Source organism: Melospiza georgiana, chromosome Z (genome assembly GCF_028018845.1).
Source record: "Melospiza georgiana isolate bMelGeo1 chromosome Z, bMelGeo1.pri, whole genome shotgun sequence".
NCBI classification, from domain to species: Eukaryota; Metazoa; Chordata; class Aves; order Passeriformes; family Passerellidae; genus Melospiza; species Melospiza georgiana.
The window spans coordinates 62,691,220-62,813,115 of NC_080465.1; the positions used below are offsets into that span (position 1 = coordinate 62,691,220).

At 40.2% G+C, this 121,896-nt stretch overlaps 2 protein-coding genes across 3 annotated transcripts; one reads left to right on the top strand and one right to left on the bottom strand.

Annotated features, from left to right (window-relative positions):
- The first annotated feature begins 8,406 nt into the window (after positions 1-8,406).
- On the top strand, positions 8,407-36,026 carry ENTREP1 (endosomal transmembrane epsin interactor 1). The gene is made up of 11 exons (XM_058044601.1): positions 8,407-8,661; positions 11,109-11,165; positions 20,029-20,139; positions 21,561-21,689; positions 22,425-22,532; positions 22,648-22,763; positions 26,857-26,986; positions 27,530-27,602; positions 32,064-32,213; positions 33,937-34,220; positions 35,322-36,026. Exons 1-11 carry the CDS (start codon positions 8,407-8,409, stop codon positions 35,529-35,531), a joined length of 1,623 nt encoding a protein of 540 aa, XP_057900584.1. The 3' UTR covers positions 35,532-36,026.
- Positions 36,027-37,851: 1,825 nt separating this feature from the next.
- Positions 37,852-121,437, bottom strand: APBA1 (amyloid beta precursor protein binding family A member 1). Of its 2 annotated transcripts, none has more exons than XM_058043445.1 (13): positions 121,417-121,437; positions 80,561-81,765; positions 69,986-70,087; positions 66,635-66,674; positions 62,573-62,718; positions 57,664-57,696; positions 56,433-56,519; positions 55,701-55,886; positions 52,185-52,364; positions 51,182-51,394; positions 43,542-43,661; positions 42,746-42,886; positions 37,852-41,371 (listed from the first exon to the last, which is right to left on the bottom strand). In XM_058043445.1, the coding sequence occupies exons 2-13, from the start codon at positions 81,710-81,712 to the stop codon at positions 41,300-41,302; spliced, it is 2,472 nt and encodes an 823-aa protein (XP_057899428.1). In that variant the 5' UTR covers positions 81,713-81,765; positions 121,417-121,437; the 3' UTR covers positions 37,852-41,299. The 2 variants fall into 2 exon arrangements, with proteins under 2 accessions (XP_057899428.1, XP_057899427.1); XM_058043444.1 differs by lacking the exon at positions 121,417-121,437 and adding an exon at positions 120,844-120,999.
- Positions 121,438-121,896: the final 459 nt, after the last annotated feature.

Genomic DNA, 121,896 nt, shown 5'->3' on the forward strand with positions numbered 1-121,896 from the left:
CACTGGTATGGAGTTCAGGCTAAGCATGAGAAGCTTTGCACTCAAAGATGCCTTTTCTGGCTAGGCCCAGCAGAGAGCACAAGGGCAGTAGGTATCTCTGCAGAGCTGGGCTTTGGAGTGGGTCACTCTCTCCTCTACTTTCTGGCACTTTGCTTTTTCCTGGGATGACAGCGATGGCTACCCTCTGGGCTGTACGTTTGCTACCATTCTTGCCCGTGTGAGGTTATTGGCCAGGGGAGCTCTCCTCCTCTAGGAAGACATTCTCGCCATCCAGGGCCTGTGGGCTGAGTCACATCTATAGATGGCTCAGGTGTCTCTACCAGAGTGACCCTGGGGGCTCACAGCAGCCCACTTGATCAGAAAAGCCAACGAGGGCCAATGGCCCTGAGGATGCTGCACAGCAGCCATGCCTGTTTAGTTATGGTGTTTGCTGCTTGCTAAGAAACAAGTCACAAATCTACAACTTTTCCAGTTCATTCCACACACTAGCATTCTCTGGGTTCAGAGTTACATGTGGTAGGAATTTTGAAGGAATATCAGAAAAAAACATGACATGCTTAATATGGCTTTTCCTTTCCTTCATCAACTGCCTTTAATATTTTTTTCTGCTCTCTAAAGAGTATCAATCACTATATAAACTGAATGCACCTGGAAACAAAGTTTCCAAAGTTTCAAAGAATATTGTGTATAAACCTTTCTATGTTTTGTTGGGGGTTTTTGTCTGTTTTTTTTGTTTTGTTTTAATTTTTTTTTGTTTTGTTTGGATTTAGGGTTGGTTTTGCTTTGGTTTCATTTTGTTTTTGTTTTTTTTTTTCATTTATTTGAAATATCCCTGTAGTGTTCATATGAACAGTGCTTTTGGTATTACCTACTTTTCCTATCCCTAATCTGCTATATCTTTCCCTTTCTTCCTCCTCTCCTCTTAAAATACTTATTTTTATATCAATGCATAGGGGTTTCTTTTTTCCTCTGCTTAAACTGAACTCTAACTGCATTAAGGAAACTTTACTGTCTGACCTTTCAGGAGCCACTCTTGGCAGTCACAATCCCACCACCAGAGACTTTCACTTCTGAGGTCAAAGCCCCTTTGCTGGTAAGCAGATATAGTACTAGGCCTTATTGGAGTTTTCCTCATCTTGCATGAGGAATGCCTAGCCAATCTTTCACTCATGATTCCTCTATAAGCATGACTGCTGTTTTTTAGTACTTCTTCCATTGTCCTGTCTGCATGAGAAAGCATTACTACTACTACTCTGATGGGACTTGCAGGGCTGCGGAAGAATCCAGGGCCTGGGGGCCTCCTCTCTAAGGGATTACTGTCACATCCATGGAGACCAGCTTCTGACATGCTGTGTTGGTCTGAATGGGAGCTGGACATCCCATTGTGATGTTACAGGGTAGTGGAAGTGGATCACTGGCAGTGGACTGTGACACCACCACGTTGGTTGTCTCCTTGTGTCCCTTACTGTGTATATTTACATGCTGCCAGAGCCTGGCCCAGTCTGGATTATGCCTGGACTACTGTTGAACATGTCCACGAGGTCTAGAGGGTTAATCCAGGCTTTTTCTAGTGCTGCATGTTGCCATAGGCAGCTCTCAGTACCCATCCAGGAGCCCACATTAGTATTTCCCCAGTCGTGCAAGGCTCAGGCAGCTGGGCACAGCACAGGAGAGTTGTGCAGGTAAATGCCCCCCTGGGGTGGCCACAGAATGAGTGCTCAGGCTTGGGGAGCTGGGAGGGTTCTCCTTGAGGGGCCTGAGCATTTCATCCTCCCCCTTCCCAGGACAGTTCATGACCACAGCATCCCCATTTTGCAGTGCGTGACACCTTTTGGGAGTGCCAGTGCCAGCAATGGGGAGCATCTTCTCATTCTTAATTCAATCCAGACTGCCAAACGTTATAGACAGAGCCACAGAAACAGAGTGGAACTGCCCCATCTGCCGCGATGCTCGAGATGACCTCACTTACGTGATGCCTTGTCTCCATCAGTTTTGCCTGGCTTGCATTATGCGTTGGGCAGAGATGCAAAGAGTGTGCCCGCTCTGCAGAGAAGTGATAGAGGCTGTCAGGTTTTCTGTGCAGACAGACAGCTATATCGACTGTGTCTTCACAAGTTCTGAAGAGTCAGTAAATGCCAGCAGCTGGACAGGAATAACTCTAGGACAGCTGGTTAAAAACAGCCCCTTTGTGGAGTCCCCTTCTCGTGCTCGACGGGAGATACTACGCACAGCAGGGCATCGGGGTGCACGAGCAGAGCCTGTGGGTGGCCTCCTGCCTAGAGTGTGGGCAGAACTTTTCCAAAGAGAAGAGCATCTCCTTGACCCTGTGGTGCCCTGGCTGCGCCAAGAGCTGGAGGCAAAGTATGGGGTTAGATGGTGGATGGCAAGGATTGCAGAGAGCATTATCCTGCATGCCGTGTCCCTCTGTGGTCCAGCTAAGAATGTCTTGGTCCACGTGCTGCAGGACTTCCTTGAGGAACATACAGAACCTCTGATCCATGGCCTCATCAGCATCATTGTGAATGAGTGCACACAAGAGGCCCAAAGGCTGCTACACTCTTATGCTGTCTCACAGAACAATCCTGTGTCCACCTCCAGCAGATTTCAGATGGATACTACCGCTCCCCACCCAAGCCCTCCCAGCAGCTCTGCTGGCTCCAGTGAAGAGGACCAACCCAGCACATCAGAAGCTGTTCTCCACACTCTCCACCCATCTACTCCCACCGCTGCAGAGCAGGAGGAGCTGAGGGAGGAGGCAGTGGCAGAGGAACCTGCCAGGCAGGAGGCCAACAGCATTGTGCCCATCTCCCTCAACCCTCAGGAAGAAAATCTTGCCCTACAGGCAGCCCCTGCCAGCAGCCTGGCAGGGTCCAGCGTGGAGGACCAACCTAGCATATCAGAAGCTGTCCTCCACACCCTCCACCCATCTGCTCCCATCCCTGCAGAACAGGAGGAGCTGGAGCCAGCAGCAGTGGCAGGTCCCTCTGCCCAAGGTGACAGCCCCTCCACTCCCAGCCAGGGTAGGGACGCCTTGCCCAGGAGGCCTTGGCGTTCCAGAAGGAGGAGGAGGTCTGCCAGCCATCTGGACTATCCACAACCCCACAAGAGACCACCCAATCAGCAGCAGTAGCAGGGCTTCAGTAAGTTCTTATTAAAGAAAAAATAAATAAATTGCTATATCCCTGATAAAATCTCTAGGTGCTGCTTTCACTCCCTTCTCTTACTGTCTTTCCCTGACCCTGTGCACCCTCATTAGCCAAGGGCCTTGGAGATCCAGGATGATATTGGGAGTGCCTCCTCCCACAGGAATTTCTTCTGCAGCCACAGCAACAGAAGCGTTTCCAAGAAAAGCCCAGAAAAACAGCATTGCATTTGCAAAGGAGAATGTGCAAAATCAAGGCTTGTGCCTGTGCCCAGATGGCACGACCATGCTGCTCTCTGCAGCTGAGGGGACAGAAAGGGCCCTGTAGCTACCTGGTCAGAAAGATTTCTGGGAAAACAGGCCAGGAAGCTTCAAAGCGCAACTTCTCTGCATCCAAACACCACTCTGTAGGGAAAACCAGAGCTCTGTGACTGGTCATAGAACACTCTCAGAGAAGATTTACTCTGGCAAAAGAGAATGGTAGTTATGAGGCACCTTGAAGACCTGCACTTTTCATGAAGGAATGTTCTCCACTGAAGACTCTCCTAAGTTGAGCCCCTGATTGATCCTCAGGAACAGTCCAATGACCTTCTTGGTAGAAAGTTTTTTCATGTCGGAAAGAGAGAAACTTTTAAAAGAGAAAAAGGAATTTTTTGCAAGGTAAATTACAGCCACAGAAGAAGAAAGCCATTATCAGAATCACAGATGTTTAAGATCATCAAGTCCAACCCATGCCTTAACACCTTGATTAAATTGTGGCACAGAGTGCCACATCCAATCTTTTTTTAAACACATCTAGGATGGTGACTCTGCCATATTCCTGGGCAGACAATTTTAGTACTTTTTCACCCCTTCTGTAAAAAACTGTTTCAGGAAGGGTATAGAAGCACTAACAGAAGCATATACAACCAAGGCACGCATGACTAGCATGTCAATTTACCATTGTCTCCAAAACAAAAATGATGCCTCTAGTCTATTTTATGCACACAGTGAGGAACTAGAATACTCAGATATTGGAATCTCAGGTATTGGAACACTGGCAGCTCTACAGAATGGGTTAGATTTCACAGAAACCCCAGGGGCTTAAGTGAAAATCTTCTAGGAAAGCAGGAAAAGGAAAGCATTCATTTTCCTCTCTCAATGCAGATAGTTTAAAAAGAAACACAGATGAGGCAGTAAGCTTGACATCAAGTAGCATGTTTTTAAAGAGGTGTTTCCAATTCATGGTAGGGTGACAGCAATGAGTAGAGTAACTTTTCCAGTCAATTAGGCTAGATCATGAAAGCGCTACTCCTAAACCCAGCTGTTTTGGCAGGCACTCCACCCAATGAAGAAACTTCAGAAACTTCAGAGCAGGAAGGTTCACTTCTATGGGTAGTCAGTGGAGACAGCTAACCAATTGCAGAAGGGTGAACTGCAGTGAAGAAAAAAACAAAACCACCCATCTGCTGACTACTTCACAGCTCTGGACATGTGCTTTGTGAACAAAGCATTAATGTGACCTCAAAGGACACATTTTCAAAGACATTTGGCATCTGTGGCATTCAAAATATGGTGTTCACACCAACTGCTTAAATATCCTCAAAAATTGGATTTTGAGTGAAAGTAGAATTTAACTGATATTCCATTACTTTTTCTTGGGTTGTTTTTTTCCACATTATATTTAGAAGCATAGGTAGACGTTCCGGATAAATATTATATTATCACTACTGAATGGAAGAGTGTTTTGCACTCTCAGAGGCAACATAACACCTTGATGCTAACAGGAACAAGAAGCACGCAATTCCTCTTTGCTAGAGGAATGCAAATTGTCATCATCCCCTTCCTGCCAGAGCTGGCTAAAAGGTTTCATGGGGTCTTACAGCCAGTGCTTTGAGTAAACAAAAAAGGAACAACTGTGGGGCCTACTATGACTTAATAGAAGTCAACATTATCTGCATATGAATAAAGGGGACAAATTCCTGGTCAGATGCAGTATTTAGAGAAAACAACCCAAAAAATGGGGATTATAGAAAATTCTCTTGAAGTGTAAGATTTCTTCTGATAATACTTTTTACTTAATAAAATTCCAAAGTTTTTGAGAACATGAACATAACTTCTTCACTGAATTTGAACATGTATGTTTTTGTATGTTTAAGAAGAAATAAGTACCACTGCCATGGACTCACTATTAAAAATACAAAAATTGAAATTTACTTGCCATACATCAATATCTTAGTGATAATGACATAAATAGACCAGCTGACAAGTCTAGTTGGAGTACATAAAATTACTAACAGTGATTGCTTGTATTATAAATGTTGTTTCCCTCTGATAGAAAAAATATTCAAAAAATAAAGCAGGTTAAACCAGACTAAAGAATAACATTAAAAAGTTATTTCTTGAACCATGTAGACAGTGATAAAGGAGAGCAAGTCAGCATAAGTCTTAATAACTTCACTTTTGTTAAAATGTAGGAATGGAAAACATGCTACTTTCCTGACTGGAAATTCCAATGGTTGACTTGGAGCAACTGAGCAGCAATACTTCTCCCCATCAAGACAAGTCAGCTTATTTCTTACAGCTCTGTCTTTTCTTACGTGTATTTATTTTCAGGCATATGTATGAACTTTCCCCACCTGCTGAACAAGAGGCTGGAAAGCAACACCATGGAAAGGGGCGTGGAAGTCCTGGGCGATGGCAAGTTGAACATGAGTCAGCAGTGCCCTGGTAGCCAAGAAGGTCAGGTGTGTCCTGGGGAACATCAGGCATAGCATGGCCAGCTGAACAATGGAGGGGATTGTTCTGACCTGCTCTGCACAGGGGGTTTCCTCACCTTGAGGCAATTTTGGGCACAAAATTATGTTATATATGTTAAACTGTTAAAGGGTATCCAAGGAGGGCCATGAGACTTGTGAAGGGTCCTAAGAAAAAAACATAAGAGGAGTGGCTGAAGTCACTTGGTTTGTTAAGCCTGGAGAAAAGGAGTCTGAGGGGAAATGTCATCACAATCTACAATTTCCTTGTGAGAGGAAGAGCAGGGACAAGCACTGGTCTCTTCTCTGTAGTGACCAGTGATAGGGCCCAAGGGAATGGCCTGATGTTGTGTTAGGGGTTTAGGTTATACATTAGAAAAAGATTCTTCACACAAAGGGTGTCGGCACTCTAACAGGCTCCCCAGGAAAGTGGCCACAGCACCAAGCTGGTCAGAGTTCAAGGACCCTTTGGACAATATGCTCGAGCACATGGTGTAACTCTTATGGATGTCCTGTGCAAGGCCAGAAATTGGACTCAATGATGCTTGTGGGTCCTTCCAACTGTGAGATGCAAAGCTGTGTTTCGTGTCAGGTACAAACAGGCAACGTGTGTATTTGTGAATGCGAAATGTGTGGACCCCGATAATGGGAGAGCTGTGAATTCTAATAATAACCGAGGAAAATAAAGCATGGAAAAAGGCCTTTGAACCTATCTTTTGTTTGCAATTAACCCTGGTTGATTTAGGAGCATTAAAATTAAAGTGTTAAAAATGTTGCTTTTTGCTTGCATTTAATCCATAAAATCAAAAAAATCCATCTGCAATAATAACCTTTTGAAGTATAATTTTAGAATATTACTTGTATCCTAACAACTATAGCTTTAGAATATATATAAAGGAAACATGCTTATCTCACGCCTTATTGAAGCAGAGCAGCTTGAGAAAGGAAGATGAACATCACCTCAAGGATTTATGGTTTCGACCAAAGGGCAGCTGGACGTCACTGTTGTTAGATTTATAGTCTCTGCAATTAAAAGGTGGACCCACATCTGGGGAGTTGGACTCCACCAGATGGGATTTGTCTTTCTTCTTTCAGAAACTGGACCGTCACCATCTGGGGATACTCCTTTGAGATACATCCTGAGAAATTAAAATCACAATAGTGTATAGAATTGTGACATAATAATTTGGAATAAAAATTGCTGATGAGTAAAAGATTGGAAATAGAAACTGCTGAAAAAAAGTGATGAGTACCCCTATAAATACCTGTAACCATCAATTATTGGTGTGCAGTTGGAGGGAAAAATTCCCCCACTGTACCCAGCGCTGTATTGCTCATACTTTACCATATTAAATAATAAATTGATTGCTACTTGAATATTGGCCTAGTCAAGCTTCTTATTCTTAACACAACTCAGAACATTCTGTGATTCTTCAAATTTTTTATTGGTAAGGAGCACTCTAAATACTGAATGTTTAGGTTTTAAATAAATAAATAAATAAACAAAGAGATGTAATAAAAGTGCAACTCCAAAAGTGATTTCTGCACCTTTCTCTGAAAAGGAGCAAAGGCTGTTATCTAAGCCAATGACCCTTTTCAACATGCCTTATTTTCCTAAAGTACCAAAAGCTATATTTTTTATATTTCTTGAAGCCATGTTCAGACAAGCCAAACAGGTGTAAAATTGCTTTGGCTGAGCTGGCGAGTAGAACACACGGTTGAAGTAAATTCCAGAGCCTCCTTCCTTCGAGTGCATCAAGTGGAGAAGGACAGACCACGGTAACGGCAAGACTTTCCAGGGAAAATGAGGAAGAGTACTGGGGGAGAATGGCTAGGGAGCGGGGAGAGAGGAAAGATATGAAAACTGCCTGGTAAAGATTCCTCTGCCCCTGTCTCAGACAACATGGCATCGGCAAGCACCCAGGCACGCTCATGCAAATACAACACACGTCGTGCTGTCTGCCAAATCTCGTCCTCTCGTCGGGCTGGGCGCCAACGACGCGAAATGCAATCCAATGGCGTCCCGCACCCTCCTCCCAGTAAAGAGTTATTTTAAAACTTTACGCATAGTGCTCGGTAGCAACAGTGACCAGGGATAAAAGGGCAAAGGAGAAGGGCAAGGGAGGGAGCACAGGAACAAGAGGAAGGGTAAACCCTACCAAAGCTGTTGCAAAACGGCTGCAGCAGCATCAGCGGGGAGACCCGGGGCGGGAAGGATGGCTCAGAGTCCGGGAGAGTCGGGGACGGCGTCCGAGCTCGGGCGAAGCACCTTGCGCCGGGCTCGGCACTGGCTCTTAGGGTGGCCCCGGCCGCGCCTGGCGCTGAGGGCGCTACCAGGGCCGGTGTTCCCCGCAGGGGAGCGGAGCGGAGCCCGCACGGGAGGCGAGGCGGCGGCAGCGCCGCAGGAAGTCGGCGCCCGAGGGGGCTGGCACGGGGCCGGCGGTGGGGCGGCCCCGCCCGGCCCGGCCCGGCCCGCCGACCGCAGCGGTCGCCCGCCGAGAGCCGCCGCCAGCGCCCCCCGTGTCGCCCATGGTGCTGCCGGGGTCCTGCTGCCCTCTCCAGGGACTCGTCCCCCTGCCCCGGACAGGGCCCCTCCGCCCGGGCGCGCCGCGGCGCCGCCGCCTGTGCCGCCCGTGCCCCCTGCTGCTGTTCCGCTCGCTGCTCGGGCTGGGGCTGCTGCAGACCGGCCTGGGCTGCGCCCTGGTGGCTCTGTGCTTCGGGGCGCTGTCGCTGAGCAGCGCCCCGCAGGTGAAGAACGCGTGTCCCCTCTGGGCCGGCTCCTCGGTAAGTGACGGCCGCGGGCCGGACACGCCATGCTGGGGTCTGGCCGTGCGTCCTCGGCACCTGCGGGGCTGGCTGTCCCGAGGGATGCGTGATCACGCTCCCCCGCGACCGCTTGGAAACAGCCTCCAGGTAACGGGGTGACGGCTTTTTCCTGACAGCTTTGTAGGATGTTTGCAGGACCCCAACGGAGTTAGAAACGTCGAGACAAGCAAATAGGGGACTTATTTCCTGAAGTGCATTTTTGAGAAAAAAAAAAAAAAGTACTCGGTTATTTTGCACTATCGGACACAGGATTTTCAAAAATTGTTGTTTGTGTAGATGTTGAATGTTTGTGCTTTGGGCCTTTGATCGTAGGCATAAGGTAGAGATAAATCAGCAATGTTTCTGGGGGAAAAATAGATGGACTTAGTACAGTTTTGGAAAGACTACTGAAAAAGTTTTTCCATCTCCTGTTGGACCCTGCTTTAAACCACAGGTTTATAAATATGTAATGTATGCAAGAGTTTATATTGCAGAAGCTAGGCAGCAGTAAGCAGAATATTAAGTGTAGCAGAGTCAGATTGATTAGTGCCAGTTTGGGCCCTCCAGCAGTCATGTACTGAGTTGGGACACTCAGCTCCTGCTGCCTGTGTGAACAGTATCAGCTTTTCCCTTGCTTTAAACATTTCAGTTAAATTGCTATGTTGTTCACCACCTGTAAAAATGTGCTCAGTGCAGTTGTTTGGGGATCAAGTAGTTCCTGTTCATCTGTATAATGCAATGTTTGTTCCTGAATGCACACAGTCCTTCTGGGGAGAGGGAAATCCAGACCATCCAAGTGACTTTGTTTGGTATCTCTCATGTGATCTTTCATCCTTTTTGTTTTGTTTTGTTTCTTTTTGTTTTCTGATTCTAACTCTGGGTTAAAAATTTATGTAACCAATGGATATTCTTTGAATTCTGCACATAGAACCATGCTTGTGCTTTTAAAATGCTTTAAAATTGCTTGTGTAAGATAGAGGTATTCAGTATTTTTAATAATCAAGAAGGGTGTTGATTTTGTTTGGGGTTTTTAAAATTATGTGTCTGAAACAATAGTGCACTCAGAAAAGTTACCAAAATACTTTTTGTGTATAAAAATATGTGTGAAAATTTTAGTTCAGAAGCAACGTGGAAAAGCAGATGCCCTTAAAAGCTGACTGCTGTGTCTTGTTGGGTGCTTTTTGGTTTGGTTTTCTTTTCATTATGGATGCTACATGCTGACTTGTGGGGGGCATGCCAGGAAAATTTTGAGAAGGACTTTCTTTTCTTATCTTGAACAGATGTAATGAAATAAATTTGCTGTCATTAAGGAAAAAAAATTACGTCAGTATTGATGAGCTTTGTTATAAAATCATGTGTCAATTTTGCAGTCAGAGAATTCAAAAAATAGTTTGTTATGAAACTGCAGTTATGTATGTGGTTTTGCAACACCAGTGATGATATCAGTAGGTGTTTTGGCCAAGTCATATATGTGTGTTACGCTAGATTAAATTGATCATGTCAAGTGAATGAAGTTACTGAAGGGATTTATTAAAAATACTAGTGGATGACTTCCTGGTTGTTCCAGTCTTCCTGTTTCTTTTTGGGGTAGGAGCTTGGCTGGCTTAGTCACAATGTCCATCAAGTTAAAAGTATAGCTGCTGACTTACGGGACATGCTGAGAAACTTACTTGCCTTTCTTTATAGGGTCGCTATTCTTGTGTGAGAGAGTATTCAGGTATGCTGTTTGTTTCAGTTCTACAGCAATTCGTTATAATTTCTTAATTGTTTGGTCCTATAAGGTAAAGAAAGAGTCATAAGGTTCAGTTCTGTGATTTAGCAAGTTTGGTCTAAAAACTGCTGTTGCAGAAGAATGTGCTTTTATTTTAACTTCTTTCCTCGTGCTGATACTGGCATTCATCTGATTAAATAGCAAAACTTTTCAGGGAGGTAGTGCTGGTGCTCTTTATTGATTTTGGTAGGGTTCATGCTCTGGGTTTTAGCTCACCAGAATGGTCAGAGTCAGCAAAAGGGAAGAAGGAAGTAGGCGGTTAATGAAGTGCTGAGATGGTGATGGAGGTAGGGGACGAAAAGGACAATTTTTAGATTTGCCTAGCCGTGTTGCAGAGAACAAATACTTAGTTGGCTGAAAGCAGTTATTTAAGGCAAATGTAGAGGTTGGAATTGCTGATATACTACTTGTCCCCATGCATGTTTTCTGGGAGGCAAAAGTAAGAAACTAGCATATTTAATTTGGTTGTTATTTCACAGAATGCTCTTAGGAGCAAAGAACTTCATCAGCATAGGTATTCTCTGCTTTAAAGTGCATCTTCATATCTTCCCAGCATTGCTATAGTGTTCCAAAATACAGTAATAAAAACAGTGTAAATAGCATTTTGTAAACAGTTCTTTGCTTCTTGCTGATGCCATGTTTTTTTGTGTTGTAGGCAATCTTATGTGGAATCTTAGGATTAACAACATGGAAGAGGCCAATGCGGCTTTTGGTAAGTATGGATTAGACTTTGTACGGAAATCATAAAAAAAAAAGAGCCTAATTTAATAGTTGTTGGTAAAAAAATAATCACCCCTTTCTCGTTTCAAAAAAATAGTGTTGAATCTTTCTTTTCAAATTGCAGAATCATAATTTTTTAAAGAGAAGTCAAAGACCGTGCAAGGCCATATTCATTCCTGCATGGATGAAGTCCCCTGTAAGGGCAAAAGTGGACCATGTCTGGAAGAATTGTTAATGTTATTTAAAGCACACATTTTATGGTTTTTTTATGTATAAGAAAATGCTGGCTTAGAAGAAGTAATTTAGTTCTCCAAGGTAGTGCAGCTTAAACTGAAATGAAGGAGATGGCTTTAAATCCTAGCTTAGTTGTAGTTTTTTAGTTTTTGACAATGGGTTTGAGAGCTAATTTAACATCTTACAGCAGGGTCCTGTGCTAGTTTCATATACAGTTGACATTACATTGCTGTGAGAGTAGATTGCTATGTAGGGTGTGTAAGCTGTTTCCACATGTAAGTGAAATCTGAAGCTGTGTAGCTCTTAATGTCTCAGAGTTGGGATTTGAAAAGGAGCTGTGGAGTTGTTTTTGTTTGTGTGTGAGTTTAGGGAGTTTTTTCATTTAGTTGGTTGGTTTTGTTTTGTTTGCTTTTGTATATTTGCTCAGAATTTTTTGCCTTACTGTCACTTCTGAAGACTTTTTTCGGGCCAAGGCAGTTGTTTAATTTTTCTGCAGCACTGTCTTCGGATCCACATGGGTATCAGTGAGGAGTACCATGGATTAGATGTGTGAGCTGTGGATAGAATCATAGAATCATAGATTCACCAAGGTTAGAAGAGAGATTTGAGATCATCAAGTCCAACTGTCAACCCAGCACTGCCCCAAATCCCTAAACTACATAACCCAATGCCAGATCCAGATGCTTCTTGAACACCTTCAGGGATGGTGACTCCACCACCTCCCTGGCACATCCTATTCCAAAGCATGACCACCCTAACAGCAAAAAAGCTTTTTCTAGTATCTAATGTGGCTCTCCCTTGTCTCAGCCTGAGGCCATTTCCTCTTGTCCTCTCATTGCAGGCACTGTAGCAGATTCAGGCCCCGACTCACCTCAGCCCCTTACGTGGAGCTGCAAAAAGCAATGAAGTCCCCCCTGAGCCTCCTCTTCTTGAGACTAAACAACCCCAGCTCCCTCAGCTGTCCCTCATGAGAGATGTTCTCCAGTCCTTTCAGGAGCCTCGTTGCCCTTGCCTGGACAGGCCCCAGCCCCTGCGTGTCGCTTTTAAAGTGAGGGGCCCAGAACTGAGCACAGCCTTGAGGTGAGGCCTCCCCAGTGCGCGGTGCCGGGGCTCGATCCCTGCCCTCGTCCCGCCGGCCGCGCTGTTCTGGGCACAGGCCAGGGTGGCACCGGCCTCCTTGGCCACTGGGCACACTCTGGCTCATGTTCAAACAGCTGTCAACCAGCACCCCTAACATCCATTGTTATTTCTCAGTGTGCATTGGTTAACATGGGCAAATTTTTTAGGAGTTTTGTGGATATAGAGAGGAGCCCGCTGTTAGAGACTCCCAGTCTAGAAGGACCATATTTTCATCAAGATAAATGTACATGCTATCAGTCTCAAACTGCCTAAGGCTTGCGCAGTACTCCTGTGTTAATACTGCCTGTGTTCTGTGCTGTTTCTATAGCATGTTGTTGCTCTTTCACTCTTTAACATTCTCCTTTGTATAAACCTTATTTTCCTTTCCTAGTTTTACTTAAATAGAAAACACAAATTATTCTTGATACCCTCTTTTATTTCAAATGGTCTTTAGGATGGTCGCATGCTGAAGGAGATTGCCCTGTAATATTATGCAGCAGGAAAGTTTTTGACATGAAATTGATTGATAAAAGCTCTGAGCAGCCTGCCATGATTTCACAGCTGACCCTACTTTTGAGCAGGAGATAATGCAGGAGTCTTCCTCAGCTCTCTTACAGCCGCAATTATTCTGTGACTGTGTGATTCTATGTAACTGTTTGGGGTTTTTTTCTTATTTGTATGTGTATTCTATAGAGGTTTGATTTTTGATAGCCAGATTAGATCATCCTTGACACTGGGAAGCATTTCTGCCAAAAGAGCAGTGAAAGCCTGGAGCAGGCTCCTAGAGATGTGTTTGATGCCCTAAGCTGTCAGTATTCAAGAGGCATTTTGGACAATGCACTTAATACTGTGCTTTGATTTTTGGTGAGCCCTGAAGTGGTCAGGCAGTTGAACTAGATGATTGTTGTAGGCCCCTTCCAACTGAAATATTCTATTCTATGTGGAAAAATAAAAATAAATAAACATTATACTCTTCGTGAGGGTAAGGAAATAATGCCTTAAACTAGCTACAGTCTTTCAAGGTCAGATTGTTAGTTTCTGTGGGCATATTTATGCTGGCCTAAATATGTCTACCCTCTACTAACTTGAATGTTTTCTCTAGGGAGTTAATGCACTATTAAACAAATTGTAAAAGCAAGCTTCCTAAATCTCTCAGCAATGAGATCATTACACAGTCATTGCTTAGAATTATGATGTTCATAAACAAGACTAGAAAACTCATTCAGAACTAAAACATATCCATTTGTCATTTGTGACTGTCCACCTCTTACAACTCCTTATGTAAAGCCTTAGCACTCCCAGTGGTGGTTTCTCACTGTCTGTGTTCCGGTTTTTGTGAAGGGTCAGGCTGTTATCGCTGCCACTTCAATGCAAGGCCCTGATAAAGGAGAAAAGACCCAGACTGTAGGTTGTTTTTTCTGTGCTGGCAAGATTCTCATGCTGCTGATGCTTGAAGAAAGCACATGGCTGCAGTGCTGTGAGAAATGAGGCTGGGGATGGGCTGTGGTGTTTCAGCCACTTGTTTTTTTCCTTGGTGGGGAGAAAGGAAGGGAAGCATATTGGTTACAGATGTAGTGGACCTTCAGTAGCACCATCTGTGAAAAAACAGCCATGAAGAGGGATGGCTGTGATAAAACCTTTTAGTAAATAAAATGGAGAGCCATATTTGGATTTTGCCACCCACACTGTTTTACAGCTGTATTAACAATGTGAGATGATACTAGATAAATAATGTATCTCTGAGAGAGGGTACTGCAAGGCAAAATTAAGAAATTTATTTTCAAGGACATTTTTGCAAGGAAAGCCTAGCCTTGAGCAGTACAGCTGCTGAGGAGTCTGGTTTCAGTCCTTCCTTGATTTTAGGTGTTTGAGGAATTTCCATTCTGGTTATCAATATTAAGTGTCAATCAGCTTTGGAAGTCAGCTTGTAATGCTTGTGCTTTGAAGCTGATTTTTCTTTGAGGTAATGCTGAGTTAACACTGGACTCAATGGTCTTGGAAATGTTAACGATCCTGTGTTTCTTCTTCTTTAGGACTGTCCAAATACATTAATGTGGAAAGGGAAACTCACCACCTACCCCTCCAAGTTACATGGGTATTGACTGTGAGCTGTTCTGGGCTCAATCTTCCTCAATGTCGCCTTCCTCCAGGCATAGAATCCAGTTTCTTTCTCTCTGCTCCTAAGCTGCTTCCTTTCACACAGCTTCAAATCTTAGTTTTACTGAAGGAACTTAAATTCTTTCAGAGAGTACATCAGTTCTCCATTGTTAGTTTGATTGTGTGTGTTTTGAGTGCAGTTCATGTCTTTGACAGGTCATGCTAGCTGCTATGTTGTCTGTCCTTACTTGTATGCCAGATTGGACTGATTTGAGTTTATGTTGCATTCCCAGGAGTTGCCAGGAGCTGTTAATGCTTTGCTGAATGCAGAAGCCCTTAGGTAGTGAAGCATCCTTTCTTTTCAGTCATGCACAAATTAGTTACAGCCCTGGAGAGTGCTTTTTAGGTGACTGTTTCTGGTTTTGGGGTTTTTTTCTCCAACTGAAACAAAGACTTCAAGTTCAGCATCTCTCTGGTGTTTGTTGGGTGCTTTGAGTTCTGCTGCTAAAGAGGAGACTTAGCTGTGATTGAATGAAAGGGAAAGGAGTGCCAGCATCCAACAAGACACTAGCCTGTTGTGCTGTGCAGTTTAACTGCTGCAGCTGCAAGTACTGGGGAGCAGATTGGTGCCTGCAAAATGCATGGGATCAAGAATGCAGGCTGGTTGGATGTGACTGGCTTTCAGCTACATCAAGTACTGCATGCTTAATGTTGTTTGCTAGCATGGCAGCTTTTGTGTTCATACATGCCGTTGTTTTCATGTAAGGCCTTGAGGGTTCGTCAGAAAAAAAAAACTTGACAGATTTTCATTAATTTAACTAAAATTTAATGTATAGATCAAGATATTTCATTCAGGTAGCGTTCTTAAATTTTAGCTCTGGTAGTAACAGCTCTGGTAGTGAACTGTGAACAGAAGCTCCCTAGCTTCCCTGACCCTGAAAACCAGTCTCTCCCTAGGCATGTGCTTTATAACAAGCAGTCATTTGACTTGTGAGAACTACTGTAGTAGTATCTTTTTTCCCTGTATTTTAGAAGTAAAATATTTCTGTATTAACCTCTTTGCTCACACTCTAGACTCCAGCATTAAGTCAATAAGTAGTAATTATGCAAAGGTTTTAAAGTCAGTATAATATTTTCATAATCTGACTCTTTTAGGAGTCAGATTATGAAAAGCTATTAGAAGCTTATAGCCATTTATATGCTGCAAAAGCTTTTCTCTTACACATGGGGTGTTTTAGTGCTGCATTTAAAATATGTGACTATTTTTATTAAATTAATTAGTTTGTCTTTTCATGTGAGGCTTTCCTTTGTTCAAAGTTGTATTGTGGATTTCCATACAGTACAATGAATAGCTCTCACAACTGACAGAAATCTAATAAGGTCCTATGAGTTTTAATTATTGTTATTGCTGCTGTGCATGTGGGCAATTAATAAACGGATGTATTCTTTTCTACAGGATGTTTATAAAGAGTATACGTTGGCTGTAAACTGATATAAGAGTTGTTGAAGCAACTATTTTTTCTTTCATTTAAGTGCCTGCTTGGGCATCAGTCCTGCACGTGCCTGTTTAAGTGAAAGCAGTTCCTCTCTGGCATTAGATACTTGCTTCAGTGGCAGCAGCAGCAGCAGCAGGACAAAAAGGAGCTTCCCCATGCAGAATGAAAGATAGTGTCAGAGCTTTACTATGCAAATTTATTCTTCCTTGGAGACCTCAAAAGGCATGATGATGGACTTTTTTACCTGAAAAAAAGATAATACATGCAAGACTTTAGCGAATATGAATAGCATACACTTCACTTTCATGTAGTTTAATTCATATGAAGGTTCCTCACAGCTTTCTGCAGTTGTTCACAGTCCATGTATATCTAATGCTCTGAAGATGAAGCTATGAGCCAAACTGAGGCCATAGTTTGAGTAGTTTTCATTTTTATAACTGCAGTTAACACCAGTTACATCTATTTTAGTTTTTGAAATACCATGTTTGCCTTTTTCTATTTTTTTCTAAATTGAGAAGAACTTCTCTGGGTAGGATCTTCTGTTGCTGGGATAAAGTGTAACCCCTGTTTTTACTCATAGGTGAGCAGTTATTTAAATTTGCATCTGCAGGAGAGTGTAAGTAACTAAATAAGCTGACAGACTACATGTTAGATGGGACAGTGAGTGACTGAATAAGGGCGCACAGAGGGTTGTGATCAGTGGTTAAAGCTGAGCCAGCCAAGGACCAGGGGTGAGCCTGAGGGGTAGAAAATGAGGGGCCAGTACCACTGAAGTGAGTGCTCTGCACAGTGGATCTGAGTGCACTGTCAGCACAGGTGATGCCAAACTGGAAGGAATGGCTGATACACTAAATATTGCCATTTGGAATGACCTGGACAGGCTGATGATTGCATTGAAAGGAATCTCTTGAAGTTCAGCAATGTGGAAAACAAAGTCCTGCCTACACAGGGAAATTACCTTATCACATAGGAGGGAACAGCATGGTGGAAAGCAGCTCTGCAAAGAAAAACCTGGGGATCCTAGTGGACAGCAAGCTGTCCATGAGACAGCAAAGTGGTCTTGTGGCAGAGAAGACTACTGGTGTCCTGGGCTGGATTAAGCAGAGACTTGCCAGCAGGTCAAGGGATGTGATCCTTCAAACACCTCGAGAGGTATGAAAGCTGTGGCTGTTCAGCCTGGAGAAGAGGAGGCTCAGTGGAAATCTCCATTAGTAGCTGATGGGAACGAGCAAAGAATAGTGAGCTGAAGCTTTCTCAGTAGTGCTCGCTGCCAGGACAAGAGGCTGTGAGCAGAACTGAGAAAATAGGAAACTCCATCTGAACATGGAAGACAACTTTTTTACTGTTGTGGTGGTTAAAAACTGGTATAGGTTACATGTAGAGATAGTCAAAACTAACTGGGCATTATATTCAACAGCTTGGTGTAGGTCACAGAATCGTAGCGTGTTCTCGGATGGAAGGGATCGTATGCTTCCAGGTCCCTTGTTGTGACACCTGCTTGAACAGGACATTAGATTTAAATGGTCTCAAGAGGTCCCTTCCAATCTCAGTTATTGTGTAAAAATGTTGACCAGTGATAGAGCGGAAAGAAAAAAGATTTTTTTCTCTTGACAGTCAAGTACAACGTCTCATCAATTGTCAAGATGTGTGGTAGAGAATTTTGTGGTTATGGCTCAGATCATGGTAGTATTTTAGATTGAATCTAGAGGAATTATCCTTGTCTTCTGATCATTTGGCAGGATTTTCTGGATATTGGATTATTCAGTCAGAAATACACTATATCTATAATAAAAAACAGATCAAGATTATATTTTCACGTGATAGAATTTATTAGAACATAAATGCAGAATGTGTCATCCTTGTTTCGCATATTTATGATAATGCTCTTTCTCTTTCTCTTTGTTCTTTGATTTCTGGCATTCCTTTAGTAAAATATTAATGATTTTGTTTGTTTTTCAAAATTTTGAGTTGGAAGTCTTGATTTTAACTGTAACTTTTTATATAGCTATAGATGGAATTGTTTCCATTGCAGCTTCTGTACCACAGGCGACAACTTAAATGTGAGTTTGCTAGCTTGTTTTTTTTAATCTTTCTTTACTTTGGCCACGTAACTTCTTTTCTCCATTTGTCATCAGCTGAAAAAGGACAAACACACCTCTTGTTTTTCTTAATGTAATTCAATGAGAGTTGTGCTATAAGTATACTTTATGTTGAAACAGCTTCTGTTTCACTTACAATACTGGCTATTTCCTAATTATTGGTGCCCTGTGTTGAACCCAGTTGAAAAGTTTGCTTTATATGAAATACCTGTGTGTACCAATATTTTTTCTCAAGGTAGTTTTTTGTTAGAAGAGTAACTAAGTTAATTTAGGTAAAAGCATAAGGAATGGGTTTCATTCATTTACATGCTGAGCATGGTGTAATTTTTAAAAACATTAGATTTTGTGTTTGTATGGAAAAAAAAGACACACAGTCCTTTCTAGAACGAAACCCCTCTTATCTGTGGTTTTGTGATTAGTAAAAAGCTAGGACAAAATTCTCTTCCTCTTAATAATTTAGAAATTATTTTGTTTGTAATGTGTCTAACACAAAGTAGTCCCAGTTCTCTCCAGAGATTCACTAATAGCTACATCAATTATTGGGGTTTTTGGGGTTAAAATGTACCTTACAGGATAATGTTATCATCAAACTAGTAATGACTAGTAATGTTGTAATTGAAAATTTAGCTTGCTTGCATAGTAATGCTCTTTGGCTCATGTCCATTCATTGGGGATTATTTCCCCGAACCTCAAAAAATGGGAACATAATTTGTGCAACAGCTGTTACCTCTATCTGCTTCAGATTTGAGGTACCTAACCATGGTACATGAGATGAATTTATTTGGAAGGCCATGGTGTTTGCATGTTTAGGAAGTCCTTGTTACTGGATCTTCTGTAAGTCTGGAGCAGGACTGAACTCATGTCCCTCATAGTGTCCTTCTCTTCCTCTGTATTTTGTGATGTCCTACTTTTTTAACTTGGACCATTTTGCTACAAAGAAACCTGAGTGAGCAGATTGTTATTAAGAAGGATGCTTTAGGACCTTAAGAATATGATACTTGCTTTGTGGGATTGAATGCTTAAAGAGGAATCTTACCTTTATTTGCCTCTAAAGTAGTAGTCTTACCCAGCACTTTTTCTTGAAGTACAGCATATTTTTGCCTGTATGAATGGGGGCAGGGATGGTTCTTTTGTATGTCCAAAATCCATATCCAAAGTCATATAAGCGTAGATTGTAAGGTGAAAGCAACACATCATTTTGTCCACTGTTTCTGCTTGTCCTTTTTTCATGTATTTATTGCTCTTGCCATTGCTCAATTTCTGGTGTTTTGTAAATCTGGAAGTATTATCTGATTTCCTAATATTCTGGTTTTAGTAGCCAGGAGGAAATAAAATCATGCAGCTCAAGTCTCTAAAGTGTTTCCATATTTATTGTACTGGAACAAACATTTTTCATATATTTGTGCTGCAGAATAATTCTGGAAGTGTGTGGAGTGAATGTTGTCTTAAGATGTTTCTTCCTCTTCAGGTTTCTTTACTGTTCTGAATGTGTTGAGAGTTAAACTTGGTGGGAGAGTGTGACACACATTGGAAGCTGGGCAACTTGCAGATCATACTTTGCTCTCCAACAAATTTCTGGTACTATTATTAAAGTAGTTTTCAATAGTTGCATAACTAGTCCAGAATAAGGGGAGAGAAGACAAAGAATTTTGGGAATAGGTTAAGACACCTTGGGGCACTGAAGTCATGGGCAGTTTTGAAAAAGCAGTGTCATTCCCAGCTTCAGCTTGTGAATGGGATTTGGTCTGTAATAGGTTCCTTGAGTTGGGTTTCTGTGCCCACTGCAGTTAACTTTGTTTTGGTGTTCCAGGTGAACCTGTTTGTTCTGCTGTCTATGATCAGTTTTATGCTGAATGTGACTGGATTAATACTAGGATGTCAAGGCATTCAGTTTGTGTCTGGGCTACCCAGGTGTGATTTGGTAAGCACACATACTGATTTACATGGATTTCTTCTCGTTATGGACATTAACTTGCTGTGCTGAGATCACAAAATTTCCTGATGTAGAGTTGCAAGTAATTAAAGAACTAGCACAAGAGATTTTTGTTGTAATGTAAAAAATATAAACCATTGCAAAAAGCCTGTGTGTGGGTAATGGTGAGCTACCAACAAAATGTTCAGTTCATTATAATGTGTGGGTGGGATTATTCTTCCTGTTTTGCCTCACCTGGGAAGGACCATTCTGTGTTATCTTACAGCAGAAGCTGTGAGAAAAAAAATAAGGTAGATTAAGTCATAGTAGCTTTTCAGAACACTTCCGCTTGAGGAAGATGCAGTCTGTACAAGGCAGGACAAAATGCAGATTTTTCGCAAGTGGTTGTCATGAGAAATAGAAGAATCACTATTGATGAACTGGAAACTGTGGAATAATTTAAACTGAGGATACAGTACAGAGTCACTTATTGATATAGATGATTGTGTGTAAAAGCTTGAAGGACTTTGTGGGCTAATGGAACAGATCTTTGAATATATATTTTCATTCATTTATTCTTTCGGGAAAGCTATTGTTGGTTCCTTGACATGCCAGTAGATGTATTGTGGTGAGAGTCTAAGATTATAAACTTATGGGAATATAGATTAATCCAGTATCACTGTACCAAAGCCATAATAAGAATTAATGATGGTATTCCAGGTGAAGTGGTCAAATATTGCAGGAATTTCTGAGTTGTCTGTAGTTGGAAATACAGGGTAGAGCAAAAAGACATTCCTGAAATTATCAATTATTTTGTAGAGTGGCTTATGTAGGTGGAAGAGTGTCAACATTGTGACTCCAGAGTTTGAAAGCTAAAACCTCAATTATTTTTACATATGGAAGCATTGAATTTCTACTTTGAAAACTAAGATGATAAGATTAATTTGAAAGTGAAAGTTACAAAAACCTGTGGTGTACAAATATGGCTATTAATGATTTGAGTGCATTGAAATTAGAGTTGATGGTTTCAGTCCATCCATAGAAATGCAAGATATGTTCTTGAACCGTAGAAAATGTGTACAGTTCATACAGAGTGGTTTGCACAACAGTCAGAGAAATAATTTCTAGGCAGTTATGCATTGGAAAAAGCATAAGTAGTAAAATAGCTTAGCAATCAGTGCAGCTTTGATTACAATAAGTTGTATTTAAGTGTGTTAATACATTACCCACAATGCTTTCTCTCAAATAAGAAGTGTATAGTACAGCTTTATAATGCAGGAGTCATTGGCATACCAAACTGTTCAATTATATGATCCTGTATTTTCAGTCTGCTTTGTGGTCATGGGCTTAGTTTAAGACCATAGGTTCTATATTATGCAGGTAAAAATATTGCATAAAACAATTAAAAAGTAGAGTTTTGTTTTTTAAAGATGGATATGGATGAAAACAAGTCTTGTTTTTGCTGTGAAGAACGTCATCCTACTACCTGCACAGAAGCAAAGGCTGTACTGAAGCTATACCATGTGAAGTCATGCAGTGCTGCTCACCTTGTTCTCAAGGTACCCTGCACACCCATCAATGGGTGCAGTACACTGCTTTTATAATGTCCATGTGTATGTAGCAGTGCAGAGCTGAAGTGTTTACTGGGAAAAACTGTTATTTTTCTGGTCAGTCAGAAACTCTTCATGGTACTGTAACATGATGGGAGGGTTTCATGTCTGGGTTTTGACCAGTGCATTGCTGAGCCAATAAGCAGTTCTTGCCTGTTTTTGTCTTTAGTTCCACCAAAACTGCTGTCAAATCCAGACAAGATAACAGGGGTAAATGAGATCTAAATTTTAGCTAATGATTTGATGCTTTTGTTAGTCTTTTGCGCTTCTCAGCCTTTTGTGGCTTACAAACTGCTAAAATAAAACTCCCAACCAATACCATCTTCAAATATCAGAAGGCTTTGACATGTCTTTAATGTTGATCATCCTGAATCTGTATTTCCCACAGAGAAGATATGAGGAAGGTTATAATTCTTGTATGAGTAGATGGATAAATCTCATCTGAGCTGTATTAAACCCTTCTGGAGCTCTCTGTCAGGACAATAAATAGTGTAAAACAAGTTTTTGCAAATTACTCCAGTCTTGAAGATTGTGCTGAAGACTTCATCCCATACATTTTTTAGAAGTAATTGCCATGATCATCCCTGTGTTTTCTCTATTTGTTTTGTATTATTATTTATTATTTTTACATTTACAAATACCATGGTTTAATTTTTTAATTTCAATATTCTTCATGTTCTTCAGAAGGTTCTCTTAGCTCTTAGTGCCCTGAATGCTCTCACCGCCACAGTTTGCTTCGCCGCGGCTGCCCTGCATTACGTACTGACACTGGCATCAAGAAGGTCCTGCACAGTAAGTGAGCACCAGGCATTGCCTGCCATCGAGAGTGGTACAAACAATATTAACAGATTACACTGTTCAATATTTATAGCCCAGAAGGGTTTTAACACAAGTTTTGTTTGAATAGGATGAATGTGAGATTGAAGGTGAAGATCGCAATTTGGATCCTGATGACTTTGTCCCCCCTGTCCCACCTCCCTCCTATTTTGCAACTTTTAATTCTTGTACTCCACAAAGTCACAGGTAAAACTGTACACTCCCTTTCTTTTAGTGTCTTTTGAAACACTGCCTAATTTTTTTTTTTATGATTGTTTCCTCTGTGAAAAAGGTTTGTGATTTTAGGGGGATTAAAAAAAAAAAAAGAAGAAAAAATCTATTAGTTTGGAAAAAGCATAAATACAGTGTGGATAAGGGGGTAAGATTTTGTGGTTTTGAGTTTAGATTCTCTACAGACTATTTCTGGGTGAGAGAAATACCCCTGCTTGGCACAGCTGAAGACTTACACGATGCTGTCAGGTGCAGTGAGGACAGCAGTGGGAAGCCAGATACAACCATTTGGCAAGCCAGAGACCCTGAATGGTGTTCCCCCTATGACCTGAGTAATTTTCCTTCTCCCTCTTGAGTTCTTAGGGCTGACTGAAGGGCATGTTTTGACTGCACTTCTTGGAAAAGTAATCCCTTACCTTGCAGGTTATTTGCTCTTAAAAGTAACTTGCAGGTTGGCTTTACTAGTTTATGACTCAGGTGGGGCTGTTGGAATCCTGGATGCTGAGAATTTTAAACTTTCTGTGCTTATAGGCACAGACCCACAAGAGAACACTGCGTTTGACCTGAGGCTGTGAAGGCTTCCAAAATTCATTGATAGTGCTGAGATAATGGGTGTGTAGTTGGTTAGAAGTGTGTAATACCACAGGGTAGAAAACTTAAGAGTTTGGGATTTTAGAATATAGAAATAAATATGAAGTGAGATGGAGGTTTTAGGGTGGAGACAGGTTGTTATTCTTTACCTTCTTCTTCCTTCTTCTTCATGGGTCTATAATTGGGATGTTTTGTAATTGGGCAGAAAAGTCCACGTTGTGGACCTTTGGGATCAGTCTTTGGGATCAGTCATTAGGTTAAAAGGGAAAATAATCTAGGTGTCATTAATTGGATAGTTTAGTCTTAAAAGACCTTGTATCAAGAGATTGTTAGCCATTTTGTGCCTTCTAATGAAAAGCTGCCAAACTCATGGTTGTGAGACTGTTGAGTTTATTATTTTACTGATAAATAATAAACACCTGAGTCAGAACATGAACTACTATCTCAAGTGCCTTCAGGGCTGCATTGTTTTGTTCTGAACATACAATATTTATACATAAAGTATTATGGTGTTCAAGCAGACTCTATGACTCTTGTTCAAAATTCCTCCTTTTTGCAGTGAGCAGGAGTGTTTAGTTTATTTCACTAATAAATAGTGAAATAAAAGAAATAGTACGCATGACTTTCAAGACTATATGTTCCTGGCAGAAGTAATTACAGATAGAAAATTATAACATGGCACAACAGTAGGATTTAGAATGAACAGGTTGTCTGAAACACCAGAGGCTGGATTTGAATTCAAAAGACTACTGAAATCCTCTATTTACATCTTGGTTCAAGCAGCTTATGACAACAGAGTGTAATGTATAATGATCTCTTTGTAAGAATAATTATTTATGCTTTAAAATGGACCAGTTGTTCTTTGTCTAGCATGTCATTATGGATGGTTATCTATTACCCAGCAGCAGCATATATATATATATTTTTTTTTTTGGGTACAGGAGGGTCTGCTGAACAGTATTTAAGGCTTCTGTGGTCTAAAATTGAGTAGCTACCTTGCCTGTGACTGTGTTAAAACTGGTTGATAGTAATGCTGAAGTAATGATAGTAATTACAGGCTGATAATAATGCCGATGATGACATCCTTCTGAAGTCAGGCTACTTGTTTTAGGGTGTTCTGGGTAGTTACACAGGAGTGCAGAAGTTAAAGCAGCAGACTGGCTTTATTTCTGTTTTTGGAGGATGAGTAATTATGACTCAGCCCAGGCTGAATCCTACAGGAGTGGCTGAGATGGGATGTGGCCATTTATTTCTCAGTCAGCCTTCTCACACTTCTTCCTCCCAGATTGTACCCTGAGCTCCTTTTAGGTCCTGTGCCCTGGCTTTCTGTGCTGAGCTCCCTGGTCCCTGCATCCCAAACCTTTGTGTGCAAGGGAGGTGTGACAGGAACCACATCCAGGGAGGTGAGCACAAATCTGCAAGCTCCGAGACAGATACATCCCCTGAAAAGGGAAATACTACAGTCATCAAAATTTGTGCCAAAGACATGTTTGGAATGGGCAGTCCTTCTCTGCCACTCTTTAAATTGAAACATCAGGAGTCCAAATATCAAACACTATTTGTTTGCTCACCTGTTCATGGGAAACTTTTGCATTTGTTGTATTTATTAGCAAAAAAACCCCTAGCCCTTCAAGTGTCTGGTCAATTCCTACCTCTTGTTATTTCATACATTAAAAAATAGCAATTACATTATTTTTCAGGGTTGGCACAAAACAAACAGTGAGAGCTGAGTTTACAGATGAAAAATAAAATGTGAGGTTTAGCAGGAGTTGGCCTTTGATCCTTGTGGGTCCCTTCCAGCTCAGGATATTCTGTGGTTCTATGAAAGCGTCACGAGAAGTGTAAATTAAGGGAAGTGATAATGCATGTTGGGCAGCAAGGCCTAGAAATCTACCTCAGTTCAGTTTAAAGTATTGTTTGTGTACTTCCTGGAAATTGCAATTAAGGGACTCCAGGGAGTGCTTTTCCAGTTGCATATTATGTAATAAGTTTTACCATAACTGTTGGACATAGCATTAATTTTCAAGGTATGACTGAGTTGGGTAGGCCAGATCAGACATGTTTAAAAACAAAACTAAGATTCGAAATGTATATAATTTTGTGGCTTACATGAATGAAAATTCAGCATCAACATACTAGGAAAATGTGAGGAAGTAATGTTGATGAAGGATCTGTCTCCAGAATTATTCTGAAGCCTTTTGGAATAGATTAAGTAGATTGTAGTTAAAAACTATTTTAGCATATTTTGTTTTCCCCAGTTTAAAGACTAAAAAAGACAGTGGCCAGCTGTAATAATATCTGCTTTCCTTTCCTCAGATTTCTCTGTGCATTACCTCCATTGCCTTCACAGGAGCCTTTCATAAGCGTGCTTCCAGCTTCTCATTTTGAAAGTTTTATTCTTTTCCTGTCTGTGCAAGTGGTCTTCCATAGGCATTTCTGTCATTCTGCCCCTTCCTCTGAGCTTGCAAGAAAAAAATTTTCACAATCATCTTTGTTCCCTCCAGCCAGTGTCCAGAGAAGCCCTAAATTCTGTGAGGAAGGACTTGCTTTGTAGAGAGTAGCATCCACTAGTGATGGTGAATGAAACCTGACCAAAATTCAGAGAACAAAATACGGGTTTCTGTGTGTTTCTTGAGGTTCCTGCTCAGCACCAAATCAGCAAATAAAATTTAAAAAAAAGGCAGAGAAGAGCTGGAGTGTTTTGGGTCACAGACTTCTCTGAGGATTGTGTTGGGAAGGTTTTCATGCTGGCTCTGCTGTTGACCTCCACGTTGTTACAGTGTTCCTGGGGCAATGTAAATGTATGCTTATCAAAATTAAGGTTTCTCTAGGCACTATTCTATTTTCTTCCTTCTCAGAGCTGCCTCCTAAGAGAAAGATGTTGCAGTAGAAGGTCTTTGGGATTCCTGGTGTGGTAAAGTTTTCAGAGAGCTCTTTGGAAACTGAGGAGTAAGATTAGCCATGAGGTGCATTTGCCTCATACAAGCCTTTGGAATTGGTCAACCATAATATTGTTGCCTTTCACAAAAACAGCCTTTAGTTTGGATTTGGCTTTTTCTGTGCAGCTGTGTCTGAGCATAAAGCACCAGGTCAGAAGTATCTTGAATTTAGGTTACAAATAAGAACTCAGTGGTTCACAAAACTCAGAGATAGGCTGTCACATTTTGATTGACAACCTGTACTTTAATTTTTTGTCACAAAACTGAATCTATGAAGTAAAAATGGAATGGGTTCCTAGGCCCAAAGATGTTTGAACTCTGGGGAACACACTGGAGAGGCACGTCCTGAGGAGCTAAACTGAGACTTACTCCTGCCATCTTCTGAGACAAGGTCTTGCAGATCTTGGCGAGTCCAGTATCTGTGACGTGCATCCCAAAATCTCATCTGGCACAGAAAGCCAGTGGGGTTTGGTAACAGGTGATTTTTTCTGCAGCTGGAAAGCCATACTAACAGATTTGATCTGTGTTATTTATTGCAGCACACCTGTCTCTGATGTGATTTCACTGCACTATATTTATGTAACACGAATCAGAGGGGTTGAAGTGTACTGCCCTCTGGACCCACCTCCACCCTACGAAACTGTGTGCAGCTTAAAAAGCTCTGAGCAGGTATGAGCCACAGGAGTTTAATGTCTGATTTGGTTTTTCCACTCTAAGGGAGAGGTTGCACTCAAGCATGGTAAATGTACATCAGGAGGATACATTTGATTATGAATGTAAATTTCACCAAAGATTTTAATTAGTCACTTATCTGTGGAACTGTTAAGTTTTCTCCAGTTGGGAAACAACCCAGGCATAGGGAGAAGGAGGAGAAAGCAATGTGGAGCACACCTGTTGCTGGTTATTTAAAAAGACCTCCTTGCTTTAGTTTGCTTACTCCTCCCATGAGGGACTAGGTTAAGGTTTTTGCATCACTGGCCATCCTTTTTCACTGGTGTTTTCAAAAGACAGGCACTTTTCACCAGAAAATACTGGGTAGGATAAAATTCACTGTGCACTGGCCTTGATTTTGCCATGGGATTGAAGTCATATCACACAGTCTCTCTGTAGTTAAGAACAGGTATTCCATTTCTAAGGTGGATGCTGCAGTTCTTAGAAATGCCAGAGAAAGGTGGTGACTTGTGATTTTTCAACTTTTGTATTCTGTTCCAGGGAGGTGCACTTCAAATAAATGGTGTGGAAGAGGTTGATTCAGGGGAAGTAAGTGACAGGCAGTCCTCTCAAGGTAAAAAGTAATTTTAATGTTTGTTCTGGAATGTTCCCTCCAACACATACAACTTAATGCAGCAGCAGCAGCATTAGTTCTTTGACAGACAGCCATCATACTCCAAACCAGAAATACAGAATCATGATTGTTTTGGGGTGGGAGCAAGGATTAATATTTAAAATGTTTAAAAGCACAGCAAGTTGTTTTCATGCAAGATACAGAAAGAAGGATATGTTTCCTTTTTAGTAACCTAAAAGTTATTTTTTGACACTATATCCATATGTTTTAAGAAATTATGTCCACCTCTGGTGCTTCTCTTTGTTGAGTGTATGTGATGGGGCCTGTTAACATTTTGTTGCTGGTAAAAATAGGATAAGGATTGAGTATTGCAGTACTGTGTGGAGCTAAACTGGGAATTACTCCATTATCCAGCCTGAACTGGAAGAATTACTAAATAATTTCTGCATCCTGGTACGGGAGTTAGCTAACCTTCTGTAAGAGACAACATCAGGTTTGCTCTGCACTGTTTTAGAAAACCATGCCTACGGCTCAAAGATTTTTTTAGCCTAATGTTTGTTGCAATGTAGGCTTGTGGCTGAACAGTATTAACTTCCAGCTTTTCCAGTACAGCCCATGAAATATGTTCCAGTTTTCATTAGGACTTGGCCATTGTGGCAAGATTGTCTCATTTGCGATATCCACACAACAGAGTAAAGACTGGGGCAGGGGGCAAGCCCCAAATCTTTTATTTGATTGTGGCCTGTCTTCTGCCAACCTACTTACTAAACTGTAAAAAAAGCTTGGGTTTGAAGTGCATCAGTTGGAATTGTTCCAGTTATGTGGAGTCAGGGGAAAAAAAGAGTTTGTGTAAAGTCATACTTTAGCCAAATACCAGCTCTGTCAAAATCCCCTTAAACTCTGACCGTCTGCCTGAAACCTCTGAAAACAAGCACTTGGGTGCTTATGGTGTCTTGCCAGCTGTGATAATCAGAATGAAGCCTTTTTGCTACAGCTCCTCTGGATTTCTTGCTCAAGGCTTTCTTACTGGTAAAACTCCTGTTGCTTTCTCTGAGCTCCTGTGCACAAACAAAAAGAGGTTATCAAATACAAGGATACACGTTAAAAAGTTATGGGGACTGGAAACTGGAAAAAAAAAACATAGAAAATGTACTTGCAGGGAAGGACAGTCAGGAAAGTATTTTGTCTTGTTTTGTCTTGTTTTGTTTTGAAAAAAGGCTCTGATATCACATTGTTTGAGGCATTTGTGTTTAAAAATTTCCTTTGGAAGAATCAGACCTACCTGAGCACATATGGCAAAGGGTACCCTCCTCTCTATGATCCTAACTGGTTTGTCCAGTATATTTAAATAAAAATATCTGTAAATAAACATTTAATTAACAGCCTGCCTGTTAAATTCCGATAAAAACAGAAAGTAAGCCACTTAAGAAAGAAAATTAACCCTGCTGCTTCTTCTAGATGCCAGGGCTTCCTAGAGTTTAGGAAAAAAGAAATACTCAGAGCTGTATCTCTTCCTTTGTTTAAATTTGGAGAGGTGTACTACATCTGACTGGAATGGAGTTAATTTCCTTCATAGGAGCCTATGGTGCTGGTTTGGATTTGTGACCTGGGGGGAGTGTTCCAGCGTTGTCACTGTTCAGGGACTGGCTGGGATCAGTCAGTGGTGAGTGACTGCTTTTGCATCACTTGTTTTCCCTTGAATTTCTTGGGTTATTACACTCCCACCTCACTTCAGCTGTCCTTATCTCAGCTCATGAGTTCTGCCACTTCTGTCCTTCAGTTCTTCTCCCCATATCGCTGGGGAAGAGGGAGAGTGACTGCAAGGGACTGAGTGCCTGCTGGGGTTAAAACACTGCAGGAGGGAAATACAAGGGGGGGGCTCATGTTGGAATTGTGGCAGAGGAAGTCTGTGGGCGGTCTCAGCTGATGCAGTGTAGCAGTCCATAAATAAAACTTGATCTTTCAGTTTATACTGGCAGGCTGCCATGCCAGAGCATTTGTGTATGATGCTGTGATTCCTTTGGCATCATCAGGGCTGATAACTGAGCATAGCTCCTTGTGGAAGTTAGAGCTGTGGACTACTCTGCCAGCAGAGTGAGGGGAATCCTGACTGCTGTCTGCAGGAGGAGCTCTAAAGATTCTCTGTGCCAGCTAAAACTGTTTTACTGACTTCATAATCACACCTGTGAAGCAGAAAAGGATTTCCCCTGCTGACTGCAGTAGGCAGGCAATGCAGCATTTTGCTGGTGCTGTAGCTGCTCTGTATCATCACAAACTAGGTGTATGCATTTCCAGTTCACACCACCATAAGACAGTTATCTTTCTGAAACATTAATATTATTAAGGATTATCTTAAGATCACAAAATCTGTTGATTAATCTGCTTAAAATTTTTAAAAAATACCAAACAACCTCTCCAAAGTAACAGCAGCATTGTATCTCCAGGGCTTACTGCTAACACAGCTTCACTGGTGTTGAAAAGTTTAGATTGGTGATGGACTCTTTAATCCTGCATGACTCCTGGTCTGCCATATTTTGTTGCTGGACCTCACCTTCTGATTTTCTAGGCTGGTACCTGTTTTATATAGGTTGTGTCACTCTTTCTTCTCTTTAGAGATTCTAATTTGCATTTGTGTAGACGATAAGGTGCTGTCCTCAACAAGTACAATCATCAAAACCTAAATTTTCTTGATCCTTCTGCCACTGCTGCATACCTGTTAAGAGTGACACTACAGATTTTTGCTGTGTTCCGAATAAAAGCCTATTTACATGAATTTGGTTTTGTACTGGGTTTGCATGACCAAGTTTTGGTAGTGGCAAGGAAGCTGCTGGAAGGTTTGAAGCTTCTTCTATGCCTGGCAGAGCTCCAAAGATGGATCTGCTGCTGGAGAAGGCTGGACCAGTTAGAAATCATGGCAACACCTCTGTGACAGCATATTTAAGAAGGGAAAATAAGTTACTTTGCAGATGTATTGGTGGTGAGAGAAGAGTGAAGTGAGAATATGTGAGATAAACAGTCCTGCAAATGCCAGGGCCAGTGGAGAAAAGGAGGGGCAGGAGGTGCTCCAAGTGCTGGAGGAGAGATTCCCCTGCAGCCCATGGTGCAGCCCATGGAGAGGCAGCTGTGCCCCTGCAGCTATGGAGGTTCACAGGGATGCAGAGATCCACCTGCAGGTCATGGAGAACCCCCACTTGAGCTGGTGTGTGCGAGAAGGCTGTGAACCCATGGTAGGCCTGTGCTGGAATGGGCTCCTGGTAGGGACCTGCACACCACTGGAGAAAGGAGCCCATGTTGGAGCAGGTTTCTGGGTAGGACTTGTGACCCTTTGGGGGACCCACGCTGGAACAGGACTGACCCCATGGAAGAGTGACCACACTGCAGCATTTTATGTAGAAGTGTTGCTTGTGGAATGGACTGAAGCTGGAGAAGTTCCTGGAGAACTGTCTCCAGTGGGAGGGACCCCTCTCCCTGAGCAGCAGCAGAAACATGCCATGAACTGACCATAACCCACATTCCCTGTGCTGTTGCAGGGCAGAAGCCCAGGGGAGGGACGGGAAAGGTGATTTTAAGATCTGTTTTACTTCTCATTATTCTGCTCATTTTTGAGTAAAATCAGCCAATATCCACGAGCTGAATCTGTTTTGCCCATGATAGTAATTGATGAATGATCTCTCCCTGTCCTTATTTCAAGTCATGAGCCTTTTTCTCACCTGTCCAGTTGCAGAGGGGTGTGGCTGTGATGGGTACGTGGGATCCAATTAAGGGCAGCCAACTACAAATTTTTGAACTCCTGAATGATCAATAAAATTGTTTTTTGTAATATGCCAGGTGCCACTAGATGGAGGTACAGAACCAAGCTTAGTGAGAAATGTACACAGCTGCATCCTGTCCTGTTCATTAAATTGCAGCACATAGTTTCACTCCTAGGAAAAAGAGTGGGAAGGATATAGCATATCACAAGAATGCAGGAAAGTATAAGTAAAGATTTTAATTTATTTTTAAGGGCTGATCACTGATTTACAAGATCCCTAATTGCAAAAGGTGACCAGTCTCTCTAACTGTGTGATGTCGTATCTTGGTACAACTGCCTGTAAGCAGGAGGATTTGGGGCTCTGTGATACTTAGTTTTTTTGCCAATAAAGCTGGAGTTCCCTTCTCTCTGATCAGGTAGTTTAAGGTGATTTTTGTACTAGGGTGTACTAGACTGTAGTCTATTGGTACTCCAGTTGCATAAGGCTGAACAGGTTTTTGCAAACATTTTAACAATGTTTAGACCAATGTTACTGTTCAGTAAGTATGGGTCTGTGCACTCATACATGCTCCTCTAGACCTCTGTGACCTCTGTCATTACAGATTTGCAGATTTCCCTATTACAGATGGGGGAAAAAAATCAGTCTCTAATAATGGCTTCTACAGATTAGCTTTATTTTGACTACTGCTTTTCTGTTTCTGATTATTCAGCTGAAGAAATTCAGGAGCCTTCCAGCAGAGTGAGCCTTTCCCCTTCAAATGCAGGCTGTGTGCCTGCAGGAAGGAACAGAAGAGCCTTCGATCCCTTGTGGAAATGTTCTAAAAGTGACCCTGGGCTCCTGCACTGCCAGCTGCCTCAAGGTGACTGTTTTCTCTGCCAGTGATTGTGTAATGGTTCTTTAAAAGAACTTTTCAGAAGTTCGGTACATCGAACCTCGTACCTGCAGAAATCAGCTGCTGTTTCCCAACAGAGCACCTACATAACAGTACTCTGTGCTTTGCCAAACCTTCTCCACCTAACTCCTTACCTTGCCACTCTTCAGGTTTTCATATCTAGGAGCAGGGTCTGTAGCAAGGTCTGGGTATGAGGGAGGGGTAGTGGAAAATGAGGAGAGAGAAAACACAGGATTCCTTGGTGCACTGACATCTAAAGTCTTACGAGTGCAGTTGTCAGTGTAAGCAATAAACCATAACTGGCTTGGGGATTTGGTATTAGCCTATACATTTGCTCCCCTTTTATCAAGCCTCATATTGTCAAAAAAAACCCCTCAGAAACTCAACACAACCCATGGTGGAGAGTTGATGAAATTGCTTTGGTGTCAGTGATCTAATTCTGCTGCTGTGTGAAAACTGCTAATGTGACTACACAGTCTGTGATACTGCTGACAATCTTGAAAAACGCACCTGTTGGGGTCTTGCAGTTTTTACGAGAGGATATTGGAATCTCAACAGGAGCTGCTGATACATACCAGCACTCAAAATGTAAGGGCCAATGGGGCATGTTAGTAACAGCCATTTATTTTGGATATTGGCAGCATGCCTGCCTGGATTACACTTGCTGTTTTTGTGGAATGTTTTCATGGCTCTGCTGTATCATGTGCTTTTTCTTGTCCTCCTATCAACTTCCACCACGGCAGCCCAGAAAATCTGCTGCTGAAGCAGTGGTTACATGACACAGAACCTATTCATAGCTGTGAAAGCGGAGTGCTTCCACTGTACAGAGACCCCATGTCAGGAGCATTTGGAAGCTTTAGGCTTGGTGTTCCTGAAGTTAGGTCTGAGTTAGTCACCAGTGCTACAGAATAGGAACTCACTGCAACAGAGGAATTTGCTTTGAGGTAGTGCTCTTCTTGCTGGGAAGTTTTGTGTCTCCTCCTAATATTTTTTGGTCTGAAGCTGACATTAAAGAGCTTCTTGAATAATCTGTAGGTGTGGTTTTGGGGTTTTTTTTGTTTTTTATTCCTTTTAATGGGGTCAAAATTTCGTAACTTGTTTATACCAAAGGCAGTGAATTTTTCACCAAAGGCAGCAAAATTGATTCTGTATTGCCCTTTGTTTAGTCCTCGCAAGGTAATTTTGAAGTTAAGTTGTTTCGGTTTTTCTCACTGAATTTCTACTTTGTAATATTACTAGCTTCCAGCTTGGCAGGTAGTGATTTTCAGGTACAATTTGTCCTCCTGACTGCTAATAACTAAAAGTTATAAAGAGTTTAGGAGACATCATAAAATCATTATACCTTTATGTTTACATTAACACTCAACAGGCATTTCAGGTCTCTTCAGATGCCAAACAAGAGAAAGGAACCAAATGTACACAAAATGACAAAGAGCTTTTCAAAGGGGAAGAGTCCCTCCAGACGCTGACATGTAATATGCACTCAGTCATAGCTACGTATGACTGTTTTACAGGCATTTTGTGTAAATCTGATAGAGTGAGCCTTCCAAGCCACCCTGACCATGCCAGACTGTCAAGCTGCACAAGGTTAAAAAGGTTAAACCATGTACTGCATCCTCATTGAATAAAGAGGGGAATCTCTGGGAATACTGTGAACTATGCGGATTGTTTACTTGTTTTTTGTCTTCAGGGACAGTGGTTAGCTGTGAAACTGCAACACTCAATGATGTAAATCCACTGAACGCTGTCACCTTGCGGAAGAGCTCAGGAGCCAGAGCTTCGAGGGGAAGACCCCAGTCTCTGATAGACTATAACTCTTACATGGACACTAAACGGCGTGTGGCGTGGATCCTTGAGCAGTCCTGCAGCATGAGCCCAGACATACGTGACTTGGTGGAAAATATCAAGTCTGTTTTAAAATCAGATGAGAAACATATGGCAGAAGCTGTGACCAGTGCCACGTTCCTTGAGCAGGTAGTTTTATTACTTGTACTGATCAGATGTTGCCCCTGGTTCGGAAGTATAAGTTTCCATTTGCCAGTCTGTGTGTCAGAGTTCTTGAACCAAACTGGCTTCCTTCAGCACTTCAGTTCCATGTAGGGAGTGTGTGAGAGGCTGTGACATTTTCTGCTCTATCACCTAGAAGCCAGAGTATGTGTGTATTTAAAAAATGAGTCAGTCTTCTATTGAGGAATCATGAACTGTAAATAACATAACAGCATTTTATACAGAGTGTGGCAGAAGAGAGGGAGAAGATGTTATAAATAAGCATTTGCTATTGCAACCAGAAGGAATGGAGGATGACAAGGAAATTTTTATGTCAACCCACTAGAAGTAACTTTTTTGTGATTGGCTCTCAGGATAAAAATAAGACCTAGTACTAAAGAAAGAAAAGCAGAAAATAGAAAATTTGTGCTTACATTAATGGAGTGAATATCCAGAAGTTTCAGACACTGCAGACTTCATCAAAACAATTGTTTTGGTAACTTACATTCCATTTGGGTAGATTCATGCACAGCACAAGTGATTTGCTATGACAGCTGGTTTTGGTTTGTGTTCTCATGCAAAACGCATCACTGTCATTTAGGCGCTGCAGATAAAGTGGGATTTCCCACTGCAGCCTTCAGGCAGCAAAAGCCTTGGCAAATATGACAGAAACAAGAGGGAAGAAGGCTCCTTAGAATTTAATTTATCACACAGGCCTGAAGGTTATTACAGTTCAGTGGCTTCTGCAAGGAGGCGACATTTAGGTTCCTTCTATAACAATACGAGACATGCCATAGGTTGGAGTGAGAGAATTCCTGTGCACCTTTAGTTTCCCCTCAACTAAACCAACCTAACAAAAACCTCACAAACAACAACAAAATTAAAAATCACCCCACTCCTTTTCCCTAGTAGGACTCCTTTTCCCATGCCTCCTTGGCAAATGCTAGGGGTTTTATAGCTTTTTAAATTATTCTTTAAACACAACAGACAACACTACAATTAGCTTCTTCCTAGTTGGGTAAAAAACTATTCTAATGGAACAAGAACCAGAAAACAAAACTGATTTAAACTTCTCTCTTATTTTTAAAGGTGATGACAACACCTGCCCAGCAAGCAACATCATTGAGAGTCCATGTGTTGCCTTCTAGATTGCACCCTGGATTGCTGTACCTGGAGAGCTGTGGTGACCTGAGTACTTTCACCACAGAGGGAGAACAGCTAGCAGAGAGGAGAATCCAAAGAGCAGAACACGAACGGCCTCACAGTGTTATTGGTGTTGTCAGAGAAACTGTGCTTTGAGCTGGCTTTTTAGTTATTCCTCAGCAGAACACTTCTGTCAGACATACACATACTGCAGAGGAAAATCATCTCTGGCAAGTGGGTGGATGGGTTTGTCAATAATCACCTTCTTTTGTAATACTCTTATGCACAGACTCCAAAGGGGGAAGATCATTCTACAAAGAGCAATGAGGAGATTGAAAGCTGACCTTTACTGGGCTCTCAGCTGCACCTCATCTGTTTGTGATACATTGGTGCCCTGCATCTCTGAAGTTTGGCAGCGTGTAGTTGTGGGGTATGCATCATCCTTGTGGAAGGAGCTGTCAAAAGCAGTATTGAAGAACTTCACAAGTTTTTGGCACTTTGGTTTAAATTAAAATCTCCTGTCATAAAATGGAGACATTCAGATATGAACTAAGTTAGTAGAAAATACTGAACAGAATTCTAAAATTATTCTTTATAAAGAAAGGCCGTTGATGTGCAAACTGTAATAAAAATAAAATCTGTCTTGAAAAAGTGCTCTTTTTGCTCAGTGAACTTCTGTCTTAATGGCAGAACATTATTTTTGTCTTAATGATGGAACAACATCCAAACCCAAAAGCACAGGTGTTTTGCAACAGGTGATGATGGCTTGTTCCTGTCCTGGGAAGAAAGGCACTCTCTGGGTAGTTTCATTTAAAATGCTGTTTGTTACAGCAGGTGCTATGAACAAAGAAGCTAGTATAGCTAATTTCATATTCCTTCAGGTGCTGGGAACCCCAGATTGTGCAGCATCAGGCAAGGCACAAGTTATGCAGATCCGACCACTTTACCCCATTCAGATCATCTGACATAATAAAAAATTTTCTTAGAAAACAACTCTACTCATCACTTCTACAAACAAAAGGGCTGTTCACATGGGACCTTGCTGCTGCACATCTAGACAAAGGCAGGGACACACATGTACTGCTGGGTGGTATTTACATTTTGAGTACCACTGGGGCTGCCTGCAGGCTCCCTTCTTAAAATAAAACATGTAAATTTATTCCGTGGCCAAGGGATATCCCTGGAGGTCCATCTGTAGGAGCAGCACAAAGCACAGCACAGGCCTGGCCCTACTCAGATAACAGGCACATGGATCACAACTCTTCATGTACCATGATTTTAGGTCAGGATTGCTCCATGTGCTTCTGCACTGAACATTTATTTAAATTACAGTCCCAGCCCTGACACTCACAGTCCACGCAGGTCACCAGCATCACCTCTTCAGCCTGCAAGGCTCTACAGGGTGCTGGAAATGGGGTGGGGTCTGCCTGTCCTCTGTGTGGATCCCAACCATTAAAAACACTGAAGGAGGGGGCAAGAAACACATCCTCTGTGTACACAGCAAATCTGCTGAAATTTTTGTCTGTACTGCTAAAATTAGGGCTTATGTTTATCCACAAAAATGCAGAAAAGTTTGTAACACAGAAATTGGTATGTACAGATAATGGAAAGAAATGGGAGGATGGAGGGTGGTACACAGGGAACTGCAGAATGCAGAAAGAAGCTCATCCTGTCTACTGCACCCTTGACCAGGGACTTCGCAATTTCTTCCATCTGTCATTTAAGCAACTAAGATGAAATACTTCATTCTCTCATGTTGATGGTATTTCTATTTCATGTTATGAACAGCCACTAAGTAGCTGAATGCCCATATTTAGTTTTCTTCTGAGTCAGCTGTGGTGTGTATTGTCATTTTTGTGCTTTCAAAGTACTCTTGAGAAACTATAAGGCACAGAAAATCCTATGAAGCCTCACCTGAAGCAACATTCCCTGGATGACTTTTTTTTTTTGTTGACTTTCAAATATGATCATATTTTTCATAATCTCTTATTTTATGATCATATATTTAAAAAAAAATAACCTTAGCACAGGCAGTTCCAGGATTAATTCTAGGGACAGACATATCAGAATTCTACTTTTATTTATTGAAATGTTGTTACGTCTTTAATAATAAATCATGCTGATGACATTTAAAAGAAAACAGTGATTTCAGAAACTACTCTAAGTGTGAAGAATTGTTATCAAAGCCCCATTTATGAAAAAATCCTACTTAAAGTTACTCAGTCAAATAAATAATATTCCAGTAGATTAGGAATCACTTTTGTTTAGGAGCACTAGTGTCATGTATTGCCTGAAAAGAATGCTGTTTGAAAAATAAAGGTAACAGTACTGCTTCATGCCTGCAGAAACATAGATAAGAATTACTCCAGACTAAGTGGCAAAAAACAAGTTCAGACACCTTCCAATTATGCATGCATTCAGCATTGGCAAGTAAGCCTCTAGGTCAGTATGAGCAAATTCTCAGCCTTGTCTGAGGTATTTTTGTTTTGTAGTTTATTGTTGCAAATCTTACAGACATTAGCGCTCTGTTAAATAAAGGAATGTAGCACAGTAAATACATCACAACAAAATAACTGGCCAGAAACCCCTTACCCTATCCCATCCAAAGCAAAAAGCCCACTCTTCTCCCCTCTGTCTCTCCCCCAAATCAAAGCAGCACAGCTTCATTAGAGAGGTCAGAGACCTGTGGCAGAAAACATCAGAGTAATTACATTCAGTAGATGTGCAATATCAACATTCCAGGCTCACATATATTTATATATATATTTATATTTTTATATAGAGATCATTAAATGTTTACAAAGAACAATATTGTTACAAATACAATACTATGCTTTTCCCAACGCTTTACAATAATTTCCATTCATCCTCTTTACAGAACAATAGTAGAACTTCATAGTCTAGGTACTGTGCTAAATATATACAAGAGATCTCAACCATGTTGCTGTCTTGAGAAATACATTTCTTTTAGAAAAGAAGGAAAGCTAGCAAACCTGGAAATCCAAACTGAGACTCACAAGATTCAAAACAAACATGAAACTTCTCAAAAATAAAAAATACAAGGGATGTTTCATCCTTAATGTAAACACTGAAGAGTTAATTAGACTGTACGAAGCAGCAAGGATGAAAGAAAAAGAATTCTGGTCTGTCACTGAAGAAGGAATGTAAACCATTGAAGGAATGTTCCTTTACATCTGTTAAAAATCCCCATATCTGATCTATCAAACCGCTGCAACAGTCTAGAGAACAGCCAGCTTTCCCATTTGAGTTCCATTTCCTTGAAACTCTGTTTACAGAGTAAAATGGGATTGTTTACAAGACTGCTCTCAGAAGTGTGCACACACTATGGACCTCTCAGTTTAGAAATTTTATGCACATACTGTAACTGAAAAAATGAGATTTTTTTTTTACTAAGCTCTGGTCCTGCAAGCATTCATTTGCTTAATTTTAAGCACCTATTTAGGATGAACAGTAACTTCACAAACCCCCAGCTGCAAGATTTCCAAAGAAACAGTGGTTTCTTCTCTTAACACATTTGCATGCTCAGATTTTCATAATTTCCCTGTGAAGTGAGCTAAAGACTTCACCACATGGGCTAGACAGAACCACAGAAACAAGTGAAGTGGAGGGCATACACATAGCAGGAACCAGAAGCATGATAACTGTGTCTTCAAGAGTTCACTAAGTTTCCTCAGGCAATTTATGGAAAGGCTGCACTGTATAGAATCTTCTAAATTGTACATGGTTATATACCATATTTACATTTATTACTATATATATGGAAAGTTCTAGAAAAAAGGTTCAAATTACCATAAACCAGATGTCTACAGTTAAACAATATACTCACAAGCCATTAATTATCTTGTTGCATCAGTGAGGCAGCAGAGTTAAGTACTAACCTGGAATACTAACACCATTCTCTTGTGCAATCTGTTATTCTGGAGCCTTGGATTAAATTATATAACAACAATAAATGCAAGTAAAATCAAGTCATTGTACATTAATCTCAACACTAAAACATATCCCCTTACTACAACAGTTTATGCACCACTTCATTATGTCCCTTAAATATCTGCTTCCCACAGAAATACAGTTCATCCTCTAACTCTGATCAGGCCATGGTCATCCATGACTTTAGAAAGCCAAAAAATGGACTCCTGACAAGAGCGCTCAGCGGTTCTCAGCAGTGTTTGCAACAAGTGCACATGCACACACCCACTTCCATGAATCCCCATAGCAATGTCTAGGATCATCACTGGACTGCAAGCAACGCTTACATTGCACAGCTCACGTCACAACAAGTGAGACACAAGTGACTATGAACAACACCGCATTTGCAAAGCAGAAGTGGCATGTGGCAGTGTGTTGTCTGCTCTTGTTTTCATCTCACTGAGCCTTTCCATCACAGCAAAACACAGCACAAACTGTTTGTTTAAAAGAAATCAACATACTAGCCTGGACTAAACGCATGGTTCAACTTCAGTATAAACACCAGTATACAGTCCTGAAAAAAAGTAACTACAGAGAATGTAGAATTCTCTCACTAGGAAGAAAAGACACTGCTTCTTTTTATTTTGAACCCTCTTAAAAAAACCAAAGGACCCAACCCAGCCCCCTTTTCCCATTTTGTCTCTAGCATGCAACTTAGAGGTTAATCAAATACAAGATTTCATACATCCCTACAGTTAATCATCTTCATACAAGTGCATATAGTACACACATATCTCTTTTAAGTGCCATATATATGGGAAAAAATCACAAGCTAAATTATATAACAAAATAAATAAGTTTATTCCTGCCTCATCCTTTCAACTGTTACCTACATATCATGAACTAAACAGGAAGTCAAAAAAATTAGACAGGTCTTTGGACAAAAATATATGTTAAAACTGGCTCAGAGAACAAAATTACTTAGAATAGTCTGCAGATCTCTTATATTCAAACTTCATAAATAGGAAGCACAATTTTAAAAATGTCTATATACACTGGCACACATGGCTATGTGCACCAAAATCGGAATTAAGAGCCTAGAAAAGTGTAGCTATTCAGCAGATCCCCTCAATATTTTTCTTGTGGCTATTTAAAGATTCTCCCCCCCACTTCTTTAACCTCTAAAATCAGGAAGGGACTATAAAACACAAAGCTGAAGAAAACTAGGAGATAGAAACCTGGGGGCAGAGAGAGGGAGGCAGCTGTAAAAAATGCCTCCAAATTTCTTAGTGTAAGTAATGCAAGAATAACATGCTTCAGGAACTTATGGAGTATCTTTTGGTGTCCTACTATCATGAAGAACAGATGACAGAGGGGAATTAAAAGGTGTGTATTTGGACAATTCATTTTACAACAGCAGCATTTACTGAATCTTCATAAGCAGGCAATTTTTCCTGAGGGCAAAATAATCCTTTTGGTATTCTACTTTCCCCACAGACACAAACCTTTAGTACTGAGCTTGGTGCCTGCGAGAAAACAGGGCAAGAGAATCAAAGTCACAGGCAGGATATCCAAGGGAACACCTTTTACCCTATACTTCTATCTATTTGGTAAAGTAATTTTTCATTCAGCAACATTTAATTTACTCAGTTTGTAAAATTACAGCCACAGAAATAAAACTGATTACGTAGCATGAAATAGAGCCATCTGTGAATACTGCTGTAAACTATGCTGCTGTTATTCTCCTGTTTTGCATGTGGAGCTGCATGAAGTTCCACTTGTAAAAAGATGCAACCAAAATAGTTCCACAGGTATATTTTGCCCCTTACCAAAATGGTGGGAAGAAGAGGGAAAAGGGATGAAGGAGAGAGTAACAGTGTATTTGTGTCTGTGATGGGGGAGAGAGAAAGAAATGTCTTTGCAGACACAGCAATGCAGCACTAGAGAGACAAGCACTAATCTTCCATGCACACTGTGGTGGTGAGGTGTTGGCTTCAGATGTAAACTGGTTGCTCTTGTGCAGTCAACAGTCTGTACATGGCAGCTGGCATAGTCTTCATATGGATCTAGAGGAAATAAGCCAAATTAATCCATGTTCCTAAACATGCAGACCTCACCTGAAAGACCCAGATAAGGTCACACAAGGCAGGAAAAAGGATAAAACTTGAGAGTTTTCATACCCTTATTAAAGTATTGCAGGTGATGATTTTATGAAAAAATATGTTTTGTACTGATGAACCATCTAAAATTGTCCACGTCATATTTTCAAGGTATGGTTCTTCTAAAGCATACAAGTATGGGGCAAATAATGAAAGACATGGTGCACAGGCTTGCTCTCACTTCAGCTTTTTAGGTTTGATCAGCAATGGGCCAACAGAGATAGAACAGAATTCCAACACAGTTTGAGTTGGAAGGGACTTTTCAAAATCATCTTGTCCAAACTGCCCTGTTGCAGGTATCAACAGTTTTCACTAGAACTGGTTGCTTCGAGCCCTATGCAACCTGGCTTTGAACACTTCCAGGGATGAGGCATCCGCAGCTTCTCCAGGCAATCTGCTCCAGTGGCTCACCAACCTCATAGCAAAGGATTTCTTCCTATGCCTGATCTAAAAATCTACTCTCTTTCAGTTTAAAACCATTGCCTATTGTTCTGCACTGGAGACCCTAGTAAAAGCCTCTCTCCATTTTTCTTAGAAGCCCATTACACATTGAAAGGCTGCTATCAGGTCTCCCTGGAGCCTTCTCTTCTCCAGGCTGAACAACGAAACCCCTCTGAGCCTTTTCTCACAGGGGAGGTGCTCTAGCCCTCTGACCCTTTTCATGGCCTGCATCTGTATCTGCTCAAGCAGGTTCATTTGTTTATGCTGAAGGCCCCAGAAGGGGGGGCCTTCATTGTTATGATGAAGTCCTGCACACAGGACTCCAGGTGGGGTCTCACAAGAGCAGAATATGGAAGGGAAAATCACCTCCCTGTTGGCCACACTGTTTTTGATGCAGCCCAAGATACTTTTTGGGTTTCAAGTGTTCATTCCTGGCTCATGTCCAACTTTCCTTCCACCAAGTTCCTCTCTTCAGGGCTGTTCCCAATCCCTTTAGGCCCAGTTTCTATTGATGTAGGAGATTGCCCAGACCCAGAGGCAGGACCTTGCACTTGGCCTTGCTGAACTTCACAAAGGTTACACGGGCCACTCTTCTAGCCTGTTCAGGTCCCTCTAATGGCATCCCTTTCCTTAAGCACCACTGATCATGATGTCAACTTCAAACTTGCTGAGAGTGCACCTCATTCTCACTGTCCACGTCACTGATGAAGACATGACAGATAGAATGCTGGTCCCAGTACAGTCCCTTGAAGGACACTGCTCATTACTGATTTCCACTGGTTGTTACTGGTAACAGCAATGAACTCTGCTATACTGCCCAGACATGTTGCTGGTTCTTACCTCACCAACAGCATTTGAGAGGATGTGAACAATTTTCTCATGGGGTGTTGCTACAACGCTCTGCCCATTGATTTCAATGATCCGATGGCCAACACGCACACCTCCTCGCTCTGCAATGCCTCCTCTCATAAGGCTACAGATCTGCAAGGGAGACCACAAATTCATCATGGGCTGGACAAGGAACAGAGACTTTTGACTACCCATTTTTTGCCTGCAATATATGAATTAACATTTAAGTGCAGACTTGCAATAGCAAATTCTAAGATGCAATCTATCACTGACTCCAAAGCAAAATTTGTTAATGACGAGTAGCTAATGGATATTCTCTTCCAAAAGCAGAATAAACTGTCACAAAAGGCTGTTTGTGTTGTACATTACATGTCTTTTGGTTTGGAAATTTGAGTGTATGAAGGACCTCAATTTAATAATGTTCATCAGGCAGATGCCTTACCACAAAAAGGATCAAGAACAGGCTTTTTCTTTTGAGATCATGCAATGGCTTGGCTAAAGACACATATGATGCATGCTGAAAGCAGACTCTTCCACACATTTTTGGTTTTTTAAGCTGAAACAACTTTTTTATTCCTCTGACTGTAAATTTGTGAAGTAAGTGGAGTCAAAGACAAAACCTCTTATTAACACAACTTTTACATCTCAAACTTGACAAATGCAAAATCCTGCTTGCTGTAAGGGAGAAAACAGCAGTTTCCCTCTTCTCACACTGAAACTTGACCACAAATGGAAAGGAAATTTCATGTGTGTTAAAGCTTGATCAGAAACAGTGGAAGCTACTTACGATCCCATTCTGCACACTGAAGCCCAGCTGATATCTGAGGTCTGGTCTTCTGATCAAGACTGTGGTTACTGGAGGACATCTAACTATGTTCAGTTTAACCCGGGCCTGGTTTTTCAAACCCTGGAAAAAAATACCAAACTGAGAGTTAAACATATAACATGAGCAGAACAAAAAAAAAAACCTTGTTAGAATGCTGACATGGGAGCAGCCTTGAATAAACAGATCTTTGTATGCATTGTACCAGAATCTGATCACTGAATGCCAGACACAAACAACAGAATATTTAGTGAGATAAGAGATAAAACATCAAATTTTTCTTGCCAAAAATCTGGCACAGTTGTGTTAGGAAAACTAGATTCCTGTTGGCAGTTTCTTCATTTGATAACAGAAATCATACATAAAAGGATATAAAATCAGCTCATGCAGCTCACCGAATTACCAATGACTTTTAAATAAGTAACTAAGTTGGTTACCAAACAGTTGCTTCCCTAATGAAATATACTAATTTCTGTCAAGCAAACAGTAGGTCTCCCTTATATCATCCTCGTATAAGCAGTGCTCATTGTTTCTATTATTCACAGAATCACAGAATGGGTAAGGCTGGAAGGGACCACTGTGGGTCCATCTGATCCAACCTTCCAGCTCAAGCTGGGGCATCCCAGAGCACATGGCACAGGATTGTGTCCAGATGGTTTCTAAATATCTCTACTGAAGAAGACTCCATAGCCTCCCTGGGCAATCTGTTCCAGTGCATGATCTCCTACACAGGTTATTCCTTCATGTTCAGGTGGTATTTCCTGTGTGTCAGTTTCTGCCCCTTGCCCCTTGTCCTACTGCTCAGCTCCACCAAGAAGAGCCTGGCTCCATCCCCTTGGCATCCTCTCTGCAGATACTCACACTGATGAGGACCCCTCTCAGTTGTCTCTTCTTGAGGCTGAACAGGCCCAGCTCCCTCAGCCTTTCCTCATAAGAGTGATGCTTTGGTCCCTTAACCATCTTTGTACCCCTCCCCTGGGCCCATTCCCGGAGCTCCATGTCCCTGTTGTGCTGAGGAGGCCAGAACTGGACACAGCACTCCAGAGGAGCCTCAGCAGGGCTGAGCAGAGGGGCAGGATCACCTCCCTCGAGCTGCCAGCAGTGCTCTTCCTGCAGCACCCCAGGACACCATTGGCCTTCCTGGCCACACAGACACACTGCTGGCTCATGGACAACTTGTCCACTGGGATCCCCAGGTCTCTTTCCACAGAGCAGCTCTGCAGCAGGTCAGCCCCAGCCTGTGCTGGTGCATGGAGCGGTTTCTCCCCAGGTGCAGGATCCTGCATTTGCCCTTGCTGAATGTCAGAAGGTTCCTCTCTGCCCATCTCTCCTGCCTGTTGAGGACCCTCTGAAGGGCTGCACAGCACTTGGGTGTCAGCCATTCCTCCCAGCTCAACCAATGAACTTGTGGAGGAGGCATCTGTCCCTTCATTGAAGACACTGATGAATAACTTAAAAAAAACTGCACCAGTACTGAACCCTGAGAGACACTGCTACGTAGAGACCTCCACCATGTGTCAGCAATTATGACCCTCTGGGATCTGCCATTCAGCCAATTCTCTATCCATCTTACTACCCACTAACCCAGTCCACATTCCCTGAGTTTGTCTACTAGGATATTGAGAGAGACAGCGTCGAAAACCTTGCAGAAGTTGAACATCCACTTGTCTCCCCTCATCCATTCAGGAAGCCGTTGTTCGGTAGAAGACAATTAATTTAATGAGGCATGATTTACCTTCAGTGAATCCAGGCTGACTACTGCTGATCACCTTATTGTCATCCATGTGGATAGAGATGGCCTCCAGAACAAGGTGTCCCATCACTTTCCCAGGGATAAAGGGAGGCTGACTGGACAGTAGTTCTCTGGTTCTCTTTCTTGACCTTTTTGAAGACCAGGTGACATTTGCTTTTCTCCAGTCCTCAGACAAATCTCCAGATTGCCATGAACTTTCAAAAGATGATAGCCAAGACCCTTACCATGTGATTGCTAGCTCTCTCAGCACTCATGTGTGTTGGTGTTCACAGGGGTCCCAGGAAGAGGGAAAAGACGAGGATCTGACTCCATGTTTCAGAAGGCTTGATTTATTATTTTAATATATATATATATATATATTATATTAAAGTATACTAAAAGAATACAAGAAAGGATTTCATCAGAAGGTTTGCCCAGAATAAAAAAGGATGGAATGAAAATAAAATCTTGTGACTAACCAGACAGTCTGAGACAGCTGGACTGTGACTTGGCCATTAATTAGAAACAACCAACTCAAAGATGAGCCTGCTGCATTCCACAGCAGCAGATAATTTTTGTTTACATTTTGCTCCTGAGGCCTCTCAGCTGCTCAGGAGAAAAAATCCTAAGGAAAGGATTTTTCATTAAACATGTCTGTGACACTTATGGATGCATCACATCAGGGCCCATGGATGTGCAGATTTTGAGTCTGCCTAGGTGTTTGCCTTAAGTAACTCAATTCTCTTTGACCAAGGGAAAATATTCCTTCCAACATTTCTTTACCCTGATTTCCTGGGTCAGAGATTCCTGAGGGCTGGTCTTGACAGCAAACACCAGTCAGGCACTGTTCAGTAACTCTGCTTTGTCTGTGTCCTCTGTCACCAGGGTGTTCCCTTCCTACAGTAACAGGTCCACATTATCCTTTGTTTTCCTTTCGTTGCTGATGTATTTGAAGAAGCCCATTTTGTTTTCCTTGACATCCTCAGTCATATTTAATTCCAAATGGGCCTTGGCCTTCCTTGTCTCAGCTCTCCTTAGTCTGACAACCTCTCTATATTAATTCCAAGAGGCCTGACCCTACTTCCATCTCCTGTGTATTTCCCTGCTTATGCTCAAATAATGACAGAAGTTCTTCCTTTACCCATGCAGGTCTCTTGACCCCTTGTCTGACTTCTTACACATTGGGATGCGTAGTTCTTGAGCTTGGAAGAAGTGATCCTTGAATATCAACCTCCCCTGCAGGGCCTCTTCCCATGGGATTCTATCAACATCCCTACAGAGACTAAAATAAGCTCTCCTGAAGCCCATGGTTACAGTCTTACTTGCTCACAGGTTGGCCCCAATCTTCACACCTCCAACAAGCCCTTTCCTGTTTGTTGGGTGAGGTCATGCAGCACACCCATTTCTTGTGGGATCCTCCACCATCTGTGACAGGAAGATGTCACCAGTGCTCTCCAGGAACCTCCTGGATTGTTTGTGCTTTGCTGTGTAGCTTCTCCCGAAGATGTCAGGGTAGTTAAAGTCCCCCACAAGAACCAGGGCCTGTGACTTCAAGGCTGATGTGAGCTGTCGTGTAGAAGGCCTCATCCATTATCCTGTAGCACACACCCACAAGTGTCACCCTTACCAGTCTGCCCTTTTATCCTAACCTTTAAATTATCTACTCACTCATCATCTACCCCAAGATAGAGGTTGATACATTTGAAGTACTTTTCCTCTCTTCCAGTTGAGTTATATCACATTCACCATGAACTCCTTGCTACTAGAAAAAAATTGAATGAGAAAAATTTATTTTTACTGTCAGAGTGGTAAAACACGTATTACCCAGAGAGGCTGTGGAGCATCCAGTCTTGGGAGTTACTCAAATCCTAATGGGCACAGCATTAAGAAGCCTGCTCTATTTTGAACCAAAATGTTGGTCTAGTCCAGCTACAGGAGTGACTGCCAGACTCGAGATTGTGTTCATATGGCTCAGTGAAAACAAAAATGTAATAAACCATAAATAAATGCCAGCTTGACCCTTTGTACAACTTCAAGTACTCAGAGCTCTTGGAGATTGTTAAGAGAGATTTTTGAAATTATTAATTCACACAAAATATAAGCCATAAATCCATTTATAAAAAAAATTCACATAAAGAACTAAACGCTTTCTAAAAAATACAGCAACTTTCAGCTCGCTTAATTAAACACCTGCCAATTCCAGTATCTGCTTCTAAATTCTTTTCATACATACATACAGTAGAAATCTAGGTCCCACTGCAATCAAAGTGTCAGACACTGACTTCAAATGATTAATTCTGGAAAGTAGTTTCTACTGTAGCTAAGGTAATATACTGAAGTCTTTACATAGAGTTTACTACTGCTGATTCTGTTGAGCTGAGCTCCAGATTCAGCAGTGACTTAAGTAACTAAACTGGCATCCTGGCATGATGAACTACCTTGAAGTCTGTTTTCTTGTCAATACCTTAAACTGCATGTAATCAACATTGGGTGTAAACAGCTGTCCCCACAGTGCTGAGCTCAGCTTGGCTCATTCTTGAAAGTTGCTGCAAGACAACGAATGGGTGTCTGACCACAAAATGACAAAGCTCATGGCTGTGGGAGCTGCATCTACTCCACACTCAGGAGAAAGATGATCTGAACTCCACCTCCACCATAACTATGGACTCCTCTACTCCAGCGAGGAATCAGCAGTGTACCTCACAAGCTCAAGGGCCATTCACTTTCTATAGGCAGATCTTCACAACACCACATACTGCAGAGAAGAGGGACTTCTCAACTTGAACTACACTGTGGGCACAATGTTTATGGAAAAGTCTAAGGGGCTTTTGACTCAGCATTCTAATCCTGAGAGGTGAGAGTCATGCAGAGTACTGGGGATGCCCATTTCTAAGAGGAATTTAAGTGTGTAACTTCAGTCATCTGAATTCATTCAGGGTACATGCGCAGAATAGATTTGATACTGTCATGCCCTTACCTCCCTGCTGAATGTGCAAGTTACTTACATGTATTCCCTGGGGCAAAAAAATAATGTCATCCCTAATGAAAAATCCTTTTAATTTTACAGAAAGTATATGTATTTCAGAAGTGGGTGATCTTCAGAAGTATACAGGTTGGAAATATAAACTGATCAGAAACAAAAAAAATTGTATTTTCACCACCTTTCTTTGTTTATCTAGTTCTTGAGTATATTTCTGATAGTAGCCAGTACCAGATGCTTTTGAAAAACACAGAAGTAGCATAATCCTATTAGGGAATAGCCACTACACATGGAAAGCTTCTTCCAAGCTCCATCAGTTTGCAATTGGTTTATGGCAAATTAGGAGCAGAGATTACATCCATAATACTGAATTATCTTGTTTGAAGTGCTTGTGACATATGTTTATCCACATAATATTATCATCTTTTCATAGGAATCCTTCCAGCAAGCTAAGGAAATCTGAAATTTGGTATATTTCCACCACATTTAATGATCTGCATTTAGGTCATCACATACATATTTGTTTTCAAAAGTGCTATATGAATGACTCCAGATGTGTGGTTATGAAGATCTGCAAACATACAGATTATCATCTCTTTAGAAAGACAAAATAAGGCTGGCAGTTCCTGCGGAAACTGCGGTATCAGGGAAGAAGAAAAAGGCCTGCAGAAGCTGGAAACAGCAAAGCTGGTTGGTTCTGTATTGACAAAATACTGATGAGCACAATAAAATCTCCATCTGAATAAGGGAAGTACAACTTATCACAGTTGTAGAAATAAAAATTATGTGGGATAGGAAGCAATTACAAAGAGCCTAAATTTGCAGGGTGTTTTGCTTTGATGAAGCTGGCACAAAGATATTTAATACAATTATTTTCTTCCTTTCTTTACAGATTTAAGATTGGTTTTGCCATATTTTCAGTTTGTCACACATGCTGTCATTTCTACTCACTGAATCTAAAATTTCTGGTTCGGTGACCTATACATCTATTACTCATCAGAACTCAGCATTAACATTTTGGGAAGCCTGAATGGAAAGTCTTTATAACAAACATCTCAGCTCAAGTATTAAGAGATAATCCATGAAGGTAAAAATATAGTTTGTACTTTTTTTTAACATGGCAAATTTATCTTGTAAATGGAAATTTATTTTTCAATTTAAAAAAATACAAAGTGAAAGAGAAATTTGCATAATACAACTTGTTACCAAAAAGTTGTCTAAATGAGTAAGTCTAACAGGTACATTGCTAAAAGTCAGGGAAGAATGCTGGTGTAAGTACCACCAGCATTACATTATGTGTCTGTACGTGATAATCTGCAGAGCTAGGCAGGACCATTTCAACAAATAACTAATTTCAACAAATAACTAATAAATAACTAATTAACTTGAGAGTGTCTCAACCATTCTCTAGTGATGCATCTTTCCCACTCTTTAAACACTGATGTTGAAATACTTATTCCTTTGTATACTACAGCTGCCCTAGGCACTGTTCAATTCCAGATGACCTGCAAGCTTCTCACTGTCACATACTTTTCTGACAACTAGAAGAAAGCTCTTCCGATTAAAATGCCCCATTTATGCAAGTGAAGAAAAGAACCAAATAAGCGAAGCACTTTGAAGTAACTTGGGCAAAGATGCCACAGAGGGTATGTCTTTAAGTCAAAGTTTAAAAGCTTTAAAAATAGGTATAAACAAAGAAACAAAAAAGCATTTACTCTATTTCATCCAAATACTAAGAAGAATTTGACAGCTAGTAAGGCTTACGACAGTATTAGGCACCTGTGCCTCCATTTGTGATATAAGATTTCAATATATTGTGTACCCGATAATATCTTCCTTCTGCACAAAATATTCCCTTGTGAAGTTGTGCACAGAGCCCTGGGACACAAGTAAATAGCACAGCAGTCTGGAATGGCACTGGATGTTGTCATTCTGGACTTGATCAAGACTTTGACACTGCCTCTCAAGATAACCTCATAGCCAAGCTCAGGAAGTGGGTGGTGAGGTGGATTGAGAAGTGGCTGAATGACAGTTCAGAGGGTTGGGATCAGTGGCACAGATCTATTTGGATGCCTGTATCTAGCAGCATCTTCCAAGCTTCAATACTGGGCCCAATCTTATTTAACCTATCATCAGAGATGGAGTGCCCACTGAGAAAGCTCACTGATGACACAAAAACTGGGAGGAGTGGCCGATACCCAAGCGCTGTGCAACCCTTCAGAAGGACCTTGACAAGCAGGAGAGATGGGCAGAAAGGAACCTTCTGAAATCAAACAAGAGCAAATGCACCTGGGGAGGACTAATCCCAGGCCCCAGCACAAGTTGTCCATGAGCCAGCAGTGTGTCTGTGTGGCCAGGAAGGCCAATGGTGTCCTGGGGTGCTGCAGGAAGAGCACTGCCGGCAGCTCGAGGGAGGTGATCCTGCCCCTCTGCTCAGCCCTGCTGAGGCTCCTCTGGAGTGCTGTGTCCAGTTCTGGCCTCCTCAGCACAACAGGGACATGGAGCTCCTGGAGCAGGCAGGTCCTGTTGAGGGCTATCATAGGGGATTGGAGCACTTCAGCTTAGGAGGAAAAGGTTTACTGGTGGACTCAATGATCTTAGCGGTCATTTCCAATCTAAAATTGCCACAGTTCTGTGAAAGGCTGAGGGAGCTGGCCCTGCTCAGCATCGAGAAGAGACAACTGAGAGGGGACCTCATCAATGATGTTAGATTACAACACTTTCATTGGTCCCAGACAGAAAATTGGTGCAGCAAAATTCACACTATTTTTTCAGATCATGAAATGCAAACTGCTATGCAAACATTTGGCAAGAATTTACTTCAGTTTTATACTTTCTGCTTTTCAATTATGTCTCTTTAAAATATGTAGCTTCCAGAAACATTTTCCCTACCTTTATAATGCTCTGACATGTTGAGAGTGGTAAACCAACCAAGCTGGTCCCATTGATTGACATGATCTGGTCCCCTATGTTCAGCTTCCCAGACTTCTCTGCTGGTCCTCCATGCATCATGTTGGCTATGATAACTGTAGGCAAAATGGATCCCCAGCCAGACTCCACAATCACCACACCTAGAATTTCTCCCTTTTGCTTTTCAATGTAAACCTGTATAGTAAGAAAAAGTATTTAAAAAAAGAGTTTCTTTTACACCCATGGAACTAATATCATCCCCGTCCAAACATTCACAAACCCAACAAATATACCCCTTTTCACTTGCAACTTGCCTTCCTAATTCAAAGGCAAAACAAGATAGGGTATATGTTTTACTACCTTTCATTTGCATTCAAACATTAAATGACACACAATACAGACTTAGTGCTGAACACCCCTCAGAAGTAATTTCTGTTTATGAAAAGAAGAAATTCCAGTGAAGGAAACCCTGGTGCCATGGGCTTGGTGGACAAAGCTAAATAAGAAGAGATTGCACGACTTTACAACTTTGTATTGGAAAGACATTACCTGTGTGTTCCAGTTGCACACTGGTTCATTTTTATCAAGCCAGCTGCAAAGCCGTCTGGCACACACAGTTATTTAAAACCTGGAATCAATCATGTTCATAAACACTGCTGCTTCTATAAATTTTATGTTGTTCACTGTAATTTTTTTTATTGTATTAATCTGTTAATCTGCTTTAAGTTCGCATTCAAACATGTCTGAAAATTGCTTGGTAAAAGAACAGAAACAGATGTTAAATCAGTTGACTGCAGATAAATTTGGGGTTCACTGTTTGCATTTGAAACAGAACTGATGACAGGGTGGTCTATTAGGGAGGATATTCTAGATCAACTGAGATAATTTATAGGAAGCATAAATGTTTTTTTAGTTTCTGCCAACACAGGCCTGCAACTGATAAAGAGCAACTGAATATTTGTGGGGAAAAAAAAAAGATACATACATCTTTGCAATTTTCAGATTTGGAGAAGTGAATCAGATCATCATTGTACATGTCCTGGGTATTAAGCAAGTCGCTATATTCCTTCTGGCTAAGGTCTTCTGGGTTGATTCCATTTGCCCTCAAAAATTCTTGGTAGGCCACACTAAATGCTTGACCTATGGACTGTGCAATCAGCTGCGCCTGTAGCAGTTCCCAGAAAAGGGAAAAGAAAAGAAAAAAGTGAAACATTCTGATGCTCATGTCCACTGACAGTTTCTGTTACAATCACACTGTAAAATGGATCATCAAGTTGATGAACCTACAAGTTACTACACTCCAGTCTAAAAAATATTTGTGCCTTACAAATTAATTTTCAAGACCCATAAAATCTCAACACATTCAGCTCTGCCATGAATCTAGCTCAGTAAGCAATTATAAATTACAAATATGAGAAAGAAAGACATCCTTTCACAGGTAAGAACTGCTAATGTAAGTGTAAATGTAGAGCCACTGCAGTGGCTGTGGGTTGCACCTATCATTCCTCCCACACATGCTGCTCCCAGATGGCACTCCCTTCCAGCAGAAGCAATGTCATTCTCTGACAAGCAAGCAATGAAAAAGAAAATGTCAACTAGGAAACACACAACCACATTTAAAAGGGTATTTCCAGCTTTTCCTACTATCCTTTACAACACTGACAGTGACTACTCCTATCTCAGTCTCAGACAAAAAAGGAAAAAGGCAGCAACTAGAGACCAGATCAAGCCCTAAAGTAACTGTCATATGCATCTCCTTCTTCATCCTGCTAGTACCTTCAGCCCCTATCCCCTACACTTATTTCCCTCCTTCCAACTCACACGATCCTGGGAGTTCTCTGCCTCCTTCCTACTCATTCTGTCCTTTGTGAGCACCCTCTTGCACCAGGAGCTTCTCAGAGTCTCGTCTGCACCCAAAGCCACCAAATGCACCTCTCACTACACTGCATTGCTCCCACCATAAGCGGTTTGATTCCTGCAGCTGTGGGCCTGAAACTGGGCAGCAGGCAGATGTGGGGAAAGCTCTGTGCCAAGCAACGCCAGAGGGATGCCCACCTTCGACACAGCAATCATGGTCAGGCAAATAAATGGCAGGAGAGCAAAGCACAGCATGGTGCAGAGTACTGCTGTGTACAGGTGGAGAGATTCACCCAGTGAGCACTGTGTGGGGCACAGGAGGTGGCTGTGGTGTGCATTGGAACACAGGGCTGTCTATGGCAAAGACAGGGAAGAGAAATAGAGAGCTCCACAGTTCACAGTGGAGGCCTGACAGAGTACTGGTAACGAATGAATGCTGCTCAGGTGTACTTTTATACAGTCTGATAGCCATTTTTAAAGTCCAGTTTGGTCCCTAATAAAGGAAAGGTTTCCAACACAGAAATAAAAATGTTGTATCTTAGCTCAAACTAGCACTAAACCTGCTAATGAGAACAGCATGATTGCTGGTGCTGAAAAGACCAATATGTAGACTAGTAGTATATTGCCAAAGCTAAGATCAACCTAATTTTGACAGCAAGGACAGCAAGAAAATGGGAAAACTGCACCTCCATAACTCAGTAATGTAAGTGAAGAGTGCAGACTTTACATTCATACACATGCATCTTCACTCCCAGAAAGAGATCAGCTCCTGCTTAGACACCCAGCATTTGGACACATCACTAAGGTTCAACTCATTTAAAGGTACACCTCTAAATAGCTGAAAATCTGGTGCTGTCCTCTTTAGACAAAGACTCATCCAAGCAGAGACATGTTCTGGCCAACACCCACTCACAGGCTTACAGCTTCTGTTTCACTTACTGTGTAGATTCTGCCAAGTACCCAGCCATCCCAGAAGAAGAAAAGACAGGTTTTATAATATAAACAGGCCATATGACTTCACTGGAGGTACAAAATCTTTGAAGCTGCCATTTTGTTGCTGCTACAGTCCTTCCATTCTGACTGTTAGTCACTTCAAAATTTGACATAAATTTGGCAAGTTACCTGTAAGCTACATACCATGACAAAGGAGAGCTGATATATAATCTGTAGTTTTTCAGCATATTTTCCCCATCAATGAGCAATGCTTTTATTGGATCTACAGGCATTTTACAAGCCAGCTGGATTTACAGGCACAGAGAAGATCACACAGAATACAAATACAGGCTGATCTAAACAAACCATAGACTGGGAAGTTCAAATTTTAGCTAGCCAAAGTATTAACAGCAGCCTAGGAAACGGATCTGGAAAGTAAGGATCATGCAAAGGGTCAGACCACCCCATAGTAAAGGAAAATAAGTCCAAGACTCTGGCACCTGACAGTTTGATTTCTGCTTTTTCAACTGGCCAGTAAAGCACACAGCATCCAAACTTGTGACTAGAAACACAGGAACAGCAGCCTCAAAGTGGGTAGCATGTCAAATGTTATTAAGCAAAAAATACATTGCTTACTGTATTTCACACCAGATTCTTAAAAGGCTTTACAAAACGGGTTGACAAAACATGTTATTTTGTGGAAATAATCCAGAATTTTTATACGCTGTCAATTTTGGTCCAGGATTACTTTCATCAGTGCTCATCCTTACTTTTTAACTTCAGCAGTGGGTCATGTATACACATTCATGTGCAATAATATATTCAGATAATATATTCAGACAGAGGTTTGGAGCAGATTACATTAAATTATTACATAAAATCAGCTCCTTATTCAAGAAAACCTTCCCATCTCAAAGTCCTCGCTGTTCACTGTAGTTTGGAAGACATGGAAGATACTGGTATTCTTACTTACTTCTCTTCAGTATGTTAGTTTCCCAGATTACTAGGGCTAACTTGACTATGATCCTAAAAACTGCACTTCAATCTAGTAAGTTTGATTTTACTTTTCAGTTACAGAAAGTTACTTTTAAAAAGTACATAAAATTAGCAAGTTATAAACACTGATTGTGAAGACAGGAGATCAAGACCTTTGTAAAGTAACTTAATCCTGTGTAAAGTACCTTAACTGTACCGTTGATTAAAATTTAGTCATTTATGTCTCTATTCAACATATTTTGGATTGCTGAAATCACAAACTTTCTTTGCTGGCTTTTTCATATGATGACAGTAACTACAGCCCCTATACAAACCACCTGAAAAATAAAAAATCATCTTTCTTGTATGCATCAGTGATTGATCCTCAATGCAAGACTTGGGATTAGAATTTCCCTGTGAAAATAAGCCTCTCTGATAGACTTTCCCTCTCCTATGCAAAATTTGAGATGGCATTTGTAACTGCAGCAACTGGACCCTGCTATCACTGTTACTGGAAGGCACTAAAGAAACTTTAAAAAAGTAAGCATTTCCACAAACACCAACTTCCTGTGACATGTCATGTCCAAACATATAGATGGCAGGCAAGTTCCTCTGCTTAGACGAAATACTGGGTCCAGTTAAAAAGCAAGCAGGACCACTCACAATGGGCTTTGGGCCTATCAAAATTGCTTACTTTTCCACTCCTAGAAAACTACAAGACAATGTAACTGCTTACATCCTCAGACTCAAAGACATGACAAATCATTTTGTACTGCCTCTTTCCATCTTGAGAGGGGTGAGATGCTTCCACATTATCCTGGGAGTTTGAGCGTGGCATTCGCCTACGAGCCATCAAAACAACTATATTTCCTATATCAGCAATGTAAGAAATGGTCCGCAGGGGATGATCCATCATGGTTTCCTGGGGAATAAGAAAACCAACATAAGCAGCTGCTTCAACTGGGTTCTTATTGGACATCTAGTATCATCAAAACACACAAATAGCTGTAAGACCTCTGTCATGCATTAAAGGAAATAGAACAGAAACCAAGAGCTTCACTTTCCAAAAATAAAACAAAGAGAAAGTTTTACAGGGTTTTTTTCTGCGGAAAAGTACATCAAGACATGAACTGCAGAACCTGCGCATGCTGAGCATGTATGTGTACAAGACTATAAGCAAATTATTGCAGCTAAATATTTTGGGCTACTCTGGGCACAATCAATACTTGATGCAGCATGGCTTAGAAGACATAAGCTGACTGCAATTATCTTACCCACAAATTCTAATTATTTCTACAGACAGACAGACTGAATAATTGCTTGTATGACATGGCACTTGACCATGGATTTCTGCCTAGAGGGGGAATATAAGATCCAGCACATTTTAAAGACAAATTTTAACATGTACGTGAAAGTCTATTCCGGTAGTCTTTTCCAACAATACTAACAAAGATGTCTATGTCTATACCTGTGTGTCTGCATTCAGTACTTTTATTCTCTGTGTAGAAATGAAGAGGTCCACTTCAGTCATGGGTTGAGATTCACCTTCTGGAGCCTGCAAATAAATGGATTAGAGTCAAACAAACAATTAGCTAACATACTTACTAATAATGATGTTAGTTCACATACAGGGGTACACTAAGACACAGTACCAGAACAGCAATGCAGGATAGAGTATTAGACTGCAGAAGCAAAAGATAAACACAAAGATGTGGAAACTATATCATATATGTGAAAGTGAATTGGGTATTGTTTGAAAAAAAAGTAACCCACACAAAAGCTTGCCTGCTATTTTTCCTGATTCAGTAAAATTATACCTGACTGCAACATGAACTATAAAGATTTCTTGAAAAGTAATATGATTTTACCATTTTCTGCACACTATGAATCCCACTTCAAATAAGGTTTTCATACAAGCCATAGAAAGGCCTAATAGTATCTCCTGCCTGAGGAATTTCTGTTTGGGCTAGCAGTGGCTGCTAAGACCAATGGAAAAACCTGTACCACAGGAGTTACTGTTTGAGCTAGTCACAATGCAGTTCTGGCAAGAAGACCTTCACAGTCAGACAAGATACTTTTCAAGCAGTAACCCACTTAAGAAGTAATATTTTGTTAATAGAAAGCAAACATTTGTAATATTTTTAAATTACACTTGTTAAAAAGTAGTTGAAAGCTCCACAAACAAAACTTATTACAAAGATGAGTCAATCTCAGTATATTACTGTATGTATAGACATAAACTTTTTTTTTTGCATCCAGCAATTTGACATCTCTGTGAGTCAAACAAAGCACTCCAATATAAAGATTAAATTAAAATTAAAAAGTCTAAAAAAAAAAGGTAAAAAACCCCAAAACAAACAAAAAAACCCCCACACTCCATTTTAATCCATAATTTTACAATGTTTAAACCTTTGCCATGTCAGTCCTGATTCTTTAATATGCATTTTGGGTACTGCCTGTAACCATTTGATAGATCCAATCTTTCTTCTATTTCTAACATGAAATGGCTAATGAGAAGCAACAAAAAATGGCCAATCAGGCAACTGATTTCCCAGATATGTCATGGTGGCTCAGAAACAAATCTGAAAAATCCTTGCTGGATGCAGAAAATAAAACCACAAAATAAAAAGAAAGGGAAAAACCCTCCCAGAAAACAAAAGAACAAGCATAACACCAAGCTGATGGAGTTTGTACTGCACCTTCTTCCTGCTTTTGGCTAATTTCTGGGCCATCTGCTTAGCATGGAACAAACAGAGACAGGAGAACAGTTAGAGAAGAACTTGCAGAGACTCCAAGTCATGCAGGAATCTATAAACTAATGTCAGGGCTCACAGACTACTAGCTGGTCTAAATTAGTCCCTGCTTAAATTAACTTCCTCCTTGTTTTTTTAGCTTAAAAAATTGTAAAATTTCATGTTTAGCATAATTAATTTCAGAAATGAAAAGAAACAGCACCAAAAGAGTCAAAAAGAACATAAAAGGATTTTTTTTCACTTAAAATGTTACTTGCAACAAACAAGGTTATTTTGAGTGTAATTGTTTTTGAGGCTTGGTGAGGGGAGGATGGTTTAAGAAACAGAAGAGATCTTCCCCTCACTTACAGCAGTGTAAACCATTACAAGAAGTTATTTCTTTTCAAGGTACACCGATGTAAAAGGTGAGTGAAAAATTGTATGCTTTCTTTATTATTACACGTTTTTCAGATCTCATACTTCAACAGACTTAAAAAAAAAAAAAAAAAAAAAACAACCTCCCTAACACTATGCTGCTTTTTCCTGGAAAAATGAAATGACAGAAGGTAACTGTCATCTTCATTTTCTCTTTCTTCTGAGCAAATAAATCTGCACCAATGTTCACACAGTGAACTGGTCAACAAATCTTCCTGTGACACCTACACAAAGATAAGTCCACACTATCACATTTTTTCAAGCAAGCAGTGGAGCATGTGTTTCAGCTCCAGAAACACCTTAAAAAAACATTTCTACTAACAACCCAAACAAACATAATTTTTACACTCTTGAGTCATGAATTCAATAATGAATTCAAACCAATGGTGAACTGATCTTTACAGAACTGCTCACTGAAGGAATGCAATACTCACCAGGCTGGCAATTAGCCCTTAACTTCCAACAGTAACAGGCTCTTTTAAATTAAATTTACAGGCATGCTCATGGTGGGAAGGAGGCTTATAGTTACAAGCTTTCAACAGACTCAGCACTAGCTACTTCTACAAAGAACAAATAGGAGGCCTGAATCATAAGACACATCAAAAATTTTAATACTGATGCTCAAAACTTAAATCTGTCAGATATTGTCTAAACAAATCTGAAAGCAGCCACTGAAAGGTCAGGCCACGCTCCTTGTTTACAAATGGAAACATTCTCAAAATAGCTTTTAGTCACCTTTTTCAAACTAAGAAGTATTTTATAGCCTGGTAGGTTATTTTGCAACAGCTGATTGCAAACTATTGTAAAAGCTGTTTACATGGCAGGCTCTTCATTACATTACTCTCAAATTAAATTAATACTCAGAAATAATATACTTATATTGAGTAACAGCTGCCTATCATACACTGGGCAAGGAGGAGACACTCCTTAGATAGAGCATTTAGATATCTTTGCAAAATCAAGTCTTTCTTCATCACCCTTCCCAAACTTTAAAATGATGGACCTCCCAAAAGAAGAAAAGTATAGGCCAAAATTAAGAAAAAGGGGGCAAAAAAAATCCTTGAGTGACAACTTTAAAATGCAGAATCAACAATTTACCAAATTATACTATAATTCAATATACTGAAAATTCTGTTCTTCAAATGGAAGCATATTGAAGAACTACTTTCAAATAATTCATAAAATAAGGCAATGATATGGATCAAGCACTTTTAGTAAGTGACTTAACACTGCATGGAAATGTCACAAAAGAAGTTATGGTCCATGAACAAAAAAAAAAAAAAAATTGGGATAATTCTATGCAAGACACTTCATTACACAAATCCTCTTTATCACCACATTATTTTGCTAACTCAAATCAAAGATTATTTCTGTATTTCTAGAAGAAAAAAAAAAAGAAACAGAATATACCTAATCCACACAATTTTTTTTAATATACAGAATACAGGATTTTCATTCAAGGTAAATTAAATGTATTTATTTATATAGATGCAATTTCCAAAATTACAATCCATTAAAACCCAACAAGCTTCTGCTTTTGCTACAGAGAGGTCCTAAGTTTATTAAATCCATTTAGTCTCTACAAAAAATGTTTTGCAACTCAGTAAGCATGGAGAGGACATCCAATGTGTGAAAGTGTGTGAAATACTAAACTAAATATCCACATATGCATTCTATCTTAAATTACACTCAGAAATTAAACCAGGTATTACCTAAAAATGTTCAAACCTACCCCACAGCACGCTAAAAGTGCCTCCTAATGAAATATTCCTAACTACATTTGATGAACACCATCAAAGCAGTGGATCTGTTTTAACTTAGCTGGACTTCACAGGGATGAAGGCCAAGCAAGAAAACACCCAACTCTTGTACTTTCATCTGAAAAGATAGTTCTTAAAGAAGAAGCCTAGAGAATTGTTTTCAAAGTCTGTTCATATTCCAAATGAATGAATATGTGGTCTGAAGGCTCTGCTAAAAGGAGTAATTTAGGGATTATTAAATTCAGACAGTACACACTTTTGTGAAGGTATAAATAACAGGGCTCAAACAAAGCTCTTCACCTCTTTTTAATACTCAGCTTCAAGTCTGTGTATTTTAAAAGCTCATTCTTACTTTAAAGCTTTGTTTTCTTCAACAGTGGAGAAATGGTTGACATGCAACAAGAAAGGCACTCTGTAAACAAACATGAGTAGGGCCATAATTTACACATCTAGGATATGGGATATCTGATGCAGTGATGAATCTGGCAGCAGGAAGTCCATCTGTCATAATGAATTGCTCTCTGAAAATGATTAGCTTTAATGGCAACCAGTAACAAAACCAGCCAAAACCAACCCTTATAAGCCAAGAAGCCTAAGGTGCAGGGGGATTTAAAGCCTGTGCTTTACTTAGAAGCAGAAAGCAGCAACTGTCCAAGAAGTCTTCTAAGGTAATGTGTACATTACAATACAAGTGAATAATTTTCTGAAATACATCTAGATTCATAAAATTAAATACACCAGTTAGGGTTTTACCAGGTCACAAATGCTATCACTTGGGCCTCAAGCCTGAGGCAAATACACTATAAGAAAGGATATGCACGCCTGCTGATTTCCACAGATGCACAAATTATGGCATTAATGAGTAAAATGCCTTAAATAGATTTCTTCTGTTTTGATACACAGAAATGCTGAGGCATAACAGAATCCTCAGAAGACTATTTTCTTAATGAATGTCTACGAAATATGTTTTGTATCAGAGAAAGTTCTATACTCTTACACCTTTTAGGCCCAGTTTTTGTTTTTGTCTACCATATCCCTGCAATCTTTTTCTGAAGTGTATTCCTACACAAGTTTTACCTTCTAGGTGCAAACTGCCAGTGGTTCAAGTTCCACTCCTGATACCTATTTTGTATGACAGCAGATGCTAATCTTTCCTTTCACCCTCCAGTGACGTGTCCCTCCTAGATCCAGCCTCACCAAAGCCCTTTTTTCCCTCCCTTACCTTTAGTTTCCTGTTCACTCAAATCAGACTGTGAGCAGTCTCCTGTTCACAGAAAAGCATCAAGAAGGAACACAAAGAGACTGCTAAACAGAAGGCACAGCCCTATTTGCTCAGAGCAGGAAAAAAACAGACTCTATGAGAAAAACTCTTCACTGCAGGTTTGGGGAGAACACACCAAGACTTGCCATTGTTGAAAAAGCTGCATAATACCTACTTTTAAAGAATGTCACTTAATCCAGAGTTGCCAATGAACAAGGATAAATCATTCTTCTGCAAAAGGTTCTGTAGTTCAAGGTAGTGAAGACTTCTGCAGAGATGGTGGAGTATAATCTCTAACAGGAAGGCTACATTCCCACCTTTTCTAAAATGTGAGTGTTTACGAATTTCAGAGACAAGGTTGCAAGAGCTTATGCATTTGAACATCAGCAAAATTACATTTTTTGGAAGTTATCTCAATGGCTCTACTTGGAGCTTCTGTTTCAAAGTTACATACAGAGACTAAACTGAACCCCTGCCACTGGAAGCAGTGGAAGGAATAAAAGGAGTACGAAGCATCAGCTGACCTTAACAAACAATATTATTGGTCTTGCTGATAACCTCTCCTCTTCCTCTCTCTTTTATATAATTGCACACTAAATCTGGTTGGAGGCCAAAATAAAATATACAAAAGAAGAACATACAGATATTAAAATAAGAAAAATTCCCAGAGTGGGTTTTGTTGCTTAGCTGAATTAGCAGAAGATGAAGCTGTGTGCTTACTAACCAGTCATGTATGGGTAGTGGGAATGCTGCAGCATCCTGTACAACTGTGCAATACTTCATCCACATACCCTCATTTCAGCTGACAATGTCATAATTGTAACTTACAGTACAGCAGCATTCCCATTGCTGGAAATGGCCTGTACAGAAATCAGATGGAATTTCTCTTTTGAAACAAAATTTTTCAGATTCCAGGACAAAGGACAAATTACTTTTTCCGCGCTTCTCTTTACCATCACAGGCTTTTTCTTTTTTTTTTTTTTAATCAGCAAATCAGCTCACAGCTGTTATGTGTGGAGAAACTATTGTCCACAACAGGGTCAAAAATAACTGCAGTCACTACAACAGTAGCAGTTCCATTGAGTGCCAGAAGCAGCTGCAATACTTACTAGTTATTTCCTTAACCTGTTTTCCCTCCACAGCCAGGCAATATATAACTTTGACCACCACTCACTTCAGATTCTGGTTTAGTGTACACAGCATGAGTATTACCATAGGGAATTAAAACGACCTGGTAACATCCCCTTATCAGTCTTGTTCCATAAGCAGCATATGTGATTTATTTTGTAAAGGAAAGGTGAGGCACCTTTCATTCTGAAACTACAGATAACCCCACCTGAAAAAATTACTGCATAAGAAAGAAGTTCATATCCACAATCCTAAAACAGCCATAGAAGCAGCAGCAGGAATTACTCCTCACCTTGATCCTGCTGACAGCTTCCTGGGCCTGCATCATTCTCACATTCTTGGATGGAGTTTTATCAGAAAGGAGTTGAGTTGAACCAAGGTAATTGGCAGCAAAAATTATTCCATCAATTAGGTCTTCAGGATCGCAAGGTCCAGGAACTGTAATACAGGAAAGCCATCACTGAAGACAATCATGGTGAAACACAGCAAAAGCAGAATTGTGACAACTTGAGTCTGCACCTGATGGCTGAAAATCCTCCTCTGAAATTCTTCAGTTTAGCATGACAAAAAGGCAACCAGCACTTTCAACGGCACTAAAACATCAAACTATAATAGTATCAAAATTTGTGGTGGGCTGACCCTGCCCACCAAACCCCTTCTATCGCTCCCCTCCTCAGAAGGGCAGGGGAGAGAAAATATAGTGAAAGTCTCATGGGGCAAGACAAGAACAGGGAGAGATCACTCATCAGTTACTGTCATGGGCAAAACAGACTCCACTTGTGGAAACTTGTTTCATCTATTACTGATGAAGACAAAGCAGAATAATGAAAAAATAAAAACAGATGTTACAACACTTTCCCCTATTCTCCCTTCTTCCTGGATTCACTTTTATTCCCAATTTTCTTTATCTCCTGCACCCAGAAGGACAGGAGAATGGGGGCTGTATCAGCTCATCACACGCTGTCTCTGATGCTCCTTATTCATCATGGCAAAGAGGCCTCACATCCCTCCTCTGCTCTAGAATGGGATACCTCCTACGGGAGACAATCCTTCAGAACAGACCTGCTCTGGTGTGGACTCCCTATGGCATCACAAGTCCTGCCAACAAGCCTGCTCCAGGTGAGCTTCTCTCTCCAATGGGCCACATATCCTGCAGGGAGCCCGCTCCAGCCTGGGATTTCCATGGAGTCATAGCCTGATTTTTTGGGGCATCCACATAATCTGGCATGGGGTCATCTAGGAGCTGCTTGTGGGTATGTGTTCCACTTGGAGCTCCACTGGCTGGAGGGGCACAACTGCCTCACCATGGTCTTTCCCACGGGCTGCATGGGAACCTCTGCTCTGGCACCTGGAGCACCTCCAGTCCTTCCTACTCCACTGACCTTGTCTTCAGACATCCCTCTTTTACACATTCCCAGCCCCTTCTTCTCTGGCTGCAGTTGCTGCAGTGCAGAGTCTTTGCCCCCTTCTTAAATACATTATCCCAGAGGTGCTACTGCGGTCACTGATGGGCTCAGCCTTGGCCAGTGGTGGGTCTGTCTTGGAGCCAGCTGGGGCTGACTCTATCAGACACACAGAAAGCCTTCAGCAGTTTCTCACAGAATAGACCCTTGTACCCACCCCACTAGCAAAGCCTTGCTACACAAACCCAGTACAACATCTCTCCAGCCAAAGCTAGAATTGTTAACCCAGCCTCGTTCTCAATAGCTCATTCTTTTGTGAGTAGGGATCAGCTTGGAGCAAAATAATCTATGATTTTTCACTGTGATAAAGTGACAGACACAGTTACTTAGCTTGCTCCTCATCCATCAAAAACAGCCTTACAATTCTCAAACCAACAGTCACAAGCAGAAACAGGAAAGGTGCAGTTTCATAGCAGCCATCAGCCTCTTTCTTGCTTGTGCATTAACTACAGTTGGTGCAATAGGCAGAAGAATCTCCCCAGAATGCTCTACATATACCACACATACAATATTTTTATGCTACAGACCCTTAAAAATAGTAAGTGTTAACAAGGATACTGTGGTACTGAGTTAAATAAAAATGTTATTAAATACACAGAGCATGGGTTCTCTTGACGGCAAACCAACACTCAGTTCACAGATCCTTAGAGATCCAACACCCATCAACTTCTGGAAAAGTGGAAAGTGATGGGGTGTAAAGTGTTCATAACCAAGCAATGCAAATCCTTACAAAGCAGCACTGAGGATTTGTAAGATTTTTAATGTTTGGCAGCCTTATCTAAAAATTTTATACATGAAAATGTTCCATTTTGACACCACACTAAAACTGTCGTGATCCAAAAGTGAGGCTGATTAACTTAAGAAACTTCCTGTTCTTAAAAGTAAGGGAAAACAATTGTTCCTCAAGACAAGTTACATATAAATCATATTAAAGAATGCTCATGGTAAATATGTTCACAGAACACTTGTGTTTATATTTGTCTTTCTTTTTACCTCTAAAATCAAGGGGTATCTTGTACTATAAGGTGATGGGGCTTTAAGTTTGAAATTACTAAGAATGCCAATTTTGTTCTAATGATAACATATAGGACTAACAACCTCTCAGAATGAGCATGGGTGGCTTTGGCCTCAGGGAAAAGCAAGTCATTACAATGATTAAAATAAAAAAGAAAAATCTGGAGACAAATATCACACTGAAACTATACACACAGACAGAAGAACACGTAAAAATCTTGTGAGCAGGCTTGTCTTTCTTATCATTGTTTTAAATACAAAAATTTATGACTAGCAAATTTAAGATGCTCATCTCCAGTGTGCAGTTTGCTCAGTCAGGATGCATCTTGAAAATTCTCAAAATGAACAGTCATTTGCAAGCACATGACCTAAAGAAATTGAGTTATTTCCATAGGGAAATTCATGCATTTAGAAGTACTACATATTTACACAGAAATCACACACAGCATTCTAAGTGTTACTATTAGTCTACACATCAAGGCCTTTTCACCACTTCCACCACTATACTAAAGAGGCGCAAAACTTTTTATAGTACAATTTCTGATCAAAATGAGGGGAAAAACATGGGCAAAGGTAAAAGACTCTAAGAAAGTGCATATTAAGCCCCCCAAAAAATAATGCTCCAATTGCATCAGAGGTGAACACACAGACAGCACTGCTTTTTAGAATACCTCCTCCTTTTTTATTATCTCTGACAACAAAACTATTACCTCAATGAAAACATAACATAGGTGCTGGCAAATTTTTCCTTGGACTGCTGGTGCATAAAAATGGAACAATTGTAATTTTAAGGAATTTTGTGCTGGACCAAGCACCAAGAAAAGTTTAGTGTAAAATTTATTTTTTTCTTAAGGTGGAGATAATTACTTTTAAAATATAGATCAATATTCCTATATATAGAATATATAGTCCCTTGATAGGACTATCAATAGGAGATGAACTTAAATTCTAAGAGAGATCCTTCATTGTTCCAAAATTCCAATGCTTAGCTATGAACTAACTGACATTCTGGCCAGAGATTCCAAAACAGGCAGCTTATACCCTGAAGACTAAAACAACAATCAATTTGCAGTCTAAAGAAAATGATCACATTATCAATTAAACATAGTACACTGTAAAGCAATCCAAAGAGTGATGAGGAAGTCCAAAGAAAGTATCACATCAGCTGTATTTCTAAAATTTCATCAAGCACACGGGACAACCACTGTCAATGGAAAAGTAAAAAACACTTCTATTTTCTGCTTCTGTCATAACTGCACACAACTTGTGCTCCTCCTGCAGAAGACAAAGGATGCAGACTCATACAAAAAGTAACAGTTCATGGGACAGGTAACTTGCTTTTTCACATTGTTCTGAAAAAATTCATCACCACTGAAACCTTAACTCTGAGATGGGATGCAGTATTTTAAAAAGAGGCAAGTAGCTGTTAAACAAAGCAGATTTTCACTGGCAGGCCTGTCCATAAATCCAGCTGAGATTAGATTGAGTCTGCCAATTGAAATCAATGCCAGACAGAGCACTATAGTCTTCTTGCTTAGTCTATTTTCCTTGTCGACACACATTCTTATGTGTTGTGCAAATACCATAAAGAAAGCAGTGTTTTAAGTGATACTGAGGGAAAAAAACAGCATAACTGATACAGAAACAATGAATGAAACACCAAAAAACTAAAAGCTCCATGTTTCTGAATTTCTGAAGGAGCACAGTAGGATTTAGCTCAGGTTCTAAACTAGACACAACTTAATCTAAATCAGTACACCCAACCCTAGTAGTTTTCTATTCAGCAAATAAAAGTAAAATTTTATGCCTTATAAATATAGGTGGGTTTTTTGATGCGAAAAAAAAAAAAACATTTAGAAAGTGTAGAACTATCTTACCTTCAACATACGTTGGAAATGAAGCCAAGCTTTTTCTGGACTGTAATTAAGACAAAAAGGATTTCAAACAGAACATAGCATGCACAAATATGCATTAAAAATTTCTCCGTGCCAAAAAAACCCAAACTTTAATTAGCCATAGCTATTAGTAAAGACAGAATCACTTATTAATATTTACATTTATTATTTTCAAGCTCTAAGCACCTACTATGTAAATTCAATGTATTCCATTTGTGTCTATTTAGTAGACAATACGGTAAGACCAGACTTCACTTACTTGTTGGTCTTCACTAGTGCATTAATTATCCACCAACAGGTGCACTACTTTTAAGAATCAAGAAATATGGAGGAAAGTACATAATACCTCAAAGATACTGGATTTTCCAACTAGAAATAAATGCATACAGAAATATAAAAATTGCACTTTACTGTTATAATTCATGACTGAAACCACCCTTAACAAAATACAGTTATTCATTAGGAATGGTTTTAGATGTATCCTTCACATTAACAGTGCCTACAAAAAGCTTTCTAGATTTTAACAGGTTAGGGAGCAGCCTCTCTTCTCTGGGATAACAGGATTCACCATGACCTCAGTACCAACTGGCTTACACAGTTTGGAGCACAAAAGCACATTTGGTAGCACCAATTACATAAATAGCAAAGGAATAAATAGAACCTTGACCTGTGCATGTAAATACACACACTAAAGTAATACCATACATCCTACTGGTATTTTCTGTGAAAGACTATGAGACTAACCCTTCAGATATCTGACGGTTACAACTTTCAGTGGGTAAGGTTCACCACTTTGTTTAATTAATAACATAAACCACATACAAAAATTTATCAAACAAAACTGTGTGTGGCACTATGTAATTTGTAATGGATATACTGAAATACCCGCTGCTATCATAGGCAGGTAAGAGGATAGTTAATGAATTTATGACTGACTGTACTATCAGTAACTCCTCCAATATCATTCTATTAAAAGAAAATCTATACACATGATCAGAATAATGCATAAAATCTTCAATAATTTTAAGCACTATTCCAGATGATGTACGTAGAAACAGATGCCAAATTATTTTTCTTTGCAGCGGGCAACTTTCCAGGATCTGTGTACTAGTGGAAAACTCAGGTAAAACAAGAAAGGTGACAATTATGTAGCAGGTTGACTGACTTAACCCCAAGGAATATTTTCCTTTGTAAGATATGGAAAATTGATTTAACAAATAATATTTTTAACCAACTATGCATGTATTGCTACAAAACAAAATTTGTGAATTATAAACAAAAGGCATTTGACACAGAAATCTGAGTCTATGCAAGCTTTAAGTTCTTTTCATTCCCTATGAAAATTACTAAGCTGTTTGAGAATCCAAGAATCCTGTCCATCAGGTTCTGCACTAGCATCAATAAAGATGTCAATAATCAATGATCTGCTGCTGCCAACACATTTAAGCTGCTGTGAGAACACTGACATGACTTTCACATCTGTGGCTCTTTCACCACCTCAGATGAATGCTCCTAGTGGAGCATTCCACCTATTCATATAGACTCCAACAACTGTTTGTAATAGTTGTTGATGTAGTGCTAAAGGGGGCATTCAAACACTGGGGTCGGACATGCATAGAGGACAAATCCCCTATAAACAAGAGGCAGCTCACATACATAAATACTTTACAAAGGATATTTCTTTTTAAGCAGCGAAGAAAATCTTTGATACAGATTTAGCAACTGTTCAGCACTCTTAACTAGCAACTTAATGTTCAGGATAGAGTGGTGCAAACCACCATCATGTATATCTTTATTCTCACTCACAAACATAATTTTTCTTGTTCATTACCCAGGTAGAAAGGCATTCTACAAAAACCATTAGAAGAGTAAAGTAACAGGTAAAGTTACCAATAGGTGGAAACCTACACCTTTTAATTTTACATAGCCATGAATAATGAAACATCAAGGTCATTAATATTTTATTACTTTCAATAATCTTGTTGCCATCTGCTATTATAAATTTATATTTAATAAAAATGTTTCTCTAAGATCTAAAAATCCAGAATTTATGAGGCTGTTTTATCACTTTTATTATTGCATTAGAAATACTAAAGTGGGAATTATTCCCTGTCTGAGGGAAACTAATAGCCCAATATATTCTACAGCAAAACCTAGTTTACCACCTCTGTAACTTTGAGTAAGCACATCCTAACAACTGAAATCAACAGTGTTTTGTTTGTTTTCTTTCTTTGGAGAAGTTTGCTGATACCTAAAAATAGCTAAAATATAAAATACATAGTGATAAAGTCTGTAGCAAAGAATGCTGAAGGCTTTAATAAGCTAACATGGAGCAGAGGAAAACCTAAAGAAAGGCATGATCTATAGTTGAAAACTTCAGAATATGAAAGATTATGGGTTTCTTCAGTCTTTTGAAATTTTTCATTATTTTGTAAATGCAAATGCAGAGTGACACAATTACATACATCTTACAAGTTTTTCTATCCCTTGATAATTGCAAAAGTAAAAAGGAACAAATGGATTATTTGTGTTTCATTTTTAATCCTCTTATAGTAGATCAGGTTTTTAATTTTGGAAAATAACTCATCCATTGCTACCAGTAACAATATGATATTTTATTATGGCAGTTTCTAGATTGTTTTCAAGTTTATGAAAAAAAGGCAAATAAACCAAATTTTTGCAGATTTTTCTGTTTACAGAAATTTAGTTTATTTGCCTCTGCTATTCTATCCAAATCCAAATCCTTTTTCAAATTATTTTCTTTTTACACTATGAGCAGTTCTATTCATGCTTATTTTGTTTTGGTGGAAGTCCTGCAGCCTAAAGCACTACCAGGTAAGGGGAAAAATCCCAAACTATGTAGCTTTATTCTGAGAAGCCTCAAGTCAGGAATTGAATTCTGACTAAGAATCACTTGCAGGCCAGTTTCTACAATGGCAATATATTAAGTAGCATAATTTATTATGTAATAATTTAATTTAAGCCCTTTTTCATCTGGCTGACAAATACTCTTTCTTAAAGGATGGAAAAAAGGAAAAGCCTTCTTTGTTTTGTCTCTGCTACAGAGGGGATGTTGGCTGTTTGGTAAATCAGTACCCTGCAGCCCGTTAAACAAATTTAAAAATTTAGTGATAGCTGAACAGAGTCAGAAATGCCATGACAAAGAGTCTTCAGTACGCTAGAAATTCACTCAGACAGCTAGGCAAGCAAAAGGTAAAGAAGCATAAGAAAGAAAAAAGAAGAAAACGGATTGCACAGGTACAAGGAGCAAGGAAAATTAAAAGGCATAAGCAGCATGAACCAGACTTGGCCTTTAAAAAGGGTTTACTCTACCTCTTTATTAGTGGAAGCCTCTGCTGTACTGCAGACATCCTGGTGATGTTGTCTGCTTGATGACTCAGCACCACGAGGTGAAGAGGAATCTGGAGATGGAGACTAGACATGGCAAGAAAATCAAAAGTTATTTTGAGTGCCCAATGTAGAAATTATTCTTTCATTTTCTATATCTTATGCTCTGATATTCTAAGAAATAGAAGATAAAGTCACTTAAGAGTAAGCTGTGATGGGAGAAAAGTGATCTTAAGCAGCACACAGGGATTCAGCTAAAGTTTATTTAGTTGTCAAACTGGGAGAAATGAATAAAAGACTGAAACTTCCCCATAAGCACCCAGGCCCTCAGATGTTACTAACATGAAGTGCTAAACTAATCTGATCTGAGCAGAGGAAGGTCACAGCAGTTGCCCATAAGGGTTATTCCATTATCTTAGAAAACAACTTTCATAAACTGTGCAGAGTAATATTGATGTATTCAACAATTTATTAATATATTCAATGACAATTCAATACCAATGTAATCAAGGACTGGGATTCCTCAATCTAGATACAGTAAAGACTTGGAAAATATTCAACAGTTCATGCTGTCAGCTCAGTACATGCTCTTTAGATCAGATTTCCTCATTCTTCTCCTTTTTCCATAAACAATTCATAGAGAAACTGTCTATGTGATAGACCAACAAGTATCTTGATAAAGGGGAAGAATGTTCTGGGAAAGGATATTCTAATCACAGACAATTCCTAATGAATGCTGGTGATGAGAAAAAAAACTGTAGCAAGGTATCTGAAGTACAGAGTAGGGGCCCTGGGATGAGGGTGTGACACAAGAACACAGAATGTGGAACTAAGGAAGGTGACCAAAATGGAAGAGTACAAAGCTTTAACCCAGCAGGCATTTCTAGAGGCAGATTTTAAGGAGATACCTAAAAAATATATCTGCCCAAGCAAAAATTAAAATCCTCAAAAGGGAAATTTAGCATTTACCTACAGCTGGGTATTCAGCCCAACAGCCCTGGCATTCTACACTCTCCTTTAACATAGGAAGAACGCAGCTCTAGCTGTGCCAGCTCAACAGTTCATCACTGATGGCAAAACAAATCAAATGCTATTCTTATCTTTCCATAAACAGTATGACATAACTTTTCTCTGAGCCAATGAGTCATATCAGAAAAGGGATACATTTCCAGTGGTCTGAGCTGGCAGCAGCTCCACCCTCATGCTCTGCATCTACTGCAGCTGAAAAACTGAGTTCCATGAAACAGTCTACAAAAAACCCACAAAACCAAACCAGGAACAATAACTAAAACCCCCAAACATCTAAGTTTCTCTTAGCCTTCCTTAGATATGAAATGAAACAAAAAAACATAACTCCCTTCTCCACTTACTTCTCTTTACAGACACCCCTCTATCTCAGATAATAACTAAATATTAAAATTATAGTTAACTAATAAATGCTACCAAAGAGTTAAGAAGCAATTCTTTACAGATATCTCCTGTGTTAAAGAGCAGTCCCTGCATCTTCCTGTATTTTGAATCACAACTGCAAGACAGAAAATGATATGGCTGTGAAACAATGCCCAGAAAGCTGGCACATGATTACATCATCAGACTGAAAAATTACTTGCCACACAGAGCACGTGAGCAGGGGCTGTGGGAGAGACACAGGCTCCCTTGAGTTGCTGTTTAATTACCAGTCAAGAGTGTCACAGTGATGCAACTACACAAATGGGAACTCCTATTTATATAAGGAAGAGTTTTCAAGGTGCTCACATTCTTATTATTATACAGTATTTCTGTATTAGGAATAAATTTAAAAGGTGCATTATATTATCTATGCAATAATGGCATCTAGACATTGTATCATTCCAGAGCATTCTTTAAACAAGAAACAAAGAAATCAAGTTAAGCATGGTATGTGTAAGTGCACACACACAAAAGTGCTCTTTACAATGGCTGAAAACTCTCATATTCACATACTGCAGGACAAAGATTAATGATTTCATTTAAACCAGACAATTAGCATTAAGAAACAGCACATCATTTGAAATGTACTAGCAGTTACTCCAGTAACACTGTAAGTGCCTTTACTCAGGTACTTTTATCTATAAAGTATCAGAACCAAGTAATTACATGGCTTTCCATGCACTGGCTTTGAATGGCTGCTCAAATATGTGTTTTGCGTGAGAAAAACCCCTGAACAACAACAACCAAACAAACCAAGCCAAGAACCAGAACTACCAAATCCAAGTATCAAACATCTTACAAAGTCTGCTGCAAGACAGTGCATGAGAGCTGTCCTTGAAAACATTGGTACAGGAAAGTCCAGTCTTTGAAGAATTAACACTCAGTTCTCTTTGACACCAAAATGTGTTTTTAGAGGTACTGTACAAGGAAAGAGTGCAGTCACAGCAATAACAAGAAATATTTTGATGGATCATAGTGGATAAATAATTTGCACACCTGCTCTAAACAAAGTCTAAAAAAAAGGCTTAGCAACTGTTTCACTGCCATTTGTTATTAACAAAACAAGTTTTAGAAGCCTAACGAAGTTGTTATTAGAACAAACACAGTAAGGTCACATGATGCACACTGTTATTAGGCACAGAGATCTATCAATGGAATTAGATTTTTTTTACATGCAGCAATAAAAACGTGATAGCTATCCCTTTTTCCCTTGAATTTCTACTTACATTTTTCTTACGATACTCAACCTGGTACATCCAAAAATTCTCCATCTCCGTTTTGGAGTTGCTCAGCTCTAACTAACATGCAACCCACTCCACCTGAGAAACCTCCCTTGCTCTTGTGCAGAGGGATTTAGTAACGGAACTTGTGAAAGGAGAGGATTGTGTTGCATCTAACCTATCCAGGTCAATCAGCTGTTTCCTATACAGCTCATGAAGAGACATGTAACTGACACTGAAACAATGAAACCTATAAAAGCAGTGTTCTTTTATGTGCTTTTAGCAGCAGATCCTTTGAAGAGAGCACAGCTTGCCAGTCACATAGGCTAGGATAGAGGGGATGAAATCATAGAATCATACAGTCATAGAATCTTTTATATTGGAAGAGATCTTAAAGATTATCTAAATTTTACTGCCCTTGCCATGGACAGAGAGACTTTCCAATACACTGGGTTGCACAAAGCCCCAGGCAGCCTGGCCTTGAACACTTCCAGGGATGTGGCATCTGGATAAACTGCACCAGTGCTTCACCACCCACACACTAAAGAATTTTTCATGGTATCTAATCTAAACCTACTTTGTCAATTTGAAGTGGTTCTCCCTTGTCCAATCGCTACATGCCCTTGTAAGAAGTTTTTTCACTGACCAGCATCCCTAAGTCCTTACCTGCAGAGTTGCTCTCAATGAATTCTTCCAGTTTGTATTTGGGACTGCCCTGGCCCACGCGCAGGACCTTGCACTTGGCCTTGCTGAATTTCATGAGGTTCTCAGAGGTCAGGTCTGCCTCTCAAGCCTACCCACATCCCTCTGGATGGCAACCCTTCCCTCCAGTGTGCTGACCAAACCACTCAGCTTGGTGTTGGCAAACTTGCCAAGGGCGGACTCAATCCCACCGTCCATGCTGCTCACAAAGTTAAACAGCACTAGTCATTTTTGTTTTGAAAAAGGTGGTTTATTCAGAGCATTGTGGATGAATCAACAAATGCTTCACAAATTTAAGACTCACTTAAACAACAGGACATTACTTATTTGTCACTAATGTCTACCTACAGGTATTATGGCAAAGTCTCCTTGTACATTAGCTCAGGAGACAATCGGATAAAGTGAGAGTTTAATTTTTTAAAATTTTATTTATTTTAGAGATAGTGCTCTGAAAAGAACCCATAAACATTAGGAAAAGGTCAAAGCACTATGGAATCTTCAGGTCCCATACACAAGTATAGTCAGATGCATTCTATCATAAGAACTGCCTTTATCAGGACAACTATGGCAGTAAATCTCCCAGGTTTTAGGCCAACTATGTGACAGCAGTGTCCTCTGTCATTTGTACAGCTCAAATTCCGTTCACTAAAATACAGACTGAGACCATAGGTTTTAGTAGCCATAAATATCTGTAAAGAATGAAGCTAAAAGCTAATGATTATTAGTTGTCTTTGTTGAAAATTTGTTTTAAGTACAGTGCTAAAAATGGTGGGCTTGATAAAAATGATACCAACTTAGCACTTCAAGCATACCTGCAAAATGTGGCACAATCTATGCAATTCAATTTATAATTCTGACCTGGGGATTTAACTTTGTACTGTAGTTCTGGTATAACTGCCTCTGCACATATCCCATGCACTTACTCATCAGTTTGCTGTGTGGTCCAGGACCTGCCCCCTATCAGTCTCTGCATACAAGACAGGAAAGATGACCTGAGACAAGGTTACTGGCTGAACCGCTCCTTCAGAACAACACATCTGATTAACTATTATAGGACCTCTCCATGGAAAAATTTCAGACAGCCTAAAGAGATTCCCCAAAAGGCTCCTCCTGCGCCCAAGACAACTGATAAGCACCATCTGTCATTTTAACTACCAGCCTGGGTAGTTACAATCTGAACTGAGGGGCTCTGACAACAGGCAACTGTGGGTCAGGACTTGGATCACACAGTTGACTCATGCAGTTGCTGCCACCGAAATGACCAATTTGTTTATGGGTAAGACACTTGCTGGTAATCATGAGAAATTATTCCTGCCTATGCAGATAACATCACGTACTATTACACAGTCTTATTACACATTTAACGAAGGAGACGTTTTATATGTAGCTTAAGGTAAACCACAGCAATAGATCAGACATGCTGGAGCGATGACACAGGATCACAGACCAACAAATGCAGTTTGGGAAGTCTTGGTTTGTGGAATTTTCCCTTATCCAGGTGATGATGTCCTGCAAAGACAGAGCCTCCTGTCACTTAGCATCATCTGGACAATGCAAAACAATCCCATTTGAGAGATCAAACTCAGTGCTGGCTGCCTCTCTGGGTATAGACTTCCTTAGCCATAGTTTCACTTCAACTTCCCATGCAGTTTTATGTGTCAGTCTGAAAAAAAATTACTGTGGATTTTTCCTGCGTGTTCAGAAGATTTTAACTATAGCAAGGGCTGTTTTAGTTTTCAACAGCACAGAAAAATCAAGTTACTTTCATCTTTCAATAATTTAAAAATGTAATCAAACAAAACAATATTCAAGGGGTTATGTATCCAGTTCTCACCATAATTTAAAAGCCAGTAATTCATCTGGCAGTGTTTGCCTTCAAGCAGACTAATTGCTAAATTTAAGCTTTCTTCTGTGTGATTGATAATGCTCTGTGTTTTACTTTGCTTTGGTTCTTTACTGATTTTTGGTTGCGGCATTTAGGGCTTTTTTCCCTGCATAAACTTAAGTCTGGGTCTCTCATAAATGATGGAAAGGTGACCTATAGTTTGAGCACCCAATCAACAGTTTTAAAAGACCTACTCAGAAAAAACCTCAACAATATACTGTCCATAAAAATTCATCTTCATTTCAATTCTTTCCTTTCTCTCTTTTTTTCCCCTTAGTTCATTTATTACTGAAGCCTGCTTAATTATTTAAGACTTCTCCATTGCCTTTTAATAATACATTACTCCTGCTGTGAAAGAAGTGAAGCAAATTCATCTCCATGAAAACACAGAGGTATCAAAATTGAGAAAATCCTGCAAATGAGAATGCAAGAATTAAAATAAAATATACATAACCAAAAGCAACAGAGAAGCAAAACAATGCAGCTCAGTTCTGTTCCACCTGGCAGACTCATCTTCAGCTCTGAATTTCTACTTCACAAATCTAAACAACCCACATACGTGATTTTACTTTATATTAGGGTTTATTCTAACATCCCACCACCTCAAATGTCTGCAGAGGAACAGAGATTATAAACACCAGTGACAGGGTTTTGCTTGCAAAACCAAAGTCTTGTCAGAAACAAATCATGTCCTGGACATCAACAAAACTTGGTTTTCAGATCTATTACCCCATCGATAACTGAACAGAGCTCAGAAGAAAGTCATGGTAATTGGTCCTCCAATGGACGATTTCTACCTCCAAGCCACCGTTTTCTTCTGATTATGGCAGAGTTAAAGCAGTCAGCCTGCTTCCATTCTGTTTAATTCACAGTTCAAAAAATGCTGCTTGACTTTTTGAGCCTTTCAATGCTTTTCTCAGTACGTTTTTGTGCTTCCCCAACTAAGTAAGCAACTCTTCTCAAAGCTCTGCAACAAAGATACTCTCTTCCCCATATACTTTAAATACCAGAATATTTCATCATATTTTGAATTATCTACTCCACAAAACTGTAATCCTTTCCACCTGAACATGTGGATGAACATTTATCCTTCAATCCAGATCCATGGTCTGGATTTCTATTTAGACTTTGAAACACCACAATTTCTGCAGTTAGCTAGGCACATTCACAGCAGGTTTCCAGTGGAGAATCTGACAAGAATGGTGAGCAAGACCTTGTTCAGCCTGGAAAAGAGAAGGCCTTGTGTGACCTAACTGCAGCCTTCCAGTGCCTAAATGAAAGCTGGAGAGAGATTGCATGAAAGAGCATGTAGCGACAGGGCACAGGGGAATGGCTTTAAACTGAAAGAGAGCAGGTAGAGATTAGATACTAGGAAAAAATTCTTTTCTGTGAAGATGGTAAGGCACTGGAACAGGCTGCTCACAGAAGATGTGGCTTCTTCATCCCTGGAAGTGTTCAAGGCCAGCCTGGATGGGGCTGTGAACAACCTGGTCTAGTGGGAGGTTGGAACTAGATGATCTTTAAAATCCCTTCCAAAACAAACTATCCTATGATTTCATGATTTTTTGAGTGAAGAAAATCTCTCAATTTCACATTCATAAAACACAATCTTGTTCCACAAGAATCAACAATGCAGTTCCACAGCCTTTTCCATCATGGGTCACTTTCCTGATGCCACACTTCTTGCAGCTGTGCAGCTCTAACTGCTATTGTATTTGAAACAGAGATCTTCATATCCAAATGATGGTCTGCTTTGGTTTAAAAGGTTTCTGATAAACAGACTTGGGAAATATATGCCAATTGTACAGATGTCATTTGTGTGGCCAATGTTAAAAAATACTCTTGCTGTCTTTATTCAAAAGACACAGAGGATTTTTCAGCTTTTATCAAATACACAAGTACACCTTCCCCACAAACTCACTGTCGAGACCACCTCTGATTCAAGTGAAAGCGTGCATCATTAAACCAAGGCGCACAAGGTACACGGCAGCTAATATTCTCCATTGTTAAATATTAAACAGGTATCTCTTTAAACTATTTATTTATTTACAGAAGTCCGCTCCCAGCCTCCTACACCACAGGACTACCAGAGTCTATTACAGCAGAATCGTCCATGGGGAGTGAGCAATTTACTTTTCTCATACACCTTACCAAACACTTCTTTTCAGAAGAAATATCCAGGAATGACTCATAATCCTGGTAGATAAACTCGCGAATAAAACTGGAATCAGTACACACATATACAGTGATCTGTAGCCCTCTTACTGTCCCAGTCATTGCGTGTCAGTCCCAAACTATACCTAACTGCAGGATAGCTAAATACCTCTAAATTGTTAACTTCTTAAAACAGTCTCTGGACACTTCTAAATGGCATCCTACCAAACATTCCGCTGTGAATGTACTACCCAAATGCTTAGCACTGGGGAGTAATAGCCACTTTCTTGGGAAAAAAAGCAAAGGAGGCTGTTGTATTTAATGTGCCTCAACCACAAATCATTCTTCTTGCTTCACTGGTCTCCAGTGGACAGCTTCTAGGTAAGTAAAAAGTCACTGTTGTTTGTGTCTAAAGAAGTCTTATGAGTTTCAGTATCACATTATTAAGAAGGCAATATTATTAGAAATATTTTCAGGTAAGTTCTATCTCTGAAAGAAAATTGTTTAACACAATTTGAGGACAGTTTTCAAAGTAGACCTGCAAAATAACTGAAGGTAAAAAAGAACCCAATTTGCATTATTTATCTGTAGCAATTTGATACTTCTAGGGCAAGAAAATGGTGTCTGCCTGAAGGTAAAAACACTCACATTTCCAGGTCAATACTATAAATCAGACTGAAAAACATCTCTGGCATATACTGGTTACACTGAAAAGCCCTCATCTGAGATGCTGCTTTTTTCTTGACGGGGACAGAAGAACAATTTACAGTTAGATGAATGGGCTCCAACTACATTTTTATTACATTGACCACTTTTGGTCACTTAGTCAACACAAGCTGTTTTTGCCCAATTTACAGCTAAGCAATTCTAGGAATGCTGCCTTAAGAAAAGTAGACAGTTTTTGAGTTGTCATCTAAATTAGAGAATCCAGTAAAACAAATATATATCTCTTCTTCAGAGAAAAACAAAATTCCTACTCAGTCCCAAGTCCCTTCTACAAGCCTGCTCATCAATCTGCTATAGATTTTCTAAATTATTTGTGCCATTTACTTCTTCCTTCCAAGAACACAGACACTTTGTACATCTACAACCATAATTTCTCTCTTTGATGAGCTATAACAACTGTCATTATAAATCACTGTTTTGATTTCAGCCAGCCCTGAAAATTTCAGTCAGGTTCTTATCTGACTTGGTGCAAAAAATATTGAATGAGGAATCTAATTTTTTGTGCAAAATGGGAACCTCTTTGTATTTCAATACCTAATGCATGCAGAGACCACTAAAAATACCTGTTTTGCTCACTATATGAGCATACCAGGCTGAGTCATATCAACACATCTCAGAAAAGTTCAATTCTACAAGATGCACCTGGAGTTTAGAGAGCAGGTGAAGCGCCTTCAGAAGAACTTGGTGCTCTTGGGATCCACAACCTAATGTCACCAAGATCATCATGGCACTCTGTTATAATTAGTTAGGAAGCAACAGGAAGTCCTTTGATCCTCCAAGCAGTAACAGTATTTTTGGACAATATAGTAAACCAAATGTGTAGAAGAGAGTAATGTGATCTATTTGAAAATATGGACAGAAATAATTTTAGTTTTGTAAACTTCTGAAGTTAAAAATAATTCCACACAAAATAATCTGGGAAGATGTTCTTCCCTCACATGACTGCAAATCAACTCTGTAACATACATAATTTTAAAAATATTTTTTTGCAAATAACTTTTGCAATACAGTTGTCTATTTGGGCTTTTTTTAAGGTTCAATTAGGTATCCTATTAAGAAGAAAGAAAAAAGCCCTACAACACCCTCCTCACTGTGTCTCCAACAGTTTTGCGGGAAAAATAAAATCTGGAAGCTGTATGTCTCAATCAGCTTACATGTTTTTACAGCATCCCAAACACCATGCTCCAAAAATCTATTTCGATCTGTAGAATACCAGCCGTCCTCATTTTGAAGGCAGATAAACAAATCAGAAACCTGTTATAGATATACCTGGCATGTGATCTTTTTTCACTATCTGAATTCCCTTTGCATCAACTGAGGTGTCTTGAATAGTTCCCATGCATTCCTAGAATGTTACAATAATCCAGTCTAAAATACCAAAATAACATACAATAATTTCTACTTCTGCTGTTCTTCAAAAAAAACCAACCTAAACCAAACCAAAAAAATCAAAAGAAAAAAGAAAACCCGAAAACAAACAAACAAACAAACAAAACCCCAAAACAAAAACAAACCCAAAAAACTCCAACCAAACCCAAACAAAAGGTCACAAAACCCATTCCACAGCAATACAGAAGAATGGAGCAATGTTTGCAGGTACTTGCCCTTGAAATAGTAAGATAGGAACATGTAATAGATACTTTTTGGTCAGTAAATTAAGCCTCCCATCTCTTTGTATCAGGCATAAACTTAATCCATTTACCAGTTGTTTATGAGTTTACTATATAAAATAATACAGAAAACTCATAAAACTTGTAGTTAAAATTAACTTAAAGACAGCTGGAACCCAACCTGGTAGACAGCCCTGATCCAAGCAAAACCTCATGCCAAAAGCACTCAATTTCAGAAATGCTAATGCTTAAATCTGAACTCCCTTCAATACTCAGGTTGCTGTAAATAGCACTTTACAGTGATAATGTAATACACTGAGTTCTAGACACTGCAAGTTGACATGCAAGTTTTCTAGAATATGGATCTGAATTATGATGTCATCAAAAAGAATATTACCAGATTTCTGATAGAACTGTTGGGACTGTTACATGACAGAACATGAAACCTAGAAACTTAAGAGTTAACAAAAGCATACAAAGACAAGACGGTAGAAAACTGCTTGGTTGCTAATCTAAAATATATTATGGCAGTAGAAACATAACAGCATTTGTTTCAAAAAAGACATAAAGAGCTTCATGTGACAAATTCTTACACAGCATACCTAGGGTCAGCAGTGTTAAAAAAAAAAAATCTGGCTACTTGATAATGCACATTTACTCCTCTTATGCTCTCCAGGGTACAAATTTAAAACAAAGCACTTTTTCAAGAATGAGACACAGAACAAAAATATAATGCACCCTCCCTCACTGCCATGCATGTCACAGTTAAAAAATTAGACACATAATCTGAGAAGTGAAAGCTTTGTGTACTCACATCCCCATCTAGTGGCCTCTGGTCGTCAGAATCCCTGGATGGACTGATGTCCTGTCGCATCACCCAGATAGGCTCCTTAGGTTCATCAGGGGTATAAGGAGAACGGATGGTCCTCGTCTTCACTTCCTCAATAGCCTCTTTAATATCCTTGATGGCCAGTGAAATTGCATCTCTTTTTTCCTTGCTGTACCTCTGAACAGATTCTCCCGAGCCAGATGTAACTCGAGAACCAGATGTTAGCTGGCCATTACTTTCATGCCCACCACTAACAAGAGCCTGGCCATGCTCCAAACTCTGTTCTGACTCTGGCATGTCTTCAGCTGCCTTATCTAAGCTCTGGGAGCTCATGCTCTGCTTCACCTCTGCTACAATCTGATCAATGTCCTCCTCTTGTTCGTAACTATCCATTCTTGGGTAGGGTGCAAACTCTGCTTCCTTTTCAGGGCTGTCAGACTCTCCGTCAGACCGTTCATCATAATGGTGAAGGCGGGCACCAAGTGCCTCCTTGCGGTAATTGTCAGCCTCCTCCCTCTCCCGCTCATACTGCTGGATGCCCTCGCTAACATCAAGATCAGGTGTGTCTCCTATTTCCTCATACACATGCTCCTGCAGCCCATAGTCAGCATAAGCCTCAGCATACTGTTCATCCTCTCCTCGGTGGAAGAGGCGATGCGTGTAGACGTAACCCGAGTAAGCTGCGTTCATGGCTTCCTCGTGCTCGATGGAATGGAAATGTAAGTGATTGGGCAATGTTCGGTTATGAATGGCCTCACCATGCTCAGCCTCAGCATTCTCCGTGTACTCCTCGGACTCAGGCCTGTACTGCACTGCATATGCACTCTCATCCTCATTTTCCTGCACTCTCTCGACATCATAACTGTCCTCCACCGTGGCTATCACATCCCCTTCTGCAGTATCCGTGTGATTGTGGAAACCACTCTCAGTGCTGGCTGACCGAGCTAACATGCCTTCCTCCTCCTGCCCAGAGAGGCCCACGTGGCTGCTGTTGGTGTGCCTTGGGTAGCGAACCGCATACCTCTGCTCCTCTTCCACCTCTGGGTGCTCCAGGTCAGCTTCCACTGACTCACTCACTGCTCCGTTTGCTGGCTCTTCACTGATCTCCCCCTCAGGTGGTCCAACCAAATGGTTCATGGCAAATTTTGGACAGTAGGTCACTTATTCTGCTGACATTTTGTCTATCACAGCTGGAAAGAAAAAAAAATTCTGACATTACTCCCAATTAAAAAAGTGGAGTTAATAAACAGAAACAACAAAATGCATCCTTCCTTCCCAGCAGACAAACATTTGACTAAGCTCTGCAATCAGGTAATAGACAGCACAACAGTATGATCTCCCATGCAAATGATCTCCAACAGCAGCAACACATAACAACACTCTTGAGGACTGCACTTCCCTCTTCCATGGACAAATTCTTTATGGACGTATCATTTCCAAACAACCCCTTGGAGATACCTGTATGCACTGCAGTAGCATTGCAAAGATGCTGGCCTATGAGAAAAGATAATTTTTGCCAGGAGCTGAAATTTTACCATGGCAGAGATGACAGAAATATTTCACCTTTACTCCAGCACTTTCCCCACAGAACACTAACTTGGAGCAGAGGAAGGCTGCTGCAATGTAAAATAGCAGATTTAGTCCTGTCACAGGAGTCCAAAGTTACTCAGATACATGACCGCTATGCATTCAGGTGAACTAGTCACCCTATGCACTTTTTAAAAATCAGTAGAAATTAAAGTTCTACTTTCAGGGCACAGTACATCTGAAGCACCTCTTTCTTCTTCCTAAAGAAGAAGAAAAACAGGTGCTTCCTCTTCTTCTTCCTAGATACAATACAGTTATCTTCCTGGAATCTACCTATAATCAGTTTAAGATGGCTTCCTCCCTAAAACATGGCAAAGACATTTCTAATATTCATAACCATGACTGCATTAAGACTAGTGGGGCATCTCAGCCTTGCCAATTGAGTAGAAATCTCAAAAGGTCATATGGTTTCTAGAGAAGTAATAAAATAATGCCAATAATAAAAAAAATATGCAGGGAACAGAAAAAGGCCCATCTAGCTCAGAAGGTTTTGTTTTTATAAAACAGCTTCAGCTTTTTGGAACCTTATCCTATGTATTTAAGATGCAGTGTCATAAAGAGGACATGTCAAGTCCTTTTAGCTACCTAAATCAAGCCACATATCCAGAAATAAAACACAGCTCTAGCTTGTGACTTACTGATAAGTACTAAAAGAAAAGGTCCCTATTGGAAGACAGCTAACTTGAAGAATCTATAAAAGCATGTGTCAACTGCCAACTAAAAAAACGAATGTGAATGTGAAATAGAACTTGGATCAAATCTAGTAAACTGAGGCAGGGAGGCTCAGGTGGCACTTTGCAGACTAAATGAGCTCTGTGCAGAAGAGCAGCAGGAATAACTTCCAGTGATGAGAAAGTAACAGCAATTTCAGTTGCTATCTATTACAGAAGCTGACAGGCAGGCAAGCCAAGGTGTGAGTCACTTACACTAAACTTCCACAGGAAATCCAGAGGGTGCAGCTTCCAGTTCAGTAAATACTCCTTGTTTCTGTTACATCTAATGTTTTAGCCCTTTAAACAAAGGAGTCCTTAAAAAAACTACAGTTGTAAAGTAATAGCTAATAAATCATATTATGTGGACCTATCAGGGTGTTGTACACAAACTAATCCCTTTTCAAAATAACTATGCAAAAACCCAGTTTGTTTTTTCCAGCTAATGAAGGTGCGTAAGGTTTCAGTGACAAGATAAAGTCTTTTCCAGCTAAGACTTCCAAGATATTAGGAAAAAATGGGCAGAATACAAGTGTATTATACTAGCGTACACCAGAACTAAACACTCTTCCCCCCACACAGCATACGGTAAGAAAGCAAGAACAACAATATTGGACAGCCTTCCACTTTTAGCCCACTAAAAGGGTGAGGATGCCAAGGTGCAAGAACTCTTTGGAAAGTCCTTCCCAAGGAGCTTAGAGCAGAGGAATACATTTGGTGCAGGTAGCTCGGTTTGCACCCAACAGTGTGAGCTGCAGATTGAGCTCTGGGGGGCAGGAGCCTCGGGCAAGGGGCCGGGAAGTGCCAGCTCTCTGCAAAACACAGGACGCAAAGATGCTGGCACCAGCCAGGTGGATGGACAAGATGGATACTGAGACACAGCCGGAGCCAAAGACTCAGGAGGGCAAGTGAGACTTTGGCACACTTGGGACTGTGAGGGGACAAGAGCCCAGGGGTTCCTTTCTCCAGGCTCCCTCCAGAGCTTGAGCTGTTTTTGTGTTATGGCACCATGAATAAATGCCTTTATGGGAAGAGACATCCAAGCCTCTGCTATGGGAAACCTGGGGTCACCAGCCAGGAAATCTGGGCTGACCCTGTGAGAATGTGCAAGAATCGGGGGGGGAACCAGCAGGTCACCATGAAGGGTGATGGCCTCGGTCCCAGCTGTGACAGTCCCTGGTGATAGAAGTGTGACTGTCAGAGTCTCATGAATGGTGAGACTGGGAAGGTTCTTTAATATGGCCTGCTTTCATTTAAGTAAATTATAAAATTTCCACTCTTCTCTACATAGAGAGAATTAGGCTAAAATAGATGGTTGATTAAAAAATCTACCTAAATTTGTTGCATTCAACTAGTCGCTGACTTGTGACTCAGTGTCATTGGTCATCCCCAGAACAAGGATAGTGCTAGCCAAAACAAATCAAGATACAGATAAACACAGGACAATGATCAACTTTCTCAAGTTTTATCACATGTATCCTGATATGTCTTTAACTTAATTGAGTTTTTAGAAAAGAAGGGAAAAAATCAGCTACATGAAGATTACTCAAGTCAAATAAGGTATAAAGTGCAATAATTTTTATGACAATAAAAGTACTGGTAATTGCTGAAAATAAGATATCCTGTTTTAGAAGTCTTAATACATGCTTGCAACATAATGAGTTTTATGGACAGATGGCATCACTGACATGTCTTAGAGAGATTACAAACCACACAAAATATGGCTAAAAAACACCTGGCAGATCCATCACTTTCCTTTGTCAAAGTTATAGCTTCCAAAGCTCCACGTGTAAAATTTTTCTCATTTAAAGAATTCTCTCAGCTTGATTTCAAATAATGATATCCCAAAACTTTCAAGGTTGCATATTTTGAAGGGAAGAGGAGGAAATGTTAAGCTTTACTAAAAGCTTTTTACTGAAAAACACCCTTCTGCTTGCCTTTCCTCCTATAAATTAAATTCCAGCTTTTAACTTTGAAAACAATAACTTATTATTTATGAAATATATTAATAACTTATTAATAATAACTTATTAATATTAATTTCTAGTAAGATTATTAATATAATTATTAATAGTTATAATAATATATTTTAATAATTGTAATAATATTAATACCTTATTGATAACTTATTATTAATAACTTATTATTATGAAATCTAAAATAATTCTTACTTGTTTCAAAGTAAGTTGACTTAGAAATCTGATCTGAATGAATGGCCTCAGGCCACCTCAGTCTCAGTAACCTTCAACGAAAAGTAAGCTTCCAAGTCAAGAACATTTATTTTACTGTCTAACAATCAGTCTTTACGATAGTGAATTAATGAACACCCATGAAGATTGGAGGTCAGAATTTACTAAACCTCTGTTTATACATGGTAGCTGGAAGACTACTAAACTCCACTCATTATTTATTCTTAGCAGCCCTTTCCTCAAACAAATACAAGGCCTGCCTGATCTTTCCCACCAGACAAGCAAAAAGCTCTTTATTTCCTGCAAGCAAACAAAAGTCAATAATCTACATAAAATACCATAGACAGAAGAGAATATAAGCAAGAGAGGTTATCTGACCTTGGAAATATAGACACAGCACTGATCTGAATGATATTATAGTCTCACATTAATTACCCAGAACAGCAGCTGTGCACTGGTAATCAAACATATTTGGGAAAGTGCTCTGTAAGCACTCAACTCTGCACACAGGACTTGATGGATGAATGTGTCTCCACAATAGAGAAATCAGAGGTTGATTACTACTGCAACTAACTCTTTGCTGAAGGTTAAATTACCTTCCTGTCTGTAAAGAAGAAAAAAAATATATATCCATATATTTCTTAAGCATCATGAAGTTGAAAGTTTAAGAATTTTTCTCTGCTACTTTAAAACACCATCAAAGGGCAGACTATCATCCTAGAGCAAGAACTCAACACAAGCCAAGTTCCACTCAGGAAAAGATATGCAGTAAGAAAATGTGAAAGTGTGAGTATTCAAATTCCAATTTGGTTTGCTCTTTCTTACCCAAGTCCAGATGAGCAATTGTTTGATTTCCTGTATATGCAGGCAGAAAGGAAATAATTATTATTATTGTTGCTATTATTATAAATATTACTTTAAGGGTTTATTTTATAAGAGCATTATGCATTGTATTTCCACAATTTAATGCTGACTTCAATACAAGCTCACACTCTTGATACGTCTGTCAGCTATAGTTAATGTCTCAAAACAAAGCTGTGTGCCCCATGGAACTAGACTACACACACACATGTTTTCTGTCACATCAAGGATAACAGGAAAACTCAGGAAGGGACCACAGGAGGTCTCCAGTCCAACGCTGCCCCAAGCACAGCCAGCTTTGAGCTAAGACTAGGTTTCTCAGGGCCTTATCCATTTGGCGTTTGAGAACCTGCAAGACTGGTGATGGCAACAGCTTGTCTGGGCCCTGATGCTACCAATGGACTGTCCTTGCAGGAAAAATGTTTCCTCCTTACAGTCAGTTTCATTTTCTCCTGTTTCAGCATGTCTCATCTGCCTTTAACTCTCATTCCCACCACACACTACTGTGAGGAGCCTGGCTGTATCTCCCCTGTCCTGTGGGCAGGTGACATGGAGGCCATCCCTCCTCTCAGCTGAAGCAACCTGGTCCTGCCTCTCCTGTGTCTCTTGTGGCTTCCCACCATTTCCCACCAGTACCGTCCCTGTATCAGGGATTCAAAAGGGAGGCAGCACGCAGGTGGGTTCAGGCAGGCTCTGAGTAGAGGGGATAGCTCCTGTCCTACCCTGGCTCTCAGGATCATGTCTGTCTCAGACTGCCCCAGGTGCAGCTGACCCTTATTTTACTGCCTGGGCCTTGTCCCAGATTTGCTACTTGTCCCCACCCGCCCCAGCCTGTATCGTCATGAGGGTATTTACATATACACAAACTGGGTTTTTTGGTAATTATTTCATTTATAACAAGCATAACTGTTTCTTCTTATTTGGCAGTTGAATGTGTGAGCAAAATAGCTTTGTCTTCCTTAAAATACTTCAGCCACATTCACCCATGTCCTCCATGAAAAATAACTATTCTTTCAACATACTTACACATAACTCCAAATGAAACTAGGAATACAGGGGCTTCTGACTGAATTTTCAAAGGCCATCTGACCTCAAGTGGAAGTCTTCTTCGCACACTCTCTGAGAAATTTCATAAAGCACCTCTGTTTTCCTGACTTCACCAATACACCAATGTTTCTCTTGTACAGATCTCAACACGGCATAAGAACACAAGCTACCTCTCAAAAAAACAACAGTCTTTTAGCAAACAGATGACTTTGAGAAACGCCTTAATTTTTTTTTCTTTAAAAAGCCCCTATGGTAGGAAATTTCTGAGAATCTGACAACATATGCAATGCCTGCTTTGAAGGAGTTCTCCTCCTATATTAGGTAACTCTTTTCGGAACTGCAACCTGCTTGGGAAACCTCATTGCTTCTGCTGCCATGTGCTAAGTAAGCTCATCCAAAACAGCTTTAAATAAAAAAGCTGTGAAACTTATATTTCTTGTCAGTCAGCAAAAGCAGCACCTGGAAAGTGGCACTAACATCCCACCACATGCACACACACACATATTGGTTCATAATGAGGCTGAAAAGCTGTGAACACTTACAGTAAGTATAAAGCAGAAAAGCTGCATGCACAATATTGCTCTGCACACAAGAACCCACAACTTTTGTTAACAGTAGACAGTTCTAGAATTTATGTTCTACCAGCATTTAGAGCACTCAAAACATTTTACACTTTTCACCCATTCCAATTCACATCTTATTCAAAGCTAAAATACAGTCCTGAGCAAGAAACACCATTCAGTAATCTTCAATGCAGGCAGTCCAGATCTCACAAATACTTTAGGGCACTGGAGATGGGGAACACTGTGATTAGAAAAGGAACAGATCCTTCTCACCACCTAACACTTAAGTCGTGCCTGCACAAGAAATAGAGGCAATACACGGATGGAAGCCATCCATCGGCTGCCGGAAAAGGTTAATAGATATTACGGCCCAAACAGACAAAATTAACTAAAAGCACTAGAGACAAATCTTGACAAGGAACCACAGGCAACCTCTGCAGTGAAGTGCAACAATTAGACACACAAGACAAAAAACACTTTGAAAAACACATCATAAATCCCAGATCATAAGTTGTTAAGGGAATAAAACTGACTATTGTCACCACCAAAATGATTAAGCTTCCTAAGTAATAGTCCTATTAAGAGGTAAACTAAGGAAATTTGGGGTTTGCTTTCACTCTGGTGTCATTTTCTGACATGTTGTTGTCAGAGTTTATTCCTGGTATTAGGTCTTGCTATTAAAGTACCAAACAGATCATCTAAAACTTAGAATGCTGGAATTGTTACTCTGGTATTCAAATCATGGTTACAAACAAAATCAATTTTTCAAATAAGAATGAAAAATTTAAAAAGTACATAAGCACTGCCAGACTATCACAGCATTTAAAATCAGTATTACAATGTGAAGCTAATGTCAATATCTGTTAGAAGTACAACTATTAAAAGTGAATCTATACCAAATCTAAGTTCATGGCTGTTTGTAATTTACCATTCTTTCTCCCCTATGTAAGAGGGCAGAACTGTTTCAGAGAATAGAGTATAAAATGCTGGGTTCTCAGTGATGAATTCTGAATTCAAATTATCTTTACATTAGTGGTATTTTTATAGCAATGAAGACAATCCTTTTCTCTATATTTGAACAAAGAGGGATTAGATCTAACCTACCAAAAGGAAAAAAAATTAAAAACTCCGCCCAGGAAGCCTAAATACCCTTTCTATCCCCTTAAGAGTCATTACTAGTGGAATAGAAATAAATGTAGACAAAAGTAAATTGTATGATCCAGTGAACTGCAGGGCTGACAACATATGCAATGCTGCTTTGGTTACCTTCAGGGCGAATAAGATGGTCTCAAGCCTTACTGACAGAGTAAGAACATGTATGTCCAAAAAATCCTTGGGTTTTCCTCCTCTGACTACACATAAAGACTTGATCACACCTTTCTAGCTATAAGAGGCTTACTCAGCTGCATTCTAGGCCAGTGTTGCACAGTCTAGATACAACTACCTTGGATGCAAGTGAGACAGAAGATTCACTGAACTGTCCCTCAACTTTCCCTCCTTAAAACACCAAATCTGTCACAGGAAGCAAAGTTTTCAATTGACTTAAACTCTAGCTTTTTTAATTATTTTATGCAATCAATCCACAGGTTGTGTCAGGTACACAGAAACATTTGGATGATGTTGAGATCACTTCAAGGGTTTGCTTGAATGTGATAGAAGGCTTTTCAGCAAATCCACAGCTTTAAAGAATACCAAGGAATACCAAGTCTGTCAGCCTCATCAGCTTCTTCAGCTGTCACAGAACACTGTTTCAACTCATAGAATTGGTACAGAAATAGTGCTGAAACCCTAATAACTTCAGTGACTCAATTAGCAAATGCATTTGTTCTGAGGCACTCATTATTTCCTGAGAATTTCAAGCTAAGGATATTTCCTCATGAAAAGCAATCATGGTTCAGACAGCACAGAATTAAGCACAGCACAGATCATCCTTCAATTTGTTTTATTTCACAAGTTCCAAAGGAGCTATACCTGAATTAAACTCAAAAATGGGGATAGACAGGATACAGAACTTCCTTGCCTTTCACGCACTCAAATATGTACCACTGCCTGGCAACTGTAACACACAGTTACCAGAAACACTGGATTACACAACTCCCAACCCCAACCCTCCACCCTATTTTTATACTAGGAAAAGGAAACACCTCAAAATAGACATTAATTATTTAAACTTGTATTTTTATTATACTTGCACTTTACTATATGTCTTTTTGTCAATGACTTTTCCAAGTCTTTCTCTGAGAAAGTCATTGGAGAAGACAATATGTACGATGTGGAGGTATTACTCAGAGTGGGGAAGAAGTACGAGCCAGTCAGAGATGAGATAGCTAAAATTCCCCGGTATTAGGTCATGAGCATGAAGTTCTTGCCAATCAGAACTGAACTAACACTTTTTACCTGTGATACAATAAGCTTTTAAAGGACCTGATATATATCTGGACTGCATTATTAAGAAGAAGGCTTCGAGTACTAGCTAGTTTGTCTCGTAGTACTTATTTCTAAGTGACAGCAAGACATCAGGTATCTGCTTCCATTCAGAGAAATTAAGTAAGCAAGAGCATGTAAGGGCTGCAGGCTAACAAAGACTAGTGAAGGAACAGTGAAATCCCACCAACAAAAGTATTTCATTTAGAGTCACAACTCAAATTACAAACAAAACAAAACACCTCCAAAAACACACAAACACCCACAAAATCACAAAAAAAAAAAAAAAAAAACACCAAAAAAAACCCCTAAAAAAACCACACAACAAAAAAAAAAAAAAAAAAAAACAAACCCAAAAAAACAACAAAAAAATATCCCTTGGTGGTTTCAAATCACAATAAAATCACAATATTGTCAGAATTAAATGCTACTTCAACAGATTCAGTCTTCTGGGTATACTTGTAGGTAAGTAGGAAGGGAAAATACACCTCATAAGGAACAAGAACTATGACACAAAACAACAAATGCAAAAAAAAGGAAGTAAGAATGCGTACATGTAGGTTACAGGAGATTAAAGTTAACTTTTTTTCTCCTCTCTATATGGACAGCTGTCTCTTATACTCTATTTTCTGTTATCATTTTAGCCCATATAATAAGCCCAATCTCATCTCTAACCATCAACTTCTAACACTTGCAGATCATTTTACTACTTCTATATCATGAAGAAGCTGGTGATTCAATTCACATTAAAAAAAGAAAATCAAAGCTACACAGTTCAGCTCACATGTTTCCAAAGAAAACTGATCTGCCACTTGTATTTTCTCATGGATTGGCAGCTGTGTTACAGTGCCCTACCTACCACACAGACAGTTCCACAGTGTTATGGTTTGGGCCTGGCAAAGCCAGAGCCCCCATGAGGACACCTTCTCCCCGGTGTCTGCTGCGAGATGTGACCAGGAATAAACAAAGCAGGCTCCAACTTCAACATACAGAAAAGTTTATTAACTAAGCTACATACAAACAATTACTAAACCACACACAAACACTAAACTACACATACACAAAGGAAAAAAAAAATCACAAGGAGAATGAAAACTACACAGAAACACTTCCCCCTCCTCCTCCAGATCCCCGTACAATTCATCTCCCAAAATTATCCACACTCCCAAAATTATTCACACTCCGTCTGGCACCACCCTTTAGATTGGTCAAACTTTCAACTCCTCAAGAGGAGAGGGAGTCCTTCCATGTGTCATGGTGGCCTTTTCCGTCCTTGTTCCGGTGCTCTCACCACCAAACAGGGATCAGGGCTGCTTCCAGGGTTGTCTTTTTAAGGATGCTATGTCCAGTTCCAGAAAAGCACAGTATCTCACCTTCTCATCCTCTGGGACATCCGTCCCCCCCATATTTTATATACCCCCTGGGGCCGAGGGGTCCACACACTGACTCTTCTTTGGCTCTGGGACATTTCTCCCCCTGGACTCAGTCTCTGTATCTCACGGAAACATAGCTCTGTCCATGACTACACAAAAGAGTCCAGCATTAAATGCCACTCCATCTTCTCCATTCTTTCAACATCTCTCACTCTCTCTCTCTCTCTGGTCCAGACCTCCATCGCTCGTTCATTTCCTTCATCCTCCTCCTCTCTTATCACTCATCTAGGAAGGGTTAATGTTCTGTAAGGCCTTCATTGTCCAAAAAAGGGTTAAAAAACTCCTCCAGGCGGCTGGACTCCTGGCTGCACCCCCCCCCCATCTCCTCAGCTGGGCTGCCTGCTGCCAGGACATATTTACTGAGTTTCAAGGTAACACAGGCAGCACTCTCTCTCTCTCTCTCTGTCTGTCTCCAAAGGGGGGGGGGGGGGGGGGGGGGTAATGGCTGCCCGATGTCTCTTGGTGCTCCTCCACCCTTCCATCCTCCAAGGCCTCCTCACTCCCATCTCTGTCCAGGCCCAGGCCTACCGCATGGCTGCCCCTCCCCCGCCCAGCAGCAGCGGCTGGACAGGGGAGAGCTCCGACCTGCGTCCCTCGAAGTCCCAAGAGAGCCTCCCAGGGCCGAAGCTCTGCTTTTAACCCCTGGGTGTTCTCGGAGGTGTGTCCTAAAACCCACTGGTTATCCCAGGTGCCAATATCAAAATCCAAGCACCCATTGGTTTGACCACAACATCCCAGAATTCCCACTTCTTCCTGGTCAAACCACCACACACAGCCATCTCCAAAATCATATGGGAAGATGTCATACAATTACTTCCAAGCATAGTCCTGAGAAAAGAGGTGAAAAACTCTCAAGCACATCTTCCACTGTTACAACCTTTCTGAAATGCTGTGGCCGCTTGTCAGCACTAAAGCAGATGCACCACGAGGCACTGCACACCCGATTTTCATTAGCAGGAGCGGTCTGTGTGGCTAGACCAGCACCTACCTGCATTTTACTGGCCTCACCAGAGAAATCTGCCTGCTCCAGTCTCCCCAAACTAATTTTTTTCCTATCTCTTAACATTAGCAATTCTGTGCCGTCTATGAGTTTGAAAGCAAGATACAACCTGTGCTACCCCCCAGAGCTGATGAGACAAGGGTTACTCATCCAAACAGGGAAGACATCAACATCATTCATTTCTCTGAACTAGGAAGATCTTGACTGAGACCTATTTTTTCAGCACAAGCATACTCCTGTTACTGAAAATAGCTCCTCCAAGGTGACGACACATGATATCTGTTCCCCAGACATAATTAAACCCTAACGAAGGCTGGCATTTCTCCACATCTGCAGCTTACAACAGAACTTGAGGAGTATTAGAGTATTAGCAATTGCACTGTTCACAGCTCAGGGTGCTCAGATGCACAGCTTGCTCAGAAATTACAGTCTGAGCAGGGAAATGGAAGTGGTGCCTGGCTGCAGCCACTGGGGTCCCATCAGGTTAAGAAAAAGAAAAATCTGTTGATGTTAATCAAGTTAACTAGATCACACACACTTCTACCAGACAGCGTAAATCAAAAGCAGATGCATTCTGTAAAATGCACAATGCTTCCCATACACTTGCCAGTCTACCTGCTAAGGAAATAAACTGACTAGAACACAGCTACACAGGAGAGTTTGGAAAAAAATTAAGAAAATTGAGGAGAGTCAGCCAAGCACGCTTTTCACATCTCTATGCAGTATTTACAGCTAGAACCATCACACAGACCAGCTCCACTCTGGGTACAGAGACAACAGGAAAAGGGATATAATGTTACAGCATTTAAAGATAGAGTCACAGGCAAAACAGAACATGAATTAAAAATTTTCACAACACACACAAGGTGGCAGTTTCCTAGTTTTAAAAATTATTTGTACCTTGCCCCACAGTACTTTTGTCTACCTTTGAAAGAGTAATGACATCCAGAAAAAGTTATTTTTTCTTCTCTTTTTACATAGCAATACTTAGATTTTAGTAAAAGCATGTATTCCATTTAAAATATTTTATTATGCATTCCTGACATTATAAAATCCTTTATATTAACACACCCAACCAGTGGAATTACAGTAGGGAAAAGTGACAACTAAAAAGAGTGATTCTATGGTAAAACATATTTAACATGAAAAAAACTTAAAAGGATGAACCGAACAATTCTGAAATGTTTCAATGCTTGAAGAACTTATTTAGCTATTCACTGGTTAGTATTTTTATCCTTTTTGATTGCAGTCAGTCTGACTGTCAATGGCTCTTTTCACTTATCCTCAGAAGTTGTTATTATTAAGGCAATGCATTTCAGAGGCATCCATAACCTTTTCTCTACAGGAAACAGGAGCCCTAATTATCTTGCTTTGTTATATTTTATAAAGTCAAGATAAGGTATTTCTTAAGTGTTCAATTAAACCTAGATAGGGGGGATTCTACAATTCCAGGGAATCATATATTTGAAATTATTCTGGGTTGGTTTTTGTCATTCCTTTTCAAGGAAGTACCATTCCTCCAAGAACAGAATGTCTTTCTCATCTGAGATCCAAGCTTAACTGGTATTCTACTTTTTGGTGGTATTTAACTAAAATTAAAATCCATGCCCTGGTGTCTATCATCCATCAGGCAAAGCACAGGTCTAACTTCTCTTCAAATTCCTGAGCTTTGCACATGTGACATGATCAGACTGCACATGCTAACTTCCCTTTTCGTTGCTATACTACAGCATTCTTTCATTTTTAGTTTCTTAAATTCAAGACAAAAAGTACTGAGGATGTGATCTCTCTCTCATGTTTTAAAATGAAGGCAGGAAGTCATCGAATTAACTCTAAACATGGAACTAGATCGTAAAAGCAATGAAAATAAAAAAGAACTACATACTTCATATAGCTTTGTAGGTTGCTACAGGATTATTCTGAGTTTACCACTTTACAACAGAATTCAGCAGCACGTTTCAAATCAGTCAGGCACATGGCTGCTGTCAGTATTAAGTTACATGAACTTCTCTGGACAAGTAAACTTTTAGCTCTATAGAAGCTGTAAAACCCATGATGATCAGTAAATCCAAGGTCCTAAGCACAAACCATTAAGATCTCCCAAGTTCTTGCTTGCTTGAACTGCCCCATACATAGTTTAGAGAGGCTTGCAATTTTTAAAGTTTGTCAACCCAAAACATCCTTTCCATTATCCTACAGGGGACTTACATTAAATTACCATGCTACAAGTATTAGACATTCACTTACTTTTGAAAGTATTAACACAACATACTCTTCCTTACAGTCTTCTGAAACTCTGCCAAAAGGGTTACTAAAAACTAAGACTCCAAAATGGTATTCTGCCACACACTTCTAAACACGTTAAATCAACCACCTGAATAGAACAACTTTTCTGTATAAATGCAGCTGGTCAACAATAGGAATTTTACACAACCAAGTTTCAAGCTTTTCAAAAGTTCAGGCCAGTTTTCAAACAGCTCACAGTTACTCATGCAGATCCTGAGCTCAAATACACATTCATCCAAGCTCTGGAACGAAATGTGAGTTGCTACAAGCTGAATGTTTCAAAAATTTCATTAAAGCCGTGATTAAAAAAATTAAAATTAGTCCTGGGAAAACAATGATGGATCTTTCAGGCCTGTGTCCAGGGGTTTGGCTTTTCTAAAAGACTTTGAAGTTCTAATTCACATCAGTTCTAGGGGAAACAAGTCTTTCCAGGACTTCTGTGAAAAAAAACGGAAGCAGAGAGGAAGGTGAGGGAACCTTTTTTTCCACATCATGGAAAAAAAATCTGCAGTTTGGAAAGTGAATAGATTGTCTTACACACTTGTCAGAGACAGCTTCTCAGAGTAGGTTTAGCTATGTGTTTTAGCTTGGATCTGAAGGATGCTTTTGAAGGCAATTTGTGATGGTCCCCACAGACTGTACTTCAGTACACATTGTGGAGCAGACTTGGAGATCACCTAATAGATTTCTTCAAAACAACTATCAGAATTGGCAGAAGAGAGGTTTTGAGCTAAGAAATGTACGTGAATGGCTGCAAAATAGATTAACCTAACATAACAGCAAAATCCTAAAAGAAAAAGAAATAATTGTAGTGACAGAAAAAGCAATATATTATTTTAAAAAATCCAGACATAGAGTATCGTTTTCCTTCCCAAAGATTCAAATAAAACCCAACCCAAGCCAACCCAATCCAAACAAACAGAAAAAAACCCCAAAAATCCAAACCCAAGAAAAAACTCTAAAACCACCAAAATAATTCTTTGTACTATGTTATTTAATTTTGGATGGTTTGGGAATCTAAGTAACAATCATAGTGCAGCTAACCAAGCAAGCTGAGAGGCCAAATACAAATTTATTTTACAGCTTATAAGAGTAACACCATGCAGACAAATATTTAGAGGGCTCATACAGGAAACCTTATTATTACGCTGGAAAGCAAATGAAAAAAATATCAGCAAACAGCGATGTTCAAGGTGCAATGAAGAAGAGCGAACAAGCTCGAAATCAATAACCCATACCTGCTGCAAAGAACTAAGCCACCAAAAAAATTAAGGAAAATAAGCAAGAGAGAGTTTGTTGGTACCCCACAACAGAAGGACAACAGCACCTGAGTGACTACAAAACAGAGCAGCCAAAGGCTGCCAAGCAGCAATGACATCTCCCTTGGCTCCCAGCCACGGCAAGCACAGCCAATCCCATCCCCACACATTTCCCATGTCCCAGAGAGGGCGGCCTCTGTACCATCATGGTCCAGGTTTTCCTCACCTCAGCCTTATTTATGCATAATAGAAAATGAAGCTGTGACTCTGCACTGTTTTGCCCAGAGGAATGTGAACTCTGCAAAATAACAGACTTAAAGAAAAATGGAGACAACCTGTTTCTGTTTTCTCCTGTCCTCACCCCAAAAGTAACTCTTTTGGTCATACACTGGGCAATTCCTCCTATGCATGTACATGTGTGGGGGAAGATGGGTGCCTTCTGTGAGAGTCAGCTGGCAGCGGGGACAGCACAAGTCCATGTCCGGACAAGACGTGCAGCACCAGCTGGTGCTGGGGCTTTGCCAACCACAGACCTAAGCATTCGGATGACGGTACTGAAGGACCATCTGCAAGCCCATTAGCTTCCCTAGATTTACTACCAAGCTAGGGGGCTTGTTAGGTTTTTTCCAATAAACCACACTTTTTACCATTTTGGTCCCAAGGACTGTATTTCTCCTGTCACGTCACTGAAAGACCCTGCCCAGAGTCACAGGCAATGGTCTTCTCTACCAAATCCCAAAACCCTCAACTGTGCATCCCCTAAGCAAACCTAGGGCTACTCAGAGCTCTGCAGCTGCCCACTGCCATAACTGATTGTAAGCTCTAAGCTTCACAGCACAAACACTTGCCAAATCTGAGTCATAATTTAAGAAGAAACTACCTCAACTTTTCCCTCCTGAGCTGCAGTGTCAAGATGGGGTGCAGGCCTACTCCAGAAAAGAGGATGTGGAAGAGTCAGAAATGAAGGAACAATGCTGAGCATGAAAAAAGCTGAGGGTGACCCAAGCAAGGCGAGTTTTGTCCTTGTTCCTCACCATGCAACTCTATTCTCATTGGCAATACATTTATTTTCCCCAAATCAAATCTTCGCCCATGACAGCAACTGGAAATCCCACTCTTTATGTCAATTTACAAACCTTTCCATATTATTTTCTCTTCAGGATCCTAGTGAGGAGGAGGAGTGAGAGAGAGGCAGAGAGATGGCAGCCAGGGAAGGTCAATCTGCCACAAGCTCAATGAAATAAAATAGTAATTATGAAAACAGTATTGACATATATTCAACTCACTTTAATGCAAATATGGGGGAAATTGACTTCACATGAGTAGATAGAAAGATTTACCCCCAGAGTGTTTGTGGCCATCTTTTTTCCCTTTGCCTCCTGGGTGGCACTATCCTGGGGGAGTGAGCTGGTGCCATTTTCCCTTTGTCTCCCTGTGGCAGGCGCCATCTTGGAAGGGATATTTCCACCATTTCGGGTTGTTCTTTGTTCTGGGGAAGTTTGTGAGACTTAGAAATTCTGTATCACGTGATTATTTACTGTATTTTTTTGCCTGTTGCAGTTTTGCTTGTTAGTAAATGCTACTTTTTGACTCTTATAAATCTATTTGTATTTCTCCTTATAGGTGGAAAAGGCCTGGTTGAAACTAAGGGGAGGGAACTCCTTTTAAAGCGTTGACCTCTTTAAATTGTATTAAACCAAGACAGACACACATGTTGCTGGTCTTCTCAATCTGCCAACCGTCGTGGCACTGAAAAGCCCATTTTGCAGACCACTCTCCAGCAATAAATCAAAAACCCCTCTGAAATCACCTTGCCTGGCATATTATACAACAATAACATTGGCGATTTAAATCCTCAAAATTCTTATCTACACTCGTTTCTATTCTACTTAGTGCTGTCTTAAATAAAATGTAAATGAAGAGCCCTTTGCTTTGACTTTTGTAGACTTTCAGTTCTAATGACAGATTCTGTCACAAGACACCCAAAACATTAAGAATGACACCTTTCTACCAAATGTGCGAATATGAAATAAGCAAAACCATTACACCTTCAATAAATAATATATTCAAAAATAGCACAGACAAGCCACCATAGACTCTTGTGGTTCTTGCAAGTTTCATGATCAGTTATGGAGGATACTTTGCATTTTTTTAAAATTAAGTTTCCCTGCATTTTTTTTTAATGCAGCAGAACACAAAAACCATGATCTTTAGTATTCCCAAAATGTCTCAGAGCTGCCCTGCAGCACTTGTCACCTACAGTTGCCTTGGAGGACAAGGTATTACCTCAACAGAATTGCAAAAAGAAGTCTAATTCTATCTAATAGAATTACAAAGAAATCCAAAGTAAGAATTAACTTTCAGAATTCAAAATCAAATCATTTTGAGCCCACATTTATTTTATCCTTTCCTTCTATGAGTTTTGCAATGTTTCATATCAGTTAAGGAAACTGCTGAACTGTAATGCAGGCATTACACTGTCCTAAAAATAGACACTACAGAGAATATAATACTACTAATATACTTTAATACGGGGGGTTTAGTCTGAAATACTTTCAGTGTGAAGCAGCTTAAATACAGCACTGTGAAAAATGCTGTGAAAGTTCCTTGTTTCCTTCTCTTTGGCTCTCACATCAGAAATACACTGAGGACTATTTTTCTGAATGCAATGTTTTATCATTCTGGTCTACATTTTATGCACCAATTCAGCATTGAACATAAAACCTCCAAAGGATCAAAATGAAAATTTCAGATGAAGGTCACTAGGCAAGAGAAGTACAAAATTTGCAAAAAAATTAATAAAACCTATAAGGACCCATAAAGGCAGGATCATGGTAAAGATACAACTCAGAGGAATGAAATACCTACTTGCATAGATTTCATTATTTTGGCTTCTTTTCTGCATATTTTAAAATACCTTTGACATCCTCTAGACTACTGCATCTTGGAATTTACTGCTTAAGAATTAGGCACCAGTTTTAAATTCTATAAACACATCTTCATGGACCAGGGCAGAGAATACACTCTGTTACATGTTAGTCAAAAGGAAATAGCTACATATATTCAGCATTGAAGGCTCTATCAGTCAGTGTAACCCAAGTCTTGAACAAGAATAATTCCTGACTGCTTATCTTTAGGACTCATTTACTTTGTGCTATTTAATATGTAATTGTTTTCCTTTTGTACTCTAAAAGAAACTTCCAATTTGAAACCTTTTGTAAGTTTAACTATACTGTTCCATCTGAAAGCCCTACAAACATTACACTGTAACAGGCAGCCAGCTGTGCCAAGGTACAATCTGGATGGAAATTCAACAAACAGAAATGCTGAAACAGACTGATTAGGTTAGCCATTTGTTTATACTGAGACCCCCTGTTATACTACAGAAAGGCACAGTGTAAGAATTGGAGCAGAATGGATTTGTGTATTATATTAGTACCAAACAGTCGCAGTTCACTCCCCCTGCATAAGTAATTTCCATTTCTGCTCTCTCAGGCCCAGCATGCTATTTGTGACATGAATGAAATTATATTGCTATTCTCAATTACATAGATATAGGGCAGTATTTTGCACCAAACCAATTTCCTTCAAATTTCTTCACTTCCTCTGGGAATTATGTTGGACATAATCCCTAATGTAGAATGACTCAGTAAGCAGAAAGAGAGAGCAGAGCTCATTTTAGAGACACTCAGGAAAACTGAGCAAAGGTAACATCAGCCTGCTGAACTTGTTACTGAAGGCTTGAGCTGTTGCTATGACTTCATTAATTTGCAAACATCTGCTCTACTTTTAAATTGCATCACAGATCTTCCATTCAAAGGGGAAAAAAAGTGAAGTGGCAGGAAAGAATCCATTATCAGCACTCACAGTGTAAATGTGTTCTAATCCAGTTCATGCTCTATCATAAATCAAAGATTCTCGGACTATCAACCTGACAGGATGCATGTCAGGTGAAAATACTTAACATGCATAGGCAAGCACAGAGGCTTCAGATTCTGACAGAGAGAGGATCAGCTGATCTGAGCTTTCTGGGATTTCACATCTACTTGAAAAGCAAGAAAGCCATACTCCTTCCACTCCCCCTACATTATCTGCATAGAGTGTGCTCAGATGTGTTACAATTATTAACAAACGTGGGAAGCAGCTTGCATTCAATACAGAATTAATACAAGTTAACATGTTTAAATCACCAGTAAACAAGCCATTACATTGTGTTTACAGCTCTCCCTTAAAACCACAAACTGTAAACAGAACTCCTTTACAGATACCTGCTGGGTATGTCACAACATTTCAGCTCAACATCTAAATTACATATTGGAAGTCAGTGGGAACAACCTTGACAAAGCCATTGGTATTTTCTATATGGTTCTTCTCTTATCTGCTACAGATTACATATTATATCTAATCAGCAAAAATGGAAAAATAATGGATGGAGTAAAGAACTATAAAGTGGGTCATAAAAGTAAGTATATGAGTACTATGAAGGAGGCACTTTTTCTGTGAATACATGGGATTACCACTTCATGAATTAAAACAAATCTATTGCTCAGATAACTCAAAAGAAACTCAAATCCCTATGTCTGGCTAGTCTTTGACTTCTAAACCGTCTTCTATTACTACTAAACCAAAATTAATTCTAACACCTGAAGAAATTCTGATCAGGCAAGAAACAGAACCATATAATCATACGCTGAATTAGAAGGGACCCATCAGAATCACAGGGTCCAACTCCTGGCCCCGCACAGGACACCCCAAGAGTCACAACATGTGCCTGGGACCACTTCTGTCAGGCTCAATGCTGTGACCACTTCCCTGGGGAGCCTGTCCCACCAGGGCAGAGCAGAGCAGGACAACCCCTTCCCTTGCCTGGCTGGCGGTGCTCCGCTTGATGCCCCCCAGGGCACAGGTGGCCCTCGCAATCTACAATGGGTCCAGAGCTACATGAACACTGTTGGTCTGACACACACAATTGCTTTGGCAACTGCCAAATTCAGTTTGTGTTCTTTTCAGAGGAGAAAGTCAATATATTTTCCCAAACCTCATCAGCAGTTTCATAAAAAATGAATAGTTTTATTTACTTTTATGGTCTCTTCTTCCAAACTGGTCTGGAACTAACCAGCAAGAATATTGCGTGGAGAACAAAAAAGGAAAATAGATACTTTACAAAAAAAAGGTGGTGGTTCCAAGTGGATTGATTTACCCCCCTGCCTGCAAAACCAATCAAACTGCAGTTCTGTGACAGCATATCAAAAACTCAGGAATCACTGAGTCATATCTTGAGATGCCATCTGACATAACCATATAAATGTGCCTGTCCCTGAAGCATCAGTGATAACAATTACATTTCTGATATGTGTATTTATCCATGGCTACTTAGTCAGATTTGAGTGTTTTGATATTTTTACTGCTGGCAGTTTTCCCAAGCTCTCATCTGACTCTTCACCTTCTCAGGACAAGCTGGTTAGTTATACCCAGTCCTGCCAAACCAAGAACAGATTGCCTGCTGCCTCTTTCTTCACTGAAGATACTTTCAGTGCTCTGTACACACCATCCCTTCTTCAGCTTAAACAATCTCCAGTTAATTGTAGGGATTCTCTCTTCACTCAGTCTGTCCTCTTGAGACTTCCATGACCCTCCTTCAACCTTTCATCAGCTCTCTCCAGCACAGCATGCAAAACTGGATACATCACCTGAGTCCACACTGAGCACTTTGCACCTCTCCTAAGGTTATATTCCCCTTCTCAGTTCAGCACCTCCCTTCAGTACCAATACCTCGCAGCCAACCCATCTTGCATTAGCTGCAATCCCCACAGAGGTTTTGGCAGACCTGTTGCTTATCCAGCTGCTCCCTCCCCACAATTCCATACACGTTGCTTTGGCACCTCCTGAGGGGCACCTCCCATCCTCTCTGAATATTCACTGTAGTTTTTTCTTCCTACACTCCGGTAGATCCCCTTCAAGACTACTGCCTCTCCACTCTAGTTTTCAAACCTCTGATGAAAATCTTGAGTACTACTGTCAAAATCCTGAAAATACCACCTTGATGTAGGTTTCCACCTCAAAAATGAGATTCCTCTCTGTGGATTGCATACTATGTTTTACAGCTGAGATTACAATGAATTTCAAAGGAAGTGCAACATGAAATCCACCCAGACTCTCCCCACTGCCACTCAAACTTAATTAATTAAATTAAAAAATTAAATAAATTTAGACCAGGGGCTTATCAGGAAACCTTCTACAAAGTGAAGCAAAATATTAGATTTAAAATTTTAAAAAATTATCACCAAAAAGAAAAAAAAAAGCTGACTCAACTCATAGTAAGAGGATACCTTTGCAGCTCACCTTTATCAGAGGAAAAAAAAAAATTGAAAACATGTCAAAAAAAATTCATCTAAATAAATCACAGCCTTTGAACAATTCTCCCTCAGGAAGTGAAATTAAAAATGTACAAGTCAACAGAATAATAAAATCATATATTGATAAAATAAAACACTATATTTAAAATCCTTTAAAAATTAAACTAGATCAACTCACTACAATTAGATTAATTCTGCCATCTTTGATCTGCTTTTAATGGAAATCTCTTGAGTAAGTCATGACAAAGAATACTTTGTCAATCATCTGTCAATTCAGACAATAATACCCAAGACAGAAAACAAAATATGAAACAGAACTGAAAATGCCAACCCTTTCCACTAAGATGTGCTAATACACCAATTTTGACAGCCTAAATTTATCTCAGGGAAAAGGTTATACATGAAATCAATCTACTGTCTTGAAAATTTATTTCTAACAGATGAGTTTTCCTCTCTGTAACCCATTATTTTCAATTATTTGCCACTATAGCATCAATCACACATTAGTGAGAGTGATAGCAAGGATTCAAAATTATTTCAAATATTTAGTGAAAAATGTAAGTAAACAGAAAGAAAAAAAGGTCTTTTCAAAAAAACCAGGTCTGATTATCAGAAAGTTCTGCATTTCTTCTGAAGTAACTGAAACTACTCTCTTGAGGAGCTCATTCACTTGTAAAAACATTGTTGGGGCAAATAAAAATACTACTCTTAGCTGCATGACCTTTTTATGAAAGATGACTGCAACTGCAAAATACCATGTACTGAAACTAAAAACAGGCCCCTAAGGATTCTAATCATCTCCTTCAGTAATATTTTATTCAGTTAATCATAACTTAGGTTTCAGACAGAAAGAAAAAAAGAAGTAAAAAAGCAAAATAAAGTAATCATGGTCTGACATTTAGCTTGTGGAGAATTATAAATAAATAGTTTTTAACATCAAAATATTTAAATTCTGTTTTTAGAAACATAATTGGAATTCTGTACTTCATATAGCATCAATTCTTTAAAGATCTATGGAGAATGCAAACACCAAATCATCAAAGCCATAAGCAAGAAGGAATTTATAAAGCACAAACAAAATTATTATCTGTTCATAAGTAGTTTTGTGCAGAGCCAATTATATATGTGAAGTATACATAATGTTTTTATTGAAGTTGATACCACTCAAAAAAAATGCTGGCACAATTAAATCTTCATTAAAGATTTAAGATATTCTGTCCCTGATTTTCACTTACTGTTCACCACAAAGAAAACAAAGAGCCACTCAAGCTTGTAAGATTACAACCTATAAATAACATTACAATGGAAAAAAACACCCTGTGAATAAAGAGGCTGGAAGGTAGGCTGTTTTGTTAATCCACAAACAATAGTTTTAAGTGATTAAACATTTGTTTATTTCTCACACTTAACTTTTTTAGTCACTGGCCAATTTTTAATTTGTTTTTTAAGAGTCCCAAAGATAATGGAATTTCTTAAAGCTTCAGAAGCAATCCCAGCAGGTGAAGGGGGAGGTCCAGCAGCAGCTGGCAGGCCAATCCACACATGGCATGACCAGGCCCACAGCTCAGCAGGTCTTCGGCGTGATCCTGTCCTGACCCTCTTCTCCTTCGTGACCAACCTCCTGGCTTTCTAGAGAGATGTCTAGTGAGGATATGGGGAGTGGACAAGAAAGCAACAGACCAGTATAAGAACTGCAGAATTATGAAATCCTTATGAATCTTACAAAAATCAGGCTCCTTGTGTCTTTGTGTAATTTCTTATGAGTGTTCTGCAAAGCATCAGAGGAATCACAGATCCATGGCTGTATTTAGTGCATCACACAGATCCTCAGTGCCAGCCTCCCTTCATTTCACCAGTCCTGGCTTTGGATCAGACAAATCTCTCAGATCCTCTCATGGAAGTTCTTCCCCATAGCAGCACTTTTCTGTCTATACTGTGCTAGCCACCCTTGTGTCATGTTTCATAACTTCACTTTCACTCATGTCCAAACATAAACTAACTGTATTGTGAAAGTGAGTAGTCCAGACAGCCTACTGCTTTGAATTATTTAAGATACTGAAAAATATTTAGATTTTTAAATACCTGGGGCTGACACAGTTCTATACCAGTGTGGCAGGGATCAGAAGGTGCCCCACCTTCTCTTGTCAGGTGCTGATGCCAGGGAAAAGGAGGAGGCAGGCAACAGGTCATACATGGGAAGATATTTGGTTTGTCTGTTGAAACATTTTCAACTGCAGGTCCATTTTATGAGATTCTATACAAATTTCTAAGTATCACACTACCCAAAAGTTCAGCTCTTTCCCTGTGTACAGAATCCGTTGACTTAATAATCACTTCTTTAATTAATGATCTTCCTGTTTGGCTTTACTCCAGAAGTGATCTCTTCTAATTTTTTCAACCTGCCTACAGAATTTTTCTGAGTTCTGACAAGACCATAAAGTAGCGGCAAGTTATAACAGAAAGCAAAACATAAAGCATAGGAGGAACTGAATGAGAGCACATTTCAAGTACGGAAATGCAGCAGTGTCACTTCACTGAAAGACCATTTTCCCATTCACCTATTACCTCCCAGGAGAAGCTAAAAAGATCGCTAGAAAATAAGGCTGAATAGTGCCTCTTTCATCCCAAAAGAACACACAGGATTTCACTGCTAGCTTTTGTATTAACTCATACATTCTATCCCAGATGAACAAACCCCTGATGAATTCTGCACAAGGTAGTGTAGTATCATGATCCTTATTATTGCCAAAAATACGGATGGAATTGTGTAGAAACTTAGCAGTAAACAAACAAAATTGTAATTAAAAGCTTTTGAAAGTTTCTGCATAATCTAAAAAATACATCCATATTGTTAAAGACAGACAATGTAAAACACCTCAGTCATTTACGTGGAAACTATTATGACTATTTTTTCAGGAAATTTTTTCAATCTACCTACATTCCACAAATATGATCTGGATAAGAAGGATTTTTTTTTTAAATTCCCTCAAACTTTATAAGCCTGAGGCAAGCCTAATGTTCTCCACATTAGAGGACAACAACTTTTAACTGCTCACAGTAGAAAATACCTTATTAAAAGAAAAATTGCCTTTAAACCGCTGCCCAGAGTCCACATTTATGAGCTTCTACAGTTTTGGAGGAATTCTGTTTGTGGTGGGTTTTGTTTGGTTGGCTCAACAAAAATTTGAAAAAAAATCATACTTCAAACAAGTCATTCTGTTAGGACAGTGCATGCATAAGAACAGTATGGTCTACATGCAGCTCACAAGGGGGAGGAAGGAAGTTATTTACACAGATTTCTTTTTTGAGAGCAACATAAAAACCCAAAGCAACAAAACAAATAGAAAGAAAAAACAACAAAAGAGCAGAAATGTGGAACTTGTATGGCAAAATTTCTTTCAAACAGAATACGAGCATGTTCTCCTGGGGTCCACAACGCCCCTGTGCCACCTCAGCTCAGTTTCCAAGTAAGCCTTTGACAGCATAAGTAACAAGCATACAGATTATGTAGCAAGGAGGGACCTCCGGTTTATTCTAAATAAAAGTAAATCCACAAAATTGAATACAGTTTTGTGCTAATGGCAGGATTAGAGCAAAGCTACAGAGATTTAAATCAGATGCCTCTGAATTGTTTTCTCCTCATTAAAAACATTGCCTCTTCCAGATTTCTGGAGAAGGCAAAAATCACTATTTGAGACTTGGATAGTTGTGCTAGAAGCAAAACAGTGAGACCTGCTAAGTCAAAAAATCTTTAAGATTCTTAGACATTTCTATTTCCTACTTTTTCAAATATCTGAAGATTTGCAATCCTGGGATCCCCAGGGAAAAAAAAACTCATTAGGTAAGATATAGCTAAGCTCAGAAAATATGCTGTTGATAATACCTTTCACTCCCACTAATTTCCACCTCAGAGATTTTGTATGTTGAGGCTCAAAAGCATAGCCTCAGCTATTATCCAGGGCTTCCACAATGCCATGCTCAGCTAGCCTATTCATAGCTTGGAAAAGGGCTTTACAAAGCTTTACTACAAGCTATTCAAGAGCAAGCAGTTAGTGAAAATGTAAACAGAAGCATGCAATGTAATAACTACTATCAAAATAAACTAAGTGCTACTTTAAATTAAAAAGGTCATCTCCCACACAAAGAGGATTATCAATTCATTACTTTTCTCCTTACTCTGTCAACACTGAAGCAGCAATGTCACATCCACTGCTTTTTATTGTAGCTTTGCATAGAAAGAAAACCAAGAAAATGTATTTTTCAGGTATTTGTTTTCAAATCATGCACATTCAAGTTAAACCTCTGCAACAAGCTTTAGTGAGCCTTATCAGAAGTCATGGAAGACTGTGAAATCCCTTAATAATAAGCTCCAGGCGTCAGGCAGAAGTTAATTACACGTCCTGTATTTACTGAAAAGACAAAGCTAACATTATTAGTATGCTGGTTGAAGTCACAAACTCTACACTTGAGGTGCCCAACCATTTCACCACTCTCTCAATGACTTCTGATCCAGGTTACATATGCAGCAACATCATCAGCAACTTACTATCAAACTTTAGAACCAAACCAAGAGGTTGAGAGCTCCTGGCAGATTTTCTGGTGCCTTCAAACGCCCCACACAGCACAGCAGAGTAGATCAGTCACAAACTGCAGCTGGCAGGCAGGTCACCATGACAGCACATAACTTCTCTGTTTCACTGAAGAGGCTTCGCATCAGAAATCAGAGCTGCAGCAGGTCTTCTGCGGCACCCCACCAGAGCCAGCAACCCACACGGGCACACAGCTATGGGGACCACAAAAATTTCAGCATGCCACTTCACCGTTATTCCAATTCTAAAGATCTAGAAAGGACTGTCAAATAAATGGATTTCATACAGATTTCAAAAGCAGGAAGAAGATTTTAAAAGTATAAAATTAATCGGTAACTGCTGTATACATTTTGTAAAAGGTGCTTTATTGAAAACTGTAGTTTTTCAGCTCTGACTCAACACCCTCTGTTGGAAAAGCTAAGGTGTAAGGGAAGAAGAAACAAAATGTGCAACCTCTTACACTGCTCAATACTTGCAAGCAAAATACATCCAAGGAATCAAGTAATTCAGTGACATGCCTTACAGTGATTTCCTCAATTCTGAGTAGCACTGAACCCACAACACCAGTTTCTTACAACTGCAGTCACACCATGTGCAATCAAAACTTCAGCACTCACTCTACGGAGACAGCCTTGATGCCTGATTATTGCCTTTCGGTCTGCTGCAAGTTGTGGTCCTGCAACAGGCAGCACTGCTTTGTATGTGGGAGGTATTACAGCGATGGGTAACATGGAAAATGAAAGTCAGGATGATTACAGCAATACAGAAATCATGTTGGTAATTCTTCTACTACTAACAAACATTTCTACAACGTCAGATTTTAACAGCACAGAAAAAAAGATTTGGAGAGAAGCAATAGTAAGAATCCTCTGGGTTACAGTGGCACTGCTTGAAGCTCCAATGGGGAAGAAAAGAGAAACGTTCTAAAATAGCTCAAGGCATATTGCAACCAAAATATCTATTTCACCTTTTCATAAAAACATTTTCTATACAAACACACTGCGCCTTCTTCCGAAAGGTAGCTGTGGCAGTCAAAGATACTTCAGCTAGAAATTACACTCTCCCTGGAAAGAAAATCTAACAATCAGGATTTAAAAGAGTTTTGTTACACTATACTAACTCCCAAATCCCATAAAGAATTTTCCAAACCTATTCCCTAGAAGCCTTTGTGCTAATTCATCAATACTATTACAGTTACTCACAACATTTACAATTATTTTTTTCCAACACTTTTGACCCTGAAACATCCATCTCTGTTTCAACATTTTCAAATAAATTAACTAACCCTCTTCCCATGTTGGCCATTATTTCATTGAGAGTGTTTGCCTAATTTTTACTATTTTTGTCTAAACTCTTTTATACCCAGCATTTGATTGCACTCCCTCTGCCACTCACTGTGAATCCATCTGGTCCTTACACATGAAACCTGATTTTTTTACAGGTTTTACTTCCCCTGCATTTTTGAAGTAGGAAAGGCAAGTGGCAAAACTGTGAAATTACATCAAAGATAAATCCACTGGTACAGGGGATCCTTACTAAAACATTCCAATCAGCTGCAGAGGAATATAAAAAATCGCTACAAAGCATAACCATATGCAATTACACTACCATCACCTTATCTTGCTTTGTAAGACCAAACAGATAAGGTATGTTCCCAAACTCTATTATATTTTACTCAAACTTGAAAGATGATCCTAAAAAAGTTGAACAGTGAAAGAGTCATGGAATGCTGCTTCAAGGACAAAAATAAAGCTCAAAATAATTTACCACATCATCAAATTGCTGTCCTCATGGAAAAAAAACATCAGAAAACTACATCTAGTGACAAATAAAAGAAGAAAAGAAAAGCTGCTCAAATAAGTTTCAAGGATAAATTCATCCTGGATTGTAAAAACAAAACTACGTGAAAATCCCTCTGAAAGTGGTTTTTCAAGCTGAGGATTGCTCTCTGCAGTATTGCTGAAGCCCTTGCACCACTGAGTATTCACTCTGAACATGTATCTTCTCTCTCTCCCTGGGAGATTATTTCACAGTCTGGCAGACATCAGTGTTGAGATGTTTTTTTTCCAATGCTTAGTTCTTTCTCTATCCCACCATACCATTCACAGTTAAATCCTCCTCAGCATACATAGCCTTGATTCAGACTGTTTCTACCAGGGTTTTTTATGGTTACAAGGTAAGATTATTCCTCTTTACTAACAAAAAGGAGATAACATTTTGTTCCTCAAATTATTAAGCATCATTCCTGCCCTGTGAACATCTTTGTTTTATTTGTACAAGACAAGCAACCTAAGCTGTAAAATGCACAAAACTAAGGCAGAGTTCAAAAGTTTTTAAGTGCATTTAAAGCAAAGAGCTTCAATATCAAGACATGCTTCAACGCTAGAAACTTGCCATCAAGATTCTCATTACTCTTAAATCAGCTCTTGTACTCCTTGTTCACTCTCTTCAAACAGGTAAAATATTTTGCAGAGTGAAACCTTTTTCTCACAAGCTTTTCTCAAAAGCTTTGGACTTTTGTCATGCCTCAAATATAAAGAATTGAAGGAAAAAACCCCACCTTTTTAAATTTAGAAACAAAATGTCATTTTCACAGGGTAGACTACCCAATTTCTGCCCAAAATTAACATAGCTCCTTCTTTGACAGGGTAAGCTTACCAGGTAAAATGGAGAAAGAATACAGGAATGCATTTGTTCCTACTAAATTGAATAAACCAGCCAAACCCTCACGTAAAGTAGTGTAGAATCACATCAGCAACAGTAGCATAACTTCATTTGCTGATCAGATGCTACTGAAGTGCCATTCACTTGATATGCAGACATGAACAAGAGAAACTGTCCATGCCAGGCACAATGAGGTCTTCTGTTCCTGTAATTCACTAAGCACCTTAACCAGCAAGGCAGAAGAAAATCAAATGCCACTTTATTCACGTACACAGAGATAGCATCCCAACAATATATTTAGTATTAATCAAAAGAGGCAAATATAAAACTGAGAAAAATTTCTTACTTTGACCATAAGTTCACAAGGCCACAGAAAAAGGAAAGACTTTCCCTGAGTCTGATATATCAGAGCTATGCATAATGCTCACCACCCACTATCAAGTATTACATAACAAATATTTATTTAGATGCTCTAGGCCAGTGGCTCCAAACTGCAGACTGCTGAGCTGTTTCCATGTTCAGAATAGTCAAGCATCTGTCTCTAACATACTGCTGCTAACCCTGTCATGACTGTCCAATACTTTTCAACAGCTAAAGGTGGTGTTTTTTTCTGAAAAATATGCTTTTAGATTAAATGCAATTCTCTCCCCAAACCTCCAACAGGGGTTCACCAGATCCTTTGCAAAGGCTTTTTCCTAACCTTGATCCCTTGCATATAAAAATCCATCCATATATTATACCATTGTTTTTTCTTGGAAAATACACCACACGTACTGTGAAGTCATGAACAGGGCTACATTTAGAGCCAGAAGAATTAATCTCCTCAGGACAAAGAAGAACAAATAGAAAACATTACGTTACTTACAAACCAGATACAAATGGGAGAGAAGAGAAAAAGAAGGATTACTAAATCTCCACCACAAACAATTCAAAGGCATGTAAAATACAAAGTACCTACAGCAAAACTATTCACGTAAACAAAACACACCAGATGCAAAATACAGTGTATACATGAGATTATGTTCCACTTGTCACAAGTGCCATGGAAATGGAGCTGAATGGTGACGATGCTATGCCTTAGAAGGAGGAAAGCTGTGATCATAAAGATAATACTGGAAACAAAAAAGGAAGGCATTGCTACCACCCTGAGTGCCAGGGTTAAAATTTCTAACAATACCGCTGCCATTTCATAAAACACGTACCAAAATTGGTGTAGTTTCACTCCATGTTTGTTTCTGACACTTAAATGCCTCCTCACAACCAAAAGTGTCAAAAATCTCATGTTCCCTGTGTCAGTGCTCATTTGGTAGGCTATAACTATCAGCAAGAGCATACTTGGGAGCCACTACAACAGCATTCACAAACTACTGCCTGTGAGGGAAGCCTATCACAGCTGATGAGCAAAAGCCTAGACTTCAAAAGTTTTAGTCTCTCCTTAGCAGAAAATAATTTCCAGATTTATACGCTGGAAGCTTAATATGTTGGTCTGTACATCTTCTCTTCTGGCAGGACTGCAGCCAGAAGATTTGCTCTTTGGATAATGAAAGCATGTCAGAGACCTTTCGGGAGATTCCTTCCTCTTAGTTAAAAAAAGTTCCTATTTCATGAATGTTGTTTTAGAACAGCAGTGGTCATTGGTTCTTCAAGTGTCTTCAAAATATTCATTTAACAAACAAGTATGCAAGAATAAACAGACTTCAGGAATTATAGCAGTCTGAATACGTAATTCAGGCACAACAGCAGGTGCTTTTTACATTGTATGCTAAATCCTTGTTACGTATTTGGCATTGCCTTGGTTACAGCAAGTAACAAGGCACCAACAGGCTGTGTCATCAAATTGCACCAGAGGAATGCTCCACTTACACAAATCTCTTCCCTTCCCCACTCCTCTTCTCCAAATAGGATGTAACTTTTAAGAGTAGGGACAGGAATCAACATGGAAAACCTATGTTGATAATCACTTCCCCGCCAAAGTGTAATCACTGTACCAATAACTTCAGTCAAAAATAATGCTAAAATTTGGACTTGATAACAAAAGCCACAGTGCTTGCAAGGCTTCGTGAAGTCTGACCAGGTGAACATGAACTACACACAACCGGAAGTCTCAGTCAAATCTCTTTTTTTTCCTAAATAACCTGCTTCTGTGGCCAGCCTCAAGGTCCCTGCACACTGCCAGAGAAGGCGACTGATTTTTTTTGCACTTTCAACATCCCAATTTGTCTTCCTAGAGGGGGGAAAATGAAAACCAACTAGACTCCTGTTTCCCACATTTTCCCCACTATGAACTCACATATGCTACTGATTGATGTCCAAGCAGACCAGACATAAGAACCGGGCAAGGCCTCTTCCTCATCGGGTGGCACCAGTGGAAAACAGAAGGGTTTTCCATGAGGCTGCAGAATACTTCACACTGAGCAACTTTTCTCTGTAACCGCAGCCCTCCTTCCTAAAACCCCCAGTATCACAGGCTGTTCAAACTATATGCAAATAATTATAGGTAACTCACAGTACAACGCCTCCTCACATTTCGAAGATGTGATGGCTTTGCACTGGCAATAATGTCTTCCCATGTGAGCAGGAATGGGCACAGGTGGCCGGTGAAGGCCAGTGAAATATGCCCGAAGGGGTGAGTTTTACCTGGACTGCACACACTGCTCCGTACCTCACTACATCTGAAAAGTTAACACAGACAAGGAGGCCACCAAGGTTTGTACACTACTACACTGTAGCAATTGTGTGAGATGCTGCAAAAAGAAATGAAGTCATGGGATTCCTGTCATACACTGGAGAGAGGGAGTCTTCAACAGGCAGAGTAAATAAAGTGACTATGGATTTGCACATGATTGGAGGAGGTTAGTCTTTTTAAGGTAGGAGGTATGTGCCTGATTTTTTGATACACTGAGCATAATAACACAGACACAGAATATTACAAAAACAGAAGAAGAGCAGGGCTTTTTGTGTATTATCCTTCAGTATTTACAGTTCATATGATTACTAAAATTTCAGATTGCTTTTGGAATTATTTTAACTGACTGAAAAAAATACGATACTCTTCCTTCCATCACAAGAAACTGAATTATTCCGATCCTATGACTATCCCATCCTGTGAATCCCTTCCTTGTAATTTCACCCTCTGGTTTTCAGGTGTAAAATACCTAAAAAAGTATACATAACCCTTAGTCTTTCAAATGGCCAATGGCCCCAAAATTACTGTTTTACACACTGCTATTTGAAAACAAGGTTCTGGGGCAAGCAGCTAAAACCCTTTCTTTCACATACAAATGAAGTTCTGTTTCTTAATGCAAAAAAGGAACTCCTACCTTACTGTTGTTCATGCTATTCTGCTATCCATATCATACCTGGTGTACATATATGAACTTGCACTACAGTGCCTGAGGATGCCACTGCTTACAAGATCATAAGACAGATTTGATACTGAAGATCAAAACTGAGTCATGAACTGTCCAGGCTTCAACAGTCACACACTAGAAGGAAAAAAAAATATTTGAACCTCTAGTCATTATCTTAATGGATAAAGTGGCTGAAGAAAATGTATGTTCAATAAAATATGAATTTACACACCAGTAATATGACGTATAAAAATTGTCTTTGCTCCATGCACAAAAAGGTTGTTCACTCCACTTTTAATTCCCAGAGAATCACCAAAAGTCAATCAAGTTTTGAAGTAGGGACCTTTCTACTTTTCTGAAAATCTACTTTATGAATGTTAACTATATACAAGCTGCAATTGTGCTTCTAGTACTTAGTTTTCAAACAACTGTATTTCCATGCTAACATTCAGCTTAAACTCCTTCTACTTGCTATTAGGAAGCAATTTATCCTGAAGGGGATCTGACAGGGATCCAAATCTCCTTTAGGAAATGCTAAATGCCACTGTCCTTGGTCAATGATGGCTAAAAACGAGACACCAGTGACACAGGCACTGACATACCCAGAGCAATGGAAGACATCAGCTGATGCTCCATGTCACCTGGATAACCAATATAACCCAATGGGTAATCCAATACATTACTGAGAATATTTTATATTTAAAAAAAAATTACACATACACATCCTAAGCAATATATTCTTCTCTTCTCTTTCCAGCTTACTTACTTGGCCTTCTTCAACACAAAAAAAATTTTGCTTAAGAAGCTGCTTTATTTTGACTTTAAATCCAGAAATAACCAAATCTGTAGCTAACAAGAAATACCAGAGTTGGTTTTTTTTAATAGTGTAGTTTGATTTTAATCCAAATATGTTTGAAATATTGTTGATCAAAGTATTAAGCCTGTGTTACTCTTAAATATAAATAAATCATGTAGCCTTTAAATTTGCATTCAAAAGCAGCTTAACCTCAGCTGAAATAGACATGCAATCTTTACAGTTCACTAAGGTAAAGAAATAGAAAGATATGTAAGGATCTGTTAAGTCCACACTCAACTTTAACTGCAACTAGAATCAGTATGGGCCAAAGGGTATCACACTGAAAATACAAAGCATTAGAACTGCCTGACTTGGACATGACTTTGAACTAGGGCTAAGCAGTCAGACTAACCATCAGGAGGCTGCAATTAAAAAGTCTAAAGCCTGGATGCTGAAGCTAATGCAGAGTCAATATTATGAAGTACAGCGCTGTCCCCCTGGGCTAATGCCCATCTCCCTGCCAAGAAGGCATCAAGCTCAAACATCTTCCTCCCATACACCTTGCAGCTTGGTCCCACAAGAGGAAGATTTTGAGGACTTTGGGATTTTCTCATTGTTATGAAATAAAATTAAGATGCCAAAATCTGAATGATGCAGTGGCAATCTCATAAGTGGATTAATCATTTATCAGCAAGGAATGATAATTGTTAAGCAAGAGCAGAACCCTGAGTTCATCCTTATTTACCACTCCAAGACAAAAGATGAATACAGAACAGCTGTGAATATCAGAAATACACACCAAGTTTGGGGAAAGGGTATGTAAAATGTCCACTAAAAATCCAATGGAATTACAAAACTAAAGGCTGGTGTTGCACTGACGCCTATTCAATACAAATTTCTGTCAGCTCACCACAGCCTTCTTAGTGGGAGAGATTTTCTCATTAAGTTAAATGTGACTGCATTGCACATACACGCTAGGAATGATGTTTAATAAATCTTCCATTTCTTAAAAACAGTGCTCTAATTCTGAAACCGCTGCAAAATAAATTCACACCAAGAACATAAGTTTCTAAACTAGTGAGCAATAATTTCCTCCATCTCGACCATCTGAAAAAAAAAAATAAATTTGAGGTCATTGAATTGGCTAATACAGCAAACACACCTGTATTTCAGTGCTTTCCTAAGGGGAATGGTAGTGGTAAGAAGGACTTAAAAACCAGCACTCAACAGGAGGAGATCACCATTACCATCACGTGGTACATGCCCTTCACCCCAACACTCCTGCTGCCACAAATGCCAGCAGCAAGGCAAGCAGCTTTCTGCAGGGCAGCTTCTTCGGCAGAGGATGAGGAGGGCAGGTTGGAGGAAAGTCTCTGTCCAGCAGTCATATCCCATCCCACCAGGACTCTAGCAAAACCTGCTGCACAAGCTGGTATTGGATATCCATGAGAGGCACAGCACTCCATCTTGAGAGTCTCCTGCCCTGATTAAGCCAAGAGTTACAAACATGGCATGTGCAGCCCTTGTCTCAGTCACTTGGTTTGAGCAGAGCTTAGATCAGATGGCATCCAGGGATCCTTTCCAATTCAAATTACTCTGTGATCACAAAAAAGCTGGTGTGAGAAAGCTGTTAAGAAAAGAGAAGGGGAAAAACCTCAGCTCCCCACACACCATACAACAACATACTAATCTCCTCTTCCAACAGTGGAGGCAGTACCCACCCTCCTAACATTTCCCTGGGACAGTAACATATAGAAAACTTACTGGTTTTGCCTGTTTTTTGGATTTGAAGTATTAGTTAAAGCATTCTGCTGATGCTAGCCTGAGAAAAGCCTGGAGCGAGAGCTTTTACTCCATGCTTCTTCACCTGACTCTGGGAAGAGCTTTTTTGGTCTCAGATCTTCTTTTAAAAATGTTTTTCCCAATTTAATTTTATTTACTCCAAAGAGTCACATTCAAGACTTCCAAAGCACCAAGATTTCAAATATGATCAAAGTCCCATCTGAACAGACACTACACAAATACATGGTAACACTAAAACTGTTGGCATGAACTGCAACTTACACATCAGAATAAATAAATAAATTTTTTTAAATCCACAAGTAGAACTTAAGCATATATTAGGAAAACCAAGTCACAGTTGTGTACGTTTAAAAACTTGCATTATGTTCTTTCATTTTTCTTCCTCCTTCCTTTTATCCAGATCATAAGTTCTTGTTCATCCAAGTTTTGAGAAAGCATGTTCATTAAGAAAAAACTCAAATCAGAATGACCACCACAAGAAGAACAATCAAAAGCTATTGTCTTAGGTACAGAAGTGAAAATTCTTGCAGAGAAATGAAAATGCTTAATCAAATCAAAACCAATAAATACTAGATATTGAATGAACACCTTAACCACATACATACATACAGAAAGGCATTTCTCACTATGACATGCATCCCCAAAATGGAAAAAATAAGGCAAAAGTGAGTCAGTGTAGGATACTCAAATGAGCTTCACCAAAATGAGCAAGTTTTGTAGCCTCCATGGCTCTGCTGTTCTTGTGCTTTTTCTGACCTGTGTTCAACTTTTGAGTTCAGAGTTTGAAAATTAAATTCAGCAGGCATGTTTCTGATATACAAAAAAGGTTCAGAAGAGTTTGAAAAAGCTCTGAAAATCAGTTAGAAAAGGAACTACCACCAAAAGGATTCAGCCTAAATTCCGGGTATGTGTTGCCCAGTTGTGACTAACTCACAAATTTTAATGAAGTCTCTCACTCCCTACAATTACATTTTTCTCAGATGGGTGAAAAGGTGGTCATCTTCTTAAGGAAAGTAGCATTTATGGAAGCGCTTATCAGAAAGAAAAGGCACAATTCTTAATTGCTGGCTTGTGAACAAGATCTGATGGACCAAACAGCCCAAGAACAGGCTGGAAAACACAAAGGGGAAAGTATATGGCTAAAAAAAATAAAACTTAAACATTCTGAATTTTTTATTTTAATTGGAGAACATCAAAGGACATCTCCTCCTTTTGCTAGGTGATAGGAAAAACAGAGGCTCCCAATGTGGTTTACCTCATGCAGACTAGATATTGTTTTAAATACTTCTAATACATTTACTACAGCTTCTCCGATGATGTTCAAAGCTTATCCACAGACAGATACTTACACAGGCTCGCAGGTGATGGAAACTTCTCCCAGTACATATTTTTAATTAGACAGAAATCACCACAGGAGACATAACAGACCAGGTGAGATGCCACCTGCCTAGCAGCATCTCCGTAGAAACAGAACTCCCTAGAAACAGAATTGCACTTTCATTCCTCCTCTCATGTCATGGATGGTTTCTAGCAGAAAGGGTTTAGTGTGAAAACACACATTCTTATGGCTCTGGAGTATCTTCAGCTAAGTTCTCTGCCATCCACAGCTGTCATGCACCCATTGTACTGCTTTTGTATTTATTTCTTCAGAATTAGGACAGACATTATCATCACATGCCTGCATTTGTGAAAGCAGCAAATAAAGATGCTTCCCTAGGCCCCTTCAGTAAAGCAACAAACATGCAGATTTTTGGCAGAACATTGATGTGTGCAGTGGAAACAGAAAAATACTATCACACTGCTCTTAGCAGCCGACTTACCAAATCAATCATTATTGTGAAGAAAAACCAATCAATCTGTTTCTCAGAAACCTTTAACCCCTATGCAATACATATAACTGGTAATCTGTAGGAAATAAATTAGCAAAGGGTTGTTTGCTAGAACTCTCACTAAGAAGGAAACTTCACCTTCTAGGAAACAAGCAAAACACATTTAAAAATGCATTTATCAAGGCTTCACTTAAGCCTAGGGTAATAAGATCTTGTTCAAAGTTAAGATTTAGTTAATCAAGCCACACTGCCTATGGACAACGTGTATTAAACTGAATATTAATTAAAAATTAATTATTAAAAACTTCTAATATTTTTAATAATCTTTTTTAAGATCTCAAGAAAAAAGATCTGATACTTTTAATTGATAATCTCACGTAAATCCAGAGCAGCTATGATCAATAACAGACAATTCACGTGCCAAGGGAAAAATGCTGAATCTGAAGTATCTAGGCCATGGGATACAAGTGAAAAGTTTGAGCTCTCAGTTTGATTTTCCCTGCATTTTGTCTATTTGAAGACTCTGAACTTTATATTATAATTTCTTTTTTGGTTTTTTAGCAAGTTCATTAGTTTTCGTTACTAACCCTGAACTCACATACATATAGCAACATGGTGTTTATTTTCTCAGCCACATTTTCCGGACTTACAATTAGTTTTTTCCTGCTTTTGCTTGCAATAAACATTACCACACACTGACACAATCTAAAACCAAGGAACAAAACCACTGCAAATGACTGGCCACACTGGCCTGTTAAAAATACAAAACAAGAAGCTGAACAGGAGATTCCATTTTGTTTTACCCTCATGACTTTTCTGCTGGCTGTAGTGCTGATAAGCACTGCTTATAAAACAAAATGCTATCTACATTTCAAAGATGCACACAGTCCTCATACTGAAGGCATTTTAAGTTTAAGAAAATAAGCATTGCATTTGAATGTGGCTTAAAATGGTATCAAAGAAGTCATAAGCCAGCTCCTGGTCAAATTAAAATCTATTCAAATCTCATATGCAAAGAGTTCAGTTTTCTCATCTGCGTTCCCGTTTAGACAGATGATACAAACTTTAGCCTCAAAATTAGTACTCCCTTTATTCCTAGTGTTATGGATTACTTACATTACCACAGAGCAAAAAAAATCTTCAGATTTGTACAATCCTCAAAATAATAAGGGCATGGAGGACTACAAGATGGTGGACTACAAGATTCTCACCTTTGGCATCCACAAAGATCCACCACATCCCGTATCACAAAATCTCTTCTAAAGCATTAGCTCCCATGTTTTAAATACATGAAGGCAATTCTATTCAATTAAAAAAAAAAAAAAAAAAAAGAAAATGAAAAAAAAAAAAAAACAGAATGCATTCCCTTCCCAATATATATGAAATTGCAAACTTGTCATAAAGGATTTCGTATTGAGTAACCAAACAGGGTTATACTAAAAAGCTTTGGCATTTTTCCCTCTTCACGCACCAGAACTATCTTTTCTAGCTACCTAGATGTACCAAATCACCTTCCCAGCATTCTTACATTTTTGAGCTGAAGAGCTAATCAGTAAATACTTTTGATAGCCTTTCAATAGGCTGGCCCTGCATATGTTGAAAGACAGCATAGTAGCCAGAATGTTTGCTATTGTAAGGGAAGATAATGCACTAATGTAAAATAGAAATATCATTTTAAGCTACAACTAGAAATGTCCAAAACTCAGAGCAATGAATTACATGATTCACAGCACCCAGCCAACCTTGAACCACGATTACTTTGTAGAAATCAGTTTGGCCTAAAAGCTCATTGATATATGAATATCAGACCACATTTTCCAAGGAAGCCAAGATGTCCTTCACTAAGGTTTACATTTCACTCATTAAACATCCAAAACACTCATCTAAGGTACACTACAACACTAAATGTTCTGCTTTTTCGGGGTTTCTTGTGGTTGTCCATTATTATTCACCCAGCACTTAATTTTTCTGTACAAACACACATGAATGCACAGAATTCAATAGTAACTCTTCTCCTTCCCTCCTGAACCACACTTCTGGGCAGTCTATCCTGCTCCTCTCCCCCACAGCACTAGAGATAAAGGCAAACCTGCACCTCATTTTGATTTGGCAGAACACAGACAATAAACACATTCTATGTCATCACCACCTTTCGGGAAGAAGAGACATCACATGGTTGTTCCTGATATGGGCTGCAAAGGCAGGTGCAGGTGGTCCAGATTTAACAGCAATGCAGCAGAACCTGGAGTACTATGACTGGAATATTGGCATGTTATTTGGGACCCCATGGGCCACAGCTGCAGAGCATCTCAAAACTGCAGCCACCTGGGTGTACTCTTATTAGCTGGTGTAACGTGACGCATGTCAAAGACAAGAAAAACGCTACATGGCTGATCTGCCCTACACCCACATTAGCTCACTCTTAATGTATGCGGAGTCAGGCAAACATCTCTGCCTTCTAGTTCCTCAGCAGCTATGAAAGCAGCCAGATCTGCAATGCACTCTCTAAACCAAACTGCAATTCCACAGCCCGAAAAATCCCCAACAAGAGAAAGCAAAAAGATGTAGTTTTCCATCCTAGACCCACAGCCCCATCTCTCTTAAAGAGAAGATTTATGATGGCAGTAAAACAAGTCTTGGTAGACTGCTCCTATTGACTCTGATCCTTACAGAAAGCAGACGAAATGTACATGGCTGCACTGACCACGACTGTGATTCAGGCAATCATTGTTTTCCAACTGCTTCTCCGGGGAAAAAAAATTTAAAAAAAAATTAAAAAAAAAAAATCAAGACGTCTTCCATTTCCTGAAAGCACAACGTGATGGTAGCAGATGTCACCTTCCCCCCAGCCCGGGGTGGAGAGCACGCTCCACGGGGAGGACGGGGAGATCCAGACCCCCTTGGGTTCCCTGCTGCAAACCGGGACGCGGCCGCTAACCCCGGCAACATCTCCCGACGGAAGGGGCTGCTGAGACCGTCCTGCTGCGACGGCGACCATTCGATCGCCGGATGCGAAATCCCCACATTGCCCCCGCCCCCCACCATTTCTCCTTTCCACCACAGAAAAGGTGCGCGTAGGAAAAAATAAAAAACAGGAAACCAGTGCACTGATTTCAGGTCCACGGCTCCACACGACATTATTCTACACACACCCCACCCCCACCAAATAAAAAAATGGAATAAATAAGCGGAGGGAAAGCACGCAGTGCCTCGCCAGAGGCCGGGATGGAGGCGGTCATGGCCGCGTTGGCGCCGCTCCCCGCAGCCCGGGGCAGGTGCAGAGCTGCCCCGCTGGCTCGGAGATGCGCGCACGCCCACGCAGCCGGACAGAGGCCGCCGCAGCGCCCGCACCCCGCTGCGGGCGGGAGCCGCCGGGCGGGACCGGCCCGGCATCCCGCTGCGGGCGGGACAGGCCCGGCATCCCGCACCGGGAACCCGCCCCGCGGGCCCGCTGCCGCCCCGACACCGCGGCGGGGGCGCGGCCGGACCCCCCTCCCGCTCCCGGCCGCGACCCCTCCGCACCTGGTGCGGGTCCGCGCCGCCTCCTCAGCAGGCAGGGCGGCTCCGGCGGGGGCGGCGATGCAGCGCAGGGCGGAAAGCCCAGCAGCCGGCCGCTCCTCCCGCGGCCACCATCTTCCTCCTCCTCCTCCTCCTGCCGCCGCCAGCACCGCCCGGGCCGGCCCCTCCCGCCGCACCGCCCTCACGCGTCAGCACGCCCGCTCGCTCCCTTCCTCCCTCCCTTCCTCCCGCTGCCTGCCGGGGGGAGCGGCGCCCGACGGGCGTGGGCGGTGCCGCCCCGCTGGCCCGGGGGGGTCGGGGGTCGGCGCGGCTCGGCTCGGCTCGGCGGCTGCTCCCAGCGCGGCTTCTGCCCCGGCCCCGTGCCGGTCACACGCCCGGCGCTCTCCGGACCGGCTGGCAGCGCCTGGGCAGCTCGGAGCCAGCGAGGCCTTCGGGGCACCGACCTGTCTGTCTCACCTTCCCTGGGCACGGGCCCCGCAGGCTCGGTGGCCCAGGAGGGAGCAGGTGTGAGGGTGGGTGTGCCAAGGCGCCCCATGCGCATGGCAGCTGCGAGCGGGCCTTGGGCGTCCTCCTCACCTTTGCAGGGAGAAGCTGCAAAGACCGAGGTGCAGCACAGCTAACCGAATTGCGCACGCAGCCTGCAGGGAGGCTTACTGCTGTGCTAGCAAGGGCTTGGCAGTGCCTCTTTCCCACAATATCTACGCCCGTGTTCGTGTACACAAACACAGCGTTGCATCCATAGTCCGGCTGTAAACTATCTCGCGTATATTCTCCAAGCTCCTGCTGCCTGTACTTAACTGCATTCCACACATGCAAACGAAATCCTAAAGTCCTCAAGATAGTGTCTTGCATTTTATGGTATTTAAGCAAAATAAACTATTAGAAGAAATACAAGGTTTCTTTTTCACAGCCGGATTGATACCTAACCAGCTTTTTCATTTTAAAAAAGGCCAGGGGACTTAAAAAAACCTAACAACTGATGAAAAGTTGTAGTATTGGCGACCTAAACTGGTACATTTTGAGAGTATTGTTAATTTATCTCTTTGACAGAATTGT

Coding starts and splice junctions, on each gene's coding strand:
- ENTREP1 (XM_058044601.1), top strand. CDS start 8,407: ATGGTGCTGCCGGGGTCCTGCTGCCCTCTCCAGGGACTCGTCCCCCTG. Junction 21,690..22,424: donor CTGCTCACCTTGTTCTCAAG/GTACCCTGCACA, acceptor CATGTTCTTCAG/AAGGTTCTCTTAGCTCTTAG. Junction 22,533..22,647: donor CATCAAGAAGGTCCTGCACA/GTAAGTGAGCAC, acceptor TTGTTTGAATAG/GATGAATGTGAGATTGAAGG.
- APBA1 (XM_058043445.1), bottom strand. CDS start 81,712: ATGAACCATTTGGTTGGACCACCTGAGGGGGAGATCAGTGAAGAGCCA. Junction 70,088..80,560: donor AGAGGCCACTAGATGGGGAT/GTGAGTACACAA, acceptor TGCCATGTCTAG/TCTCCATCTCCAGATTCCTC. Junction 57,697..62,572: donor AAGCTGTCAGCAGGATCAAG/GTGAGGAGTAAT, acceptor CATGCTAAGCAG/ATGGCCCAGAAATTAGCCAA.